The sequence below is a fragment of the Mobula hypostoma genome, chromosome 7 (genome assembly GCF_963921235.1).
Source record: "Mobula hypostoma chromosome 7, sMobHyp1.1, whole genome shotgun sequence".
NCBI classification, from domain to species: domain Eukaryota; kingdom Metazoa; phylum Chordata; class Chondrichthyes; order Myliobatiformes; family Myliobatidae; genus Mobula; species Mobula hypostoma.
In genome coordinates this window covers 173,326,813-173,470,991 of record NC_086103.1, presented here as the reverse complement: position 1 = coordinate 173,470,991, position 144,179 = coordinate 173,326,813, and the positions used below count along the sequence as shown (strand labels likewise).

The 144,179-nt window shown below is 43.9% G+C and overlaps 1 protein-coding gene across 4 annotated transcripts; it reads left to right on the top strand.

The window, feature by feature from the left end:
* The first annotated feature begins 30,855 nt into the window (after window positions 1–30,855).
* LOC134349762 (CD99 antigen-like protein 2) lies at window positions 30,856–110,858 on the top strand. 4 transcript variants are annotated; one of them, XM_063054596.1, is made up of 13 exons: window positions 30,861–31,229; window positions 64,827–64,889; window positions 70,008–70,061; window positions 75,079–75,141; window positions 76,697–76,759; window positions 79,055–79,111; window positions 80,323–80,385; window positions 84,908–84,967; window positions 85,853–85,909; window positions 97,062–97,136; window positions 98,125–98,226; window positions 101,236–101,289; window positions 109,616–110,858. In XM_063054596.1, exons 1-12 carry the CDS (start codon window positions 31,172–31,174, stop codon window positions 101,274–101,276), a joined length of 756 nt encoding a protein of 251 aa, XP_062910666.1. In that variant the 5' UTR covers window positions 30,861–31,171; the 3' UTR covers window positions 101,277–101,289; window positions 109,616–110,858. The 4 variants fall into 4 exon arrangements, with proteins under 4 accessions (XP_062910668.1, XP_062910667.1, XP_062910666.1 ...); XM_063054595.1 differs by having other exon boundaries at window positions 30,867–31,229; window positions 70,005–70,061; XM_063054597.1 differs by lacking the exon at window positions 98,125–98,226 and having other exon boundaries at window positions 30,858–31,229; window positions 70,005–70,061.
* The last annotated feature ends 33,321 nt before the right edge of the window (window positions 110,859–144,179 follow it).

Sequence of the window (144,179 nt, the reverse complement as noted above, 5' to 3'; positions counted from 1 at the left end):
AGATCAAATCTACCCCCCCACACAAAAAAAGAACGGCGTCCTGATCATCAATCCCCTAAAACCCCACTCCCACCCGCACAAAATGGAACAGGAACACCGACCCCCAATAAACAACCCCTCCCCTGCACAGAACACAAAAAAACTTCAACCCCCAAACTCCCTCCACTTGCACAACAAAATGGAAAAGGGACTGGCAATAAAAAAAACACAGAATATAAAAACCATAAGTCTGGAAAAAATCCACAGTCCATAAACACAATAGTCCAATTCATAAACACAGACCACGACACCATCCTACGATATCACCAACTTTCATCAAGGGAGGGACACCAGATGAGCGCAGAGGCCTACCTGCCTGCCACACAGCGATAGGCCACTCACGACTCATTGTCAGCGGTGACCGAAAGGAAGGATCCAAAGGAAGTGATCAAAAAGATAGATTGAGAGAGTTAAGAATTCACCTTTAACACATAGTCGGTCCAATCAAGAGTTTTATAATAGTGAGATAGAAGCTGTCCTTGAGCCTGGTGGTATGTATTCTCAAACTCTTCCAACTTCTGGCCAATAGGAAGGGATGGGGGTAAGAAAAATTGATTTGGGTGGGAGGGATCCTTGATTGATAGGTATACAAAACTATGAGTTGTCTAGATAGAGTAAATGCAAGCAGGCTTTTTCCACTGAGGTTGGATATGACTACAACTCGGGGTATTGGGATAATGGTGAAAGGTGAAAAGTTTAAGGGGAACATGAGGGGAAACTTCTTCACTCAGAGGGTCGTGAGAGTGTGGAATGAGCTGCCAGTGCAAGTATTGCATGCAAGCTCAATTTCAATGTTTAGGAGAAGTTTGGATAGGTACATGGATGGTAGGGGTATGGTGCTGGTGCAGGCCAATAGGAGAAGGCAGTTGGAATGGTTCAGCATGGACCTAGATGGGCTGATGGGCCTGCTTCTGTGCTGTACTTTCCTGTGACTCTATAACTCTATTATGTTGGCTGCTTTCCAGATTACAACTGAATTCAAATTCCACCCCAGGATTTGAAATCAGATTATAGCATTATTTGCCAGCAATGTAAACATTGTTCCTTTTTCCCGCTGATGTAGTTCCTTCAGCACCCAAGGGTGTATAATATCCAGCAGTGCCCAATTTTACGTGGCTCTTCCTCTTCTAAGTTCATGGCATCCAAGTCCCTCCTCAGGACTGTTACTTTGTTTCTTTTAGTTCCGATTCCGATTCCGATTTATTTATCACACGTGCTCAGAATCATTCAGCTTATCACCCAACACACTGCAAGGGTTGCCACAAGCTCCATCACTAGCGTAGCATGCCCATAATCTTCAACACAACATCTAGGTCCGAAATGACTCGCTGGGCTGCGTGTTCTTGACCCAGAGCGATTCGCCGTGGCAAGGCTGTAGTCCTAGTGTGAGGCACAATATGCAGTTTGGACAATCTAAATGCTGGCCCAGATAGACTAAAAGGCAGGGTGTCAGGCAAAGTTGGATCATTCTGGGGGCCAAGCCGACTTGGAGAGGTCCCGAACGGCTCCTCCGGCAGCACAGTCCAGGCCCAGTCCGATTTGCCACAGTGAGGCCCAGGTCCTAGTGCGAGGTTCGGATCACTTAAACACCGGCCCAGTTTGTCTGGGGGCTTCTCTCTCTGCGATGCTAAGTCTGTGAGACTGTCCCTGGCTGCTGTGCTTCGAGTCTGCGAATTTTGCAGTGGCCCACTAATATGATGAACCGAATACCGAGGCTTTGGGGCCTACTCTGAGCTGCTCCGGGATTTAGATCTAAGGACTTAATTTGGTATGGAATGCTGTTGTTGCTCGCTTCTATTGTTTGCATGACTTGTGGGTTTTTTTTTCCCTTTTTCTCTTTGGGCACTGGGGGGTGGACTTATTTTTAATTGGGTTCTTTGATAATAATACATTCTTTGATAATGAATGCACTTTGACTTTGACAACGAGACAACAGACAACAACAACAGAACAAAAACAAGACAACAGCAGCAAAGCAGAGCAACACACACAGAACGCTGGAGGAACTCAGCAGGTCAGGCGGCATCTATGGAGATGAATGAACAGTCGGAGGTTCAGGCCGCGACCCTTCTCTGAGAAGGACTGAGAGGGAAGGGGGGAAGATACCAAAATAAAAACGTGGGGGGGAGGGGAAAGAGGCTAGCTGGAAGGCGGGTGGGAAAGGCCAAGGGCTGGAGAAGGAAGAATCTGATGGGAGAAGAGTGTGGACAGCAGGAGATAGGGAAGGAGGAGGGGTCCCAGGGGAAGTGATAGGCAGGTGAGAAGAAGTAAAAGGTCAGAGTGGGGAATAGAGGAGGAGATAGGGGAAATGTGTTCACTGGAAGGAGCAATCGATATTCATGCCATCAGGTCGGAGGGTACCCAGACAGAATACAAGGTCCTGTTCCTGCAGCTGGAGGGTGGTCTCAACTTTGCAAACGAGGATACCATGGACAGACCAGTCGGAACAGGAATGGGAATTGGAATCAAAATGTCTGGCCACTGGGAAGTGTCACCTGTGGTGGACGGTGCGGACGTGCTCAACGAAGCGGTCCCCCAACCTATGATGAGCCTCACCACCGAAGGGGAAGCCACTTTGGAAGCTCTGGACACAGTAGACAACCTCAGCAGATTCACAGGTGAAATGTCGCCTCACCTGGAAAGGCCTGTTTGGGGCTCTGAATGGAGGTGACGGGGGAGGCGTACGGGTAGGTGTAGCACTTAGGCCGCTTGCAAGGATAAGTGCCTGGAGGGAGATTAGTGCGGAGGGATGAATGGACAAGGGAATCACAGAGGGAGCAATCCCTGTGGAAAGCGGAGAGTGGTGGGAAGGTAAAGAAGTGTTTGGTGGTAGGATCGAGGCAAATGTGGAAGCTGAGTGCCAGTTGCCTGCCTTTTTATTGCTTGGGGATCACTCTCCTGTCAGAGAGGGGAGACTGTCATTTGATTGCTGGTGAGATCTCTCTGCCATGGAGAGAGCAGACTGCCTTTTGATCGCTGGTGAGATCACTCTGCTACAGAGAGGGCAGACTGCCTTTTAATCACTGGCGGATCGCTCTGCTTCTGGAGAAGGGAGACTGCCTTTTGGTCGCTGGTGAAATCGCTCTGCTACGGAGAGGGGAGATTTCCTGGTGGGAACGGCCTACTGCTGTGTCCGGAGAATGTTACCGAGGTTTTTTGTACGTTGGATATAGACTTGGAGACTTGGACTATAAACCATTTTTAATCATATGGTTTTTTTATATTCTGTGTTTTTCGCCTGATCTTTCTTGTTTTTTGTTTGGGATAGGGGGATTTGGGGGGCTAATGTGCCTGTTCCATTGTTGTTTGTTTTTTGTGCAGGGAGGAGGGATTTGGGTGTTGATGATCGTGCTGACATTCTTTTCTTTCTTGGTTTTGTAGCTATTTGGAGAAGAAGAAATTCGGAGTTGTATACCTTGATAATAAATGACCTTTTGAATCTTCAGGATCCCTTTGGAGATGGCAGAAGCTGCGGAAGATAACATGTTGGATGCGGAGGCTGATGGGATAGTAGGTAAGGACAAGAGGGATTTTATCACAATTAAGGCGATGGGAAGATAGGGCGAGGACAGCATCAATAGTAGAGGGAGGGAAACCCTGTTCTTTAAAGAAGGAGGACATCTCTGATGCCCTGGAATGGAAAGCTGCATCCTGGGAACAACAAATCAAACCCTGTTCACACCATTCCACCTTCTCACACACAAACAAACCGGCAACCTCAGGATAGGCCACCTCCAGGACCTCAGTCTTTGGCCTCGGACTCTTAAACCTACAGACATCAGCCTCCAACCTTCAATTTCTGGCCCTGACTCATAGACTTGTAGATATTGGTCTCCATCTTCCAGTTTCTGGCCTAGACTCGCCCTCTACCTCTGGACTCACCAACTTCGGTTGTCGACCTTTTAGACTTTCTACCACCAAGCTCTGGACTTTGACCTTCGTCTTCGCCCTCTAGACTTCACTGACCATGGCTTATTGACCCCAAGACTCACCAATCACAGGTTTGACTGATGTGAGGAACTCACCTGTGATCTCTTTTGAGAAGGCTTCACAGAACTAGGTAGAATGAAGAGGAACACTCCATTCAGTACAACTTGCCAATGCTCCAGGCAAACCCTCTTCATCACATCAACATAATTCCCCTTTTCTCACTAAAGGGCCCCAATGTTCCACTTGATAAAACACGCCAGAGAGACTGCATTTGCCTACAACAATACTTATTTATTAATTACAACTAGTCATACAACTCAAAGACCAATGACGCCATTTCAAACAATACTCGTTAATTCTTTAGCTTCACAAAGTTTTTAGTTACACAACTTCTTGTTTAATTTTACAACTTTGACTTTTACAGGGCCCAGTGAAGGCTCACGAGAATGATCCCAGGAAAAAAAGGGTTAATATATAAGGAATTTTTGATGGCTCTGGGCCTGTACTCACTGGAGTTTGAAGAATGAGGTGGGGTGGGGGGAATCTCATTGGAACCTGTCGAATACAGGTATTGAATAGCCTAAATAGAGTGGACATGGAGAAGATGCTTCCTATAGAAGGGGAGTGTAGGACCAAAGGGTGCAGCCTCAGAGTAGAAGCACATTTCTTTAGAACAGAGATGAAGAGGAATTTCTTTAACCAGAGGAGGGTGAATCTGTGGAATTCATTGCTACAGATGGCCGTGTAGGCCAAGTCCTTGGGTAGATTCAAAGTGGAGGTTAATAGTTCTTGATTAGTAAGGGCTCCAAGGTTTACAGGGAGAAGTCAGGAGAATGAGGTTGAGATGTATAATAAACCAGCCATGATAGAATTGCAGGGCAAACTCAATGGGCTGAATGGACTAGTTCTGCCACTATGTCTTATGGTCTTATGGCCCAACTTCCAAAATTCACAACTTGTGTTCAAATATTGCCCACTCTTGAGGAATCTGGCCATGGTTTGTTCCTGGCAGGCCCTTCTCTGAGTCTATGACGCAGAATCTTCTTCAGTGGTTGCTCTCCAGAATCTTTGTTGCTGACTATGCCATAACGCTCCTTTCTAGACATTTCTTTGCATACCTTCCGAATGTTGCTTTGTCATTCTAACCCTCATCTATATGAATATATGTTATTGGTGAAAGGTAATTGGCTTATTATTGCCACTTAGAACAGTACAACACAGTCCAGTACCTTCTGCCAACGATGTGGGAAGAAGCCAGAACACCCAAAGGAATTCCTGGTGCCCATGGAAGGAACATGCAAATTCCAGACTACCAGTATCAGGAAGTCAGGATCAAACCCAGAAAGGAATTGTAAGGGAGCAACTTGAGTATTAAAGAATTGGAGAGAAGACTCTAAGAAACTCATAAAAATTCTAACAGGACTAGACAGATGAGTTACACAGAGCGTATTCCCAATGGACTGGGAGAACCAGAAACAAGATTGCACCATCAGGATTGGAATAGGGAGAGGAATTGGAATTGGAACTAGAATTAGTTTATTATTCTCACGGGTACTGAGTTCCAGTGAAAAGCTTCTTCTGCACATTGTTTATACAGATCAAATCATTACACAGTGCATTGAGGTACTACTATTACGTCGACTCAGGCCTAGGGAGCCGGCGTCGGGCACAATTGAGGCATTGAGGTAGAACAAAGTAAAACAATACCAGAACGTAGAATAAAATTTAACAGCTACAGAGAAAGTGCAGTGCAGTGTACAATAAAGTGCAAGATCATAACGATGGAGATTCTGAAGTCAAGAGTCCGTCTTATCATACAAAGGAACTACATAGTCTTATAACATTGAGATAGTAGGCTTCCTTGAGACTCAAGGCACCTGCTTTCAGACTTTTATATCTTCTACCCACGGGAAAGGGGACGAAGAGAGAATGTCCAGGCTTGGCGGGGGCTTGGATTATGCTGACTGCTTTACTGAGGCAGCAAGAAGTGTAGACAGAGCCCATGGAGGGGAGGTTGATTTCTGTGATGTGCTATGCTATTTTGAAACAAGTTTATGAGAAACTACTTTACTCAAATGATGGAAAACCGAAAAAATTCTTTATCATACATGGTAGTGAAGACCAACTCATTAAATACGTTGAAGAAAATGTAGTATATTGTTTAACGATAAAAGCATCAAGGGATATGGGGATATGCAGAAGAAGGGATATAGGAAGTGGCAGTTACAGCAGAGCCCATCACAGGAAAAGCCCTCCCCATCACTGAGTACACCTGCAAGGAGCACTATCACAGGTAAACAGCATCCATCATCAATGACCTCCAACATCAAGGCCATGTTCTCTTTTTGCTACTGCCATTGGGAAAGAGATACAGGAGCCTTAGGTCCCACACTAACAGATTCAGGAATAGCTATTGCCCTTCAACCATCAGGCTCCTGAACCAGCATGGATAACGTTACTCACCTCAACACTGAACTGATCACTGAATACAACCTATGGACTCACTTTGAAGGGCACTATGACTCATGTTCTCAGTATTACTTATTTATTTATGTTTTTTTCTATATTTGCATAGATTGTTTTCTTTTGCACAATTGTTGCTTGTCAGTCTTTGTGTGCAATTTTTCACTGATTCTATTGTTTTTTTGTCCTACTGTGAATGCCTGCAAGAAAATGAATCTGAGTTGTATTTGGTGATATATACAATGATAAATTTACTTTGAAGTTTGAGAAGGTAGGAACACAGTCCTGCACCAGTGCCATGTTAAAGAGTGGAACTTATCAGAAGGGCCGAATGGCCTATTCTTTTTCCTATTTTCTATATTTCAATGCTTAAGTTTCTGCTTGTCTCAACAGAATTCTGGATTTGAATGGGTGAACACCAGATACTGGTGACTCAGCGTCTTGCCGCAGAAATGAAGGCGACATCATCAGATCCTCCCCAAAGTGAGTCACCAGACAAGCAGACAAAGCATATTTACAATTAAATGTCCTTCATTTGATTATCTCCACACCAGGCCTAATAAAAGTGAAATATTATATGAGAAATAAATGCATTGATTCACCTTGGAGTCTAAGAAATGTGTTGAAACTGTAATCAATAAATACAATAATAAAATTCTAAAGCTGCCTCATAGCATAAGACCATAAGACACTGGAACAGAATTAGATCTCTCGACCCATTGAGTCTGTTCTACAGTTCAATTATGGCTAATTTATTTTCCCTCTCAACCCCATTCTCCTGCTTTCACCCCATAACCTTTGATGGTCTTACTAATCACCAGCCTATCAACCTCTGCTTTAAATATACACAATGACTTAGTCTCCATACCCATCTGTGGCAATGAATTCCACAGATTCGCCACCCTCTGGCTAAAGAAATTTCTCCTCATCTATATTCTAAAGGGATGTCTCTCAATTCTGAGGCTGTGCCCTCTAGTCCAGACTCCTTCACTCCATCTACTCTATCTAGGCCTTTCAATCTTCGATAGGTTTCAGTGAGAAATCCCCCCCTCCCCATTCTTCTAGACTCCAGTGAGTACAGACCCAGAGTCGTTAAATGCTCTCTATACTTTAAACCTTTCATTTCCCAAGAACAATCTCATGAACCACCTCTTGACCCTCTCCAATTTCAGCACATCTTTTCTTATATATGGGGCCTAAAACTGCTCACAATACTTGAAACACAGTCAGAATTACATCCTTGGTTTTATATTCTATTCCTCTCAAAATTAATGCTAACTTGGCATGTGCCTTCCCTACCACAGACTCAACTTGCAAGTTAATCTTTAGGGAATCCTGTACAAGGACTACCAAATCTATTTTCACCTGTTTTCTGAATTTTCTCCTCATTTAGAAAATAGTCTACCTCTTTATTCCTCTATCAAAGTACATGACCATACATTTCACAGCAATATATTCCAACAGCCACTTTGCACCTTCTGATCAAGTTCTTCTCAGACTCTCTGCTTCCTCAGCATCAACCTCCTCTCTTCGTATCATCTGCAAACTTGACAACAAAGACGTCAATTCCTCCATCCAAATCTTTAACATAGAACGTGAAAAGAAGCAGTTCCAACCACCAACCCTTGTGGAACACCACTAGTCTCCATCAACCAACCAGAAAAGAACCCCTTATTTTCCACTCTTTGCCTTCAGCCAATCTCCTATCCATCTAGTATCTTCCCTGTATTATCATGGGCTCTTATTTTGTTAAGCAGTCTCATGAGCAGCACTTTGTCAAAGGCCTTCTGAAAATCTAAATAAACAACATCCTCTGACTCTCCTTTGTCTGTTCTACCTGTTATTTCCTCAAAGAATTCCAACAGATTTGTCAGGCAAGATGTCCCCTTAAGGAAACCATGCTGACTTTGGCCTATTTTATCATGTGCCTCCAAGTACCGCAAAACCACATCCTCAGCGATCAATTTCAACATCTTGTGAAACACTGAAGTCAGATTTTGCCCTCCCTCTCTTTTTAAACAGTGGAGTAGCATTTGTTATCTTTCAGTCCTCTGAAACCATTCCAGAATCTAGTGATTCTTGAAAGATCGTTACTAATACCTCCACAATCTCTTCAGCTACTTCTTACAGAAACCTGAGGTGTAGTCATCTGGTCCAGGTGACTTATCTACCTTCAGACCTTTCAGCTTCCCAAGCACTTTCTCCTTAGTAATAGCAACAACACTCACTTCTGCCCTCTGTACTATTGAATTTCTGGTATACTGCTTGTGTCTTTCAGAGTGAAGACTGATCCAAAATGCGTATTAAGTTGATCCATTATTTCTTTATCTCCCATTACTACCTCTCTAGGTGTTGTGCCCTTTGGCCATAGACTCTCCCACTATTGGAAATATCCTCTCCACGTTGACTCTATCCAGGCAGACCTGGATTTATTCATTCATATTTACCGTTTATCACTGAATTGCTAAGAGAATGCATGGAGTCCCACCTAGTGTAAACATGGCCAATCTCCTTCCCTGAAGGTCATCAGTGGATGTGAAGATTTTCATGAAATCCCAGCAGATTCCTGATGATCATGACTCTCCAATCCATTCACTACTTCTTCAAGGAAGGAAAAGATTTCTAAAAATTAGCTTTATTTGTCACATGTACATTGAAACATGCAGTGTTTGCGCCAATGACCAACACAGCCTGAGCATGTGCTGGGGGCGGTCTGTGAGTGTTGCCACGCTTCCAGCGCCAACGTAGCATGCCCACCATTTACTAACTTTCACCTTTGCCTCTTGGAATGTGAGAGGAAGCTGGAGCAGGGAAAACATACAAATTCCATGTAGACAGTGGGGGAATTTGAACCCTGATCTTCCGATCTCTGGCACTGAAAAGTGTTATGCTAACCCTTGCAAGATTGTACCACTTTACAGATCAAAGTTTGGGCTCATGATCCAGAAACATTTCCATTTGACTCACTGAAGTAAAAGAGGATTGAAATTAAAGTATATTTATTCATGAAGTATGAACATGCTGCCATAGACCACCCTGAGATTCATTTCTGGTTTCAGGTATATGCGTTTCAACACAACACATTCCCAAAAAAAGATGGCGCCAATGGTTTTTGCAGACCCAGGCGACTTCTTCCAGTTTGTTCATGAAACAGCTTATTCTTCTTCTCTTATGTCTTTTCTTTCTTTTCAAGGTGGTTGGGGTTCAGTCGGAGCCCGTGTTCTACAGTTCAAACGATGGTTCTTTGCAAGTAGTGGGTTTTTGGACTAGCTATGTGGCTTGGCACTTTGCTATCTCCAGGAATGGCCTGGAAGACATGCACCTTTGGGGAACGAACCTGTAGATAGCCCGGTGGCTATCCAATTTCATGAACATAAGTGTTGCAGGAGACTGGGGAGGGGCTTTGGGGTTCTCATGTTTGTATCATTCATTCAATGGGGGGTTTCTTGTTTCGTGGATGTCTGTGAAGAGTAAGAATTTCAGGTTGTGTACAGTATACATTCTCTGATATTAATTTGACTAACTTGAACCATTCAACCAAGATCAAATCTGGACATTGTTGTCTTTTGGTCATAGTAGTAAACTTAGGTCTTGTTGCCTTTGCAAGTGGTGCAGAAAAAAAGTCCCAGACATTATTTTTCAGAGGAGATATACGGTTTCCAGCTCTCAACCAACCGCATGACAAAATGACAATTTGATCAATTGCCCAGCTCCCTGTGGGATCTCAAAACAGCAATCAAATTGTGACCGCACATTTTTGCCACTATCCATTATATGGGTAGCTGTTCTGTAGACCATTCTCTCACTAGAAAGGCAGTCGTCTGTTTCATTTCAAGTTTCCGGAATCTATGATATTTAGCTTTTTCATTAACTCCACTCCCCGTGCACCATTTCTTACCCACTTAACAAGTATATACACAGTTCCCACATATGGGTCATTATTGAACTTGCATCGAGCATTAGTTCATTTAGCAGCTTATCACTCTTAAGACAGGTTTAGGCATATTTTGACAACCTAAATAGACTATACAAGATAGTTTACTGAGCCAAAGATAGTTCCTCGAAATGTACTGGCGGAGTATTGTAATCATTTCTTAATGAAGATGAGGGGATTAAGGAATCATTAGCTGCCTTGTAGTTTAATATTATTCTTCCTGATAATCTGTAACTATAATGGTTAAGAGGCTGGAAACACACACACACACACATCTTCACTCAGCGGGTGGTGACAGTGTGGAAGAAGTTTCCAATAGCAGTGACGGATGTGGGTTTGATTTCAACACTGAAGAGACGTTTGGATAAGTACATGGATGGGAGTGATATGGAGGGCTATAGTCGATGGGACTAGGCAAGATAACAGTTCAGCATGGACTAGCTGGGCCCAATCGCCTGTTTCTAATCTTGAGTGTTCTCTGACTCTATCGCACGCGCGCGCACACACACACACACACACACACACACACACACACACACACACACACACACTCATAAATACACACATTTATACAGAAGTGGCCACACCTGCAATTGCATAACCACACGCAAGTCCACACAACTGCATACACAGAAACCTGGGTTGCCAACTTTCTCACTCCCAAATAAGGGACAAAAGTAGCAGTCAAATACAGGACACTTGTGTTTACCCTGAGAAAGACTACCATGACCATTAAGCGTTGCACGGCACCTGTGTGTGCATGCGTGACATGCGCATACGTGACGTGCACATGCATGTACGTGCCGATTTTTTTTCTACAAATCGGTTTTGGTTTAATCTTCCCGATTCTATTAAGTGAAACTACACTGTACATATGTTATTTCTACTTTATATAGGCTGTGTATTTATCATATTATTCCTGCTTTTACTATATTATTTTAGGTTTTATGTGTTATTTGGTATGATTTGGTAGGTTATTTTTTGGGTCTGGGAATGCTCAAAAATTTTTCCCGTATAAATTAGTGGTAATTGCTTCTTCGCTTTACGCCATTTCCCCTTACGAACGGTTTCATAGGAATGCTCTACCTTAGTGGGGGAAATACGGGACAAGAACGGTCCCGTATGGGACAAACCAATTTAGCCCAATATACGGGGTGTCCCGGCAAACACGGGACAGTTGGCAAACCTAACAGAAACAGGCACAGACACATGCATAAACACACACACATTCACAGAATCAGCAAGTACACACACATACAAATGCAAAGCCACAGAGAGAGAGAGAGACACACACACACACACGTGCATATCCACATATGCAAAAATACATTTAAGCATAAGCTGCACGCATGCACACCTACAACCACAGATACACCTGTGCAGACACCAACAAAAAACAGTGTTTGTGCTTTCTAAATGAAATGGCCAAACAAATATGGTTATAGGGTGTATAAAATAACTCTGACTATAAGAAGGTGTCTGAAACATGAGAAAGGAATTTATCACTTGCCGATTACAACAGGCTGTCTGGAAAGGAATATCCGGGCGTTACGTTGAAACAAATGAATCATTGCCCTATACTCAAATGCAGAAACCTCTAGTACTTCTTTAGTTGCCATAACAAATCACAGAAATACAGAGCAGGAAAGGGTTGTGGAATGAGTCACCATTTGAGTTTTACTGAGATCTCTTGGCATGTTAACAACTGCGAGCAATGTGAGGGCTGCAGCGAGTGCTCGAATCTCTGAAACAACTTTGCAACTCATTTATCGCGTGGATAATTCCTAACTCTTCCTTTTAGCTTGGGACAAAATACACAATTCCTTCAATGGAATATCTAAATTAAATTCTGAATGTATTCCTCCGGCAGGAGGTTGCTGATTGCAGGGGGCACCATGGTAGTATAGTGGCATTAAGGTCGGGCCATCCCAGAGTTTGAAGTTCAATTCCAGCACTATCTGTAAGGAACTTGTACTTCCTCCCTGTGGGCGCGTGGGTTTCTTCCCACAGTCCAAAGATGCACTGATTAGTAGGTTGGTGCTCAGTACTCGGTGTCGGAGAGCTGATCGGAGGCTCAAAGTTTTTGGACGACTCAGAGTCGGACTGTGGTCGGGCATGACAGGGAGAGTTTTTCTTCCTTCTCCCGTCCGCGTGAGATGTGGGACATTTGAGAGACTTTGAACTTTTTACTGTGCTCATGGACTTCTTCATCAAGTTATGGTACTGTTGCACTGTTGTAACTATATGTTATAATTATGTGGTTTTGTTAGTTTTTTTCAGTCTTGGTCGGTCCTGTGTTTTGTGATATCACACAGGAGGAAATATTGTATCATTTCTTAATGCGCGCATTACTAAATGACAATAAAAGAGGACTGTGTGTCTTCATAATCTAATTTGGCTATTGAAAATTATCCTGTGATTACCCTAGGGTTAAATAGCTGTGTTGCTTGGCTTGCTGAGCCGGAAGTGCCTGTTCTGCATTGTATCTCTAAATAAATAAGTCAATAAAAATAAAGTATTCAGCATCAAGCAGTTAATGTTCCTTACATCTATGCAATAAAACTCAGAGACAAAATTACTTGGTGTTATACCAATTAGTACAGCTCTCAGATTTTTGGAATTAGTGCAGTTACCAATAAAATGCTGTTGTAGGGGAGCAGCATCCGTAATCAGGGAGCCCACCACCCAGGACATGCTGTCTTCTCGCTGCTGCCATCAGGTAGAAGGTACAAGAGCCCTGGACTCACATCACCAGGTTCAAGAACAGTTACTGCCCCTCAACCATTGGGCTCCTGAACAAAAGGGGATAACTAAAGAAACTTGTCCAAGTATTGAGATGTTTCTACAACCAATGATCTCACTTTAAGGACTCTTGATCTAGTTATTTCATGTTCTCGTTATTTATTGCTATTTATTTATATCTGCATTTGCACAGTTTGTTGTCTTCTGGTTGATCTTTCATTGATCCTGTTATAGTTACTATTCTATAGACTTACTGAACATGTCCCCAGAAAAAATGAATCTCAGGCTTCTATGTGGTGACGTATATGTACTTTGATAATAAAATTTAGTTTTTGAAATTAAAGAAAAAAGAAAGGGAAGGTGTGGGAATAGCACTTATCTTAAGGAAGTGGAAGAGTTAAGTAGGGCCTGCAGTATGAAGCAAAATGCCAAGTATATTGAGTTCAAAGTCAAAGTCTTGATGGGCTGAATGGCCTACTTCTGCTCCTATATCTTATGGTCAAAGTCCAATTTATTGTGATATGCGCAGATACATGTGTGCACAGGTGCAATGAAAAGCTTTCAGCAGCATCATAGACACATAGCATCATATAAGAAGCATTCACAAGAAAGAAAAAACAAATTAACATACATTATTCAATTTGAATCAACAAAGGATGCTCAACAGTTGTGGAAGGGCTTGAATACTACCACCTCTTAGAAAGTTCAATGAAGTGACATAGGTGACAACAGGGCTTCACTTCCAGATGAGCTCAATGCCTTCTATTCTCACTTTGACTATGAAAACATGGAGGAACGATCACAAACACCCACAGCCCCTGATGATTCTGTGATTTCATTCTCTGTGGCCGACGAGTGAGCCGCCTTCAGGAGGGTGAACCCACGAAATTCATCCGGCTGGGATGGGGTACCTGGTGAAGCACTAAAAACTTGTGTGGGCTGGAATGTTCACTGGGATCTTTAACCTCTCGCTTTGGCAGTCTGAGGTACCCACCTGCTTCAGGCAGGCTTCAATTATACCGGTGATGAAGAAGAACGTGGTAATAACCTGCCCATGTGGCTATTGTCTGGTGGCACTCACATTCACAGTGATGAAGTGTTTTGAGAGGTTGGTGATGAAACATATCAACTCCTGCCTGGGAAGCGACTTGGATCTACTCCAGTTTGCCTAGTGGTGCAACAGGTCCACAGCACATTGTCACGGTCCCGATCCTGATCGTTAATTCTCTATCTTTCTCTTAATTTCCTTTGATTGTGCCATGGTTCCAACTGTTAATTTCCCATGTGCTTCTAATTCGCTTTGATGGTGACACACCTGGTTTCCATCAAGACCTGCAGCATAAGAACCGCGGCGTTACAACCACTAGTCGCCAGATCGTTGGTTTTGCCTGTGTGGTAATCAACGTTTCCTGGCTGCTTAGGACCGTGTGTTCTAAGTTTTGCTCCAGTTTTAACGTTTACCTATGAAACTCCATCTCTCCGTGTCAAGGCTCTGTGTCAACATCCCTCTTGTTTGCTGCTCAACGTTCACGTCTGCATAAGCATCCTACCTCAATCTCCGTGCCTGTGTCCTGCACTCGGGTTCGCTCCATTCGCTCATTGCAACACACGTGCCATCTCATTGGCTCTTCACTCAAACCTAGAACATCTAGATAGCAAAGATGCAGTCTTCAGAATGCTCTTTATCTTCATTGATTCGATTGTGGTTATTATTCTAATATGGCTTTATTGAGTATGCCTGCAAGAAAATGAATCTCAGGTATATGGTGACATATATGTACTTTGATAATAAATTTACATAGAACTTTGAACACCCAATTTTTACAAGGAAGAACACAACTGGAACAAAATTTTGAAAAAACAAAGCCTATCTTAGTGCAAAGTGATCAAATTTGTCCTAGTAGTGTAGTGTATCACACTCAAATGGGGTGGCATGGTAGCGTAGTGGTTAGCACAACGCTTTGCAGTTCCAGCGACTTGGGTTCAATTCTCACCGCTGCCTTTAAGGATGTTCTCCCCATAAGTGTATGCCTTTTTGCCAGGTGCCCTCAGAAATTGTAAATTGCGACCGGCGCAGCTCAAAGGGCTAGAGGGGGTTACTCCGTGCTGTCTCTCAATAAATAAATACAATGCTGGTAGAACTTGGCAGGTCAGGAAGCATTGATGCAGAGGAATAAATAGTTGACATTTTGGGCTGTGAGGAGCATAGAAGGGATAAGCTGGGATGGAGAATGGAACAAGAGAGAAGGGGGAGGGGAAGAAATTATTGAAAGTTAGAGACCTATATTTCATGGCTTTAACATCACTCTCTTTCACTCCCTAACCCCACTTTCTCTTTCCCTCTCTCTGCCTCTCTCTCTCTTCCCTCCCTCTCTCTCTTCCCTCCCTCTCTCTCTCTCTCCTTTCTCTCTCCCTCTCTGTCTGTCTCTCTCTTTTTCTCTGTGTTCTCATTCATTTATCAAGAAGACAATACTAAAAATTTTGAAATCACTTTGGTAACTCCGACCCCACCCTATAAGACATATTCCCTTGAGCCTAATCATCTCTGCCCCACCCTCTCTGCAATTCAAAACCAGTTTGTTTTCTCAATTTCCCAGTCCTGACAAAGGGTTTTGGAATTAAGATATAAACTGTTACTTGTTTACACAGATACTGCCTGCTCATGCTGAGTGTTCCCTGAATTTTCTGGCTTTACTTCTGATTTTTTGCAGTTGTGTACTTTTTTATTTTTATTATCTCTGTTCTGTCACATAAATGTCCAGATTTATCAATTTCACATTTGCAAGCTGTGCGCTGAAATTCAAAAAGTTTAACTTTGGAGTTACGAGGCTAGAAACATAACCATTCAGAATCAGAAGCAGATTTATCACTCGTTCACGACCAAGAGAAAATCTGCAGATGCTGGAAATCCGAGCAACACACAATCAAAATGCTGGAGGAACTCAGCAGGCCAGGCTGCATCTATGCAAAAAAGTACAGTCGATGTTTTGGGCCGAGACCCTTCAGCAGGACTGGAGGAAAAAAGATGAGGAGTAGATTTAAAAGGTGGGGGGAGAGGATGAAGAAGTTCGAGGTGGTGGAGGATAGGAGAAACTAGGATAGGGGAAGGGGTGAAGTAAAGACCTTGGAAGTTGATTGGTGAAAGAGATACAGGGCTGGAGAAGGGAGAGTCTGATAGGAGAGGACAGAAGGCCATGGAAGAAGGAAAAGGGAGAGAGGCACCACAGGGAGGTAATCGGCAGATAAGGATATAAGGTGAGAGAGGGAAATGGGAGCAGAGAATGGTGAAGGAGAGGTGGGGGGGGGGTTGAATCATTACCGGAAGTTCGAGAAATCAATGTTCATGCCATCAGGTTGGAGCCTACCCAAACTGAGTATAAGGTGATGCTCCTCCAACCCGAGTGTGGCCTCGTTGTGACAGTAGAGGAGGCCATGGATTGACATGTCGGAATGGGAATGGGAAGTGGAATTGAAATGGGAGATCTCATTTTTTCTGGTGGATGGAGTGTACACTTCCTCCCTCACTAACATTCAGGGCAACAAATAGTCCTTCCAGTTGAGGTGACACTTCACCTGTGAGTTTGTTGGGGTCACCTACTGTGTCCAGTGCTCCTGGTGTGACCTCCTGTACTTCAGTGAGACCCAACGCAGATTGGGAAACCACTTCACTAAGCACCTCCAACCTGTCCACCAGCAAAATTGGCGCCTCCCATTGGCCACCCATTTTAATTCCAGTTCTCATTCCCATTCTGACATGTCAGTCCATGGCCTCCTCTACTGTCATGATGAGGCCACACTCAGGTTGGAGGGGCAACACCTTATATTCTGTCTGGGTTGTCTTTAACCTGATAGCATGAACATTGATTTCTCAATCTTCTGGTAATGTCGCCTCCCCCCCCTTCACCATTCTCCATTCCCATTTCCCTGTCTCCTTATCTGCCCATCACTCCCCTCTGGTGCTCCTCCCCCTTTTCTTTCTTCCATGGCTTTCTGTCCTCTCCTATCGGATTCCCCCTTCTCTGTATCTCTGCATCTCTTTCACCAATCAGCTTTCCAGCTCTTTACCTCACTGCCCCATCTGCCCCCACCAGTTTCACCTATCACTTTGTGTTTCTTCCTCCACCCCCCTCACCTTCTAAGTCTGACTCTTTATCTTTTTTCTCCAGTCCTGACGAAGGGTCTCGGCCCAAAACGTCGACTGTACCCTTTCCTATATATGCTGTCTGGCCTTCCTCCAGCATTTTGTGTGTGTTGCTAAGATTTATTATCACTGACTTACATGACATGATCTTGAGTAGCCCAGGCTTTTCCTTTCCAGTCCTGAAGAAGGGTCTTGACGCAAAACAGCAACTGTTTACTCTTTTCCATAGATGTTGCCTGACCTGCTGAGTTCCTCCAGCACTTTGTGTTTGTAGCTTTGCACTTCCAGCATCTGCAGATTTTCTTGTGTTTCTGACGACATGAAATTTTGTGTTTTGTGGCAGCAGTACAGTGCAAAGACATACAAATTCTATAAATTACAAAAATATGTGGAGTGACACTGGTAAACAGAACGCTGTTGCAGTGACAGTGATTAGGGGTTCAGTTCCCATCGTTGTCTGTAAGGAGTTTATACGTTCTCCCCGTGACCGTCTGGGTTTCCTACGGGTGCTCCGGTTTCTCCCACAGTCCAAGGACATACCAGTTGATAGGCTAATTGGTCACATGGATGTAATTGGCCAGTGTGGGCTCATTGGGCTGGAGGGCCTTGTTACTGTGCTGTATCGACCGATTGGAAGCAGCAGCTTCTACAGGGCCATCCAATGGTGTTATTGCCTTTTTTAAACATTTTTTTAGGATTGTAAGATGCTGATGGACATTAAGAACTTAAAGTACTGTCGGTGCACCCCATCAGCGAGTGGCTCATTGGTGAAGAAACTGAAGGAACTGGACTTGGTGTGGACTGTGATGCGGGCGTCGGAGTCGGTGCGTGAGGGCAGTGTGCTGTTTAACAGTGAGTGATTGCCTTAGTCACTTTTCTTGTGATCACAAGACCCTGTTGGACATTTGTCGTCGTCGTTGGGTCGCATCTGGAATTTCCGGTTGGTGGACAATTTCCCTCCACGCCGCTCTGTTTGGGAAATCGTGTCCTTGGCAGGTTATAGCAGTGGTTTGCCTTTGCCTTCTGCCGGGTGAGTTTAAAGAGACCACCACCTGTCTTCTTGGTAGATCCTCTGCTTGCAAAGCAACCATTGTCTTCCAAGGTGGTAGCTCTTCCGCCTTCCCCACCAGTCTCCTGCGGGCTCCGCCGCTGGCCTTCGCTCGTAACCCCGAGCAAGGGACCCTTACCAGGTGCTACCAGCCGGACCTGCCTGGGGCGAATCGCAAGGGAAGGGTTGACCTCACCCTTAGGCCAACTTAAGGCCCTCTTGGACATCGGTAATGTAGAACGCTGCAAGTCTGACTTCCTGGTTTATTGGCGAATTGCGGGGGCAGACAACAGGGGGAACTGCGTGGCCACTGGGCCTCAAGCCGCGGTGGTCTACTCTAGTGCGGTTAGTGCTGCCCTCCAGTGTTTACTTGGCAGAAGACAATCTGTATTGTGTTTGACTGCAGACTGCTACAGCACTCATGAATTCAGGGACTTGGGATGGTGCCAAAGGGCTGGTGGGTGGTGCAGGTTCAGCCACACCCAGCCCTGAGACACCAGGTGAGGTAATTTGCTTCCAAACAATTGGTGTATTAATCATCACAGAATATCTCTCTGGTACTTCCTGTTCCCTCTCCCTCCCTTCCCCTTTTCCCCGCCATGATTTCCCTCTCTTGTTCCCCTTCCCACTCTCAGTCTGCAATAGAGACCCATATCAGAATCAGGTTTATCATCACTCTCATAAATCATGATTTTTTTTATGGTAGAGTACAGTGCAATACATAAAATTACTACAGTACTGTGCAAAAGTCTTAGGCACCCTAGCTAAATGTATGTTCATAGAACTTTTCCACAGTACTGTATATACATAGATTAATTGTAAGTCTATAAAGTGATACTGGGCACAGGTGTGTCTGTACATAAGGTAACTCTGACAGAAAACGATAAAATAATGGTGGTTGGAGGGGTGAGGAGGGGCAGGTTAGTAGGTGGAGGTGTTGATCAGCTTTACTGTTTGGGGGAAGTAATTGTTTTTGAGTCTGGTGGTCCTGACATGGATGCTACATAGCCTCCTCCCTGATGGGAGTGGGACAAACAGTCCATGGGCAGGCTGTATGTGGGACTAGTACAGAGAAGGAAAATGGTCAGCATGCAAATGGTGGGCTGAACTTGAGTTGCTGTTGAACTCTATGACCCTGCAACATTTTGATGGCTGAATTTTGACATGAGGGCAAGGGTTAATTTTTGCAAAGGGTGGGGCGTGTGCTACCCGAAAAAATGAGAAACAGCTGCAAGTAAACTGTTGAATGGCGCATTGCCAAATTTACCCAGAATCCCACAAACGGGAGGCCATCCAAAACTTTACTTACTTACTCAAGCCCATCACCCCCACTGGGGCAGAAGCTGCTGACCGCAGCTCACCAGAGTCCTCTCTCCTGGACCAGTCTTTCAAGCTGTCCCCAGCTTCAAAGATCCTTCCTCTCCCAGGAATGAGGTCTTTGGAGCTTCTGTTGGCATTTCTGTAGGTCTGGGTTTTTTATGGGATGGGGTTGCCAGCCCCATACCCAATCAAAAACTTTGCTGACAATAGATAGGAAATTTTTTTAAAACTACCAATACTAGAAATCTGCTGTGGCTGCTTTGGGCTTCATGTCTGAGGACTCACTTTCATTCTAAATGCTATTTGCTTACTTTTATTGTTTGCACGATTTGTTTACCCTCCTCTCTCTGCGCATTGGGTATTTGTCGTCCTTCTGTTTGGATTTCCTTGTTTTGTGGCTGTCCGGAAGGAGCTGAATCGCAAGGTTGTATGATACCTACGCACTTTGATAATAAATGTACTTTGAACTTTAACATCAGAGAATGCTGCAAAAACTCAGCAGATGAGGCAGCACCTGTGGAAAGAGACACAGTTTAGAGTTTGGGTTCAGGGCACGTAATCAGAACTGGGGAAGAGAGGAAGAAACAGAAAAAAATTAATTACTTGTGAATGGAGTGGGAATAAGTTTGATGGCAATTCTCTGGGGACCAACATAAACTCAATGGACCGAATATCTTACAAAAATACGTATAAATAAAATAGCATGAGTATTGCAAGTGTTTCAAATTAGGAAACTACAAATACATCAATGATGTCAATAGTCTTTTCACCTGAAGAGGGAGCTACAAGAATAGAAAGTGCTTAAAAATAAAGCACTGCAGATGCCTGAAAACTGAAACAAAATCTTGGAATTACTTAAACATGAGGAAATCTGCTGATGCTGGAAATCCAAAGCAATACACACAAAATGCTGGAGGAACTTAGCACGTCAGGCAGCATCCATGGAAATGAATAAATAGTCGATGTTTTGGGCCAAGTTCCTTCTTCAGGACTGAGAAGGAAGAGGGAAGACGACATAATAAAAAGGAGGGGAGGGAGGGGATAGAGGCTAGCTGGAAGGTGATAGGTGAAGCCTGAAAGGTTAGGGGCTGGAGAAGAAGGAATCTGATAGTAGAGGACAGTGGACTATAGGAGAAAGGGAAGGAAGAGGGGATCAAGGGGGAGGTAATAGGCAGGTGAGGAAAGGTAAAAGGCCAGAGCAGGGAATAGAGGAAGGGGAAATTGAGGGAATTTATTTATTTATTTTGATTTTTTTTTTGTTGGAAGTACTTAGCAGGTGTGGCAGCAGCTCCAGGGACAGAGAAAAACACAGTTAATGTTTCAGGTCTATGGTCTTGCGTAAGAATTGACAAAGCTTTAAGATATATAGAAAGTGGGGAGAGGAGGGAGATCCAGAAGTGAGGGCCTTTGTTCATGTGGAAGACTGGATAGGTATACTACTCATGTTGCAAAGTTCCCTCTGCTGTCTGTAAGGAGTGTGCAAGTTCTCCCTGTGATCATCTGTGTTTCCTCCAGGTGCTCCAGTTTCCTCCCACAGTCCAAAGACATACTGGTTAGTAGGTTAATAGTTCATCGTAAATTGTCCCATGATTAGGCTGGAGTTAAATCAGGGGATTACTGGCAGCGCAGCTCGAAGGGCCTATTCCATACCGTACCTCAATGAATAAATAAATAATGAAGCCCAGACATAGTGTGAATGTAGAGTGATTATACAAAATAATGAAGGGAATTTGGAAAAAATGCTCTCTTCTCACTGCTGCTATTGGGAACCAGGTTTAGAAACAGTTATCACCCTTCAACCATCAGGCTCCTGAACCAGCGTGGATAACTTCACTCACCTCAACTCCAAACTGATTGCACAACTTACAGACTCACAAGGACTCTACAATTCATGTTCTCAGTATTCTTTATTTACTTATTTCTCTATTATTATTATTTGCTTTTTTTAGTATTTGCACAGATTTCCTTATTTTGCACATTGGTTGTTTGACTGTTTTTGTGCAGTTTTTCATTAACTCTGTTGCATTTCTTCGTGCTATTGTGAAAGAAAATGACTCCCAGGGTAACATATACATACCTTAACAATAAACGTACATTAAACGTTGAACTTTGGAATTCTGGAAGGAGATGCAGAAATTATCATTTTTCAAATGCTTTCAAACTGCAAAGGCAATATATTATCAGAGTATATATATGTGGCCATATACGACCCTTAGATTCATCGTCTTGCAGGCAGTCACAGCAAATAGAAGAAGCACAATAGAACCAATGAAAGACTGCACCCAACAGGACGGACAAAATCCAATGTGCATATATAAAAAGAAAGAGAATAATAATAATTAATAATAACTTTAAGCAACACACACAAAATGCCTGAGGAACTCAGCAGGCCAGGCAGCATCTATGGAAAAGAGTACCGTCAACATTTCGGGCCAGGACTCCTCATCTTTTTTTCTCCAGTCCTGATGAAGGCTGTTGATCTGAAACGTCGACTCTTTACTCTTTTCCATTGATGCTGCCTGGCCTGCCGAGCTCCTCCAGCATTTTGTGCGTGTTGCTTGGATTTCCAGCATCTGCAGATATTCTCTTGTTTGTGATTTGAACAATAATTTAAAACCTGCTCCCTAATTTACTGAATCAGATGAGAATTGTGTATCAAATCAGAAACAATGAAACAAGCTATACCTTAACACAAAATATACACGGATGATTTGAAATAATATGCTCCTTCATCAGTTAAGCTGAAGCAAGTAATTCAAATAGTAGAACATATTTTCAAAAGATATAAACATGAACTTTGGCCTGGATAAGTGCAGAACATTAAACATAAAGAAAGGTGTGACAGAACTAAAAGTATACAAAACAGAACAACAGGGTAAATTACAACCAATGGATGAATATGAAGCATAATAAGTATATGGGATATCAAAAGGAAAGAAAATAGATCATAGCATGATAAAAGAAAAAAAACTTTTGATTGAATTTACTTCAAGACTTAAGAAAATCTGCCAAACAGAGCTCAACAGTAAAAATACAACAAAGACAATAAACACTTTCGTTATACCTACTGTATATTAAGGTATAATATCTTGGTCTGAAACTGATCTTGAAAATTTACAAAGAAAAATAAGAAAAAACTTCAGAAAACATGTACATTTGAATGTGGTTCGATCAAAACTACCTAGGATGGGGGGAAGAGAAATAACAGGCATTAACAATGATCTTTCAAGAATCAATAGATTCTGGCATTGTACTGGATGATTAGAAAATTGCAAATGTTACTCCGCTATTTAGGAAGGGTGGGAGGCAGCAGGAAGGAAACTATAGACCTGTTGGCCTGACATCAGTGGTTGGAAAGTTGTTGGAATCGATTGTTAGGGATGAGATTATGGAGTCCCTGGAGGCTCATGACAAGATAGGCCAAAGCCAGCATGGTTTCCTGAAAGGAAAATCCTCCCTGACTAACCTACTGCAATTCTTTGAGGAAATTACAAGCAGGGTAGACAAAGGAGATGCAGTAGACATGGTGTACTTGGATTTTCAGAAAGCCTTTGACAAGGTACTGCACATGAGGCTGCTTAGCAAGATACGAGCCCGTGGAATTACAGGGGAGTTACGAGCGTGGTTGGAGCATTGGTTGATTGGCAGAAAACAGAATGGGAACAAAGGGATCCTATTCTGGCTGGCTGCTGGTTATCAGTGGAGTTCCACAGGGGTCGGTGTTGGGACTGCTGCTTTTTATGATGTATGTCAATGATTTGGACTATGGCATTGATGGATTTTTGGCTAAATTTGCCGATGTTACAAAGATAGGTGGAGGAGCGGGCAGTGTTGAGGAAACAGAGAGACTTAGATAGTTTAGGGGAATAGGCAAAGAAGTGGCAAATGAAATACAATGTTGGAAAGTGTATGGTCATGCACTTTGGTGGAAGAAATTCACCAAAGGGAGTACATTCAGATTGGAGGATTGTGGCTAGTGGTGTCCCACAAGGATCTGTTCTGGGACCTCTACTTTTCGTGATTTTTATTAATGACCTGGATGTGGGGGTAGAAGGGTGAGTTGGCAAGTTTGCAGATGACACAAAGGTTGGTGGTGTTGTAGATAGTGTAGAGGATTGTCGAAGATTGCAGACAGACATTGATAGGATGCTGAAGTGGGCTGAGAGGTGACAGATGGAGTTCAACCCGGAGAAGTGTGAGGTGGCACACTTTGGAAGGACAAACTCCAAGGCAGAGTACAAAGTAAATGGCAGGATACTTGGTAGTGTGGAGGAGCAGAGGGATCTGGGGGTACATGTCCACAGATCACTGAAACTTGCCTCACAGGTAGCTAGGGTAGTTAAGAAAGCTTATGGGGTGTTAGCTTTCATTAGTTGAGGGATAGAGTTTAAGGGTCGCGATGTAATGATGCAGCTCTATAAAACTCTGGTTAGGCCACACTTGGAGTACTGTGTCCAGTTCTGGTCACCTCACTATAGGAAGGATGTGGAAGCATTGGAAAGGGTACAGAGGAGATTTACCAGGATGCTGCCTGGTTTAGAGAGTATACATTATGATCAGAGATTAAGGGAGCTAGGGCTTTACTCTTTGGAGAGAAGGAGGATGAGAGGAGACATGATAGAGGTGTACAAGATAATAAGAGGAATAGATAGAGTGGATAGCCAGCGCCTCTTCCCCAGGGCACCACTGCTTAATACAAGAGGATATGGCTTTAAGGTAAGGGGTGGGAAGTTCAAGGGGGATATTAGAGGAAGGTTTTTTACTCAGAGAGTTGTTGGTGCGTGGAATGCACTGCCTGAGTCAGTGGTGGAGGCAGATACACTAGTGAAGTTTAAGAGACTACTAGACAGGTATATGGAGGAATTTAAGGTGGGGGGGTTATATGGGAGGCAGGGTTTGAGGGTCAGCACAACATTGTGGGCTGAAGGGCCTGTACTGTGCTGTACTATTCTATACTCTATGTTCTATGAAATAAACGGCAGACTATTATTTAGATGGAGAGAGAATTCAAAATGCAGAGATACAAAGGGACTTGGGAGTCCTTGTGCAGGATACTGGACTTTGACTACAGACCTTTTTCAGTCTTATAGATTTTTATATTCTGTGTTTATTGCCCAATCTTTCTTGTTTTATTTGTGTGCGGGAGAGGGGGATTTGGGGATTGATGTGCCTGTTCGGTTTTTGCTCATTTTTTTGTGCAGGGAGGAGGGATTTGGGGGTTAATGATTGTGCTGCAGTTCTTTACTTTCTTGGTTTTGTGGCTACCTGGAGAAGAAGAGTTTCAGAGTTGTATACTTTGATACTAGATGAACCTTTATTGTGGACTGAGAGTGGGAAGGGGGAAGGGGGAATGGTGAAGGGAATCATGGTTGGGAAAAGAGGAAAGGAGAAGGGTGGGAAGGATGACATGATCAATAAACCCTTTGTTTGGAATCAAATGACCTTGCCTGGTGCCTCAGGGCTGGGTGTGTCTGCACCTGCACCACCTACTGCTCCTGGCTCTCCTTCTCTGGCACCTGTCCCACACCCCTGCCACAGAGCTCCACCCTCACCATTCCCAATATAATGTGTCAAATATTATTTGACACATTTGGCTCCTGCCAAATTGCCGAACTTGCTCTCCACTCCACTTGCCAAATACAGTGCTGTGCGAAAGCCTTATGCACCCCACTTATATGTGCCTAAGACATTTGCACCGTATGGCGCTTTGAACACCGAAACATTTAGTGAAATATATCGTTTGCATCAATGACCAACACAGTCTGAGGGTGTGCAGGGGGCTACCCACAAGTGTCACCACACTTCCTGCGCCAAGATAGCATGCTCACAGCTCACTAACCCTAACCCACACGTCTTTGGAATTTGGGAGGAAACCAGAGCACCTGGAGGAAACCCACACAGTCATAGGGAGAACGTGCAGACTGTTTACAGGCAGCAGTGGGAATTGAACCCAGATGTAAAGGGATTGCACTACCAGTACACTACCATGTTGTATTCTATTTTAAAACATTATATAAAGGAAGTGATTGTTCTACAGCCGAGCTTTACCAGGATGTTGCTTGGGATGGGAACGCTTCAGCTGGGAGGAGCGGCTGGTCAGAATAGATTTGATTTCGTCGGAGTGGGGGAGACTGGGAGGTGACCTGATAATGAAAGAGAGGCCTCCACCAGTCAGGGTCAACGATGCTTGTCGCGTCCTAGCTGTCTAGATACGCAAGGCAGGGCAGTACAATATGGAAAGCAAGCTGTTCCCATTGTGACGAGAATACACATAAAATTAAGATGTTTGCTGGCCTGGGCTAGCATCAGTGACATCAGCAAGTGGTCTGCCACCTGCCCTCAGGGGAAGGAGAGATAAGGAACAATGGAGCAGCGTCTGGAGATGTGTAATGAAGGGACGTGGGAGAGAGAGCTGTCTGGAGCGGCTCCCCCCTTTGAACCTTGAACTGTTTGAAGTATGGACAGGCGATACCCCAGCAGGGGGATAAAAAGGGACAGGTTCGCTAAGGCAGGACACACACGCCACCCGAGGTAACGAGACCCTGGAAGCGGTGTGCCTCTCACGAGTGGGTGAGAAGTACCAGACAACGACCAGGGTGGAAAGGTACGATCAGCGGGAACCCGGTGTGTGTCCGCCCTTGCCTGGGTGCCGGGTTCACTGCAGAGGATCGACCGCACCTGGAGGAGGGGTCACAGTCGGTGACCTCAGGTGACATCACCAAGGACCCGCCCAAAAGTTGCTTGTGAGCCATCTCGCCAGTCTGTGAGTGAAGCAGTGTTCTGAATGATCAGTTGTTCCTGTTCTATCTCTCTCTTCCCCCACGTTGTCCATCGCCATGGCAACGATTACTGCGAACTGAACTGGACTGAACTTTGAGTCATTTTGAAATTTGGTCATTTACCCCTAGACAACAATAGAGCTTGATTGATGCTGTTATCTTAATTCTGTGCACATGTGTGGTTATCATTGTTGAACTGTTGCATTTATTATCCTTTCGATTACTGTGTTGCTTGTTTCTTTAATAAAACTTTCTTAGTTCTAGTACTCCAGACTCCAACTGAGTGATCCATTTCTGCTGGTTTGGCAACCCAGTTACGGGGTACGTAACACCATGTAGCAAGCTCCCCACCCAATGCATCTGATGAACCCAAAGGAACAGCACAGACCGATACCGTTCGGCACCAGCAGCGTTGCAGGAGTTGCCACTGAGTGTTGAACTCAACGTAGGGACTCCAGCTCCGGATGTTTCCCTCGGGGTTTACTCCCAAAGCCTTCCCCTTCAGTGTGCATAGCCACAAGGCAGCGGACGTTTGAGATCAGTGTTCCTTCTCCTAGGTGAACTGCCAACCACGGCTGACGAGCCCCATCTGCCTGAAGTGACTGGTTTTAAGGTGGCAGTAACCCACCTTTGCTCATCTCTTGTCAGTAGAAATAATTCAAGCAAGCTTAGCAGCTAAGCCACACATGAAGGCCAGGAGCTGGACTTGGTTGGCAGAGGCTAGGTGACATTGCATGCCCCGCTACCTCCTCTGGCAATAACAACCTTAAGGAACCTGGCAGCGGTATATAAAATTATGAGGGGTTCAGATGCAGTAGATTGTTGGAAATATTTACCCATTGCAGAAACATTTAAAATGAGAGAGTTTAGAGAAACTAAGAAACTAGAGGGACTAATAGTCTAGCATGGAGGAGATGGCCTGTTTCTGTGCTGTTGTACTCTATGACTTAGAGGGCAGAGGATTAGTTTAAGGAGTAATTCTTGAAGAATATATCTCACAATGCTCTGAACACATCATCAGTGATGTAACCTGAGGTCCTCAGGCACTTCAGGTCTTTCAACGTCAGACACCCTCAGCCAGGTGGTCCAGCTGTGGTTGATCCTATGTGCTGCAGATCCCCATGGACTTGCTTTCTTCAACCAGAGTCACCCTGAGGCTTTCTCCGCTGCCTCAGTGATGATGCCATTGGCTCTCTGCCTCCAACATGATGCCCAGTATACTGAGGGCTCCGTGAAGAGACTGCCCAGTGAAGCCCTGGCAGCCCACTTGTAAGAGTTTTACATGGGATCTGAGGACGAACATATTCTTGATTGGAAGATGGACGCCACTCTCTCGGTGACATAATCTCACAAAATTCAAAACTTACCCGATACAATAGACGGAATAGACAGCTGGTATCCTTTTTCCTGAGGGCCAAAATGTCTAATGCTATTGGGCGTGTATTTTAAGGGGAGAGGGTAAAGTTGAAAGGAGATGTGCAGGTCAGGCCTTCATTACACAGACAGTGTTGGGGGCCTGGAATGGGGTGGTGGTGGAGGCAGATACAATAAAGGTGTTTAGAAGATCTTACCATGGGCACATGAATGTTGCAGAGAATGGGGGAATATACAGTAGACCATGTGCAGGCAGAAGGGATTATTTAATTGGGCATCATTACTTAGTCAGGATCTATTCCATGGGCCAAAGGGCCTGTTCCTGTTCTATGTTCTATCTAGATGCACACTAAAATTACCAATGCTTAGAAAGTGCCGGACCAAGTCAAAGTGTGTGTACACCTGTACACCTACATGTTAATGCAAATATCTAATCTGCCAATTATGTGGCGGCAACTCAATGCACAAAAGCATGAAGGTATGGTTAAGAAGTTCAGTTGTTGCTGTTCAGATCAAGTATCAGAAAGGGGAAGAAAAGTGATCTAAGTGACATTGACCATGGAATGATTGTTGGTGCCAGAAGGGGAGGTTTGAGTATTTCAGAAAATACAGGCCTCTTGGAATTTTCATGCACAAAAGTCTCTAGAGTTTACAGAGAATGGTGTAAACCAGCAAAAGAGAAACATCCAGTGAGCAGCAGTTCTGTGGGCAAAAATGCCTTGTTAATGAGAAAGGCCAGAGGAGAATGGCCAGATTGGTTCAAGCTCATAGGAAAGTGACAGTAACTCAAATAACCATGCGTTACAACAAAAGTCCATCTTTAAATGCACAATGTGGTAAACCTTGAAGTGGATGGGCTGAAGGACAGCAGAAGACCACAGTGGATTCCACACCTGTACCCAAAAAAGTGGACACTTAGTGTATGTTACCATATACAACCTTGAGATTCATTTTCTTGTTGGTGTTTACAGGAAAGTCAAGAAGTACAATAGAATTTACACAAGGACTGATAAACAACCAATGTGCAAAAGGCAACAAATTATGCAAAAAAAAAATACTGAGGACATGGTCGTAACAAGTCCTTGAAAGTGAGCCTGTCAGTTGCAGAATCAGTTCAGATTTAGGGAACCTTGGTTTTCAAGAGATATTGAGGCTCTGGTTAAGAAAAAAAGTGGCGCATAGCAGGTATGGGCAGGTAGGAACAAATTAGGTACTTACAGAGTATAAGAAATTAAAGAGAACACTTAAGAAAGGGATCAGAAGGGCTAAAAGAAGGTATGAGGTTGCCCTAGCAGATAAGATGAAGAATACTGAAGGTTTCTACAGATACGTTGATAGCAGGGGACGTAATTAGTCCTCTGGAAGATCAGAATGGTAATCAATGCCTGGAGCCAAAAGAGATGGGAGAGATCTGAAATGGATTTTTTGTACCTGTATTTACCAAGGAGGTAGACGTAGGGTCTATAAAAGTGAGACAAAGCAGCAGCTATGTCATGGACTGTATTACAGAGGAGGAGGTGATTACTGTCTTGAGACAAATCGGAGTGAATAAATCCCCAGGGCTTCACAGGCTGTTCTCTAGGACCCTGTGGGAAGAAAGTGAAGAAATTTCAGGGGCCCTACCAGAGATATTTAAATCACCCTTAGTGACAGGTGGGGTACCAGAGGATTGGAGGATAGCCAACGTTGTTCCGCTGTTTAAGAAAGGCTGTATAAATAAACCAGGAAATTATAGGCTGATGAGCCTGACATCGGTAGTGAGAGGGTTATTGTAAGGTATTCTAAGGGATCAGATATTTGAGTATTTGGATAGACGTGGACTGATTAGGGATAATTAGCAGGGCTTTGTGCGTGGTAGGTTGTGTCTAACCAATCTTATAGAGTATCTCCGAGAAGTTACTAGGAAAGTTGATGAAGGCCTTTCTCTTGTTTGTGACTGGGGTTAGGATGTTATGTTGCAGTTGTATAATATTGGTGAGACCTAATTTAGAGTATGTGGTGCAGTTTTGGTCACCTGCCTACAGGAAAGATGTAAATTAAGGTTGAAAAAGTACAGAGCAAATTTACAGTGATGGTGCCATGACTGAAGGACCTAAGTTAGAAGGAAGTATTGCATAGGTTATGATTTTATTCCTACGAACACTGGAGACTACAACTAGAACTCATGGTTTAAGGGTGAAAGCTGAGAAGTTTAAGGGGAACATGTAGGGAAACTTCCTCACTCAGAGGGTCATGAGAGTGTGGAATAAGCCGCCAACAGAAGTGGTGCATGCAAGCTCGATTTCACCGTTTATGAGTAATTTGGATAGGTATGGGGGAGGGTGAGAGGGGGTGGAGGGCTATGGTCCTGGTGCAGGTCGATGGGAGTAGGCAGTATAACTGAGTCGGCATGGGCTAGAATTAGAATCAGGTGGTGTACATCATGAAATGTGTTGTTTTTGTGGCTGCAGTACATTGCAATACATAACTGAATTACAGTAAATATATATAATAATTAGATTAAATAGGTAGTGAGTTAGTGTTCATGGGTTGGAAGTCCATTCAGCAATCTGATAGCTGAATGGCCTGTTTCTATGCTGTACTTTCCTGTGACTCTGTTTGAGGTGAGTGAAGTTATCCAGGCCTGTTCAGCAGCCTGATGATTATATGGTAATAACAGTTCTAGGAAGTGGGATTAGTGTGGTGGGTACTTAATGACCAAGATGAAGATGCTGGCCAGGAGAAACATGCAGAGTTATAAAGCGCTGGTTTCTGCGCTTTATAACTCTGCATGTATCAGTATTTACTCATTTGCAATGATCCAGATCTTTTGCACGTTACTCAGTCATAAATCCTCCGATGACTCACCTCCATAATTTGTTTACCTTGTGCAGCCGTTTAACCGCCAAAGCACACCTTATACAAGCAATTTTAACGACATTTATAAAATGATGGGGTGCGTAATCACTCTCCTCAAAATGACACGCCGAGACCACGTTTCCAAACTTTCAGCGGGGAGAAAAAGTACAAAACAAAGAACAAGCTGGCGGATTTTATTTTAGTTTTGTGACTTTTACAGTATTTTTAGTAACCAGATTTTCTGCAAACATTGGTTGCCTCTGTGTAGCGCCGGAGAGCGGGAGGGGGTTACTTTCCAGCGTGGGGAGAGGCTGTGCCCGCAAGTCGGTCAGCAGGAGTTCCTGCGCCAACAACTGTCAATTTCAACCAGGCGGAGCTCCGGGGAACTCCAGCTTCCGATTGGGGAAGAGAGCCGTCACTCACATAGATTGACAGGGTCGATTCGCTGGTGGGACTTGTCTCGAAACGTCAAGAGTTTACCGAATTAAAAATAATCTATTTTGTAGGGAGTGTCGCGCGAAGAACTAAGAAATTGGCAGAGTGTTTGAATTCCCCATTGCATAATGTTTTTGAGAAGTTTTCTCTTTGCCTACCTGGCATTCGTTGTTGTCAGAGCAAACGGTAAGGCTTTAATTTAATTACCAGCATGCGTCTGTTTTACGATTGTTTACAAGTTATTTCGGGGTGACTCGGTGCTGAAATACAAGCCACGATTAAGACTACCCCAAAAGATGTCCGCTGCCAGGAAAGAACCAAATCGAGTGCAGAGCGGAAATAGTCGAGTTTGCAGCTGTAACGATGCCAGTCTCTTGATATTTGCGGTTTTAAATTTGTCCAGGACTCCGAATTGTGACAGCATCCTGTGCGGGTGTGGTGGACAGAGTGGTCTCCTCTTTATGCAGCGTTTGAAAGGCACTTCTTACCAATGGGGTGTTTGTGCTGTGCCCCGTTTTGCTGGATTATGCATCGCGGTTTAATTCCTGTGTCAAATAACCTGTACTTGAAAACAGAAATTGCAAGATACGCGTTGTTTGCAAAGTCGTTCTGGAGTTCACCGCTAAACCTGCCGCGTATCGTGCACACCGGTAGTGTCGCGCAGTACTTGCCGGCCTGCACTGCACTGCACTGCCTCTGTAACAGTCCTGTCTCTAATAAAGTGGTCACTGAATGTGTGTTCGTGGTCTTTGCTGCTGTAGCCCATCCCCTTCAAAATTCGATGTGATGGTGTGTTCAGAGAAGCTCTTCTGCACACTACGGTTATAACGCGTGGTTGTTTGAGTTACTGTCAACTTTCTGTCAGCTTGAACCCATCTGACCATTTTGTGTCCACTGGTCTCTCTCGTTACCAAGGTGTTTTTGCCCACAGAACTGCTGCTCGCTGGATGTTCTTTCTGCACCATTTTCTGTAAACTCTAAAGACTACTGTATTAAATCTTAGTAAGAGTGAACTTTTTCCGATTAATAAACATCTTCCCTTATATTATAAATTTCCATTTAAATTGATTAATAATTACTTTTCATATCTTGGGATTAAAATTACTTGTAAATACAAAGATTTATTTAAGACTAACTTTTTACCATTAATAGACCATATTACTCAACTTTCATCTAAATGGTTTCCCTTATATTTAACTTTGATTGGTCGTATTAATGCAGTTAAGATGTTCTTTTTGCCAACATTTTTATATGTGTTTCAGGCATTACCAATTTTCGTTCCTAAATCTTTTTTTGATAAAGTTGACTCTAAAATTTCTTCATTTATTTGGCAGAATAAGAATCCGAGACTGGGTAAAATACATTTACAGAAAGCTAAGAGAGATGGAGGTTTAGCATTACCTAACTTTAGATTCTATTATTGGGCTATTAATATTCGACATATGAAATTTTGGTTACTTGACCAGGACATACTATCTATTCCTAAATGGGTAGTATTGGAATTACAATCTGTTCAGGGTTATACACTTGGTTCTATTTTAGGCTCCTCTCTCCCTTTTGATTCGAAACGTCTTAAGCAGGTCTCTAACCCGATAGTTAAATATGCTTTGCGCATTTGGTTTCAATTCAGAAAATTTTTTGATCTTAATCAATTCGGGTTAGCGATTCCTATTTTAGGTAACATATTTTTTCCTCCCTCTTTTACGGATCGCGCTTTTCAAACTTGGAAGACTAAGGGTATTTTACGGTTTTTGGATTTATTTTTAGATGGTTCCCTTATGTCTTTTGAACAACTATCTAATAAATATAACTTATCAAGAATACATTTTTTTAGATATTTACAAGTTAGAAATTTCCTAAGTACTATACTTTCTTCCTTTCCAATGCTTCCTCCTACATATATTTTAGATTCGATAATTAACCTTAATCCATGTCAGAAAGGTGCATCGGCTATGATTTATAATATTATTATGAAACTTAGGAAAGCTCCATTTGATAAGATTAGGGTAGATTGGGAACAGGAATTGGGGCTTACCATTTCTGTGGATGATTGGGGGCAGATTTTACAATTAGTTAATACTTCCTCTATTTGTGCTAAACATTCCCTAATTCAATTTAAAGTGGTTCATAGAGCACATATGTCCAAAGATAAGTCAGCGCGTTTTTACTCGCATATTAATCCTTTCTGTGATAGATGTTCGGGGCAGATAGCCTCTTTAACTCATATGTTTTGGTCTTGCCCTACTTTGGAAACTTTTTGGAGAGATATTTTCAATATTATTTCTAAGGTATTAAATATAGATATCTCTCCTCACCCTATTACTGCTATCTTTGGACTACCTAAAATTTCTAGTAATCTTTCCCCTTCAGCCCGTAGAATGATTGCATTTCTTACTTTAATGGCGAAAAGATGTATTTTACAACATTGGAAAGAGCTTAATGCTCCAACTACCTTTTTTTGGTTTTCTCAGACGATTTTATGTTTGAATTTGGAGAAAATTAGAAGTAACCTTTATGATTCTTCATTTAAATTTGAACAGATTTGGGGACCTTTTATTCTATATTTTCATTTAATGTAATATTTACCCTTCTTGTTTTTTTTCACTGTTTTTAATGGAGGTCGGGATTGAGGACGTGATTTTAAGTTTAACTCTGTTTGGTTTCAAGTTAGCCCATTGCTTTGCCTTGCTTTTAGTTAGCTGCACGGTGGGTTTTTTTTGGGGGTTTTTTTTTTCTTTTTTTTCCATTGATATATATAAAATTTAGTATATTATTATGTTATCTTGGTTTCTTATGCTTAAATTACATTGTTTGTAGTATTTTCTTTTTGGTATTGATATCTTTTGGAATTTTATTATACTTTAACATTGTATTAATGTTTATATGGCTTACCTTTTTTGTATACTTATTCAATAAAAAGATTTAAAAAGAAAGAAAGAAAGAAAGAAAGACTACTGTACATGAAAATCCCAGGAGAGTAGCCATTTTTGAGATACTCACACCACCCCATCTGGCACCAATAACCATTCCACTCTATACTGGAACAGTTCTGGAAGTCAGTTTTTTTGACAATTTCTAAAGCACTTAAAATTAGTTTACAACCTAACAAATTAACTGTGCTTTTTGGAATAATTCCTCAAAATATCTGTGGTATCTCTGTGTCTGACCAACACGTTATTGCATTTGTTACATTGATAGCTAGGAGGGCCATTTTGTTGAAGTGGAAGGATACATCAGCTCCCACTTCGTAACAATGGTTCTCTCAAGTGATGCTATGTCTTAGTTTGGAGAAAATTAGAAGTCGAACCTTTGAACCTTTATTTGATTTTGAGAAAAGATGGGGTTCATTTGCTCGTTATTATCATTTGAGTTAATTGATAGATTACCTCCATGATCTAATTGTAAATTTCTGGTATATTTTTCTTGCTGGCGGTTTGATGTTTATCTTTAGAAGCTTTTTGTATGACGCATGGCTCCAGGGTTGTACACCTAATGTTTTTTTTCCCCCATTTTTTCTGTTTAGTAGGGTTTTTTTATTATCACCAAAATTTTTCAATTTTTAAAATAATTTTTTTTCCTTGAGACATTGTAAGTGTTGTTTACTTCGCATTATGTTCTCATGTTATTTTTGAATAATATAATAATAATAAAAAGATTTGAAAAGAAAGAACAATCATTCCACAGTCAAATCCATTTAGATCCCATTTCTTTCCCCATTCTGATGTTTGGTTGATCAGCAACTGAACCTCCAGAGCCAAGTCTGCATGCTACCACGTGACTGGCTGATTAGATATTTGCATTGAAGAGCAGGTGTGCTTATTAAAGTGGCCACTGAGTGTACTAATGTACTGAATGAGCAGTCTTTGACGTGCAGAACCAAAGGTTTTTACTGTATCTTGGTTTATGTGCCAATAATAAACCAAAACTTATGGGCTGATTCCAGCCTACCCTTGGGTTTGTTGTTAACGCAAACGACACATTTCACTGTATTCTTCAAGGTACATGTGATAAACAATTCCGAAGCTGAAGAATAATAATAAGCCCCCCTTTCAATACTGACCTAGACTGGACTCAACTCCTGTTGTCAGTCTATGGAATGAGCTGAGGTAGGTACATTAACAGCACTTAAAAAGTACTTGGACATCAACATGGACATGAAAAGTTCAGAGCAGTGGTTCCCAACCTTTTTCATCCGTGGAGCCTTACTATTAACTGAGGAGTCTGTGCACCCCTGGTTTAGAGGGATCTGGGCTAAAAGCACACAAATGGCACTTGTTAGAGGGGTATTTTGATTGGCATAGACCAGTTGGGCCCAATGTTCTCTCTACTTTGTAATGACCAGTGTGCATAAAAATCTTGTGCTGTGCAATTTTCTGCCCAGTGACGACAACATGTGCGCACTGAATTTTTAAGTGGAAGTAAACCTTAAGCTATTCCGCTTTAAATGAACTAGCAGTTCTTTTGCGCTTCATACCCTTTGCTTCTTTGCAATTCGACATAGTGAAACAATTTTCTTCAATAAAAACAGTGTAAATAAGCCAGTTCTAAAATTTGCAGACAAATCATCGTAAACTCGACATTGTCAACACCATCTGTATCAGAAACCAGAAAAGGAAATGCAATTGTGTACGATTGTGAAATATATTTAACATGCTGATGAGGAAGAGGGTGACAACCTTTTGTGCACAGTTTAAGTTCCTTTGTGTGCAAGTAGTTAATGTTTAATGACCTTGATACTTTGAGCAAAAACTTCTGACAGGGCAGTGATGTTGCAATGGTTTTCCCATTGGGGTTATGAGGATTTGTCAATGTTAGTGCAGATAGAGTCTATCCCAGAGTCAGTTTTTGGTACAAACCCCAGGTTTCATTACCACACAGAAGGGTTGATTCCACCATGGCGTTGCTCATTGCTTTAGATCTTGGGATTAGAACCTTAGAGAGGTACAACATAGAAATAGGTCGAGAGGAGTGTTGCTAAGCAAGTTCGCTATGGACGGTCCCAAGCTTGGCTGTGAAAGGAGGAGTGATAGGCATGGGGCTAGCAACCCCATCTAGTAAAAGCCCAAAGGTACAGAAATGAGAGTGGAAGCTCCAAAGCCCTCGTCACCACGGGGAGGAAGGATCTTTGAAACCAAGAAGATGAGCTACACCTAGAAACAACTTGAAAGTCTGGCCTAGGGTAGAGAATTCTAGTGAGTTGCTGTCGGCGACCTATGCCCCAGTCGGGGTGAAGGGCTTAAATATGAGATTCTGCAGATACTGGAAATCCAGAGTAACATAGAGAAAATGCTGGAGGAACTCAGCAGGTCAGGCAGCATCTGCGGAAATGAAGAAACCGTCGACAGGTTGCTTAGGTCTTGGCCCGAAATGTTGAGTCTTTATTCCTCTCCGTAGATGCTGTCTGACCTGCTAAGTCCCTCCAGCATTTTGTGTGTATTACTCTGATTTTCAGGGCATTGTTTGGAGGAGATTGCACTAGAAGTGTGGCAGTAAAACTCCCAGTAATTTGTTATCAGTCCATTGAGAAATTCTGACCATTTGGCATCTAGTTCACACCGGTAATGTCTCCTGCGTTCCTCTTCCGACTCACCGGGGCCCTGGTTCCTGCACTTCGTTTAAGTTTCATAGTTCACTTTTATTATAATATATTTAGTACATTTTATCAGATGAAGTGGATTAAAAATATGTTAAGGTACTGACAAAAATAATATACAATAGTCCAGGAGATTTGCTAATCTGGTATCACCATTCCGGGTCGGGGAGATCCAGACCTGTTCAGCTCGGGATGGCGAGGCCTTTTTTTTGCTTGCCTTTCTAGCTCTTGTCCCACTTGAGTTAAACAGATGTTTAATGCAATCTCAGATGGCAGTGAAAGTGCGATACAAGAGTGATTAGATTGGCTGGTTAAGTGGTGTCATATCAACAACTTTGCACTCAACATCAGTGAGACTAAGGAATTGGTTGTGGCTATCAGGAAGGGGAAGTTGGGAGAACGTACACTCACTGACAAGTCAGTGGTCGAACGACGAGCAGTTTCAAGTTCCTGGGCATCAACATCTCAAAGGATCTATCCTGGGTCCAACGCATTGATGCAATCATGCAGAAGCGACACTAACATCTATAATCCATTAGGAGTTGGAGAATATTTGGTACGTAACCAGAGTCTAGCAAATTTCTACAGATGTACCACGAAGAGTGTTCTGATTGGTTTCATCACCACCTGGTATGGAGGATCCATTGTGCAGGATTGAAAGAGGCTGCAGAGAGCTTTAGGCTCATTGAGCTCCATCACAGACACAAGCTTCCCCACCATCAAAGACATCTTCAAAAGGTGGTACCTCAGGAAGGCAGTAGCCATCATTAAGGACCCTCACCATCCGGGACATGCCTTCTTCTCAAGCCTGCTCTGCTATTCAATATCATAATGGTTGATCTGTCCCAGGCCTCATCTCCTGTTCTCCATTGGCCTTAGTTTCCAAATTTTGCCAAAATTAATCTGCTTAATTTTTAAGTGACCCCATTGATCTAGACGCAGTGACCACTTTATTGTGCACCTTCCTCACCTAATAAATTGGCTACTGAGTATGTTTGTGGTCTACTACTGCTGTAGCCCATCCACTTCAAGGTCCGATATGCTGGGCGTTCAGAGATGATGTTCTGCACACCACTGCTTTAATGTGTGGTTATTTGAGTTAACATTGCCTTCCTGTCAGCTTGAAACAGTCTGGCCGATTTCTTCTGACCCCTCTCATTAACAAGCCGTTTTCACACACAGAACTGCTGCTCACTGGATGTTTTTTGTTTATCATTCCTTCCTCTGTATACTCCAGAGATTGTCGTGCGTGAAAATTGAGGGGGGACTTGATAGAGGTGTTTAAAATTATGAGGGGGGTTGATAGAGTTGACGTGGATAGGCTTTTTCCATTGAGAGTGGGGGAGATTCAAACAAGAGGACATGAGTTGAGAGTTAAAGGGCAAAAGTTTAGTGGTAACATGAGGGGGAACTTCTTTACTCAGAGAGTGGTAGCTGTGTGGAACGAACTTCCAGCAGAAGTGGTTGAGGCAGGTTCGATGTTGTCGTTTAAAGTTAAATTGAATAGATATATGGACAGGAAAGGAATGGAGGGTTACAGGCTGAGTGCAGATCGGTGGAACTAGGTGAGAGTAAGAGTTCAGCATGGATTAGAAGGGCCGAGATGGCCTGTTTCCGTGCTGTAATTGTTATATGGTTATAAAATCCCAGGCGATCAGTAATTTCAAACCACCCTGTCTGACACCAACGATCATTTCACGGTCAGAGTCACTTGAATCACATTTCTTCCCTATTCTGATATTTGGTCAGAACATCAACTGAACCCCTTGACCATGTCTGCATGCTTTTATGCTTTGAGTTGCTGCCACATGATGGGCTGACTAGATATTTGTAATAATGAGCAGGGTTACAGGTGTGGCTAAAAAGTGGCCATTGAGTGTACTCTCCCCAAGACACTGGTGATGAGAATTTCTGACATTCACCCCCCTCTGAGAGAATTAGTTCCTACACACCTCAGTTTTAAATCACCAGATCCCCAATTGCAACCTGATCACGTGGTCTAGGGAAGGCATAATTCCCATACAATTCATAGAACATAGAACATAGAATAGTACAGCACATTACAGGCCCTTCGGCCCACAATATTGTGCCGACCCTCAAACCCTGCCTCCCATATAAGCCCCCACCTTAAGTTCCTTCATATACCTGTCTAGTAGTCTCTTAAAACTTCACTAGTGTATCTGCCTCCACCACTGACTCAGGCAGTGCATTCCACGCACCAACCACTCTCTGAGTAAAAAATCTTCCTCTAATATCTCCCGTGAACTTCCCACCCCTTACCTTAAAGCCATGTCCTCTTGTATTGAGCAGTGGTGCCCTGGGGAAGAGGCGCTGGCTATCCACTCTATCTATTCTTATTATTTTGTACACCTCTATCATGTCTCCTCTCATCCTCCCTTCTTTCCAAAGAGTAAAGCCCTAGCTCCCTTAATCTCTGATCATAATGCATACTCTCTAAACCAGGCAGCATTCTGGTAAATCTCCTCTCTACACTTTCCAATGCTTCCACATCCTTCCTATAGTGAGGTGGCCAGAACTGGACACAGTACTCCAAGTGTGGCCTAACCAGAGTTTTATAGAGCTGCATCATTACATTGCGACTCTTAAACGCTATCCCTCGACTTATGAAAGCTAACACCCCATAAGCTTTCTTAACTACCCTATCCACCTGTGAGGCAACTTTCAGGGATCTGTGGACATGTACCCCTAGATCTCTCTGCTCCTCCACACTACCAAGTATCCTGCCATTTACTTTGTACTCTGCCTTGGAGTTTGTCCTTCCAACGTGTACTACCTCACACTTCTCCGGGTTGAACTCCATCTACCACTTCTCAGCCCACTTCTGCATCCTATCGATGTCTCTCTGCAATCTTTGACAATCCTCTACACTATCTACAACACCAACAACCTTTGTATCGTCTGCAAACTTACCAACCCACCCTTCTACCCCTACATCCAGGTCGTTAATAAAAATCAGGAAAAGTAGAGGTCCCAGAACCGATCCTTGTGGGACACCACTAGTCACAGTCCTCCAACCTGAATGTACTCCCTCCACCACCACCCTCTGTCTTCTGCAGGCAAGCCAATTCTGAATCCACCTGGCCAAACTTCCCTGGATCCCATGTCTTCTGACTTTCTGAATAAGCCTACCGTGTGGAACCTTGCCAAATTCCAAACATCTTTAAGGAATGTGAGCAAATTGGAGGGGAGTGCATTTGGCTGACCCAACCCAATCTGACCAAGGTCTAACAGCTTTGATTATAAAGCTTGAACTTTACTGAGATACCCAACTCTTTTTGAAACAGGCAAAGTATCTTGTAACCTTGTGACAATCTCACAGCAATTACCTTACAGGCAGGGACTTACTCATAAGTATGATCATTATTGTAAAGTAGAAATTCATAGTTTATTTGAGTGATTTCATATGTCTCTTGTTTCACACGTTACCTATTAAAACTTACACTAATTATGGATGCGGTCACACCCACTTGGTGTGGTTTCATTTAAAAAAGAACTTTAGGTTTCGGTGTTCGGAGAAGTGTACCATTGAATCACATGTAGTTTCAATTCAAGTGTGTGTGTGTGTTGTGTGGGCTCTTTTACACGCAAATAATGACTTTGTTTTGTCATTGAAATCCTTCCACACAAACCACTACCATTTTCGACCACTCTCCCTCACAATTGAAAACAGAGGTCTAAGGTGGTTTGTCATTCACATCTGAAATCATGATGGGCACGCACATTTTAAACGGGGTCCAGGTTATATTCTGGTTTCTACCTATGACTCAAGCTTGGACATCCCCACCCACATGGCTTTCATCTCTGATCTACTTACTGTAGAACATAGAGCAGTACAGCACAGGAAAAGGGCTGTTCTAAAGTTGTATTGAACTAACTAAGATGATTACACCTAATCCCTTATGATCCATATACAGTGGCATGCAAAATCTGGGCACCCCTGGTCAAAATTTCTGTTACTCTGAATAGCTAAGCGAGTAAAAGATGAATTGATTTCCAAAAGGCATAAAGTTAAAGATGACACATTTCTTTAATATTTTAAGCAAGAAAACTTCTTTATTTCCATCTTTTACAGTTTCAAAATAACAAAAAAGGAAAAGGGCCCGAAGCAAAAGTTTGGGCACCCTGCATGGTCAGTACTTAGTAACACCCAGTTTGGCAAGTACCACAGCTTGTAAACATTTTTTGTAGCCAGCTAAGAGTGTTTCAATTCTTGTTTGGGGGCTTTTTGCCCATTCTTCCTTGCAAAAGGCTTCTAGTTCTGTAAGATTCTTGGGCGGTCTTGCATGCACTGCTCTTTTGAGGTCTATCCACAGTTTCTCAGTGATATGTAGGTCAGGGGACTGTGAGGGCCATGGCAAAGCCTTCAGCTTGCGCCTCTTGAGGTAGTCCATTGTGGATTTTGAGGTGTGTTTAGGATCATTATCCTGTTGTAGAAGCTATCCTCTTTTTATCTTTGGCTTTTTTACAGATGGTGTGATGTTTGATTCCAGAATTTGCTGGTGTTTAATTGAATTCACTATTCCCTCTACCAGTAAGTGTTCACCGTGCTACTGGCTGCAACACAAGCCCAAAGCATGATCGATCTACCCCTCTGCTTAACAGTTGGAGGGGGATTCTTTTCATGAAATTCTGCACCCTTTTTTCTCCAAACATACCTTTGCTCATTGTGGCCAAAAAGTTCTATTCAAAAGGTTCAAAGGAACATCTAAACAAGCCTGATGCATTTTGGAAACAAGTCCTGTGGACTGATGAAGTTAAAATAGAACTTTTTGGCCGCAATGAGCAAAGGTATGTTTGGAGAAAAAGGGGTGCAGAATTTCATGAAAAGAACCCCTCTCCAACTGTTAAGCACGGGGGTGGATCGATCATGCTTTGGGCTTGTGTTGCAGCCAGTGGCACGGGGAACATTTCACTGGTAGAGGGAAGAATGAATTCAAATAAATACCAGCAAATTCTGGAAGCAAACATCACACCGTCTCTAAAAAAGCCGAAGGTGAAAAGAGGATGGCTTCTACAATAGGATAATGAACCTAAACACACCTCAAAATCCACAATGGACTACCTCAAGAGGTGCAAGCTGAAGGTTTTGCCATGGCCCTCACAGTCCCCCGACCTAAACATCATCGAGAATCTGTGGATAAACCTCAAAAGAGCAGTGCATGCAAGACAGCCCAAGAATCTCACAGAACTAGAAGCCTTTTGCAAGGAAGAATGGGCGAAGATTCCCCCAAACAAGAATTGAAAGACCCTTAGCTGGCTACAAAAAGCGTTTACAAGCTGTGATACTTGCCAAAGGGGGTGTTACTAAGTACTGACCATGCAGGGTGCCCAAACTTTTGCTTCGGGCCCTTTTCCTTTTTCTGTTATTTTGAGACTGTAAAAGATGGAAATAAAGAAGTTTTCTTAAAATATTAAAGACATGTGTCATCTTTAACGTTATGCCTTTTGGAAATCAGTTCATCTTTCACTCACTTAGCTATTCAGAGTAACAGAAATTTTGACCGGGGGTGCCCAAACTTTTGCATGCCACTGTATCTCCAATCTCCACAGATTCATATTTTTATCCTTACCTACTGCCCATTATGCCATTGGCGTTTCGGGCAGCAATGAAGGTCCTCCATCTCTGGCGATGTTCAGGGCTTCCTTCATCATGGCAGTAGCTTCCTGTCGGTTTTCACTACCATCAGTCACACAAATCCTGGGTGCAGACTCAGGAATACTATCACACTCAGATGTAGAAGGATTCTTCATTGCTGTTTCCATAACAATTTTGTTTGACCAATTAGGGTTGTTAAGCCTGAGCTGAACCCCTGAACCAGGAGGACCGGTGGACCACACTCTGGCCTTTACCCTTTGATCTGTTTGGCATTGGTGACCCTACCAAGAGTCAAAACAATAAGCCCTGACTCGAACCGGCATAGCTCTCTGGGTCACTGAGGCATGCAAGCCTCCAAATCACAAGGTTGTGGTCCTCTTGGAGTATGTTATTTATCCAAGAACCACTCAAATGCCCTGTGTCAAAGGTAACTTGCCCCACATATCACCTTTAAACTTGCTCCCTCTCACAAATCTGCACCCTCTAATATTACACATTTCAACCCTGGTAAACTGATACCGAATGTCTATTTGTATACCAATCAGTTTACTGTTTACCTGTTCTCTTCACTATGTGCACTTTGTCTCGCTTGCTTCCATCCCTCCAGGTAATCGCAGACAGCCTCGAAGATGGTAAGATCAGGGCTTGAGGAGGCCATACCATCTAGTCATAGTCATAGTCATACTTTATTAATCCCGGGGGAAATTGGTTTTCGTTACAGTTGCTCCATAAATAATAACTAGAAATAGAACCATAAATAGTTAATAGTAATATGTAAATTATGCCAGTAAATTATGAAATAAGTCCAGGACCAGCCTATTGGCTCAGGATGTCTGACCCTCCAAGGGAGGAGTTGTAAAGTTTGCTGGCCACAGGCAGGAATCACTTCCTATGACGCTCAGTGCTGCATCTCGGTGGAATGAGTCTCTGGCTGAATGTACTCCTGTGCCCACCCAGTACATTATGTAGTGGATGGGAGACATTGACCAAGATGGCATGCAACTTAGACAGCATCCTCTTTTCAGACACCACCGTGAGGGAGTCCAGTTCCACCCCCACAACATCACTGGCCTTACGAATGAGTTTGTTGATTCTGTTGGTGTCTGCCACCCTCAGCCTGTTGCCCCAGCACACAACAGCAAACATGATAGCACTGGCCACCACAGACTCGTAGAACATCCTCAGCATCGTCCGGCAGATGTTAAAGGACCTCAGTCTCCTCAGGAAATAGAGATGGCTCTGGCCCTTCTTGTAGACAGCCTCTGTTCTTTGACCAGTCCAGTTTATTGTCAATTCGTATATCTGAATCCATATAAAAAAATCCAGGGTGCCTCAGTCTTCTGCACAGTACTGTACTTATCCGAACTTCTCTTAAATATGAAATCGAACCTGCAGCCACCACTTCCACTGGCAGCTTGTTCCACACTCTCACCACCTTCTGAGTGAAGAAGTTCCCGTTCAGGTTCCCCTTAAATATTTCACCTTTCACCCTTAATCTATGACCTCTCGTCTTAATCTCACTCACCCTCAATGGACAAAGCCTGCTTGCATTTGCCCTGTCTATACACCTCATAATTTCTATCAGATCTCCTCTCATTCTCCTGCACTCCAGGAAATAAAGCCTATTTAACCTTTCCCAAGAGCTCGATGTTTATCCAGTTCTGTTTGCTGAGGTGCCTTAGGGAACTTGTTCCCCATGTCTGGGCTAAGACATAGATAACCATACAAGCAATAGCTCATCTCTGCATTCTTACAAACCAATATGAGTTTTGAACGCAGCCATCTATCAGGAAAACCACCCTTCAGGATTATAATATAACTGCATACTTTTGCATTCAGTTCCCTTTGCAATAAATAAAAACATTCTGTTAGCTATCCTCATTATTTGCTGCATCTGTAGACTAGCCCTTAATGAATGATATTACTCCGATCCTCTGCATAGAACATGTAACAATACAGCACAGTTCAGGCCCTTCAGCCCACAATGTTGTGCTGGTCTGTTAGACTACCCCGTGATCAATCTCACGAACAAAAGTCTGGCTTGAGGGATGATGGTCAGCGATGAAGCTACTCTGCTATTTACAAAACCCCGAGCATGAGTTAGGTTGCCTGTGAATAGTTTTGCACTGAGTTCCTCACAAACATTTGGTGTGCTAAGCACTTTTAGAGACAGTGTCCATCCATCCGAACATCAGGCCAGTAGCAACGGCATTTCATGCTGGCTGCACCATCTGGCTGGTTACCCCAGGCAACCGTTGCCTCCTCAGCCAAGCACATACACCAAATGTCCGAACCTGTGGTCCCTCTTGTACTGTGCTGGATTGCTATTGTAACAGTCAGGTAAAGTAGGCTGGTATACACTGAGTGCCCCCCTGTACACCTCATTACTGCAAATATCTAATCAGCCAATCATGGGGCAGCAACCCAACACATAAAAACATGCAGACATGGTCAAGCGGTTCAGTTGTTGTTCAGACCAAACACCAGAATGGGGGAAGAAATGTGATCTTAGTGACTTTGACTGTGGAATGATTGTTGGTGCCAGATGGGGTGGTTTGAGTATCTCAGATACTGCTGATCTCTTGGGATCGTCATGCACAACAATCTCTAGAGCTTACAGGGAAAGGTACAAAAACCAAAAAGGTACATCCAATGAGCAGCAGTTCTGTGGGAAAAATTGTCTTGTTAATAAGAGAAATCAGAGGAGAATGGCCAGAGTGGAAGGGGACAGTATCCCAAATAACCACACATTATAACAGAGGTGTGCAGAAGATCTTCTCAGAATGTACTAGTCATTGAAACTTGAATTGTATGGGCCACAGCAGCAGAAGACTCAGTGGTCATTTTATTCGGAACAGGAGGTATATCAGTATATCACCATTTAGCCTAATAACAACCAATTAGCACCAGGAACTCTAATTCCAGATACCACCACCACTCCTACCTCCTGGCACATTCTCCTTGGGTTGCTCTTGACATCCGAGTAACTGCTTCACCTCAAAGTTTCTGAATGGTTCGTTGATTACGTAGTTGTGAACACAGCCCGGTCTGACATGAAAACCAACCTCCTTCTATTAAGCATGTTTGCACTTCTCACTGCAACCCCTCCGTGGACATGACCGAGCCTGGTGTGAAAGGAGGAGCAAACAACCCCATCCCATAAAAACCCAGTGCTATAGAAACATCAACATGAGGAATTCTGCAGATGCTGGAAATTCAAGCAACACACATCAAGGTTGCTGGTGAACACGGCAGGCCAGGCAGCATCTGTAGGAAGAGGTACAGTCGACGTTTCAGGCCGAGACCCTTCGTCAGGACTAACTGAAGGAAGAGCTGGTAAGAGATTTGAAAGTGGGAGAGGGAGGGGTAGATCCAAAATGATAGGAGAAGACAACCTGATGGCATGATTGACTTCTCTAACTTCCGCTAATGCCCCACCTCCCCCTCATACCCATCCGTTATTTATTTATATACACACATTCTTTCTCTCACTCTCCTTTTTCTCCCTCTGTCCCTCTGACTATACCCCTTGCCCATCCTCTGGGTTCCCCCCCCCACCTTTTCCTTCTCCCTGGGCCTCCTGAGCCATGATCTTCTCATATCCCTTTTGCCAATCACCTGTCCAGTTCTTGGCTCCATCCCTCCCCCTCCTGTCTTCTCCTATCATTTTGGATCTCCCCCTCCCCCTCCCACTTTCAAATCTCTTACTAGCTCTTCCTTCAGTTAGTCCTGACGAAGGGTCTTGGCCTGAAACGTCGACTGTACCTCTTCCTAGAGATGCTGCCTGGCCTGCTGCGTTCACCGGCAACTTTGATGTGTGTTGCTATAGAAACATCAACAGGATCTCCAAAGACCTCATCCCTGGGTGAGGAAGATCTTCACCTAGAAGACTTGAAAGACTAGTCCAGGACATTGATGAGCTCTATGCCACGATATAGGTATTGGACTTAAGAAGAAGACACATCTCGCTGCCTTGGGAAAGCAGCCAGCATAATTAAAGATCCCACCCACCTCAGTTATCCTCTCTTCTCGATCCCACTGGGTGGAAGACACAAAAGCCGAAGAACACTCTGGAACCACCATACAGAGAAGAGATGACACCATCCTTACCTGATCTTCTGCCAGTCAACAGTCAGCTTTGACTCAGTGGGCAGCAATCCTGCTTCTCTCAAGCCTCCGGGCTTGAGTCCGGGTCTGGAGATCTAATTCAGGCTGACATTTTGGGAGTCTAAGCAGAGAACCTGAATGCCCTGTTGGGTGGGAACAAATACCGATTTATCCCTGGGATTCTGATCAGTATTTATCCCGCTAATAACAATTACATAAATTGTTTCCTTGTTTATCAAAGAACACGGCTCTCTTTATGAGGCTATAAAAACTGCAGAATTATGTACTGTAAAAAATTGAATAAAACATGTTTCCTGTTGAATTCTGTCGTGGCTGACAGGATGCTTTATTCCTCCAGATGCAGATGAACTTGTTGAATTATGTTCAGATGTTTCCATGGTGGATAAACTTCCTTAACTGATATAAAATTAACAATGGTGATTTAAGAAGGTGACGCATATTGAAATAGGTTGCACTAGAACATTGAACATAGAACAGTATAGCACAGGAACAGGCTGAACAATGCCGAACCAGCTAAAAAACAAATCAAAAACACCCAAGCACTGATCCCTTCTACCTACACCATGTCAATGTTTCTCCATCCTCTTTATATCCCTGTGTCTATTCAAATGCCTCTTAAAAGCCCCTGATGTATTTGCCTCTACCACCATACCAGGCAGCGAATTCCAGGCATCCGTGACACTCTGAGTAAAAAACTTGCCCCTCCCATCCCCTTTGAATCTACCGTCTCTGACCTTCAATGCACGTCCTCTTGTATTAGACATTTCCACCTTGGGAAACAGATACTCAGTCCGCTCTATCTACTGCCTCTCAATCTTGTGAACCTCTGACAGATCTTCCCTCAGCCTCTGACACTCCGGAGAAAACAACCCAAGTTTATCTAACCTCTTCTGATAGCACATGCCTTCTACACCAGGCAGCAATGGTGGCAGTGAAAAGGAGAAGCACAAATGTAATTATAAGAAAGGACTCTTAAGCTCAAACATTCTTTTTCTGTTTCCACAGCGGCCTAAGCTGCTGGGTGCTTCCTTCATCTGTCCTTGTTTGGGATGGAACTGGACTCTCTGACGGTGGTGTCTGAAAAGAGGATGCTGTCCAAGTTGCATGCCATCTTGGATAATGTCTCCCATCCACTACATAATGTACTGGGTGGGCACAGGAGTACATTCAGCCAGAGACTCATTCCACCGAGATGCAACACAGAGCGTCATAGGAAGTCATTCCTGCCTGTGGCCATCAAACTTTACAACTCCTCCCTTGGAGGGTCAGACAGCCTGAGCCAATAGGCTGGTCCTGGACTTATTTCCTGGCATAATTTACATATTACTATTTAATTATTTATGGTGTTATTACCATAAGACCATAAGACCATAAGACAAAGGAGCAGAAGTAGGACCAGTCGGCCCATCGAGTCTGCTCCGCCATTTTATCATGAGCTGATCCATTTTATCCTATTTAGTCCCACTGCCCCGCCTTCTCACCATAACCTTTGATGCCCTGGCTACTCAGATACCTATCAATCTCTGCCTTAAATACGCCCAATGACTTGGCCTCCACTGCTGCCCGTGGCAACAAATTCCATAGATTCACCACCCTCTGACTAAAAAAATTTCTTCGCATTTCTGTTCTGAATGGGTGCCCTTCAATCCTTAAGTCATGCCCTCTCGTACTAGACTCCCCCATCATGGGAAACAACTTTGCCACATCCACTCTGTCCATGCCTTTTAACATTCGAAATGTTTCTATGAGGTCTCCCCTCATTCTTCTAAACTCCAAGGAATACAGTCCAAGAGCGGACAAACGTTCCTCATATGTTAACCCTCTCATTCCTGGAATCATTCTAGTGAATCTTCTCTGTACCCTCTCCAACGTCAGCACATCCTTTCTTAAATAAGGAGACCAAAACTGCCCACAGTACTCCAAGTGAGGTCTCACCAGCGCCTTATAGAGCCTCAACATCACATCCCTGCTCCTATACTCTATTCCTCTAGAAATGAATGCCAACATTGCATTCGCCTTCTTCACTACTGACTCAACCTGGAGGTTAACTTTAAGGGAATCCTGTACGAGGACTCCCAAGTCCAGTTGCATCTCAGAACTTTGAATTCTTTCCCCATTTAAATAATAGTCTGCCTGTTTATTTTTTCTGCCAAAGTGCATAACCATACACTTTCCAACATTGTACTTCATTTGCCACTTCTCTGCCCATTCTTCCAATCTATCCAAGTCTCTCTGCAGACTCTCCGTTTCGTCAGCACTACCGGCCCCTCCACCTATCTTCGTATCGTCAGCAAACTTAGCCACAAAGCCATCTATTTCATAATCCAGATCGTTGATGTACAATGTAAAAAGAAGCAGCCCCAACACTGATCCCTGTGGAACACCACTGGTAACCGGCAGCCAACCAGAATAGGATCCCTTTATTCCCACTCTCTGTTTCCTGCCAATCAGCCAACGCTCTATCCACGTATGTAACTTTCCTGTAATTCCATGGGCTCTTATCTTGTTAAGTAGCCTCATGTGTGGCACCTTGTCAAAGGCCTTCTGAAAATCCAAATATACAACATCCACTGCATCTCCCTTGTCTAGCCTACTTGTAATTTCCTCAAAAAATTGTAATAGGTTTGTCAGGCAGGATTTTCCTTTAAGGAATCCATGCTGAGTTCTGCCTACCTTGTCATATGCCTCCAGGTACTCTGTAACCTCATCCTTGACAATCGACTCCAACAACTTCCCAACCACCGACGTCAAGCTAACAGGTCTATAATTTCCTTTTTGCTTCCTTGCCCGCTTCTTAAATAGCGGAGTGACATTTGCAATCTTCCAGTCTTCCGGAACCATGCCAGAATCTGTTGACTTTTAAAAGATCATCACTAATGCCTCCGCAATCTCCACAGCTACTTCCTTCAGAACACGAGGGTGCACTACATCTGGTCTGGGAGATTTATCGACCTTTAGCCTATTCAGCTTCCTGAGTACTTCCTCTGTCGTAATTGTGACTACGCATACTTCTCTTCCCTGCCACCCTTGAGTTTCCGGTATCCTGCTGTCTTCCTCAGTGAAGACTGATGCAAAATACTTGTTCAGTTCCTCTGCCATCTCCTCATCTCCCATTACAATTTCTCCAGTATCATTTTCTATCGGTCCTATATCTACTCTCACCTGTCTTTTACTCTTTATATTCTTGAAAAAGCTTTTAGTATCCTCTTTGATATTATTTGCTAGTTTCCTTTCATAGTTAATCTTTTCTCTCTTAATGACCTTCTTGGTTTCCTTTTGTAAGGTTTTAAAAACGTCCCAATCCTCTGTCTTCCCACTAATTCTTGCTTCCTTGTATGCCCTCTCCTTAGCTTTAACTTTGGCTTTGACTTCTCTTGTCAACCATGGTTGCATCCTTTTTCCACTCGAAAATTTCTTCTTTTTTGGAATATACCTGTCTTGCACATTCCTCATTTCTCGCATAAACTCCAGCCACTGCTGCTCTGCCGTCTTTCCCGCCAGTGTCTCTTTCCAGTCAACTTTGGCCAGTTCCTCTCTCATGCCACTGTAATTTCCTTTACTCCACTGAAACACCGACACATCAGATTTCGGCTTCTCTTTTTCTAATTTCACAGTGAACTCAATCATGTTATGATCACTGCCTCCTAAGGGTTCCTTCACCTCAATCTCTCCAATCACCTCCGGTTCATTACACAATACCCAATCCAGTACAGCCGATCCCCTAGTGGGCTCAACAACAAGCTGTTCTAAAAAGCCATCTCGCAGACATTCTACAAATTCTCTCTCTTGAGATCCAGTGCCGACGTGATTTTTCCAATCTACTCGCATGTTAAAATCCCCCACAATTATCATAACACTGCCCTTCTGACAAGCCTTTTCTATTTCCAGTTGTAATTTGTAGTCCACATCCCTGCAGCTGTTTGGAGGCCTATAAATAACTGCCATCAGGGTCTTTTTACCCCTGCTATTCCTTAGCTCAACCCATAAAGATTCTGCAACTTCCGATCCTATATCACCTCTTTCTAATGATTTAATATCATTTAATATCATTTCTTACCAATAAAGCTGGGAAATGTCCGGATAGCGGAGAGCACCCCTGTGGCTGTCCCCCTCAGCAACAAATATCTTGTTCTGGATGCTGTTGAGGGGGATGACCTGACGGGGGATGCCCACGGTGACCGGGTCTCTGGCACTGAGCCTGGCGCTGTTGTGCAGGAGAGAAGGAGGGAGAAGAGAAATGCGGTAGTCGTGGGGGATTCCATAGTCAGAGGAACAGAGGAGATTCTGTGAGCCTGACAGAGATACCCGCATGGTGTGTTGCCTCCCAGGTGCCAGGGTACGGGATGTCTCGGATCGGGTCCTGAATATTCTAAAGGGGGAGGGTGAGCAGCCAGTTGTCTTGGTACATGTTGGTACCAATGACATAGATAGGACAAAGGAGGAGGTGCTGAAGAGAGATTTCCAGGAGTTAGGAAGGAAGCTGAGAAGCAGGACCTCCAGGGTAGTAATCTCGGGATTGCTACCTGTGCCACGTGCTAGCGAGGGCAAGAGTTGTCGGATCAGGCAGATGAATGCCTGGCTGAGAGACTGGTGTAGGGGGCAGGGCTTCAGATTCTTGGATAATTAGGATCTCTTCTGGGGAAAGTATGACCTGTTCAAAAAGGACAGGTTACACCTGAACCCGAAGGAGACCAATATCCTGGCGGGAAAGTTTAATAGAGCTGTTAGGGACGGTTTAAACTAATTTGGCAGGGGGATGGAAACCGGAATGATAGAGCGGAGGAAGGGGAAAACAGAAATAAATCTAAGATAGTGAGCAGTAAAGATGTTAGGAAAGACAGGCAGGTGATGGGGCAAATGTGTAGCCATTGGGATGAGTTGAAGTGCAATAAAGTTGCAGTGAAATCAAAGCAAAAAGTATCAAATACTGGTCTTAAGATGTTGTACTTAAATGCACGCAGCATAAGGAATAAGGTGGATGATCTTGTTGTACAGCTACAGATTGGCAGGTATGGTATTGTGGCCATCACTGAGACCTGGCTAAAGGATGCATGTCTCTGGGAGCTGAACGTCCAAGGATACACGGTGTATCGGAAGGATAGGAAGGTAGGCAGAGGGGGAGGCGTGGCTTTATTGGTAAGAAATGATATTAAATCATTAGAAAGAGGTGATATAGGATCGAAGTTTTATTACTATTTAATTATTTAAAGGCAACTGTAATGAAAACCAATTTCCCTCGGGATCAATAAAGTATGACTATGACTAAATGTTTTGCTAGGAATTCCCAGGGTTTTGGCCTTGTCTTTCTGTTGCAGCGAATTTAGTCCATGCACTCCTCATTTTCTCGGCATTATCTTATGTTTAAAAGTGGTTGAGTTCCACAGTAATTTGTTGTGGTAGGTGGAAGCTGAAGTAAGCATTAAGATCACTTGGAGGTCAGTTAGGGTCTGTGAAGAGAGAAATAGTTAATATTTTGAATTCAGGGCCTATCGTCTGAACTGGAATAAATAGTGACAAACAGCACTGAGTCCATGCAGCCCACTCATTCGCACCAGTTGGAGATTCTCCTCGTCACGTTCTATTCAACACCTCCCAGATCCTAAGCAACACACACAAAATGCAGGTGGGACTGAGCAGGCCAGGAAATGAATCAGCAGTCGATGTTTTGGGCCGAGACGCTTCTTCAGGACTGAAAAGGGAGGGCCAAGTTGCCAGGATTAAAGGGTGGGGAGAGGGGGAGGAGGGCAAGCTAGAAGGTGATAGGTGAAGCCAGGTGGATGGGAAAGGGGAAGGGCTGGAGAAGAAGGAATCTGATGGGAGAGGAGAATGGACCATTGGAGAAAGGGAAGGAGGAGGAGAGCCAGGGGGAAGTGATAGGCAAGTAAGAAGAGGTTAAAGGCCAAAGTGGGGAATAGAAGAAGAGGGAGGGGGGAGGGGGTAAAATTTACCAGTAGGAGAAATCAATGTTCATGTCATCAGATTAGAGGCTACCCAGATGGAATATAAGGTGTTGTTTCACCATCCTGAGGGTGGCCTCAACTGCCAGATCCTATTTGATTTTGACTTCGAACTGCAAAGCCAGAGTGGAATCAAGTCATCCTCAACGCTATGTGGGTACACACGTTAGTATCTGTGGCCATAATTGTCAGTATGGGTATATTGGGCCGAGAGGCCTGTTTCTGTGCTGGATGACCCTATAACTGTGAGATGATCTCACTGAAGGAAAATAGACGATATCAGATCAGACATCATCTTGCTGAATGGTGGAGCATACTTAAGGGGCCGTATAAGACCATAAGATTATGGAGCAAAATTAGGCTGTTTCACCCATCGAGTCTGCTGCGCCATATCATCATGGCTAATCCAGTTCCCTCTCAGCCCCAGTCTCCTGCCTTCTTCCCAAAGCCCTTCATGCCCTGACTAGTCAAGGATCTATCAACCTCTGCCTTCAATACACCCAATGACTTGGCCTCCACAGCTGCCTGTGGCAATGAATTTCACTGACTGACCACTCTCTGGCTAAAGAAATTCCTCCTCATCTCCATTCTAAAAGGAAACCCCTCTATTCTGAAGCTGTGTCCTCTGGTCCTAGATTCCCACACCATAGGAAACATCCAATCTATTAAGGCCTTTCTGCATTTGATAGGTTTCAATGAGGTCACCCTAGGTGACCTAGTATTATTCCAAGTTTTATGACCTAGTTTTACAAATTAAATTTTATACTAAAATCACCAAAATTTTTTGTCAGGATATGGCTGAATTGCAGAGTGAATTGCAAAGGAAAAGGCATGACAAAGGCAAAGAGTAGATAGGTACTTCATCTGATTTATCAGATAGGGTTGCTGCTTTGGGCAGGGTGGGTTGATTACGTACGGTTTTGACACATAACATTAGTGGAGCACTTTATTGTGAGCATTCAAAGTGTTGGCTCTCTGCAGATAAGCTGTGGTCTGTTCAAGGATGGGCAGCAAAGAAAGGAAGTTAAATCAAACGCCACTGCGGTAACCTTCATCCTGCCAGAGCTGAAGTGCACCGTTCCTGTCACGCACACTTTAGAGACTTGTGCCCTCACCAGCAATGTGTTTCTTTCAAATAACGGGAAGCTGAGGTGTACCTTGTACCAATGTCAGTCTTCTGTCACAAGCTGTCACTCAAATATACTAGGCTTAGTTCAGAGGCTGAGGGTAGTTTTTGGCAGGAACTTTCACAGCTCTTGCCTGTTGGTTATCCCATCCAATTCTCTGTACTCAACAGGTTTTGAATTGAATTGACACCTAAAGTGGAGTGCCTCTACTATGACCAGTGTGGGACTGGCTGACTTCAATTATATCTGGTGAGATATAAGCTTGTATTGCTGGAATGCAATGGAGGCAACCTCACTGGCTTTTCACTGGCCTTAGACCACGTGGACAACAGCAATGCCTACATCAGGCTGCTGCTTATTGATAACAGCTCCATGTCTAACACCACCATCCCCTCAGTACTAATCAGCAAGCTTCAAAACCCGGGCCTCTGTACCTCCTTCTGCAACTGGATTCTTGATTTCTTCATCGAGAAACCTTAGTAAATATAGATTGGAAATCACATACCTGCACTGACAATCAACACCAGCGCAACTTAAGGAAGTGTGCTTAGTCCGCTGCTGTACTCTCTCTACACCCTTGACCATGACTACACAGCACAAGAACCATCTATGAGTTCGCTGATGACACAATTGTCAGAATCTCAGGTGGTTATGAGGAGGTGTACTGGAGTGAGATCGATTGGCTGGTTGAGTGGAGCCAAAACAATAAATTTGCACTTAATGTTCATTTTGGACATCAACAAAGGAAAGTCAAGGGAGATACACACCAGTCCTTAGGGGTCAGCATTGGAAAGGGGGAGCAGTTTCAAATGCCTTGGTGTCAACATCTCTGAAGATCTATCCTGGGCCTAACATATTGATACAATTATGAAGAAGGCATGCCAGTGACTATATTTCATTCAGAGTTTGAGGGGATTTGATCTATCGCCAAAGGCTCTCAGAAATTTCTACGGATATACAATGGAGAGCATTCTAACTGGTTACATCACCATTTGGTATGGAGAGCCCAATGCACAGGATCAGAAAAGGCTGCAGAGAGTTGTAAACTCAGCCAGCTCCATCATGGGCACTAGCCTCCCCACCAACAAGGACATCTTCAAAAGGCAATGCCTCACAAAGGTGGCATTCTTCATTAGGCATCACCCAGGACATGCCCTCTTCTCACTAAACTATCAGGGAGGAAGCCTGAAGCCACACACTCAACATTTTACAACTTCATCCCCTTAGCCATCAGAATTCTGAACGGTCCATGGATCCGGGAACATTTCTTCACTCTTTTTTGCACTATTTACTGTAATTTAAAGGATATTTATGTCTTGCACTGTACTGCTGCCACAAAACAACTGACTTCACAATATATGTCAGTGATACTAAAACTGTTTCTAGTTCTGCATAACCTTCCATTATTTAGTTTATTTTTCTGAGAACAATGCAAGAAGGTAAATTGTGCAAGATTAATTGTTTTAATTAAAAGGTTTTGGAAAGCAGTTTCACTTCAACTGTCAGAGGCAGAACGCTCTGTTCTCAGTAAGGGCCTCACGTTTGTCCCCCTTCGCCCACACCTCAGCGAGTTCCGTGTTCGCCACGATGCGGAACTTTTCTTCCGCCGTCTCCGTCTCCGAGCCTGCTTCTTTGGCAAGGACTCTTCCACCCCCACCGATGACCCCTTCTCCCGTCTTCAACCCTCCTCTTCTTCATGGACACCCCGCTCTGGTCTTCTGCCTGCTCTGGATCTCTTTATTGCCAACTGCCGACGGGACATCAACCGTCTCGACTTCACCGCACCTTGTCCCCATTCCAACCTCACTCCTTCGGAACACTCTGCTCTCCACTCCCTCCGCACTAATCCTAACCTTATTATTAAACCCGCCGATAAGGGGGGTGCTGCTGTAGTCTGGCGTACTGACCTCTACCTTGCCGAGGCACAGCGACAACTCGCGGATACCTCCTCTTATTTACCCCTCGATCGTGACCCCACTAAGAAGCACCAGGCCATTGTCTCCCACACTATCAACGACTTTATCCGCTCAGGGGATCTCCCATCCACTGCTACCAACCTTATAGTTCCCACACCCCGCACTTCCCGTTTCTACCTCCTACCCAAGATCCACAAACCTGCCTGTCCTGGCCGACCTATTGTCTCAGCTTGCTCCTGCCCCACCGAACTCGTTTCTGCATACCTCGACACTGTTTTGTCACCCCTTGTTCAATCCCTTCCGACCTATGTTCGTGACACTTCTCACGCTCTTAAACTTTTCAATGATTTTAAGTTCCCTGGCCCCCACCGCTTTATTTTCACCATGGATGTCCAGTCCTTATATACTTCCATCCCCCATCAGGAAGGTCTCAAAGCTCTACGCTTCTTTTTGGATTCCAGACCTAATCAGTTCCCCTCTACCACCACTCTGCTCCGTCTAGCGGAATTAGTCCTTACTCTTAATAATTTCTCCTTTTGCTCCTCCCATTTCCTCCAAACTAAAGGTGTAGCTATGGGCACCCGTATGGGTCCTAGCTATGCCTGCCTTTTTGTTGGGTTTGTGGAACAATCTATGTTCCGTGCCTATTCTGGTATCTGTCCCCCACTTTTCCTTCGCTATATCGACGACTGCATTGGCGCTGCTTCCTGCACACATGCAGAACTCGTTGACTTTATTAACTTTGCCTCCAACTTTCACCCTGCCCTCAAGTTTACCTGGTCTATTTCCGACACCTCCCTCTCCTTTCTAGATCTTTCTGTCTCTGTCTCTGGAGACAGCTTATCCACTGATATCTACTATAAGCCTACTGACTCTCACAGCTATCTGGACTATTCCTCTTCTCACCCTGTCTCTTGCAAAAACGCCATCCCCTTCTCGCAATTCCTCCGTCTCCGCCGCATCTGCTCTCAGGATGAGGCTTTTCATTCTAGGACGAGGGAGATGTCTTCATTTTTTAATGAAAGGGGCTTCCCTTCCTCCACTATCAACTCTGCTCTTAAACGCATCTCCTCCATTTCACGTACATCTGCTCTCACTCCATCCTCCCACCACCCCACTAGGAATAGGGTTCCCCTGGTCCTCACCTACCACCCCACCAGCCTCCGGGTCCAACATATTATTCTCCGTAACTTCCGCCACCTCCAACGGGATCCCACCACTAAGCACATCTTTCCCTCCCCCCCCTCTCTGCATTCCGCAGGGATCGCTCCCTACACAACTCCCTTGTCCATTCGTCCCCCCCATCCCTCCCCACTGATCTCCCTCCTGGCACTTATCCGTGTAAGCGGAACAAGTGCTACACATGCCCTTACACTTCCTCCCTTACCACCATTCAGGGCCCCAAACAGTCCTTCCAGGTGAGGCATCACTTCACCTGTGAGTCGACTGGGGTGATATACTGCGTCCGGTGCTCCCGATGTGGCCTTTTATATATTGGTGAGACCCGACGCAGACTGGGAGACCGCTTTGCTGAACATCTACGCTCTGTCCGCCAGAGAAAGCAGGATCTCCCAGTGGCCACACATTTTAATTCCACATCCCATTCCCATTCTGACATGTCTATCCACGGCCTCCTCTACTGTAAAGATGAAGCCACACTCAGGTTGGAGGAACAACACCTTATATTCCGTCTGGGTAGCCTCCAACCTGATGGCATGAACATTGACTTCTCTAACTTCCGCTAGGCCCCACCTCCCCCTCGTACCCCAGCTGTTACTCCTTTTTATGCACACATTCTTTCTTTCACTCTCCTTTTTCTCCCTCTGTCCCTCTGAATATACCTCTTGCCCATCCTCTGGGTCACCCCCCCCCCATCTTTCTCCCTAGGCCTCCTGTCCCATGATCCTCTCGTATCCCCTTTTGCCTATCACCTGTCCAGCTCTCGGCTCTATCCCTCCCCCTCCTGTCTTCTCCTATCATTTTGCATCTCCCCCTCCCCCTCCAGCTTTCAAATCCCTTACTCACTCTTCCTTCAGTTAGTCCTGACGAAGGGTCTCGGCCTGAAACGTCGACTGCGCCTCTTCCTATAGATGCTGCTTGGCCTGCTGCGTTCACCAGCAACTTTGATGTATGTTGCTTGAATTTCCAGCATCTGCAGAATTCCTGTTGTTCACTACCTTATATTCACTTCCACCTTGTTTGTCCAATCTTACTTTGTGCTTATTCTGAATCTCTTGTATGTATTATTATTGGTTTATTATTATTAATTACTGTGGTTACAGCCACAGGTACTTCAGTAAGTAGCATTGTTTTAAGAATTTTAAAAAAAATCTATGGATACGTAAAATCGATGAACCTCGGACAGCAGACTTGGGTTGCGATTGTCGTTCCCCTTTAAGACAATGGAAGCAGGGACCTTACACCATTTTACAAGTTCAATTGAGATGCAAAGGTTTTAGACTTCCACTCATGACTATCCTGAAATAACTGGAAAATAAAATTGAAGACTTCAGAGCAAGATTGCTATGGCAGAGGGACATCAGAGACTATTGAGTACTTAGCTTTATGGAAACATGGCTCACACCCACCATTTTGGAAACAGTGCTGCAGCTCGATGGCTTCACCATTCTCCACAATAACAGGACATCAGAGTTTTTTAAAGGCAGTGGAGGGGGACCATGCATTATGATTCAAAGGTTTCAGAGGTTTCAAAGGTACATTTAATGTCAGAGAAATGTATACAATATATATCCTGAAATGCTTTTTCTTCGCAACCATCCACAAAAACAGAGGAGTGCTCCCAAAGAATGAATGACAGTTAAATGTTAGAACCCCAAAGTCCCCCCCCCCAGCTCCCCTCTCTCCCATGTGTAAGCGGCAGTGAGCAACAATTCCCCCCTCCCCCACCAGCAAAAAAAAAGTATTGGTATCAACCACTGAGCACTCAGGCGTGAGTAAGGCAACAGCAAAGATACAGACTTGCAGTACTCCAAAGACGACATTGTTTACCCAGCACTTGACATACCACAGGCTTTCTCTCGCTAATAAGGGAGAAAGAGGTTTCTCTTTCACAGCAAGAGGAGAGACATAACAAACAACTCGCTGGTTTACGATGTTAAAAGTCCGTTGTGTCACTTTTTCCCAGCCTCTGTGCCCAAAAATCTCAGGTCTCTGGGCGCACAGCCTTAGATCTTTCATCTCCCATGACACACCCGTCTTCTGCTCAGACACTAATTTCCGCTCCCTCCGTCTCCAGAAACACCAAAACTCGGTCCTCCGAAGGCGAGCGGAGCTCTTAGGGTGAGCCCTTGGCATGCTGAACAGTGGCCAGCTGTGAAACCCCGAGAGCAAAGTCCCATTCCCGCAAAGCATGTAACTCCAGGTCAGGGTCTTCAAAAGAACCCTGAAAGGGAAAAGTAGAGCTGTTTCCAAAGCTGCAGCAAAGGAGTTGCCATTAGGCACCATTAACCCACCTAAGCTCTGTCTCCATGGTTCACAAATGTGACGGTCCTGTCTCAGTCCTGCTCACCCAGCCTGGAAGATCAAGCAGTCAAATGCCATCCACTTTACCTGTCAAGGGAATTCTCTGCCATTATCCTGGTAACAATGTACATTCCACCTCAGGCCAGTTGTGAAGCAGGCACAGGAGGAGCTGAGCAACATAATTAGCAGGCACAAAACTGCACACAGTGATGCCTTCCCTATCATTGCTAAAGATTTCAACCAGGCTGGAAGAAGTATCTGAACAATTACCACCAACGTATCGCTTGTGGAACCTGATGAACCAACATACTTGACCACCATTAGAGCACCATTAAGAAACCTTGCCATGCCAATCCCACACCCACACTTTGGAAAGTCTCATCTCCTGGCTGTACTTCTACTTCCTGAGTACTGGCAGAGACTAAGGACCACAGGACCAGCGGTGAGGACCAAGATGGTATAATGAAGGGAGGTAGAAAAGCGCTTACAGGGCTGCTTTGAGCCGGTGGACTGGACAATATTCAAGGATTCATCTTTGAGTCTGAATGAATAAGCCGCTGTTGTCACTGACTTAAAAAAAAACCTGTGTGGACAAGTGTGTGCCTTCGAAAACATACGCAAATCAAAAACCGTGGATGGATCAGGAGATTCGTAGCTGAGGGCTAGAACTGTGGTGATCAAGAACTAGACAAGAAGTCCAGGTACAACCTACAGAAAGCTATAGTAAGAGGGGAAGAAAAAATTCTGATTGAAGTTAGAGACGGAGTTGGAAGTATGTCAGTTCCAGCAGGGTTTGCAGGCCATCACTTCCCACAAAGTGAAATCTACCGTCATGAGTGACAGTGATGCTTCACGCCGAGAGGAGCTCAATTTATGCTTGCTTTGAAAGGGAGAATGAAACTTCATCTGTGTGAATCTCTGCAGCACCTGATGACCCTATGATCTCTGTCTCGGTGGCTGATGTGAGAGCATCTTTTAAGCCGGTGAACTCGTGAGTCTCTAAAAACCTGTGCGAACTAACTGTCGGAAATGTACAAGGACATCTTCAATGTCTCACTGCTGCAATTGGAGGTTCCCACCTGCTTCAATCATACCAGTGCCCAGGAAGAGTAGGGTGAGCTGCCTCCAAGACTATCGCCCAGTGTTATTCACATCTACTGTGATGAAATGCTTTGGGAGGTTAGCCAAATTAACTCCTGCCTAAGCAAGGAGCTGGACCCACTGCAATTTGCCCATCACCACAATAGGTCTACAGCAGACACAATCCCACTGGATCTCCACTTGGTCCTGGATCACAAGGACAATAGTAATACTTATGTCAGGGTACTGTTTATTGATTTTAGCTCAGTGTTCAACACAATTATACCATCAGTTCTAATCAAAAAACTCCAAAACCTGGGACTCTGTACCTTCCTGTGCAACTGGATCATTGACTTTGGCACCAGGAGACCAGTCTGTATTCATTGGAATTAACATCTCCTCCTCGCTGACGATCAAAACTGGTGCATCTCAAGGATGAGTGCTTATTTCTGCTCTCCCTACACCCATGACTGTGTGGCTAGGCACAGCAAAAATACCATCGGGTAAATTCGCTGCTGACACAATTATTTGGAGAATCTCAGAGGAGGCGTACTGGAGTGAGATTGATCAGCTGGTTGGGTGGTGTTACAACGACAATCTTGCGTTCATTGTTGATTGTGGACTTTAGCAAGGGGAAGTCGAGAGGAACACTCACCAGGGTCAGCTGTGGAAAGGGCAAGCTGTTTCAAGTTACTGAGTGTTACATCTGTGAGGATCTGCCCTGGGCCTAACATACTGATACAATTATGAAGAAGGCACGCCAGTGGCTGTATTTCATTAGGAGTTTGAGGAGAATTGGTATGTCTCCAAAGACACTTGTAAATCTCTACAGATGTACTGTGGTTGCATCACTGTCTGCTATGGAGGGGTCAATGCACAGGATTGGAAAAACCTGCAGAAATTTGTAAACTCAGCTAGCTCCATCATGGGCACTAGCCTCCCCAGCATCGAGGACATGCCCCCTTTCAGATTGCTACCATCAGGGAGGAGATACAGGACCCTGACGACACACACTCAACATTTCAGGAACAGCTTCTTCTCCTTCACCTTCAAATTTCTGAATGGACATTGAACCCATGAACCCTCGGTATTTTATCCCTCTCTTTCTGCACTACTTATTTATTTTTATATACTTATTGTACCGTTAGTAATTTATAATTTTTATTATGATGTAATGCAATGTACTGCTGCCACAAAACAGGAAGATTCACAATGCATGCTGGTGATATTAAACCAGATTATGATTCAGATTCTGCTTATCACATAGTGTATTTCCCCCTGGCCGAGTGGTTAAGGCATTCGTCTAGTGATCTGAAGGTCGCTAGTTCAAGCCTTGGCTGAGGCAGCGTGTTGTGTCCTTGAGCAAGGCACTTAACTAAACGCAAACAACAGGAATTCTGCAGATGCTGGAAATTCAAGCAACACACATCAAAGTTGCTGGTGAACGCAGCAGGCCGAGCAGCATCTATAGGAAGAGGCGCAGTCGACGTTTCAGGCCGAGACCCTTCATCAGGACTAACTGAAGGAAGAGTGAGTCCTGACGAAGGGTCTCGGCCTGAAACGTCGACTGCGCCTCTTCCTATAGATGCTGCCTGGCCTGCTGCGTTCACCAGCAACTTTGATGTGTGTCACTTAACTAAACATTGCTCTGCGGCAACACCGGTGCCAAGCTGTATGGGTCCTAATGCCCTTCCCTTGGACAACATCGGTGGCGTGGAGAGGGGAGACTTGCAGCATGGGCAACTGCCGGTCTTCCACACAACCTTGCCCAGGCCTGCATCCTGGAGACCTTCCAAGGCACAAATTCATGGTCTCACGGGACTAACGGATGCCTATTTAACCTACCAAAGTGCAAGACCTTGCATTTGCGTAGGTTATAGAACATAGAAATCTACAGCACATTACAGGCCCTTCGGCCCACAATGTTGTGCCAACCATGTAACTTACTCTAGACTGAAATGCCTAGAATTTCCCTGCTGCATAGCCCTCTATTTGTCTAAGCTCCATCTACCTATCTAAGAGGCTCTTAAAAGACACTATTGTATCCGCCTCTACCACCGTTGCTGACAGTGTGTTCCACGCACCCACCACTCTCTGTGTGAAGAACTTACCCCTGCCATCCCCTTGGTACCTATTTCCAAGCACCTTAGAACTATGCCCCCTCGTGTTAGCCATTTCAGTCATGGGAAAAAGCCTCTGGCTATCCACATGATCAATGCCCCTCATCATCTTATACACCTCTATCAGTTCACCTTCCATCCTTTGTCGCTCCAAGGAGAAAAGGCCAAGTTTACGCAGCCTATCCTCATAAGTCATGCTCTCCAATCCAGGCAATATCCTTGTAAATCTTCTCTTCACTCTCTCAATAGTATCCACATCCTTCCTGTAGTGGGGTGACCAGAACTGAACACAGCACTCCTAGCGGGGTCTAACTGAGGGTCTTATATAACTGTAATATTACCTCCCAGCTCTTGAACTCAATCCCACGATTGATGAATGCCAGCACACCATACTCCTTAGCAACACTGTCAACCTGTGCAGCAGCTTTGAGTGTCCTATAGACATGGACTTGAAGATCTCACAGATCCTCCACACTGCCAAGAGTCTTACCATTAATATTATATTCTGCCTTCAAATTGGACCTACCAAAATGAACCACTTCACACTTATCTGGATTGAAGGACCCTATTGTATCTGGCTTCACCGGTGCCGTGGGCAGTGCATTCTTCTCAGCCCAGTTCTGCATCCTATCGATGTCCTGCTGTAACCTCTGACAAGCCTCCAGACTATCCACAACACCCCCAACTTCTGTGTCATCAGCAAACCTACAGAGTCACTACAGCACAGAAGTAGGCCCCTTGGCCCAGTTAGTCCATGCCAAGCTAGTATTCTGCCTAGTCCCATCGGTCTGCACCTGGACCAGATCATCCATTCCCCTACCTATCCAAACCTCTCTTAAATGTTGAAATTAAACCCACATCTATCACTTCCACTGGCACCTTATTCCACACTGTCACTGCCCTCTGTGAAGAAGTTCCCCGTCATTTTCCCCTTCAACATTTCACCTTTCACTCTTAATCAATGACCTCTAGTTCTAGTCACACCCAACCTCAAGGTAAATGCAAGCAGGCTTTTTCCACTATCTATACCCATCATAGTTTTAAATGCCTCTATCAAATCTCCTCTCATTTTCCTATGCTCTGGTGAATAAATTCCTAACTTGTTCAACCTTTCCCTATAACTCATGTCCTCCAGTCTTAGCAACGTCCTTGTAAATTATCCTGTACTCTTTCAGTCTTTTTGATATCTTTCCTGTAGGTGGGTGAGATATACTCCTTATTAAATTAAATTAGGCATCCGTTAGTCTTGCGAGACCATGGATCTGCGCCTGGAAAGTCTTCACTCTCCAGGATGCAGGCCTGGGCAAGGTTGTATGGAAGACCAGCAGTTGCCCATGCTGCAAGTCTCCCCTCTCCACGACACCAATGTTGTCCAAGGGAAGGGCATTAGGACCCATACAGCTTGGCACCAGTGTCGTCGCAGAGCAATGTGTGATTAAGTGCCTTGCTCAAGGACACAACACGCTGCCTCGGCTGGGGCTCGAACTCACGACGTTCAGGTCGCTAGTCCACTGTCTTAACCACTTGGCCACGTGCCCACACAGGATAAGCAAAATCAGAGAAGCAGATCCAATTTTAGTTTTCTGTTATGTAGCTGCAGGAGAGAGGAAATGTGCAAAATTATATTTTTCAAAGAATTTGGATTGGACCAATGGGCTGGAAAAAAACAGTCAATGTTACTGCGATATCCTTGCCCGCTTATTGCTCCCAAAGGGCAGCATGGTACCATAGTGGTTAGCGCAACACTTTACAGTGTTGTCTGTAAGACTGGGGTTCGATTCCCAATGTAGTCTGTAAGGAGCTAGTACGTTCTCCACATGACTGTATGGGTTTCCTCTGGCTGATCCAGATTCCTCCCACAGTGCAAACACAAACTGGATAGGGTTAAGTTTAGAAAGTTACGTGATGCTAAATTGGCGTTGGAAGCATGGAGACACTTGTGGAAGTATGGAAACAAGATGTTGCCACCAGCACATCTTCAGGCTGTGTTGGTCATTGATGCAGACGATGCATTTCACTCGATGTTTCAATGTAAATGTGACAAATAAAGCAAATGTTTACTTTTAGAATTGGTGCCACACTCTTACTAATCATTCTAGCAAGAATGCACTGTCGTCATACAAGTTCAGGCACCAATATTGGTCACTGCCAAGTTTATACTAAGCTGGAATTCATTCAAACTAAGGATCACAATCTCCAAAAGCTTGGTAAACATTAAACCTCTGCACCAAAAATGGAAACTTTTCACTCAATAGCCACTTTATTAGGTACACCTGCTCGCTAATGCAAGTATCTAATCAGTCAATCATGTGGCCGGAAATTTTAAATGCAAATAAGTCTGCAGATGCAGGAAGTCCAGAGTAATGCACATAATCCGGTCAGCTTCTTACCCGCTTTACATCTGTGCTAGGTTTGGCGTCAAGCTAGCAACTCTGCCTTGTAAAGAACAGACAAACGCTTAAAAAAAGGGGCAAGGTTGCCACAATGCGCAACAAGGCACGGTAAGGAGCAACAATGACAACAACAACATGAGTGGTAGGGGTATGGAAGGCTGTGGTCCAGGTGTGGCTGGATAGGAGTGGGCAGTGTAATATTTTGGTATGGACTAGATGGGCCAAAGGGCCTGTTTCTGTGCGGTAGTGTTCCCTGACTGAGAGCAGACCCTGATGACGTAATTTTCTTTTGTTGATATGATTGGTATTAAACATACCAGTGATTGTTTTGAGGGAAATTGATTTCAATCCTTGTGTTTCATCACCCAGGGCAAGATGATTTCAGTTTCAACCTGGAAGATGCATTGAATGAAGATCCATCTAAACCACATGGTATGTAGAAATAACTCTATTAATATTGAGTCGTCCGGCACAAAAACTAGCCCTTGACTCCATATCTATGGTGATCATCGTCTACTTAACTATACTAATCTTATTTACCAGCTCTTGGACTATGGTCTTCAATATCTTTCCATTTCAAGTACTTAGCTAGTTGTGAGAGTACCTTGCTCCACTAACCTGTTGAGTATTACATTCCAATTTCCAACCACCCACCAGATGGGGAAAAACTCTACATCAGATCCCCTCTAAACCCAATACTCTTTACCTTATACCTGCATCTTCTGGATTTATCATAACTGCTCTGGGATAAAGATGATACCCTCAGTGGCCTCTTTATTAGGTACAAGATGCATCTAATAAAGTGGCCACTGAGGGTATGTTTCTGGTTTTCTGCTGCCGTAGCCCATCCACTTCAACGTTTTGACGTGTTATGCATTCGGAGATGCTCTTCTGCACACCACATGGTTACTGCAGCTTGAACCACTCTGTCCATTTTCCTCTGACCTCTCTCATTAACAAGATGCTTTCACCGACAGAACTGGTGCTCACTGGATGGTTTTGCTTTTCACACCATTCTCTGTAAACTCTAGAGACTGTTATGTGTGAAAATCCCAGGAGATAGCAGGTTTGAGATACTCAAACCACTCTGTCTGTCACCCACAATGATTCTGTGGTCAAAGTCACTTTGATCACATTTCTTCTCCATTCTGAACAACAAGCTGAACCTCTTGACCATGTCTGCATGCTTTTATGCACTGAGTTGCTGCTACATGATTGGCTGATTAGATATTTGCATTAACAAACAGGTGTACCTAATAAAGAGGCCACTGAGTGTATCTTATCTATGCCTGTCAGCCAGATCTTCCTTCTGTCCCACCACAACAGCCAACTCCACTCCAAGGCAAACAAACTTGGCCTAACCAATTTCTCTTCTATCTCAAGTACTCCACCCCAGGCAACATCCTGACAAACCTCCTGTGCAGTCCTATATTTTCTCCTGTCTATTTGCACATCCCCATAGTATGTTAACCAGAACTACATGCAGACCTGCAGCTGTGATCGGACCAATATTTTATAAAGTTGTAGCACAGCCTCCTTGTTCTGCACCTGCTAATGAAAGCAAGTAACACACATAATTCAAACATACTGCTCCTTATTCACAATTTGAGTCCTGGTGAAGATCTCAGCCTGAAACATCGATTGTTTATTCCTCTTCATAGATGCTGCCTGACCCACTGAGTTTTTCCAGCATTTTGTGTGTGTTACGCTGGATTTCCAGCATCTGCAGAATCTCTTGTATTTATGAAAGCAAGTATTTTGTGCACCAACTTGTCTATCAGCGCTGCCGCCTTCAAAGATCTTTTAACTTGTAAACAAAGTCCCTTTGTTCATCAAGCCTACTGGTGGCCTGGTTATTTATTATGTAAATCCCAACCTTTTAGTCCTCCCAAAGCACACTGCCTCTTACTCATCAGAATTACCTTGCACCTGCTATTGCTTTGCCCGTTTTACCAACTGACCGATATCACCCAGTGACCCAAGACATTCCTCCTTACTGTCAGTGCTTGGTTGTGTACTATAATTGTATAATTCCTTAAGAACATAAGATACAGGAACAGAATTGGGCCATTTGGCTCAACGAGTCTGTTCTGCCATTCCATCATGGCTGATTTATTATCTCACTCAACCCCATTCTCCTGTCTTCTCCCCATAACCCTTGACACCCTTACTAATCAAGAACTTATTAACCTCCACTTTAAATATACCCAATGAATTGGCCTCCACAGCCATCTGTGGCAATGAATTCCACAGATTCACCACTGTCTGTTCCAAAGGGATATTCAAGTCTGTGCTCTCCGTCCTGGACTCCCTCACTATAGGAAACATCCTCTTTGTGTCCATTCTGTCTAGGACTTTCAGTATTTGATAGGTTCAGTAATTCATTTATGTTTGTATAGCATACTTGCAAATCAAAGTTTTCATACTTCTATAGAGGGGTTTGTTGTTTCAGTGGCTTGTTTGGCATGCATCACCCAGAATCATTTGATAAACCTGCAACTTTATATAAGACCATAAGCCAGAGAAGGTGAATTAGGCCATTTGGCCCATCGAGTCAGTTTCGCAATTCAATCATAGCTGATGTGTTATCCCTCTCAACCTCATTTTTTGCCTCCTCCACATAACCTTTGACACCCCTATTAATCAAGAACCTATCAACCTCCATTTTAAAAATACCCAATGGCTTTGTCTCCACAGTCATCTGTAGCAATGAATTCCACAGATTCACTGTCCCCTTGGCTAAAGAAATTACTCATCTCTGTTTCAGATAAGTTGTCGAAAACAAGTTTGATTCACAAATTGCTGGGTTATTGAGTGAAAGCTGAAGATCTTAATTCACAATTTGAGCACAAAGCACAAACTACTGGAGGAACCAGATTGAAAGAGTGCAGAGAAAATTTACAAATCTCTTGCCTGGACATGATGACCTAAGTTATTGGGAAAGTTCGAATGGGTTTGAGAAATATTGAAAAAGTAAGGAGGCATGAAATCCAAGGGGACATTGCTTTGTGGATCCAGAACTGGTTTGCCCGCAGAAGGCAAAGAGTGGTTGTAGATGGGTCATATTCTGCAGGGAGGTCAGTCACCAGTGGTGTGCCTCAGGGATCCGTTCTGGGACCCTTTCTCTTTGTGATTTTTATAAATGACCTGGATGAAGAAGTTGAGGGATGGGTTAGTAAATTTGCTGATGACAAAAAGGTTGGAGGTGTTGTGGATAGTGTGGAGGGCTGTCAGAGGTTACAGAGGGACATTGATAGGATGCAAAACTGGGCTGAGAAGTGGCAGATGGAATTCAACCCAGATAAGTGTGAAGTGGTTCATTTTGGTAGGTCAAATATGATGGCAGAATATAGTATTAATGGTAAGACTCTTGGCAGTGTGGAGGATCAGAGGGATCTTGGGGTCCGAGTGCATGAGTTTCTTTGGGTGCTCCGTTCTCCTCCCAAGTTCCAAAGAAGGGTTAGGGTTAGTGAGTTGTGGACATGCGATGTTGTCGCCAGAAGTGTGGTAACACTTGTAGGCTGCCCAGCTCAATCTTCGCCGATTTGATTTGGCATGAACGACACATTTCACTGAATGTTTTGGTGTACATGTGGCAAATAAAGCTAAACTCTGTGTTGCAGGCACAGTTACAGAAAGAGCGGCAACTAAATAATTTCGGCTTCTCTACCATCAGCTATTGCACTTCAAACAAACATCTTACCAATCATTTGAGCAAGAATGCTCTGTCTTTATACCAGTTCAGGCATGGTGAGTGAATGCACCAAGCAATTTAATAGCTCGTTTAAATCCAAATGACAATCACAAGTACCATTTTAAGATTGGTCATTACAGGTTCATCACTGCAACTCTTCCATTCACAGTCTCCAAAATAGTCAGAGTCATAGTCATATTCATACTTTATTGATCCCAGGGGAAATTGGTTTTCGTTACAGTTGCACCATAAATAATAAATAGTAATAGAACCATAAATAGTTAAATAGTAATATGTAAATTATGCCAGTAAATTATGAAATAAGTCCAGGACCAGCCTATCGCCTCAGGGTGTCTGACCCGCCAAGGGAGGAGTTGTAAAGTTTGATGGCCACAGGCAGGAATGACTTCCTATGACGCTCTGTGTTGCATCTCGGTGGAACGAGTCTCCGGCTGAATGTACTCCTGTGCCCACCCAGTACATTATGTAGTGGATGGGAGACATTGACCAAGATGGCATGCAACTTAGACAGCATCCTCTTTTCAGACACCGCCATGAGAGAGTCCAGTTCCATCCCCACAACATCACTGGCCTTACGAATGAGTTTGTTGATTCTGTTGGTGTCTGCTACCCTCAGCCTGCTGCCCCAGCACACAACAGCAAACATGATAGCACTGGCCACCACAGACTCGTAGAACATCCTCAGCATCGTCCAGCAGATGTTAAAGGACCTCAATCTCCTCAGGAAATAGAGACGGCTCTGACCCTTCTTGCAGACAGCCTCAGTGTTCTTTGACCAGTCCAGTTTATTGTCAGTTCGTATCCCCAGTATTTGTAATCCTCCACCATATCCATATTGACCCCCTGGAAGGAAACAGGGGTCACCGGTACCTTGGCTCTCCTCAGGTCTACCACCAGTTCCTTAGTCTTTTCCACATTAAGCTGCAGATAATTCTGCTCACACCATGTGACAAAGTTTCCTACCGTAGCCCTGTACTCAACCTCATCTCCCTTGCTGATGCATCCAACTATGGCAGAGTCATCCGAAAACTTCTGAAGATGACAAGACTCTGTGCAGTAGCTGAAGTCTGAGGTGTAAATGGTGAAGAGAAAGGGAGACAAGACATGATCACAGTCTCCAAAAGCTTGGCAAGCATTAAATCTCTGCACCAAAAATGGAAACTTTACACTCAGTGGCCGTGTTATTAGGTACAAGTGTGCATTAATGCAAATATCTTATCAGCCTATCACGTGGCAGTAACTCAATGCATAGAAGTATGCAGATGGTCAAGGGGTTCAGTTGTCGTTCAGAACAAAGATCAGAATGGGGAAGAAATGAGATCTAAGTCACTTTGACCATGGTATAATTGTTTGTCCCAGATGGGGTGGTTTAAGTGTCTCAGAAACTGTTTGTCTCCTGGAATTTTCACACGCAATGGTCTATAAAGTTTACAGAGAACTGTGCAAAAAAAAAAAAGAAAAAAATATCCAGTGAGTGGCAGTTCTATGGGGCAAAAAGCCTTGTTAATGAGAGGGTTCAGAGGACAATGGCCAGAGTGGTTCAAGATGACAGAGAGGTGACAATAACTTAAATAACCAGCTGAGCAGTTCAAGTTCAACTTCAAGTTCAAGTTTCATTGTCATTCAACCATACAAATGAATATAGCCAAAAAAAATGCATTCACTTGGTGTGCAGAAGATCATCTCTGAATACACAGCATGTCGAACCTTGAAGTGGGTGGACTACAACAGCAGAAGACCATGAGCGTATATTCAGTGGCCACTGACGGTAAGTACTGTGTCAGAAAGTTTTATGAAACAAATTGAAGTAATTACAATTTTTTCCTTTCCAGAAGCTGATGAATTTGATCTTAGTGATGCTGTTGGTGATGACTCCCATGTCCCAACAGGTGAGAGCTATTTTATTGGAATAGTCTATTTACATAGTTATAACTTCTTATTGAATCAGAACCAGGTTTAATATCACCAGCATATGTCATGATATTTGTTAACTTTGCAGAAACAGTACAATGAAGTACATAATAATAGAGAAAATGCTGAATTACAATGACTGTGTGTGTGTGTGTGTGTGTGTTCGTTCATGGGTTCAATGGCTATTCAGAAATCGGATAGTAGAGTAGAAGAAGCTGTTTCTGAACTATTGAATGTGAGCCTTCTGGCTTCTATACCTCCTTCCTGATGGTAGCAATGAGAGCAAGGCATGTCCTGGGTGATGGGGATCCTTAATTCTGGATACCACCTTTCTGAGACACCACTTCTTGCAGATGTCATGAATACTTACAGGGGTTAATGCCCATGATGGAGCTGACTAATTTTACATCTCTCTGCACCTTACTTTGATCTTGTGCAGTAGCCCCCAGCCCCATACCAGATGGTGATAGAAACATAGAAACATAGAAAATAGGTGCAGGAGTAGGCCATTCGGCCCTTCCAGCCTGCACCACCATTCAGTATGATCATGGCTGATCATCCAACTCAGAACCCTGTACCTGCCTGCACAGTTATGTGGCCAGTTCGAATGCTCTCCATGGTACATCTGTAGAGATTTACTGAAAGTTGATCAATGCAATGTTTCTTCGCAGGCTAAACTGTCCAGACCTGCCAATATAATCATAAGCACAAGAGATTCTGCAGATCCGGGAAATCTTGAGGAACTAACAGAAAATGTTGGAGGAACTCAGCAGTTCTGAAGGCAGCTATGGAGGGAATATGCTGTCAATATTTTGGGCCGAGGCCTTTCATTATGACTGGAGAGGAAAAGGACAGAAGCCAGAATAAGAAAGTTGGGGGAGTGGAAGGAATGCTAAGTGGAGCCAAGTGAGGGGGAGGTGAGGTCATTGAGGGAGAGGAGATGAAGTGAGAAGCTGTGAGGTAATTGGTGGAAGAGATAAAGGGCCGGAGAGGAAGGAATCTGATAGGAGAGGAGAGTGAACCTTGGGAAAAAGGGCAGAAAGAGGTGTGCCAGAAGGAGATGATGGCCAGATAAGAAGAGAAGAGGTAAGAGGAGAGCCAGAATGGAGAATGGGAAATGGAAGGAGTATGGAGGAGTTACCAGAAGTTACAGAAATTGATGTTCATTCCAATCAAGTTGGAGGCTACCCAGATGGATTATAAGGTGTTCCTCCTGATTGCTGAGGGTGACCTCAACATGACCTCAACAGGGTGACCAGAGGTGTGCCTCAGGGATCTGTTCTGGGACTCCATCTCTTTGTGATTTTTATAAATGATCTGGATGAGGAAATGGAGGGTTGCATTAGTAAATGAGCTGATGACACAAAAGTAGGGGGTGTTGTGGATAGTGTGGAGGGTTGTCAAAGGTTAGAGCGGGACATCGATAGGATGCAAAACGGGGCTAAGAAGTGGCAGATGGCATTTAACCCAGATAAGTGTGAAGTGGTTCATTTTGGTAGGTCAAATATGATGGCAGAATATACTATTAATGGTAAGAGTCTTGGCAGTGTGGAGGATCAGAAAGATCTTGGAGTCCGAATCCATAGGACACTCAAAGCTGCTGTGCAGGTTGACTCTGTGGTTAAGAAAGCATATGGTGCATTGTCCTTTATAAACCGTGGGATTGAATTTAGGATCCGAGAGGTAATGTTGCAGCTATATAGGACCCTGGTCAGACCCTACTTGGAGTACTGTGCTCAGTTCTGGTTGCCTCACTACAGGAAGGATATGGAAACCATAGAAAAGGTGCAGAGGAGATTTACAAGGATGTTGCCTGGATTGGGAAGCATACCTTATGAGAATAGGAAGAGTGAACTCGGCCTTTTCTCCTTGGAGTGACGGAGGATGAGAGGTGACCTGATAGAGGTGTATAAGATGATGAGAGGCATTGATCATGTGGATAGTCAGAGACTTTTTCCCAGGGCTGAAATGTCAAACATGGGAGGGCACAGTTTTAAGGTGCTTGGAAGAAGGTACAGAGGAGATGTCGGGGTAAGTTTTTTATGCAGAGAGTGGTGAGTGTGTGGAATGGGCTGCTGGTGATGGTGGTGGAGGTGGATATGATAGAGTCTTTTAAGAGACTCCTGGATAGGTACATGTTTAGAAATATAGAGGGCTATGGGTGACCCTAGGTAATTTCTAAAGTAAGGACCTGTTTGGATAGCATTGTGGGCTGAAGGACCTGTATTGTGCTGTAGGTTTTCTATGTTTCTATGTCACAAGAGGATAACATGGACTAAAATAGACCTTATTTTATGTCTCTGTGGATCAGTATCTTTCCTGTCTGATGCCTCTGCTGACAGTCAAGAACATAAAGGAGGCCATTTAGGTATCAGTGCCTGTGCTGGCCCTTCGATGGTACATTGTGCTCGGTGCTGCAGGCTCACTCTGTTTCTAGAAGATAACTTGTTCTCACATGTCGACCCATGAGTTATGCATGGAGTTGGCTCGACTAACGTATCTCTTTTGCTTTTAGTCTACCTTTGACTGCCTTCATCAGCTACGGTTGTGTCATACTGCCTTTAGAAAACTCATTCGTCTTTGGGATGCAACTATCCTAAAACTTCCAAATTTCTTCCAGAAACTCCATCCATTCTTGTCATGCTGTTATCCCTGGTAATGTACCCTTTCAATCAACTTTGGCCAGCTCTTGTATCATACCTCTGAAATTCTCTTTACTCCACTGTAATACTGATACATCTGACTTGATCTACTCCCTCTCAAACAGCAGGGTGGATTCAATCATATCATGATCACTGTCTCCTTAGGGTTCCTTTACCTTAAGCTCCCTAATCAAATCCAGTTCATTACCCAACACCCAATCCAGAATAGCTGATCCCCTAGTGTGCTCAACGATAAGCTGCTCTAAAAAGCCACCTCGTAGGCATTCTACAAATTCCCACTCTTGGGATTCTGCGCCGAACTGATGTTCCCAATCTACCTGCATATTGAAATTCTCCATGAATATCGTAACTTTACCATCTGAACATTAATTTTCTATCTTTCATTGTAATTTGAATCGTACATCCTGGCGGCTGTTCAGAGGCCTGTATATAACATCCATCAGGGTCTTTTATCCTTGCAGTTTCTTAACTCCATATACAAAGATTCTATACTTTCCAGTCATATGTCACCCCTTTCTTAGGATTTGATTTTTTTTTTACCAACTGAGCCAGACAATACTCCCTGTCTACCTGCCAGTCCTTATGATACAATGTGTATCCTTCAATGTTAAACTCCAGACTATGATCTTATTTCCGCAACAACTCAGTGATGCCCACAATGTCATACCTGCCAATCTCTAACTGTCCTACAAAATCATCTACTTTATTCTATAGACTGCGTGCATTCAAATGTAACACCTTCAGTTTTGAAGTCATCACCCTTTTTGATTTTATCCCCATTTTACACTTCAGCTCATCTGACAGACTGCAATTTCACTCCATCATCTGCCTGTCCTTCCTCACAGTCTCACTACACACTGCATTTAGTTGTTACGTCAGCTGCCTTATCCGTCGCCTTATCACTCTGCTTCCCATCTCCCTGCAAAATTAGTAAGATCTCTCCCCAACAAATCTAGCAAACCTGCCCACAAGGATATTGGTTCCCCTCTGGTTCAGGTGTAATCCAGCCTTTTTATAATGGTCATACCTTTCCCAGAGGACATCCAATGATCCAGAAATCTGAAACCCTGTTCCTGCCACATTCCCTCAGTCACACATTCATCTGATAATTCACCCTTTTCTTACTCTCACTGCTGGCTGGTGGCGTAGTGGTATCAGTGCCGGACTTCGGAGCGGACGCTCCCGAGTTCGAATCCAGCTGGCTCCCTTGCATGCTTACCATCCGTGCGGGATTGAGCGTCGAGCTAGCAACTCGGCCTCATAAAAATAAGAAAGCCTGCTAAAAAAACGCTGACAAATGACGGCGTCCCGATGACTCCACTCGGAGTTAAGGGCTTTCTTCTTCTTCTTCTTACTCTCACTGGTGAGATTGCTGTCAGGCCTGATCCTGCTGACACCTCCCAGCCTGCAACCGTAGCCTCTTCCAAGTCTCCATCTGATTCAACTTCTGCTCATCCCAGACTCATCAACTGCAGCCTATTTAAACCCAGTTGTCATCTGCAGCCCTTGTTCACTCATTGAAGCAGCCAACCTCAACCAGTTGCTCCTAGACTTCACTCTCCCATCCTAAGGTTCACTTTGTTGCCTTTTGTGTTTAGTTTCTGCTCTCTTCTTTTGTGGCCCCTCATGGCTTGTTATTTTGCAGTCTATTATCAAAGTTATTGTTCATTGCTGAATCATTTCCACTGCTCTGCCCTTGGGTCAGACCTGATAGATGGAGTGAACCAACGATTGACCAAGCAGATACTGTCACCTCAAGGAAGTCGTCTGCTGACACGGGCACATTATACAGATGCAGCAAGAAACAATTCACCATCTGTCCGCCATTTTCATCCAACTCTCCGCCTTGACGCGGGAAAACCGCACCAGTCAACCACCTCTCTCTGAGCCTGGATTCCCGTACTCAAACGTTTGATAGATCTCCCACCTGATGCCGCAACTTCCTGTCCCAGTGCATCTTACACTTTGACCCTCCATGTCTCCGTATTCTATGTACTGGGTCGTCGTTCTCTTGACTGGGTGAGCTCTGACTTTGTCCACGGCAAAGTGGGACAATAAACCTGCCATATGCAACAAATATGAGGATTTTACTGCTGAGATGTACTGTCTCAGGAAGTGGAAGGAAAGAAGTGGATCTGATGCTTTGCCTACACAAAGCCTCACTCTCTGTTGGGCATGGACTAGATGGGCTGAAGCACCTGTTTCTGTGCTGTAGTGATCTGAGACTATGAGTGCGAACCCTGATGATGTAATTCTCTTTTGCCGACACCATTAAACAAAGAGTGACTGTTTTGAGGGAAATTGATTTCAATCCTTGTGTTTCATCACGCAGGGCAGGATGATTTTGGTTTCAATCTAGAAGATGCATTAAATGAAGATCCTGCTAAACCACAAGGTATGTTGGAATGATGTTATTAATATTAAGCCATCTAGCACAGAAATTGGCCTCTGGTGACCATCATGTAATCCATCTATACTAACCTTATTTCCCAATTCTTGGTCTGTGGTCTTCAATATATGGTCTGTGGATACAACAGGGTCTTTTAAGACACTCTTAGATAGGTACATAGAAAAATAGGGGGCTATGCGATAGGGAAATTCTAGGCAGTTTCTAGAGTAGGTTACATGGTTGGCACAGTATTGTGGGACGAAGGGCCTGTAATGTGCTGTAGATTTCTATGTTCTATGTCCACCCCTACCATCCACCAATTAAACAGTGAATTGGACTTGCAGCATTCCACCTTAACAATATCCAACAGGGTCTTGCGATCATTATCATGATCCTCACTTTGCCTGGTCACCCGGATCACTGCTGAGGTGGGAACTCATCTGCCGGACCATCTTCCTGCCACCTCAGCTGATTTCACCCCATAAATCCCTGAATTCACTGAAAACCCTGGACCTCACCAAACCCCGCAGGAATACCACAACTTAGCCTTTGCCCACAGTGAAAGGAAAGCCAGCACCCAGCTAGTGCAGGATTCTTCTTTGTCATCGGTTCTTTGTCCCTGCGTCAAATACCATGGATTCAACTAAATCATTATTATGAACTGCTACCCTTTCTCCTTGATGGATAGTGCATTTGAAACACTCCACAGGGCCGGATCTTCACCAACTTGACAGGAAAGGGGCAGAAGCCAGAATGAGAAGGTGGGGCAAGTGGAAGTAATGATGAGTGGAGCTTAGTGAGGGGGAGGTTAGGTCAGTAGGGGAGGAGGGGGTGAAGTGAGAAGCTGTGAAGTGATTGGTGGAAGAGATAAAGGGCTGGAGAGGAAGGAATCTGATAGGAGAGGAGAGTGAACCATGGGAAAAAGGGCAGGAGGAGGCGTGCCAGAAGGAGATGATGGGCAGAAGAGAAGTGAGGAGGTAAGAGGAGAGCTAGAATGGAGAATGGAAAATGGAAGGAGTGGAGAGGAATTACTAAAAGTTGGAGAAATCGATGTTCGTGCCATCAAGTTGGAGGCTACCCAGATGGAATAGAAGGTGTTGCTCCTGATCCCTGAGGGTGACCTCAGCATGTCATAAGAGGACCAACATAGACATTATTTTACGTCTCTGTGGATCAGTATCTTTCCTGTCTGATGCCTCCGCTGATACACAAAAACAGAGAGGAGGCCATTTAGGTATCAGTGCCTGTGCTGGCCCTTCGATGGTACGTTGTGCTCGAGACAGTAAACCTACCATATGCAACAAATATGAGGATTTTACTGCTGAGATGCACCATCTCAGGAAGTGGAAGGAAAGATGTGGATCTGATACTTTGCCTACACAAAGCCTCACTCTCTGTTGGGCATGGACTAGATGGGCTGAAGCACCTGTTTCTGTGCTGTAGTGTTGTGAGACTATGAGTGCGAACCCTGATGATGTAATTCTCTTTTGCTGACACCATTAAACATAAGAGTGACTGTTTTGAGGGAAACTGATTTCAATGCTTGTGTTTCATCACCCAGGGCAGGATGATTTCGGGTTCAACCTAGAAGATGCATTAAATGAAGGTCCTGCTAAACCACAAGGTATGTTGGAATAATGTTATTAATATTGAGCCATCCGGCACAGAAATCGGTCCCTGGTGACCATCATGTACCCATGTATACTAATCTTAGTCCGTGGTCTTCAATATTTGGTGGGTGGATACAATAGGGTCTTTTAAGAGACTTATAGATAGGTACATGGAGCTTAGAAAAATAGAGGACCACATGGTAGGGAAATTCTAGGCTGTATCTAGAGTAGGTTACATGGTTGGCACAACAGTGTGGGCCGAAAGGCCTGTAATATGCTGTAGATTTCTATGTTCTAATATCTTGCCGTTTCAGTTGCTTATCTAGTTGTGAGAGTAAATTGCTCTACCTTCCTGTCAGACAGTACATTCCAATTTCCGAACTCCCTCCAGGCGGGGGAAAGTTCTACATCCTGGGATAAAGATTATACACTGTGTGGGAACCTTATTAGATACCTCAACTGTCTAATAAAGTGGCCACTGAGTGTATGTTTGTGATGTTCAGTTGCCCGTCCACATCAGGGTTCCATGTATTGTGTGTTCACAGATGTTCTTCTGCACACCACTGGTGTAATGCGTGACCATTTGAGTTACTCTTGCTTTCCTGTCAACTTGAACCAGTCTGTCCATTCCCCTCTGACCTTGTTCACTAACGAAGTATCTTCACCCACAGAACTGCCAATCACTGGACGTTCTTTGCTTTTCGCCCCATTCTCCGAAAACTCTAGAGACTGTTGTACATGAAAATCCCAGAAGATCAGCAGGTTCTAAGATTCTCCAAACCACCCTGAACTGATCAAGTTCAAATTCAAGTTTAAGTTTCATTGACATTCAACCATACTCCTGTCAGGATGCTGTTCGTTGACTTTAGCTCAGCATTTAATACCATCATTTCCACAGACCTGATCAATAAGCCTCAGAACTTGAACCTGTGGACCTCCCTCTTCAACTGGATCCATGACATCCTAACCAGAAGACCACAATCTGTGCAGATTGCTGATCGTAACTCCTCCTCACTGACAATCAACACCGGCGCATCTCAGAGGTGTGTGCTTGGCCACTGCTCTATTCCTTCTTTACCCATGACTGTGTGGGTAACTGTAACTCAAGTACCATCTATAAATTTGCTGCTGATAGAATCTCGTATAGAGATGAGAGTGCATGCTGGATGAGATACGCCAGCTAGCTGAATGGTGTTGCAGCAATAACCTTGCCCTCAATGTCAGTGAAATGAAAGAGCTGATTGTGGACATCAGGAAGGGTAAGAAAAAGGAACAGCAACCAATCCTTATAGAGGGATCAGAAGTGCAGAGAGTGAGCAATTTCACATTCCTGGCTGTCAAGACCTCTGAGGATCTAACCTGGTCCAAACATATCGATGCAGCTATAAAGAAAGCAAAACAGCGGCTATATTTCATTAGGAGTTTGAAGAGATTTGGTTCGTCACCTAAAACACTGGAAAACTTATATACACACATACACACACACACTCACACACACATATATACACACACACACACACACACACACACAGTGGAAAGCATTCTGGCGAGCTGCATCACTGTCTGGTATGGGGGAGGAGGGGCTACTGCTCTGGACTGAAATAAGCTACAGAAAGTTGTAAAATTAGTCAGCTCCATATTGGGTGCTGGCCTCTGTAGTATCCAAGACATTTTCAAGGAGTGACAAGCCTCAAAAATGTGACATCCATTATTAAGGACCCCCATCACCCAGGACATGCCCTCTTCTCATTGTTACCATCAGGGAGGAGGTACTGAAGACTGAAGGTAGACACTGAGCAATTCAGGAACAGCTTCTTCCCCTCTGCCATCCGATTCCGAAATGGACATTGAACCCATGAACGCTACCTCACTTTTTTTTCTGTTTTTTGATATATTATTTCTGCTTTTGCACTATTTTATTCTATTCAATATACATACATGTCTTACTGTAATTGATTTACTTATTTTGTTTTTCTTTCACTATTATCTATCTTGTATTGCTGCTGCTGCATTAACGAATTTCATGACACAAGGTGATGATGAACCTGATCCTTATTCTGATTCTGTTTCTGACATAAAAGTAGCCAAAAGAAGCTGTGCTTTTCTGGTGTGCAGAAGAGCATCTTTGAATGCACAGCACGTCAAATCTTGAAGCGAATGGACTACAGCAACAGAAGACCACAAACATGCATTCAGTGGGCACTTTATTAGGTGGAGGAGGTACCTAATAAAGTGGCCACAGAGTGTAAGTGTTCTGTCAAAAAATTTTCTGAAACAAATTGAAATAATTACAAACTTTTCACTTCCAGAAGCTAGTGACTTTGATCTTAGCGACGCTCTCGATGATGACTCCCATGTGCCAACAGGTGTGTATTCTTTTACTAAAATTGTCTATTTACAGAGAAACACACATCGAAGTTGCTGGTGAACGTAGCAGGCCAGGCAGCAACTTTGATGTGTGTTGCTTGAATTTCCAGCATCTGCAGAATTCCTGTTGTTTGCGTATTTACAGAGAAACATCTTCTTACCGAAAGTCGATCAATGCAATGTTTCTTTGCAGCCCAAACTGAGGCTGCTCAGCTTATAGTGTCCAGACCAGTCAATATAATCATAAATACAAGAGATTCTGAAGATACTGGAAATCTTGACAAACAAACACAAAATGTTGGAGGAACTCAGCAGTTCTGAAGGCATCTATGCAGGGAATATGCTGTCAATATTTTGGGCCGAGGCCTTTCATTACAACTGGAGAGGAAGGGGGCAGAAGCCAGAATAAGAAGGTGAGGGGAGTGGAAGTAATGATAAGTGGAGCTAAGTGAGGGGGAGGTTAGGTCGGTGGGGGGGGGGGAATGAAGTGAGAAGCTGTGAGGTGATTGGTGGAAGAGATAAAGGGCTGGAGAGGAAGGAATCTGATAGGAGAGGAGAGTGAACCATGGGAAAAAGGGCAGGAGGAGGTGTGCCAGAAGGAGATGATGGGCAGAAGAGAAGTGAGGAGGTAAGAGGAGAGCTAGAATGGAGAATGGAAAATGGAAGGAGTGGGGAGGAATTACTAAAAGCTGGAGAAATCAATGTTCATGCCATCAAGTTGGAGGCTACCCAGATGGAAAAGAAGGTGTTGCTCCTGATCCCTGAGGGTGACCTCAGCATGTCATAAGAGGACCAACATAGACATTATTTTACGTCTCTGTGGATCAGTATCTTTCCTGTCTGATGCCTCTGCTGATACACAAAAACAGAGGAGGCCATTTAGGTATCAGTGCCTGTGCTGGCCCTTCGATGGTACATTGTGCTCGGGACAGTAAATCTACCGTATGCAACAAATATGAGGATTTTACTGCTGAGATGCAGCATCTCAGGAAGTGGAAGGAAAGAAGTGGATCTGATACTTTGCCTACACAAAGCCTCACTCTCTGTTGGGCATGGACTAGATGGGCTGAAGCACCTGTTTCTGTGCTGTAGTGATCTGAGACTATGAGTGCGAACCCTGATGATGTAATTCTCTTTTGCTGACACCATTAAACATAACAGTGACTGTTTTGAGGGAAATTGATTTCAATGCTTGTGTTTCATCACCCAGGGCAGGATGATTTCGGGTTCAACCTAGAAGATGCATTAAATGAAGATTCTGCTAAACCACAAGGTATGTTGGAATAACGTTGCTATTATTGAACCATCTAGCACAGAAATTGGCCCCTGGTGACCATCATGTATCTATCTACACTAATCTTATTTCCCAATCCTTGGTCTGTGGTGTTCAATATATGGTCTGTGGATACAACAGGGTCTTTTAAGAGAAACACTCACAATGCGCTGAAGGAACTCAGCAGGTCAGTCAGCATCAGTTGAAAGGATTAGTCGACGTTTCGGGCCAAAACCCTTCGTCAGGACTGAAGGAAGAACTTTGGGGAGGGTTTGAAGAATGCTGGTAGTTGAAAAAAACAGTAATTTTTAAGACCAAGGGGTGGGGGAGGGGAAGCAGGGAGGTGATTGGCAGGAGAACAATAGTAGAAGGAGGCGGAACTATGAGGGAGGTGATGCGAAATAGGGATAGAGGAAGGGAGGGGTAGGGAATTACTGGAAGTTGGAGAATTCTATGTTCATACCAAGGGACTGGATGCTACCTAGACGGTATATGAGGTTTTGCTCCTCCAACCTGAGTTTAGCCTCATCATGGCAGTAGAGGAGGCCATGTATGGACATATCTGAATGGGAATTGGAAGCAGAGTTGAAGTGGGTGGCTACCGGGAGATCCTGTCTGTTGTGGTGGACGGAGTGGAGGTGCTTGACGAAGCGGTCCCCCAATCTGCATCGGGTTTCACCGATGTAGAAGAGGCCGCACTGGGAGCACCGGATGCGATAGATGACCCCAACCCCTTAGATAGGTACATAGAGGTACGTAGGTACATAGGTACATAGAGCTTAGAAAAATAGAGGGCTATGCGGTAGGGAAATTCTAGGCAGTTTCTAGAGTAGGTTGCATGGTTGGCACAGTATTGTGGGCCGAAGGGCCTGTAATGTGCTGTAGATTTCCATGTTCTATGTCCACCCCTACCATCCACCAATAAAACAGTGAACTGGACTTGCAGCATTCCACCTTAACAATGTCCAACAGGGTCTTGCGATCACTATCATGATCCTCACTTTGCCTGTTCATCCGGATCACTGCTGAGATGGGAACCCATCTGCCTGCCACCTCAGCTGATTTCACCCTGTAAATCCCTGAAGTCACTGAAAACCCTGGCCCTCACCAAACCCCGCAGGAATACCACAACTTAGCCTTCGCCCACAGTGAAAGGAAAGCCAGCACCCAGCTAGTGCAGGACTCTACTTTGTCATCAGTTCTTTGTCCCTGCGTCAAATACCATGGACTCAACTAAATCATTATTATGAACTGCTGCCCTTTCTCCTTGATGGATAGTGCATTTGAAACACTCCGCAGGGCCAGAGCTTCACCAACTGGACCTACGGGGGTCATGCAACCCAATCCGCCTCTGCCAGAGGGTTGAGTGGAACATGGCATTCATAACGCCCACTGACCACTACAAATACTTGGTCTAGAATACTTGAGAAGGGATGTGATGCTGAGGCTTTATAAGGCACTGGTGAGGCCTCACCTTGAGTATTGTGTATAGTTTTGGGCTTCTTATCTAAGAAAGGATGTGCTGGCATTGGGGAGGGTTCAGAGGAGATTCACAAGGATGATTCCGGGAATGAAAGGGTTATCCTATGAGGAATGCTTGATAGCTCTGTGTCCATACTCACCGGAATTTAGAAGGATGAGAGGGGATCTCATTAAAACCTTTCGAATTTTGAAAGGCTGAGACAGAGTAGACGTGGAAAGAATGTTTCCCATGATGGGGGAGTCTAGGACAAGAGGGCACTGCCTCAGGATAGGGGAGCATCCATTTAAAACAGAAGTGGGGAAATTTTTTTAGCCGGAATTTGTTATCACAGGCAGCTGTGGAGGCCAGGTTGTAGGGTATATGTAAGGCAGAGATTGATAGGTTCTTGATTGGACAAAGCACCAGAGGTTACGGGAAGAAGGCTGGGGAATGGGGCAGAGGAGAGGAAAAGGGATCAGTCCAGCAGCCCATATGTTTCTCAAGCCTTCATTGACAAGATCCTCCAAGCCATACTGCACAGGCACAGTACGTGCGCGTCTACCTTGATGACATCCTCATCTTCTCTAAGAATCCCCAACACCATATCTGTTCAGCCCTTCAGTGATTCTTCGAAAACCAGCAGTACCGCATGTTAGAAAATGCCAGTTCTATGCCCCAGTCTTCTCCATGCTGAGTTATGTCCTTTCACCCCACGGTATAATTATGGACCCAGAGGAAGTGTGCACTGCGGTTGAATAGCCACGGCCATACACTCTCAAAGAGCTACAGCGCTTTTTGGGCTCCTCTGACTTCTACCACCATTTCATCAGGAACTATCCTCTCACCTCCCTCACCAAGTCACCTACCTGGTGGATAACTTGGTTTGCTTTTGAGGAGCTCAAGAGGTGCTTCTCCCGCCTCTCCTGTTCTCCACCATATGAACCCTTCCAGACCTTTTATGGTAGAGGTGGATGCATCTGACGTGGGCAGCAGGTCCATCCTCTTCCAGCGAGGAGTGGTTAGAAAGACAGAACCTTGTGCCTTCTTCTCACACAAGTTCAACTTTGCATAGCACCGTCATGGAGTGGAAGACGAGGAGCTGCTTGCTATAAAATGGGCCTTTGAGGAAAGGAGACATTGACAGTGGGAAGCACTGAGCCCTTCCTGACCTGAACTGACCACCAAAACCTCATATCCATACAACAGACCCACCAACTCAATCCACATCAGGCTTATGGGGTCATTTTTCTTTGAACAATTAAACTTCATCATCTCCTACTGTCCTGATTCCAAGAACACTAAGGTGGATGCCCTGCCACAGCAGTTCGGCCCAGATGAAATGGAGATAAACTCTTAGCCTATCATTCCATCTTCTCATATCCTCACCCTGATCACCTGGGACCTTGAGAACCAGATCCCCCAGGTCCTACAGCATGAGCCTGCTCGGGCCAACACACCTAATGGCCCGATGTATCTGCTGGTGGCCGTGCGCTCTGGTGTGCTCCAGTAGGCTCATTCCTCTCCCCTCTCTGGATTTTCTGCGACGCCAGTTCTGGTGACCCACCATGATCACAGATGTACTTCAGCTTGTCGCTGCCTGCTCTCAGTGTTTCCAGTACAATTCATCCAACCGGTGGCCCCCTGGGTTCCTGCTCCTCTCACTAGGGACTTCATCGTGGTGTTGTCACCTTCCCTTGGGGGCCACGGTGATCACGACAGTGGTGGACCAGTTCTCCAAGTGACCCTCTCCGAGCTTCCACCAGCCGCAGGGATGGTGGACCTGGTTCTCCCACATGCAGTTTGCCTCCACGGTTTCCCCCAGGACATTGTGTCAGACTAGGGCCCATAATTCGCTTTCTGCTTTGGGCAAGGCTTTTGCTCCAGTTTCTGCAGCTCAGTGAGTTTGTCCTCTGGCTATCATATGCAGACCAACGGTCAGTCAGAAAGAGACAATCATCAAGGAGAGGAGTTTCTGTGATGCATCACCGCCTCTAACCCTCCCATGTGAAAGAAATATCTGCTCTGGGTTGAGTTGTCCCTCAATCTACACACTTCCTCTAACATGGTATGTCATCCTTTTGAAGTGCTTCAAGGATACCAAACCCCGTTGTCCATTGCGGAGGAACCCATGGTGGAGGTCCCGACCACCAGGACTCTGGTTCGCTGCTACCAGAATGCTTGGAGGAGAGCATGAAGGGCAAACAACCGGCGGCTGGGCTGGGGAACGTGTCTGGCTGTCCAACTGAGATCTGCTCCTGCACACACGCTCCCTCAAGCTCTCGCCCTGGTCCCTTCAAGATCACCCATTGCGTCAATCCAGTAAATTACCACCTCCCGCTGACACCTCAGAGTCTGCACAGGAACCACTCCTACAGCCGGCCTCAGACTGCCCAGGATGATCTGATGAAGAGTCATGGCACGAAATGTCGTCTGTTCACTCTTTTCCATAGATGCTGCCTGGCCTGATGAATTCCTCCAGCATTTTGTGTGTTGCGTAGATCTCCAGCATCTGCAGATTTTCTCCTGTTTGAGCCAGGATGACCTGGATGAGTCAAGTGAGACTCAGCGATGAATGATGGATCCAGGTTGCAACTGGATGGCACCCAACACCTCTCCTCTGGGCCATACCCTTCCCAGTGGACCAGGTACGACCCCGCCCACGGCACCATGAATCCAGCAACCGATAAACTGCGGACATTGGACCATCCTAGGATCGTAAGGTGCAGGCTCAGGTGGGTTGAGTGGCCCACAGATAACGGGCTTGTGGCAGGACACGTGGAAGGTAGGTGTGATCCTGAGGGACAGTGGCAGCTGGTTCGCTTTCGAGGAGCTCAAGAGATGCTTCACTTCTGCTCTAGTTCTCATTTGTCTTTCCTGAAGAAAAAGACTGTGTACATTGACCTTATCTATACCCCTCCTTAAGATATTATACACCCCTATAAAGTCATCCCTTAGTCACCTATGCTGCAAGGAATAAGTCCTAGCCTATCAAACCTCGACCTATAACTCATGCCCTTGAGTTCAAGTGTATGCAAGTAACTATTACCATTCATCTTTCAGGTAATGACAATGGATTTGATCTTAACGATGCTCTCCGAGATGATACTGTTAAGCCCCCAGGTATGTATTGATAAGGAATATCTGCACACGTTGATGGCGAATAGCTCATTAATGCCTTTTTGGGTTTTGTTACTAAATGTACAAGAAGGCAATAATCAGCTGATGGAGAGTTTATTCCAAAGCTTTCTTATCTGCTGCTGGGAGAGGGAGGGGACTGTGTGGCCTGATGGAGAGGGGTGTTTGGGGTGGACTACTATGAAAATCATACCCTACTCACCTCAGAAAAGGTTTATTAAGCAGACCAGAAAAAATAACTGCCTGGTTTGCATGTGTGTGACAAGAAAGAAAAGCAAAGAAAATTAGTTTAAAATAGTTTGCAGAGCGGGATTGGAAAAGGACAAGGCTTACGTGAAATATAAATCCATGTAGAGACAAGATGAGCCAAATGTTCTAATCCCGCTGACCCCTCTCTCTCCACAGCACAGTTTCAATCCCCAAATTTATCCCACTGTCCCATTCTTTCTCCACAGCCCACTTTCAATCGGCAAACTAATCCCACTGTCCTACCCTCTCCAATAATCCTGAATCAGTCCCCAAATTGATCCCACTGCTCTGTTCTCTCTCCACAGCCATTTCAATCCCCAAATGAATCCCACTGCCTGACCCTGTCCAATAATCCTGAATGTCTCCAAACTAATCCCACTGCCCTACACTCTCCCAGTAGCCCCATATTAGTCGCCAAACTGATCCCACTGCCCAATCTCTCCCCCACTACCCCATTTCACTCCCTAAACATGCACAAAACTCTGGAGAAACTCAGCCGTTCAGGCAGCATCTATGGAAAGGAATAAAGAGTGGACGTTTCAGGTCAAGGTCCTTCAATAGGAATCATGGAAGAAAGTTTTATAAAGCAAATTGAAGTAATTATAAACTCTTCCTTTCCAGATGCTGATGGATTTGATCTTAGAGATGCTCTTGATGACAATCCTGTTAAACAAACAGGTCTGTGTTGTTTTATTTGAATAATCTGATTCATCTGGTTTGAAGAAAGTGGATTGGTGATTTGTTTTAGAGTTGTGGAATAGGAGATTGTTCTGCCATTTTTATTTTAGCTACCCTAATCCCAACCTCCAAAGATCAAAGTAAATTCATTAACAAATTATGTATGCCATATCCAACCATGAGATTCATTTCTCTGCAGGAAAACAAAGAAACCAGGAGAAAAAAGAGACACACATTCATAACAAAGACCTCAAACATCTTATGGTTATAAGGCAATGACTGCTCATGAACCTGGTGGTGTGGGGCCTAAGACTCCTGCACCTCCTGTCCGGTGGTAGTAGCAAGAAGTGAGGGAAATGGGTCAAACGCAACCAGATGGGATGGGCTCAGGTAGGGGATCTTGGCTGGCACAGGGTAGCCAAAACTGGTTTGTTTTCTGCTCTCGGACCTCAACACTTTAATCTGGCTTGACGTCCGGCCTGGCAATGGTCAGCCTTCGTCCACTTCAAGGTGCCATACCTGCATTCGTGGGAGTCAAGTTCACTAAATCTTTCAGGAGAATGTAAAATCACTAGTTCATTTAGACGGTTCAAAAGTAAGTTCCTTCAAAGAAGATTACAGGCTGCTGATTGCAGTTTGTTCAGAAGTATATCTAATAGTTTTCTGAGCTACCCACAAAGTGTCGCTCAATATCGCCAGTGCCATCATGGATTCTAATGTCCAGCTCTGTTCTCTGCAGAACACAACTCATCAAATACACATCCAAGTAGATGTGATGAAGGGCTCATTCAGGTAGTAAATTCCTGAATTTCCTGAAATATCGTTAAAATAACGAGAACCTTTCCTCTAACACCTGAACCCATTTTTTGCGTTGACCTTCCCTGGTTTTTAACCGCTGTATCAAGTTATTTCCTACTTATTCTCTCCCGGCCACAGATAATTTTATTCAACTCATCATGTGCAACATTTATACCACATCCAGTAGACACAAAAATAGATGAGCTGATGTTTTATTTCTGTGCTGTTTGTGGAATGTATTCTGAGACAAAGATACTAATATATTGACTTGTGTGTTCAATATAAGTTCATAAGAACCTAAGAAATAGGAGGAGGAGTTGGCAATCTGGCCAATCCAGCCTGCTCTGCCATTCAATAAGATCTTGGCCGATCTGGCCATGGACTCATCTCCACCCACCTGCCTTTTCCCCACAACCCTCATTACCCCTACTATGCAAAAATCCAAGTTCACACTCGGCAGTCGATAAACACTGGAATTCTTGGTACAACCTGCATTAGAAATGCAAGAATTTTGGGCTGGCTGGTGGCGCAATGACATCAGCGCCAGACCTGGGAGTGGAGGTTCCCGGGTTCGAAACCAGTTGGGTCTGCTCTCGAGTACGCTTTCCATCCGTGTGGGGTTGAGTGTCGCGATTGCAACTTGACCTCGTAAAATAAAGGGAAAAATACTGTGAAAATGTCTGTGTGAAGAGTGGCGTGTCACACAGTCTCTCTCTCGGTCCGCGCCTTGTAAAAGCCACGAAAAAGACATCATCACGGACGCACACATGCACACACAGACACATACTCACAGACTCTCATGCACACAGGCACACGCAAAAAAAAGAAGTGTAAGAATTTTAATTAATTTTTGTGTACTTTAAATTATATGAAGCTTCCATTAATGCAACAAATCTGAAAAGCATTGTTTTGCCTGATACAATTGTGTCACAGAATCAAACAGCAGTCTATTTGACTTTACACGTGCAGAGACCTGATCTGGAACTATTAAACCGAATCATTTCTATCATTCACGCTGTGGCCACCTTATCAGGTACCTCCTGAACCTAATAAAGTGGTCACTGAGTGTATGTCCACGGTCTTCTGCTGCTGTAGCCCATCCACCTCAAAGTTCAACTTGTGCATTTAGAGATGCTTTTCTGCACACCACTGTTGTAACATGTGGTTATTTGAGTTCCTGTCACCTTCCTGTTAGCTCGATCCAGTCTGGTCATTCTCCCCTAACCTCTCTCATTAACAATTCACAAACTTATCACTCACTGAATGTTTATTTTTTGTTTCTTGCACCATTCTCTGTAAACTCTAGAGACAACTGTGCATGAAGGTCCCAGGAGATTAGCGGTTTCTGATATACTCAAACCACCAACAATCATTCCATGGTCAAGGTCACTTAGATCACATTTCTTCCCCTCTAACAAGTTGTTTCCTACTTACTCGTTCTAGGCCACAGATAATATTATTCGACTTACCATGTACGGTATTTATTCCACAGTAGAGACAAAAATAGATGAGCTGATCATTTATTTCTCTGCTGTTTGTGGGACGTACTCTGTAACAAAGATGCTCATGTGGCTTGGCCTGTGGTTGAAGGCCCACTTGTGTGTGTGGGTGGGAAAGGGGTTAAATTGTCTGTTGGCTGTGTTTTGTTCTGCTAAGCATTATGGATATGTTATATTGGCGCCTGAATTGGTGACATTTATGGGCTACCTCCAGCACCTCCTCAGATTGTGTGGGTTGTTAATGCAAATAATGCATTTCACTGTATGCTTTGACGTACATGAGTACAGGAATTGAGATGTTATATGAGGCCTAACTTGGAGTACTGTGTGCAGTTTTCATCACCTACTGTATATACAGGACACCTTCCAAATTTGTTTCGGGGGTTCTGTTGCCTGATGGAGTAGGGTGTTTGAGATGGAAAACCAAACACCGTGTATGCCTCAGAAAAGGTTTTTTAACCAGACCAGAATAAGATAAGATAATCTGGATTCCATTTGTGTGACTAAAATGAAACACGCAGAAAAATAAGTTTATGAAGAGCGATTGGAACAGGACAAGGCTTACATGGATTTTGAACAGACTATGGGTGAAATTGCCCTTATCTTTTCCCACAGCCCTGTGAGTTTCCAAACTAATCCCACTGCCTCATCGTTCCCCAAACTAATCCCTCAACCCCACTCTTTCCCTCCACGGCCTGGTATTGGTCTCCAAACTAAATCACAGGAGATAAGCAGTTTCTGAGATACTCAAAACCACCCCATCTGGCACCAACGATCATTCCACAGACAGATTTCTTCCCCATTCTGATGTTTGGTTTGAACAACACTGGACCTCTTGACCATGTCTGCATGCTTTTATGCATTGAGCTGCTGCCACATGATTGGCTGATTAAATATTTGTCCCAATATCCCGCCACCCTACCAGGGATAGGGTTACTCTTGTCCTCATCTACCACCCCACCAGCCTCTGTGTGCAGCACATAGTTCTCCAGAATTCCACCACCAAACTCCATTCCCCTCTCACCCCCCACACTTTCTGCTTTCCGCAGGGATCGCTCCCTACACAACTCTCTTGTCCATTCATCCCTCCCCACTGATCTCCCTCCTAGAACTTATCCTTGCAAGTGGAACAAGTGCTACACCTGCCCCTACACCTTCTCCCTCACTATCATTCAGGGCCCCAAACAGTCCATTCAGATGAGGCGACACTTCACCTGTGAGTCTGTTGGTATCGCCTCCTGTGTCTGGTGCTCCTGGTATGGCCTCCTGTATTGGTGAGACCTGACGTAGATTGGGAGACCACTTTGCCGAGCACTTGTGCTCTGTCCATCAGAAAAGCAGGACTTCCCAGGGGCCACCCATTTTAATTCCACTTCTCCTTCCCATTCCGATATGTCTATCCATGGCCTCCTGTACTGTTGCAATGAGACCACACTCAGGTTGGCGAAACAACACCTTATATTTCGTCTGGGTAGCCTCCAACCCGTTGGCTTGAACATTGATTTCTCAAACTACTGGTAATGGCCCCCACCCCCGTCCACTCCTTCACCAGGCCCCATCCGCTTTTCTCTCTCTCATCTTATCTCCTTGTCCACCCATCACCTCCTTCTAGTACTCCCTCCTTTCTTCCATGGCCTTCTATCCTCACCCCACTTCTCTAGCCCTGTATCTCTTTCACCAATCAACTTCCCAGCTATTTAATTTCATCTCTCCCCTTCCCGGTTTCACCTATCACCTTGTGTTTCTCTCTTACCTCCCCCATCTTTTAAATCTACTCCTCAGCCTTTTTTTCTCCGGCCCGGCTGAAGGGTCTCAGCCTGAGACGTTGACTGTACTCTTTTCCATTGATGCTGCCTGGCCTGCTGAGTCCCTCCAGCATTTTGTGTGGGTTGCTCGGATTCCCAGCACCTGCAGATTCTCTCTTGTTTGTGATTAAAGATTTGCATTTACAAGCAGGTGTACCTGATAAAGTGGCTGCTGAGTGTGTATGTTCATGTACAATTGGAGTGTGTCAGGTCACTGTGGGAGCATTTAGTTAGCCAAGAAACATCACTGAATTTGGAAGAAAAGCCTTTTTGTTCAGAGTGTTGATCTGCATTATGAACAATAGTCTCAATTATCTGGATGGATCTCAGCTTGGTAAGACAACTGCAAGAAACTGTAGAGACTTGTGCACACAACCCAGTCCATCATAAAACCAACCTCCCCTGCTGCCTCAGAAAAGCAACATATCCAAAACCCCTCCCATTCAGATCATTCTCTCTTTATATCTGTTGGATGTTTATTTTCTGATCCTTATGGTTTTTCCGGGAATCAGGAATGACGAACAGTTTGAATTCCAAGATTTCAGTTTATTCAAGTGTACAAACAAACATACATATACTAAGCAAACTAAATAAAGAGCTGAGAAACAATGCCAAGAGGGGACAAAGGAATACAGGAGCCAAGATGGCACCTCTCAAAAATCTATCACATTTATGGATAAGGTAAGACGTTCCTTAGATAGAAATAAACTAGTTACTAGGCTATATAATTAAAACAGTTACATCACATGGGTAATGTCCTAATACTTAGCCAATGAAAAATGAGAAAGGTGATAAATCGTTAGTTTAGCTGCTATATCGCTTTCTGCCAGTGAATGGGAAAATACATGAATTTGTTAAAAAGTACAAATCTTATAAAAAGTATTATTAAAAAAAAACAACAGTAGTTTCCAACACCCCTTTCATCGAGAAAAATAAAGTAATCTGAATCTGAGTCTGAATGTGAAACTGGGCAGAACAGGTGAGTTAGCTTGGTGTCCCGATATGAATGTGATTGGCCAAATGGACTCCTTCGATGGTGCATCTAATAAAGGAATACTGACCTCGTCATTTAGAAGTGTATAAAAGTCATTTGAGTAATTCATAGTTGTTCAGAGAAGTGTTAGTAGAATACTACTATCAATAGTACTATGGAGAGCTTTCAAAGGAAGTTCATGAAAATTATTCCAGGATTGAAAGGCCTATCATATAAAGAGTGTTTTATGGCTCTGGGCTTCTACTCACTGGAATTCAGAAGAATGAGGGGTGACTTCATTGAAACCTATCGAATGTTGCAAGGCCACAATAGAATGGATGTGGAGAGGATGTTTTCTATGGTGGGGGATTCTAAGAACAGAAGACACAGTCTCAGAATGGAGGGACGTTCTATTAAGATGGAGTTGAGAAGGAATTTCTTTAGTCAGCAAGTTGTGCATCTGTGGAATTCATTGTCACAGGCAGCTGTGGAGGGCACGTTGTTAGGTATATTTAAGGCAGAGGTTGACAGATTCTTGATTAGTTAGGGCATGAAAGGATATGAGGAGAAGGCAGGAGGTTGGGACTGAGAGGAAAAATAGGTCAACTATGATGAAATGGTGGAAAAGACTCAATGTGTCAAATGATCCAATTCTGCTCCCATATCTCATGGTCTAAATGAAAGAGAAAATTTGTAGCTTGGGTTGGCTGCTTGTTTGTAGTGTTGTTCGCTGAGCCTGGAGGTTAGGTCATCACAACAGCTTCATCACCAGTTATGCTGGCCACTAGTCTCCCCTGGGTCCCAGCCAACCAGATAGCTGAGTGATCTCTGCTAGCCCATATCCCTGGTTATCAGTTGTAGTGAGCATTGGTTCTTTGGGTGTCTGTGGCTCACCCATCGGCTCCTATCCCACAGACGCAGAGGTTCATAAATTGTGTCCATTTTGAACTGGGATACGGGCCAGCCTTTGAAACCTTGCTAATGTACTTGCCTCAGCCAGTTCCGTTGGTGACTCATTCCAAGCACAGGGTGAAGAGGATGCCCCTTAGGTTCCTATTAAATTTCTGCCCTTTCCCCTTAAACTTGCTGGGCTGGGAGGGTTATATCTCTAAATAAGTAAAATATAAATGAATGCCAATTTTGTCATGAGAAAAAGAGAGCACTGAGCTGCTTAAACTGTGGTTCCAAGACCTTGTGGTGATGGTTGGAACATTTTTGAGATTAGTCACTGCCAACTGCACACTTAGCTGGAGCTCATCCAATCTGAGAATCACATAATCCAAAATCTTGGCAGGCATTAGATTTCTGCAACAAAAATGGACACTTTAAAAGCCTCTTTGCAACTAAATTCAGTGAGAGCATGTTTTATGGAGCAATCTGCAATAATTATAACCTCTTCCTTTCCAGGTGCTGATGGGTTTGATTTTAGTGATGCTCTGGATGACAATTGTGTTAAGCAAACAAGTCATTTTTGTTTTATTTATATAATATGGATGCATCTGTCTTGCAGAAAGTAGACCAGTGATTAGGATTAGAATTGTGAAATAGGGGATTGGTCTGTCCTTGTAACCTTAATCTCAACCTCCAGCTTTGGATCTGTCCCATGCAGGTCACACCTCTGCAAATACACATCCAGGTATCACTTGGATGCGACAAAGAGCTTGTACAGGTAGAACAGCCACAGACCATTCAGCCCAACTAGTCCATGCTGGAGCTTAAGAGATGTTCAGATGAGTACAAGCATGGGGCGGAGCGTGGAGGAATATAGTCCAGATGAAGTTGATGGGACAAGGCAGAAGAATAGTTTGGCATAGCCCAGATAGACCAAAGGACAAATTTCTGTGATGTAGTGCTCTATGACTTTATGACTATGTGAGATTAAAAAACAGACCAATATCAGTCCTTATCCTTGTTTTCAAACCTTATCTCTTTGTTTAGAGATACAGTGTAGAACAGAACCTTCTGGCCCACTGAACCGCACTTTCCAACAGCCTACCTATTTTACTAACAATGTTAGCATTCATTTCTAGAGGACAAGAATACAAGAGCAAGGATGTGATGCTGAAGCTTTATAAGGCACTGATGAGGCCTCACCTCGAGTATTGTGAACAGTTTTGGGCTTCTCATCGAAGAAAAGATGTGCTGGCATTGGAGAAGGTTCAGAGGAGGTCCACAAGGATGATTCCGGGAATGAAAGGGTTATCATACGAGGAACGTTTGATAGCTCTGGGTCTGTAATTGCTGGAATTTAGAAAGGTGAGGGGCAATCTTATTGAAACCTTTCAAATAGGCCTAGACAAAGTAGATGTGGAAAGGACGTTTCCAGTGGTGGGGGAGTCGAGGGCACAGCCTCAGGATAGAGGAGCGTCCATTTAAAACAGGGATGTGGGGAAATTTCTTTAGCCAGAGGATGCTGAAATTGTGGAATTTGTTACCACAGGCAGCTGTGGAGGCCAGGTTGTAGGGTGTATGTAAGGCAGAGGTTGATCGGTTCTTGATTGGACAAGGCATCAAAGGTTACAGGGAGAAGGCTGGGGAGTGGGGCCAAGGAGGGGAAAAAAGGATCAGCCATGGACTGTCCAATAGCCCGTATGTGCTACACAGGCACATTTAAACAGAAATGACAAGAAATTTCTTCCGCCTAATGGCCTAATTCTGCTCCTATAAATGATGGTCTCTGGTCTTAACACGAGCCCAATCACAGGAAAATGTACAATGACCAAATAACCTACTAACCAGTACGTCTTTGGACTGCAAGAGTAAACTGGAGTACCTGGAGAAACCCAGGTGGTCACGGGGTGAATGTACAAACTCCTTACAGGCGGTGCCAGTATTGAACTCTGACCCCGCAGTCTGTAATAGCTTTATTCTAACTGCTAAGCTACTGTAGCACCCCCTATGCAACTCTAATCCCAAATTCCAGTTCTACATCTGTCCTCTGCAGGTCACAACTTTGCAAATATGCATCCAAGTTCTATTTGAATGTGATGAGAAGCTCGTTCAGATAGTAAGCTTCAGTCCCTTACTGTCCTTGGAATAAATAAAGCCTGTCCTCTAGTTCTTTACAAAGATTCAAAGCAGATTCATTTTCAAAGTGTGTATGCAGTACATAACCCTGAGATTTGTCTTCCCACAGACAGCCACAAAACAAAGGAACACCATGGAACCTGTTCAAAGAAAACATCAAACACCCAATGCACAAAAAAACAACAAATCATGCAAACAGCAAAATAAAATGAGTGAAATATAAAAGATCAAACCAAAAGGTTACTAAAACAGTCTAGGATGTTCAGTTTAGTTCAGTTCAGTTCAATTTAGTGCTGTGCTGTTGGTTGACTGCGAGTGTCGAGGTAGATTAAGATCAACAAGGACGAGAGCGGAAAGTGAGCAGGTGTTCACCCAATCAAAATCGCACAAAATACTAGTTAAAAAAAAGAGGAGGAATCAGAAACCAGAAACATCATAACATCAACTATAGAGTCCAATCCACAAACCACGTCGATAAGCCTTCTCCAAGACTCAAGACTCTGGGCAGCATCGAGTGAGAGAGAGAGAGAGAAGGTCAAACACAGGCAACTTCCCCTGGGAGCAATGAGTGAGAAGGAAAGAGAGAGAGACCAACCACTCAAAAGCAGGGAGACGGCACTGAACACCCGCTCACATTCCACTCTCGTCTTTGTTGATTTCAATCTACCATGACACATTAATCGGTGAGAAATGGAGTAGATCACGGGCTCCATCCCTGGTTTTTATTCTTTCTGCTAAACTTTTTTCTACTTAATCTCTCCTGGCCACCAAAAATGTTACTCAGCTCATCATGGCTGGATGCATCAGCAAGGGAGATGAGGCTGAGTACAGGGCTACGGTAGGAAACTTTGTCACATGGTGTGAGCAGAATTATCTGCAGCTTAATGTGAAAAAGTCTAAGGAGCTGTTGGTAGACCTGAGGAGAGCTAAGGTATCGGTGACCCCTGTTTCCATCCAGGGGGTCAGTGTGGACGTGGTGGAGGATTACAAATGCCTGGGGATACGAATTGACAATAAACTGGACTGGTCAAAGAACACTGAGGCTGTCTACAAGAAGGGTCAGAGCCATCTCTATTTCCTGAGGAGACTGAGGTCCTTTAACATCTGCCGGACGATGCTGAGGATGTTCTACGAGTCTGTGGTGGCCAGTGCTATCATGTTTGCTGTTGTGTGCTGGGGCAGCAGGCTGAGGGTAGCAGACACCAACAGAATCAACAAACTCATTCGTAATGCCAGTGATGTTGTGGGGATGGAACTGGACTCTCTGACGGTGGTGTCTGAAAAGAGGATGCTGTCTAAGTTGCATGCCATCTTGGTCAATGTCTCCCATCCACTACATAATGTACTGGGTGGGCACAGGAGTACATTCAGCCAGAGACTCGTTCCTCCGAGATGCAGCACTGAGCGTAATAGGAAGTCATTCCTGCCTGTGGACATCAAACTTTACAACTCCTCCCTTGGAGGGTCAGACACACTGAGTCGATAGGCTGGTCCTGGACATTTCATAATTTACTGGCATAATTTACATATTACTAGTTAACTATTCATTACTATTTTCTATAACTATTCTATTACTGTTTATTATTTCTATGACTATTACTATTTACTAATAGTAATATTACTATTACTATTTCTATTACTATTTATTATTTATGGTGCAACTGTAACGAAAACCAATTTCCCCCGGGATCAATAAAGTTTGACTATGACTATGTGCTACATTTATTCCACATCCAGTAGAGACAGGAATAGATGAGCTGATCGTTTATCTCCCTGCTGTTTGTGGATGTACTCTGTAACAAAAATGCTCATGCATTGATTTGTGTGTTCAATATAAAATCTGACTCCATAGTTGAGAAATACTGGAATTTTTGGTAAAACATGCATTAGAAATACAAGAATTCTAATTAATTTTCTGTATACTATTAAATCACTTGCAGCTTTTATTAATGCAGCAAATCTGAAAAACATTGGATGGATAAAAAAATGCACAGGATTACACTAAAGTTGTGTCACAGAAACAAATAACAGTCTATTTGACTTTACATGTGCTGAGACCTGATCTGGAATTATTAATCCCAATCATTTCTATCATATATGCAGTGACTATTATATATGTTCTGTATCTAATAAAGTGGTTACTGAGAGTATTTCTGTATGTTCATGGTCTCCTGCTGTTGTAGCCCATCCACTTCAATGTTCGATGTGTTGTGCATTCAGAAATACTCTTCTGCACACCACTGTTGTAACACGTGGTTATCTGAGTTAATGTCATCTTTCTGTCGGCTTGAACCAGTCTGGCCATTCTCCCCTGACCTCTCGCATTAACAAGGTGTTTTCGCTCACAGAACTGCAGCTCACTGAATGTTTTTATTTTTCTCACCATTCTCTGTAAACCCCAGAGAATATGAAAATCCCAAGGGATCAGCAGTTTTTGAGAAACTCAAGCCAAACTGTCTGGCACCAAAAATCATTCTACAGTCATATTCCTTTTCCATTCTAATGTTTGATCTGAAGAACGACTGAACCTCTTGGCCTTGTCTGCATGCTTTTACACATTAAATTGCTGCTACATGATTTTCTAATTAGATATTTGCACTAGTGAACGGTTGTACCTTAGAAAATGGCCACTGAGTGTATTTTCAGAGATTTTTAGTTATTCAAAACCTTTCTCTTTACTGGATTTAAGAGAAGATAGAATGCTTAGGCGGAAGAAAATAAAACAGGAATAGTTGGTGACAATTTGGACTAAATTCTTGCTGCGGTATTGCTTGCTGGTTGTACAAACCTTCTAGCTTTGGGAGTGAATGTGAACAGAATCCAATGCCTCACGTGCTCTTTTCCTGACAACTGAATGCAGACATCTCTCATGTTTTCAGCTAAATTCGCTGCAGAATGGTGGAGCGTTTCACGGGGGAAGGCCGAATATAGTGAAAGGAAGCGGTGACTCACCAACAGTACCAACCAAATAAATACTTAGAGCTGGAGCTCAGAATTACAGATCTTTACTTACTCTTTTGATCATTTTGTCTTTTCTTTTCATACAACAGGTGGTGATTTTGATGATTCTGATCTTGAACATGTCAAAAATAGTGGTTACAAACCTGACAAGACCAAGTCTAAAGGTAATCCTTAATGACAGTCCATTTTGTGCACTACTGTGACTTGCAAAGGAACCAGGCCACACATTAATGGTTTTCCGACACTTGTAATGACACAAGAGGCCATTCTGTTCACCAGATTGATGATGGCTCCCAGGAAAGCTATTCCATTAGTCCTACTCACCCTCCTTATTTCCCCATGACCTCATCAGTAACGTTTCTCCCAGACATGATCATCAACTCTCCTTTGGTTCAGTTTCAAGTGATAATTTACATAGGTAGAACAGTCATTTACAGTGCTTTTAACTCCAGTGATTCCTTAAATTGTTTATTTATGTATTTATCGGGATATAGCACGGAATAGGCCCTTCTGACCCTTTGAGCTGTGCTGTTCAGCAACCCCCCAATTTAATCCAAGCCTAAACATGGGCAATCTACATTGACTAATTAACCCACCAATCAGTATGTCCTTGGATTCTGGGAGGAAACCTGAACACCCGGAGGAAACCCACACATCACGGGGAGAAAGTACAAAGTCCTTACAGGCAGCTTCGGAAATTGAACCCGGGTCGCCTGTCCTGTAAAGCGTTGTACTAATAACTACGCTACCGTGCCGTCCTAAGCATAAGCAACACACAAAATGCTGGAGGAACTCAGCAGGTCGGGCAGCATCTATGGTGAGGAATAAACAGTTGATGTTTCAGGGCGAGACCCTTCTTCAGGACTGGAAAGGCAGTGAAACTTCATTTTTCACTGCCTGATCATCAAGAGTTCTCAAGATTCAAAGTTCAAGTTTGTTCATCATATTGAAGCATACAGTGAAATGTGTTGTTTGTGTTAACAACCAACGTGACCTATTGGCTGCATGTTTAGAGCTTGTTGCTCTAGTGTCATTCATTACTGTTAATGTATATACGGTATATTTGATTCGCAATATCTTTAACATGGCTTTATATCGACAAACACTTGCGGAGCTGTTAACAGTCACTTAGCTTGTTTAAAATCCTTCCAGCTCAGGACTCTCCAGCAGAGACCGACTTCTTCAGTAAACTCCTGATGACCATACTAGACGGGACATCAGAGCACTTCAAGAAGATATGCTTCAGTTTAATGGGTGAAGTTGTTTGATCTGTTCTTACAAGGACCCTCCAGCTCACTGCAGTGTGTGTGTGTGTGTGTGTGTGTTCCACAAAGCCATAGACCATAACACATAGGAGCAGACTTAGGCTGTTCAACCATGGAATCTGCTCCACTGTTCCACCGTGGCTGATTTATTATCCCTCTCAACCTCATTAGAGTCATAGAGTCACAGAAACATGCCACTTGGCCCATCTATTTCATGCTGAAACCATCTAAGCTGCCTAGTCCCATCGACCTGCACCAGAACCATAGCCCTCCATACCCTTACAATCCATGTTGCTATCCAAACTTCTCTTGAAGGTTAAAATCAAACTTGCATGCACCTTTTGTGCTGGAAGCTTGTTCCACACTCTCATAACCTTCTGAGTGAAGAAGAAGTTTCCCCTCATGTTCTCTTTAAATATTTTACCTTTTACCCTTAACCCATGACCTCTGGTTGTCACCCCACCCAACCTCAGTGGATAATGCCTGCTTGCGTTAACATATCAGTACCCCCATAATTTTATGTACCTCTATCAAATCTCCTCTCAATCTTCTACTTTCTCCTGCCTCTCCCCATAACCTTTGACACCCTTACTAATAAAGAATCGATCAACCTCCGCTTTAAGTATACTAAAAGGCTTGGCCTCCACAGCTGTCTTTGACAATAAATTCCACAAATTCACCACTTCCTTGCTAATGAAGTTTCTCATCTCTGTTCTAAAGGGATGCTCTTGTGTCCATGTGCGCTTGGCCTGTGTCTGCAAGTGTGTCCACGTGTTTGCGTACATCAGTGTTTGTATATTTGCGTGTTTGCATGCGTGTGTGTCTTTAATTGTGACCTCTGCTTCTGTGTGTTGCTTCCTGAACTCGGGTATTGGCTGATGTTCTGATGCAGCCCACCTGACCTCCCAGTGGACTTGGCTGACGGGGTTGGCACAAACAGACATTTCACTCAGCCCCTCACCTTTACACCAGAGAGAGCATCTGTAGCCCAACCCATCCCATTGACAGAATAGGTGAAGGTCCCAATTAGCTATGCAGAAGAAGACAACACTTGATCGGTCACAGCTGGCACTCCTACACTCAACTTGGAACATTTATCCGAGGGGATTGTGCACTTGACTGTCAATGAGTTTGAAATAAGTTCTGCAATCTGGCCATAGTTATGGCCTTGCATTGAACACAAATTTATCCTTTAACTTGCATTTACTGGTACCTCAGGAAGGTGGCATCAATTATTAAGAACCCTTACTATCTGAATATTCTCTTTTCTCATTTGTACCATCAAGGAAGAGGTATAAGAGTCTGAAGACACATTATCAACACTTTAGGACAAGCTTCTTCCCCTCTGCCATCAGATTTCTGAATGGTCCATGAACCCACGAACACTACCTCACTTCTTTTTATTTAGCAGTATGTATTTATCTTTTGATTTAATTTTTGTACTTATTCATTTATTCATCTATTGTCAGTTATATAAATTTATGTCCTGCAATGTACTGCTGCCACAAAAACACTAAATTTCACAGCATATGTCAGTGATAATAAACCTAATTCTGATTTTGATTTATATTTTTCGTATGCTTTCCTCATGACAAAGAATGTCCTTCTGCCCGTCGAGCCTATGCTAGCTCTCAGATTAATCCCATGTCCCCATTTGTTTCCCTGGCATCTATTCTCTCTTGCCTGCCCATCAACTCCCCAGTATTTAGTTCATCAACCACACAACTGCACCAGAAGTGATTTACAAGAGCCGAGTTACTCACCAGCTTGTGGTCAGATTCGAACCTTGGTCACTAATCAGTGAGGCAGCCACACTGCCCTATCATGCCTTCCTGCTTCTTTGTGTAACACGTGCTTTACTTGGTTACTAAGCAAACTATCCCATTGAATGTTTGCTTGTGGGTGTTGGATTAACAAGTGGTGTTTGGACTGGTAAGATGGAGAGCGCGGGCTTATGACAGCGAGGTGACAAAGAGTTCAAGCTCAAGTTTATTGTCATCTGACCATATGGTTCCTCTGGACCACAGTACATCCACAAAACATGTGTCACACATAGCACATAAAACAAAATAGTACCAAAAATAAATTAATAGAATATAATTTAAAATGCATGCAGAGTGCAGCTTAGGTGAACAGTAAATCATAAACAATCCAGTAAACAGCTCACTGTCTGAGCGATGAGATCTCTGTGGTGGTAGGGTATTCATTAGTCTCAGAGCCTGAGGGGAGAAGCTGTTACCCAGTCTGACAATCCTAGTCCTGATGCTCCTGTACCTCCTTCCTGACAGTAGTGGGTCAAAGAGATTGTGGGATGGGTGGTAGGGATCCTCAACAATGCTTCTGGCCTTTCATATATAACACTGTCAGGAAATGTCACAAATAGGGGGAAGGGAGACCCCGGATATCCTCTCGGCAGTTTTTAGTATTCTCTGAAGGGATACCTTGCAGCTTCCATACCCCACAAAGATACAGCCCGACAGGACACTCTTGGAGGTACTCCTGTAGAAAGTTGTTAGAACTAGTGTTTTAAAGGAGAAAATAAAAATGGGAAGGAATAACATGGGAATTTAGTTTTCTGAGTATCGGTGGCTGACGGTGGAAAAATTTAAATAGAGAATGAGTTTCACATTTCTCACAATGAGATTATAGGACGTAGGTCAGTACAGAACAGGAACTACCCTTCAGCTGGTGATGTCATAGTGATAGAGCATCTAGCACAGGAACCCAGGCCCTTTAGCACTGGCTTTGCCACTGTGCCCTGTTTCTTCGGTGACTAAAGAGAGAAACAAGCTTCAGAATGAGTGTTACGCAACTCAGTGAAGCTGTGATCCGCCCCTGTGGAGTCGATCAAGAATGTTATACAGGAGGTGAGTGAGACAACGTGAGATAGAACATGGGGGGGGGGGGCGTTACAGAAGAAAACCTCTGATGTAACCGAATGACCCAGAGACGAGCAACTTACTGGCTTACATTAATCATTTTCTTTTTGTGTCACCAGAAATGCTGAATGATCTGTATAATTCTCAGCAGGACGAGTGAGAAGATGCTCGGGGTATGTATGGAGTTGCAGGTGTAATGGCATTCCTCCACCAGGGGCTATGCTTTGGAGCACAGCTGAAGAGGAATTTCTCTCGCCAGCCATAGACAGTTATGGAGCCCAAATCATTGGGTATATTTAAAGCAGAGGTTAATAGGTTCTTGATTAGTATGGCCATCAAAGGTTAGGCAGGAGAATGGGGTTGACAGGAAAATGAATCAGCCATGATGAATGGTGGATGGGTGAATGATCTAATTCTGCTTCTATGTCTAATTGTCTATCTGAAATTGGGTCGGGAGGCATGAATAAATGAAAGGGATGGAAGTGATTAGTTGCTCAGGCAGGTTCTACAGAACAAAAACAATGCTAATGTTTTAGGTCGTTGAGCATTTTCAAGAACTGAAAAAAGTTCCAGGTCGAATGTGTATTAAGTGGGTAGGCAGTGCCACTAACTATCTCTCAAACGTATACAATGCATCAAGAAAGTTCAGCTGACAAAATTCTAGAGAAACTCTGGGTCAGGCAGCACCACTGGAGAGAAATGGATGGTCAACATTTCAGCTGTTTATTCAGAATGGAAGAACGACCTTTAGAACACAGATAAGGAGGAATTTCTTTAGCCACAGTACGGTGTATCAGTGGAATTTATTGCCACAGATGGCTGTGGAGGTCACTTCATTAGCTATATTTAAAGCAGAGATTCATGGATTCTTCCTTTAGTAAACCATCAAAGGTCACGGTGAGAAGGCAGCAGAATGATTTTCTGAAGGAATATGTATTTATTTATTTATTGAGATGCAGTGCAGAATAGGCCCTTTGAGCTATGCTACCCAGCAATCCCCTAATTTAATCTGAGCCTAATCACAGGACAAGTTACAATGACTAATTAACCTACCAACCAAGATCACAAGACAAAGGAGCAGAAGTAGGCCATTCGGCCCATCGAGTCTGCTCCGCAGCTCCCCCATGAGCTAAACTATTCACCCATCTAGTTCCAATTTCCGGCTTTTTCCCCATATCCCTTGATATCCTGACTAATTAGATACCTGTCAATCTCCTCCTTAAACACCCTCAATGATCGGGCCTCCACAGCTGTATGTGGCAATGAATTCCACAAATCCACGACCCTCTGGCTAAAAAAATTTCTCCTCATCTCTGTTTTAACTGTGTACCCTCTAATTCTAAGACTATGGCCTCTTGTCCTGGACTCACCCACCAAGGGAAACAATCTTTCCACATCTACTCTGTCCAACCCTTTCAACATTCGAAACATTTCTATGAGATCCCCTCTCATTCTTCTATACTCTAATGAATACAATCCAAGAGCCGACAGACGCTCCTCATATGTTAGCTCCTGCATTCCAGGAATCATCCTCGTAAATCTTCTCTGAACTCTCTCCAACATCAGTATATCCTTTCTAGGATAGGGGGCCCAAAACTGCACACAGTATTCCAAATGAGGTCTCACTACTGCCCCATAGAGTCTCATCAACACCTCCTTACTCTTATACACTATTCCTCTTAAAATGAATGCCAATATAGCATTCGCCTTCCTTACCGCCAATCCAACTTGGTGGTTAACCTTTAGGGTATCCTGCACGAGGACCCCCAAGTCCCTTTGCACTTCCGATTTTTGAATTTTCTCCCCACCTAAATAATAATCTGCCCGATTACATCTTTGTACATCTTTGGACTGTGGGAGGAAATTGGAGCACCCGGAGGAATCCACATGTTCACAGGGAGAACATACGGGAACTGAAACTGGGTCGCCTGCTCTATAAAGCACTGTACTAACCAGTATGCTACCTTGTCATGCCAAGTCTGCCATGGTTGAATGGTAGAGCAGATCTGATTGGCCAAATAGCCTAATTTGCTCATATGTGTTTTGGCTTACTGTGGTAGTCAGATTTTAATTGGAAGCTGAAATGCATATCCTCTCAACTATCAGGCTGTAGAACCAAAGGGGATAACTTCACCTGCCCCATTATTGAAGTGTTCCCACAACCTATGGACTCACTTTCAAGGACTCTTCATCTCACGTTCTCGATATTTAGTCCTTGCTTGCTTGCTTATTTTTTTATTTATCTATCTATCCATCCATCCTTTATTCCTGTACTTGCATAATTTGTTGTATTTTGCACATTGGTTGAACACCCAAGTTGGTGTGGTGTTTAATTGATTCTGTTATGGATTTATTGACTATGCCCACAAGAATATCTATCTCAGGGTTGTATGGTGACATATCTGTACTGCAATAATAAATTTACTCTGAACTTTGAAATGACAGTACAATATGAAGATCGAAGCAAGCTGCCATTCTTAAGGTGGGAGTTGCAATTAACAGATGACAGGCGTAACTGGGAACAAAGTGAACACAAGGGTGTGTGATAGAGTGGAGGATTGAAATTGAATGAGAAATGGGGAGAAGGACAAAAGGTGAAAACAGGAAAAGTAAACCCATTGTCTGAACTTGCTGAGATTAGGTAAAGCAACGACCGATCTAGTTTGACAGCAGGGAGCCGTTTCTCGAGTTTATGCTTCATTCAGAGAGCGAGGAATACCAAGTCAGAATGGGAAGAAGAATTCAGATGATAGGGTTATGGAGGCTGATGGTCACAATAGGGGAGCACTGCAGTGCAGCAGTTAGCATAATGGTATTACAGCACCAGTGACCTTGGTTCAATTCCCACTACCGTCTGTAAGGTGTTTGTAGTTTCTCCCTGTGACTGCGTGGGTTTCCTCTTTCCAAACACACACGGAGTAGTAGCTTAATCGGTCACATGCGAGCAATTGAGCTGGGGGGGGTGATTCGGTGGGCCAAAATTCAAGTTCAAAGTAAATTTTATTATCAAGGTACATACATGTCACCACATTCAACCCTGAGATTCTTTTTCCTGTGGACATAGGAAATCTATAGGACAGTAACTATAAACATGATCAATGCACAACAAACTGTGCAAATCAAATACAAATAAGTAGCAAAGAATAATGAGAGCAGGAAGAAACAAGATAGAGAGTCCTTAAAGTGAGACCATCGGTTGTGGGAACACCAGAAATAGAATGAATGCAGTTATCCCCTTTTGTTCAGGAGCCTGATGTTTGAGGGGTAGTCACTATTCCTGAACCTGGTGATGTGGGTCCTAAGGCTCTTGTATCTTTTCACTGAAGGCAGCAGCAAGAAAAGAGCATGGTCAGGGTGGTGAGGATCTTCGCTGATGGATGCTGCTTTTCTATCACAATGTTTCATGTCAATGTGCTGAATAGCTGGGAGGGTTTTACCTGTGATGTACCGGGCTGAATCCATTACCATTTGTAGGATTTTCCACTCAAAGGTATAACAGGCTGTAATGCAGCCAGTCAATACACTTTTCTCCTCACATCTATAGAAGTTTGTCAAAGATTTTGATGACATGCTGAACGTCCACAGACTCCTAAGGAAGTAGAGCACTGTTGTACTTTCTTCATAGTGATATTTATATGATGGGTCCAGGACAGGTCTTCTGAGATGGTGCCACCCAGGAATTTAAAGTTACTGACCCTCTCCACCTCAGATCATCCAATGGTTACTGGCTCATACACCTCCGGTTTCCCTCTCCCGAAGTCAACAATCAGTTCTTTGGTCTTGTTGACATTGAATGAGAGGTTTTGTTGTGACACCACTCAGCCAAATTTTCAATCTCCCTCCTGAGTGCTGACTCATCATCATCTTTGATACAGCCCACAATTGTGGTGTCATCAGCAAACTTGTGTATGGTGTTGGAACTGTACTTTAGCCAAATCGTCATAGGCATAAAGTGAAAAGAGCCAGAAGGGTCTTTTACCGTGAAAAGAAAATATGGACTGAAGCGATGGTCTTCACTCTAATGTGGAGGGGACCATGTCATAAGCAGTGAATATGGAAGATTCAGTCAGATTTATTTAATAATAATAATAATAATAGGCATCCTGCAAAGGATAAAAATAGGCATCATACAAGCTGTATCGGCCCTTGCTCTTCCCTTGGACAGCATTGGTGTCGTGGAGAGGGGAGACTTGCAGCACGGGCAACTGCCGGTCTTCCATACAACCTTGCCCAGGCCTGCGCCCTGGAGAGTGAAGACTTTCCAGGCGCAGATCCATGGTCTCACAAGACTAATGGATGCCTTAAAAAAAGGCAGGAGACAGGGAGGAATTGAAATGTGCAGAGGGAGCTAAAGGAGAAGATCAAAGTGGCTGAAGAGGAATATAGGAGAGAGCTGGAGAACAAGCTTAGGCAGAGTATCTGTGCACTCGTATTGCTACTGTGACCCGGTAATTTCCGTTGGGATCAATAAAGTATCTATCTATCTAGTAATGGGGGAACAAGGAAATGGCAGTAAAACCTACTAAGTATTTTGCGTCCATCTTCACTGTGGAAGACACCAGCAGTATGTCTAGAGATAGCAGCTTGGATCAAAGATTGGCTGCCAGATAGGAGGCAAACACTGGGAATAAACGGAGCATTTTCTGGTTGGCTGCCAGTGACTGGTGTGCCACAGAGGTTAGCGTTGGGACCACTTTCTTTCATGTTAAATGTAAATGATTTCAATGAAGGAATTGAGGAATTCTGCAGACGCTGGAAATTCAAGCAACACACATCAAAGTTGCTGGTGAACGCAGCAGGCCAGGCAGTATCTCTAGGAAGAGGTACAGTCGACATTTCTTGACAGTCCTCTCAGTTGAGGCGACACTTCACCTGTGAGTCGACTGGGGTGATATACTGCGTCCGGTGCTCCCGATGTGGCCTTCTATATATTGGCGAGACCCGATGCAGACTGGGAGATCATTTTGCTGAACACCTACGCTCTGTCCGCCAGAGAAAGCAGGATCTCCCAGTGGCCACACATTTTAATTTCACATCCCATTCCTATTCTGACATGTCTATCCACGGCCTCCTCTACTGTAAAGATGAAGCCACACTCAGGTTGGAGGAACAACACCTTATATTCCGTCTGGGTAGCCTCCAACCTGATGGCATGAACATTGACTTCTCTAACTTCCACTAGGCCCCACCTCCCCCTCGTACCCCATCCGTTATTTATATATACACATTCTTTCTCTCACTCTCCTTTTTCTCCCTCTGACTATACCCCTTGCCCATCCTCTGGGTTTTTCACCCCTCTCCCTTTTCCTTCCCCCTGGGCCTCCTGTCCCATGATCCTCTCATATCCCTTTTGTCAATCACCTGTCTAGCTCTTGGCTCCATCCCTTCCCCTCCTGTGTTCTCCTATTAAGTGGTGGGCAAGCTGTTGGAGAAGATCCTGAGAAGCAGGATTTATGAGCATTTGGAGAGACATAATCTGATTAGGGATCATCAGCATGCAAGTCGTGCCTTAAGAGCCTGATTGAATTCTTTGAGGATGTAACAAACACATTGGTGAAGGTAGAGCAGTAGATGTAGTGTATATGGATTTCAGTAAGGCATTTGATAAGGTTCCCCATGCGAGGCTCCTTCAGAAAGTAATGAGGCATGAGATCCAAGGGGACTTTGCTTTGTGGATCCAGAAGGCAAAGTGTGGTTGTGGATAGTTCATAGACGGTGACCAGTGGTGTTCCAGAGGAATCTGTTCCGGGACCCTTCCTCTTTGTGAGTTTTATAAATGACCTGGATGAGGAAGTAGAAGGGTTAGTAAGTTTGCTGATGATACAAAAGTTGGTGATGTTGTCATAATTCATTCATTATGTGACATGTTATATGATGTTGGCTCTCTTGTACTAACTGAGGACCAGCTAACAGGTATGGGTGCCTCAGCACAGCTTCCTGTTGTGTAGTCGAATACATTCAGGTCAGTAGTTCAGCAGTAGACAGTGGATCTGAGTTCATCGTGCACATGTCCCTCATCTTCAGGCCACAGAAGAGAAGGATGAACCTACCCCATCTCCCAGTGGTCAACTTTTGTAATTCCACTTCCCATTCCCATTCCAACATGTCAGTCCATGGCCTCCTCTACTGTTACGATGAGGCAACATTCGGGTTGTAGGAGCAACACCTTATATTCCGTCTAGGTAGCCTCCAGCTTGATGGCATGAACATCGATTTCTCAAACTTCTGGTAATGTCCCCCCATCTCGTTCACCATTCCCCATTCTTATTTCCCTACACCTCCCTCTGGTGCTCCTCCTCTCTTCTTTCTTCCATGGCCTTCTGTCTCCTATCAGATTCCCCCTTCTCCAGCCCTGAATCTCTTTCACCAATCAACTTCCCAGCTCTTTACTTCACCCCTCCCTCCCCTCCGCCCAGTTTCACCTATCACCTTGTGATTCTTCCTTCCATCCCCCCCCCTCACTTTGACTCCTCATCTTTTTTTTTCTAGTCCTGATGAAGGGTCTCAGCCCGAAATGTCGACTGTACTCTTTTCAATAGATGCTGCCTGCCCTGCTGAGTTCCTCCAGCATTTTGTGTGTGTTGCTTGGATTTCCAGCGTCTGCTGATTTTTCTTTTGTTCGTAAGTAGGATGAACCAATTGTAATTAGTGGCATCTCAAGACTGGTGATAAAGAACAATCACAAAAAGTGGAGGGAGAGATGGAACTAGTCGGAATGTACATTGGACGTTTGAATTTCAGTGTGGCAGCTCATTCATATGTGGAACCTTCAAACGCTGCAGGGGAGATTAACCAGGGTGTATATTTATTATCAAAGTGTGTATACATTATACAACCTTGAGATTTGTCTTCTTACAGGCAGCCACAAAACAAAGAAACCCCAGAGGAACCCATTAAAAAAAAGCCTGCCAACACCCAATGCACAGAGAGAAAACAAATCATGCAATCATTTGGAGTAAGCAAATAGCATTCAGAACTGAGGTTTTACGAAACCACGAGGCCAGGCATCACTGCAGATGGAGCAGGCCACAGCCTCAGTCTCAGTTCAGCGCAGAGCCGAGTAAACATCACAGGGAGCACAGCCGCAAAGCCAGGCTTCACTTCAGCCTCAGTTTAGAGTAGAGCAGTGAGCAGAACCTGCCCATCCCTCTCCTCTGGTCTTGACACCCTGGCCTTTACAATCTATCCCAGTGCTTATATCGTCCAAACATTGGGTCATTCCTCGCTCTTGGACAGCCCTGGGGTGTGGACCCTGTCACCACAGTTCAGCACATATCCGATCTTTCCAATTCGGCCCGGTGCTTAAATCGATCAGAAGTCAGACCCTTCCTCGTTCCCACCTCTGCTTGCCTCTTCCATGCCTCGCCTTCACCTCCACCTCCGCTCGACTAGCTTCTGCATGCCTCTCCATTGTTAGTGGTGATCACTATTAGTCAAATGTTATTAATAAGGTGTTTAGTAGTTATCATTGTTTTGTGTTTTGCCACCAGTAAGTAGTCACTGGGCTTCACCAGTGCCATCTTAAACCAGAAGAGGACATGACTGTGAGGGAAGATTGAGTGAGGTAGAGCTTTTCTCTTTGGAGTGGAGGAGGATATGATGTGACTTGGTAGAGATGTATAAGATGTTAAGAGGCATTGATAGAGTGGACAGCCAGAGTTTTCTCCCTGGGTGGTAATGGCCAATATGGGAGGACTAACTTTTAAGATGATTAGAGGTAAGTGTATGGGGGATGTCAGGGGCAGGTTTTTTTACACAAAAAATGATACGTGCCTGGAATGGTGGTAAAGGCAGTTACATTAAGGATATGTAAGAAACTCTTAGGCACATGGATGAAAAGAAATCAGGAGGCTATGTGGAAGGGAAGGGTTAGATTGTTCTTGGAATGGGTTAAAATGTCGGCACAATATTGTGGGCTGAAGGGCCTGTACTGTGCTGTACTGTTTTATGTTTGTAGGATGTCCGCAAATCGGGCATTTGCAACCTTGGGACAATCTGCAGTGGGAGAATAGAACCAACGTGATTGCTCTACTAGGGATTGGTAAAGCCCTGAAGGGCCAAATGGCCTTTTGCGTTATAATAAGACTGATGGTATCGTGATGGTAGTTTGTGCACAGTAAAAGAGAAGGTGGTCCTTGTTAAGATATATGGGTGATGATCAGAGATGGACAAAAACAATGTAACCATAAGACAGTAGAAGCAGAAGAAGGCCATTTGGCCCCTCAAGTATGCTCCACCATTCTATCACTGCTGACCGTCATCTTTCTCGACCCCATTCTCAGCCTTCTGCCCGTAACCTTTGATGCACTTCAAGTCTTCATTGTATCCTACTTTAAAATCTCTTCTGGACCCCCTCACATTGTTGACTTAATGAAATTATATCACAAGTATTTGAAATCCAGACCACTTTACTGTCAGAATTTATAATATTGCACAGTTCAGTGTCCCACAGTGTGGGCAGCTTTGTGTTGTGTGAATTATTGTTTGCATTATTTCCAGGTTTACAGGACATAACTGGGTCAGTGAGGCAGTGAGCATCCATGTCTGAAGGTGCGAGAAGACCATTGCAATATTTATTTATGGACTTTTATAATTGGTGAGAATAACATCCACCTTAAACTTAATTACACTGGTGTTGAATATGATCAATTGAATTAGAGTACCACTTCTGGACTGCTCGTAACTCTTGAAATAAAATACTTCTGAAATTCCTCGTCTTCACTGTCGGTGTTCTTATCATGTGGCAATTAAATTGATATGGTTTGAAATTTGTCAATTTGTTTATTATTGTCACACATACAGCAAAAAAACTTTGTTCAGCATGTCATCGATACAGATCATTTCACTGTATCAATACATCAAGGTACAGTAATAAGGGAAAAGCCATAACAAATGCAAAATAATAGACTGCAGAGTTTTCCTTTTGTTCTAATTGTGCCCTACCTTGTAAAAGCTGTGTATATATTTTTGTGAATATTGTCTATATGATGCTGCAAGTAAGTTTTTCATTGCACATGTGCTGTGACGGAGAGAGTATTGCCCGCAGACAATAAGATGCAAGGCAGATTGCGATATCGGGAATCTTTCTTATCGTACTAGAGATCTAGTATGATAAGATGGATTCTTTCAATAGTATTCTGTATTCAATAGTTTTTAAACAATGGGAATAGAAGCTGTCCTTGAGCCTGAAAATACATGCTTCAGGCGTTTGTATCTTCTGCCTGATGGCAGAAGTGAAGAGAGAGAATGTCTGGGTGGATGGGGTCTTTGATTATATTAGCTGCTATACCAAGGCAGTGAGAAATATAGACAAAATCCATGGAGAGGAGGCTGGTTTTTGTGATGCATTGAGCTCTGTTTATAACTCTGTAGTTTCTGGTATGGGGATGCAAATGCACAGGATTGAAAAAAAAGAGTTTCAGAGGGTTTTAAACTCAGCCAGCTCCACCAGTGGCACTGTCGGGGCCATCCTCAACAGGCAGCATCCATCATTAGGAGCCCACCATCAAGGACATGTCCACTTCTCATCTCTACCATCAGGGAGAGGTTTACAGGAGCCTGAAGACACACGTTCCACGTTTTACAAGCAGCTTCTCCTCTGAATGGACCACCTCACTTTTTGCAGTAATTATTTTCTGCATTTCTTTTCTAACTTACGATAATTATTTCTGTACTTCGCTGTATGTACTGCTGTCACCAAACGACAAATTTCACAACAGATGTAAGTGATAATAAACCTGATTCTGATTCAATTGCTACGCCAAGCTGTCATGTGTCCGAATAGGAGGCATTCCATGGTACACCTTAAAAAGTGTAGCATAGTGGTTAGCACAATACCTTACAGTACCAGTGACCCAGGTTCAATTCCTGCCACTGTCTGTAAGAGAATTGTACATTCTACCCATGACTGCGTGGGTTTCCTCCGGGTGTTCTAGTTTCCTACCACAGTCCAAAGTTGGTAGGTTTCATTTCATAGCTTGTCACACCAGACAGCCAGCCACTCTAGTGTTGTTTGGTTGATGTTGAGCAGGTCAGTGTCAGCTAAACCAGGTGAGAGCAGGCAGTTGCGCAGAACGTGTTCAATGTTCTGCACCCTTTCGCCACACTCACAGGATTGGCTGGTCTTTGAACCCCACTTCACCATGTTGTCCCCAGTCCTACAAACTCCTGCTCTCGCTCTGTTGAGAGTGCACCACTTCCGTCTGTCAAGCAGTGCTCCGTCTGGCAACATTTCTGTGGGGTCTTGCACTGTATTGTTTGGTGGCGTTCTGGCTTTGGTCATTGTAAATTGTCCTGTTACTAGGCTAGGGTTAAATTGAGAGTTTCTGGGCTCAAAGGGCCAGAAGGGCCAATTCTGCATGGCATATATATATATGCCGTGCAGAATGAATGAATGAATGAATGAATAAATAAATAAGGGATAATTAAATAAATATTGGTGAGGGTCAAGGGCCACATGCTGAATGTTTTTAGCTTCGAGTGCCCTTGTTTCCTTTCTAAATTCTGACTTTGTACATTGCCAAGTGAACTGCAGGTGAACATAGTTTCTTATTTTCTCTTCTTTTAAAACAAGCTGGATGCTGTTGCCTCTTCTGAGTTGAGCAATTGCCTTGGCAACTTCAGAGGGCAAATAAAGAGTTAGAAGAAAAATGGAGAACCAGTAAAGCATTTAGTCCCATCAACCTTCCTTCCCTTGCTATATGATTTTGGCCAATCTGCACTAGACCTCAACTTCTCCTCTGCAGACGTTCCCTGTGGTCCTCAATTCTTCAATTGATCAGCTGAATTTTGGGTGAAATGCATTGTAGTGAGTTCTGATGGAACTGTACTCAAGGCTCTGTTCTTTCAGTAACTCTCAAAAAGTATTGGTAGTATATTTAACTTCACAGGATCATAATAAAGTCTAATGTATCCATGCCATGTGCCCACTCTTTCTTTCCACAGTGTCACTGTTTAATTTTCAGAAGTAGCAACAGAAGAATTTCATCCTCTTCTCAAGCAACTGGTGATGTGGAGACACGTCTCTACCAAAGGAGGTGTAAGGTGCTTCCCCCAATTTGCTAACCTGCAGGTCACCCTTGGGCTAGGTGTAGCACCTGCTTAACTCCTCCAATCAGGGTCACGTGAAGCCATGGGAACAGGCAGTGGATGGTTGTATGAGCAGCTGGTGCATATCACAATTCCTGGTTATGCGACCACTGATGGCAGACAATCTCTGGACTATTAATAATGGCTGGGGTCACCCGTCTTGTAAAGGCACTGCTCAGAAGAAGGCAATGATAAACCACTTCTGTAGAAGAGTTTGCCAAGAGCAATCATGGTCATGAGACCACAATCACCTACATCACACAACATGGTACATAAAGACGATGATCTCAAGCAACACACACAAAATGCTGGAGGAACTCAGCAAGTCAGATAGCATCTATTGAGGGGAATAAACAGCCTACATTCTGGGCCAAAAACCTTTAACAGGACTTGAAGTGAAGGGGGCAGGTTCAGAATAACCTAAGACCATACGACATAGAAGCAGAATTAGGCCATTCAGCGCATCGAATCTGCTCTGCCATTCCATCATGCCTGATCCCGGATCCCACTCAACCCTATACACCTGCCTTCTCGCCATATCCTTTGATGCCCTGACCATAATCAGGAAACTATCAACTTCCGCTTTAAATATACCCATGGACTTGGCTTCTACTGTAGTCTGCAGCAGAGCATTCCACAGATTCACTACTCTCTGGCTTAAAAAAAATCCTCCTTAACTCTGTTCTAAAAGTTCGCCCCTCAGTTTTGAGGCTGTGCCCTCTAGCTCCGGATATCCCCCACCACAGGAAGTATTCTCTCCACATCCACCCTATATAGTCCTTTCACCGAGATTCCCCCACATTCTTCTAAATTCCAGTGAGTACAGGCCCAAAGCTGCCCAACGCTCCTCATATGTTAACCCCTTTGTTCACGGAATCATCCTCGTGAACCCTCTAGACTCTCTCCAATGACAACACATCCTTTTGGAGATTTGGGGCCCAAACTGATGGAGGGAGAGGAGGAAATTTGAGCTTGGCAGGTGAAGCCAGGTGAGAGGTAAAGTGGGTGGGTGTGGCGGGGGGGGGTTGAAGTAAAGAACTGGGAGGGGATAGGTGGAAGAGGAAAAGGGCTAACGAAGAAGGAGTCTGATAGGAGAAAATAACGGAGCAGGCAAAGGAAGAAAGGAGAGGGGCACCAGAGGGAGGTGAGGAGAAGAGAAAGGATGAGAGGGGATTCAGAAAAGGGAATGGAAAATGAGAGAAGGGGAGGGGTGAGAAATGACCAGAAGTTATTGAAATCAATGTTCATGCGGTCAGGGTGGGGGCTACCGAGACAGAATATGAGGTGTCGCTCCTCCATCCATTATGGCAGTGGAGGAGGACATTAACAGACATGTTGGAATGGGAATAGGAAGTCAAATTTGAAATGTGTGGCCACGGGGAGATCCTGCCTTTTGTGGCTATGGAGTGAAGGTGCTTGGCAAGGCAGTCCCCCACTCTATGTCTGGTCTTACTGATGTAGTGGAGCCTGCAGTGGATACAACAGATAACCCCAGCAGACTCACTGGTGTATTGTCGCCTCAGCTGGAAGCACTGTTTGGGTCCCTGAATGGTGAGTGAGGGTGGAAGTGTAGGGGCAGATTCTCCGTCTAAACTATAATGGACTCAAATGGCACTTGCAATCTGTCACCTCTGTACGAAACAGATTGTAACCTTTCCTCAAGTGTGCGTGTGATTGGGTCACTCTTTGTGCAGTGAACTTACTAAAGAAAGGTAGATACTTTGACAACATCTGGAGGGGCTTCACACCCTCTGCAATTGTTTGAATTGTAATAACTGATGTGTGTGGTGAAATTATACACAGTTTATGGATGTGTGACAATTGTCAATCAGTAAATGTTGGCGCATGGCCAAGTGGTTAAGGCGTTCATCTAGTGATTTGAAGGTCGCTAGTTTGAGCCTTGGCTGAGGCAGCGTGAGTGTCCTTGAGCAAGACACTTAACCACACATTGCTCTGCGACAACACCGGTACCAAGCTATATGGGTCCAAATGACCTTCCCTTGGACAACGTTGGTGGTGTGGAGAGCGGAGACTTGCAGCATGGGCAATTGCTGGTCTTCCATACAACCTTGCCCAGGCCTGCAGCCTGGAAACCTTCCAAGTCGCAGATCCATGGTCTCATGAGACTAACGGATGCCTATAATAAAATGTGCCACAAAAAAGTTCATTGCCTCATCTAAAATGTATTTGAGACAGAGAGTCATGCAGGGTTATGGACCAAACTATTGGATGGTGGGATTCGGCTGGTTATGATGGGCCAAGTGGCCTCCTTGTGCGATTCTCCAATTGTTGAAAACACTAAGGTAGTTGAATAATTTGTGCTCAAAGAAAATGAGTTTGGCAACTCCGAGTAAATAACAATTATATGCAAATCCTTTAATCCTTTCATTTTTAATGATGAGCTAGCATTAAGCTCTGCTTTGCTCTGCACAGATTAGGTCATCTGTCCCCGGGTAATGATGGGGCCATCAAGACATCCATTTGGATAAACTCTTTTTCTTGCTCCTTGTTCCTTGGAGATAATACACTCATGGAATTCAAGATGCATTGCACCCTCAATGTCAACAAAGCTGAAGAGCTGTCCATTGACTCTGTCTGTCAATTGTATTGAGGTGGACATGTTGAGAACTTCAGGCTCCTTGGTGTAAATATTTATTTATCTATCTATCTGTCTGCCCATTTAGAGATAACAGGTCCTTCCAGCCCAGCAAGCCCACACCACCCAGTTACAATGATGTGACTAATTAACCAACTGAACTGTATGTCTTTGGAATGTGGGAGGAAACTGGAGCACCTAGAAGAAACCCACATGGTCATGAGCAGAATGTGCAAACACCAGCAGAATGGAACGCGGGTGCTGGTGCTGTAACAGTGTCACACTAACTGCAATGCTACTGTGCCACTCAAATTAAAAACCCACGCCTCCAATAGAGACTGCGACCAGAAATACCATAACACTGGACAACAAAGATTTGGCTCCCTGAAATCTTTAGGATGTACCTTAATGGATTTTGGGCTGCTGATCCTGAAAATCACTGAAATTTCCCTATCGTTTAAATCGCCTATATTTGTTATTTCAATTCACAATTCAAGTCAATTAAAATGTTGCCCACAAAGTAAGCTGGAAAGTTTTCTAACGTGTCCAGGCATGGTTGGGCATGCTTAGGCAAAGTAGATGCAACATGGCGTGACAGGTTTTAGTAAGGCTATAAATTTCTGTGAAGGATTTAGATAATTGAGACAGATGTTTCCCAGAATACAGTAACTGATGCCAAGATTAAGGAAGGCATTTTGTTGGACCACAACTCAAATAGGTCGTCGATGAAAGACAATTTGAAGAACCTCTAGTGGGGCCAGGTAAAATCATATGGACAGCATTCAAGGATGTTGTTGCCAACTTTCTTAGCAATTATAGAGCACCTGGTTGATAAAATGTTTCAAGCATACAAAACCATGATGTGCAATATGTCACTAAAAACCATTTTCTGCATTCCCATTTATGCTACCTCCCTGCACATCTGGTGTTGTCAGTGGTTTCACCAGGACATTGTGGTCATGGAGAAATGGTATCAGGCCAGCTGGAATCCATCAGTGCCGGCTGATTATTGTTGGACTTAAGCGAGAATCCTCAAGACACTGCGTACAAACACAAATCAATCAACAAAGCATTTTCAGCTTAGTTGAACTTTTGTGACTACGTGGATTTCCTCCAGGAACTCTGGTTTCCTCCCACAGTCTAAAAACGTGCCGGTTGGTGGGTTAATTGGTCATTGTAAATTGTCCCATGATTAGGCTAGCGTTAAATCGAGGGATTGCTGGATGGCATAGCTTGAAGTGCCGGAAGGGCCTGTTCCGTGCTGTTTCTCAATAAATAAAAAAATAAATAAATAAAATCAATATGATTTCAGACTCCCACGCAGTTGGCAAGACACTGGCCAGAGCCCAGATTAGGTCATGACCTTTTTGAATGGTGATGCAGGCTCAGATGATGTTATGGGCTTGTAGCTTGCATTTCTTGAATCATGAACTAACGCAGTACAGAAGGAAGACAATCTTTCCATTGTTCCTGTGCCGGCTCTTTGGTATAACTATCTAATTAGTCCCATTTCTTGCTTTCAGTTCAGATCAGATGATCGGGCTCGAGATTTGCTTAGCATTACTTAGCTGTCAGTGAGATTTGAGTACGAATCTTAGGTTATAGCAGTGACTATATTTCAAATCTATAGAGTCATTGAGAGATACAGCTTTTGAGCATACTCTCCTCAAATGCAGACATCAACTCAGAGATGAATAGGCTGAGTACTGCTGGTGGAGCCTGTGTAAGATAAAGGAAAGGAGTCCTTGCGGCCTACAGATTCACACAAAACATTTTGTCTATAGAGCAGTTGTCCTTCCTAAGTTACTGTAGGGAGATGAATTATGGACCACCTACAGTAGACATCTGAGAGGCCTGGAACGACACCACCAAACTCCTTATGAAAGAATTTGAAGGACAGACACACTGACACCAGTGTACTGGAGGAGGCCAACATGAACAACACCTCCACCACGATAAAGCAACCTCAACTCCAATGGATAGCTCATGTCATCTAGATGCCTAATTCACGTCTCCCCAAACAGATCCTTTACTCCCAATTGAAGGAAGGTCTGCGAACCCCTGGTGGGCAAAGGAAATGCTTCAAAGATAACATCCGTAACAGCCTGAAGGGATTCAATATTACATATAATAGCTGGGAAGACATTAATCTCAATAGACACACCTGGAGGAAATCTGTTCAAGAGGGAGCTGCGCTACACGAGAGTGATCTTGCTGTGCCACAGAGATCAAGTGGCAGCTATGAAAGGAGAGGCTGAACAACCAAAAGACCCAACCCCTAACCACCGCCACCTCTGAGTCTTCCTCACACTGCACCAGGATATGTGGATCCATGATCGGCCTCCACAGCCATCTGAGGACCCATCAATAGACAACCCTTTAGGAGAACATCATACTTGATTTGAGAAATTGCTTTACCACTAATCCTACAGCATGGAAATGGGTACTTAAGTCCACAAAGTTCATGCTGAACATCAACCACTTAGTTATATTAATCCTCGATTAATTCCATTGTTTTATCCTCCACATGCTCTTACACATTGGTTGTAACACCCTTTAAGATACCTTTAGACCAGGGGTCCCCAACCTTTTTTGCACCGCGGACCGGTTTAATATTGACAATATTCTTACGGACCGGCAGACCAGTGGGGGGTGGGGGGGGTTGTGTTAATCACGACCAGAATAGGTGATAAGTCAACTAAGTCACTTATAAGTGGCTAATAACAGGAATTCTGCAGATGCTGGCAATTCAAGCAACACACATCAAAGTTGCTGGTGAACGCAGCAGGCCAGACAGCATCTCTAGGAAGAGGCGCAGTCGACGTTTCAGGCCAAGACCCTTCGTCAGGAAGGGTCTCGGCCTGAAACGTCGACTGCACCTCTTCCTAGAGATGCTGCCTGGCCTGCTGCGTTCACCAGCAACTTTGATGTGTGTTGCTATAAGTGGCTAATACTCAATTTCTTTTCTAAAAGGGTTTATCTAACGAATTTAATACTAAACACACAGCACATATTTTCCCCGTATGAACATTTAAAATCATTACAACACACCAATATCGCTGAATCAGTGGGAGCCCTGGGCTTGTTTTCCTGCAACAAGATGGTTCCATCGAGGGGTGATGGGAGACAGCAATACTCGAAGGGGGTCCTTATGTCCAGTCTATTCTGCAATTTAGTTTTCGTTGCATTCATTGCAAAAAACTCCGCTTCGCAGAAATATGTTCAAAATGGAAGCAACATTTTCAGTGCTTTCGTGGCTATCTCAGGATATTCAGCCTTGACTTTGATCCAGAATGCCGGCAGAGGTGGTATATCAAACATACTTTTCAGCCCACCATCATTCGCAAGCTCGAGGAGTTGATCTCCATCCCGCACTTACATGGATGACGTGTGGGTAATGACCTCACATGCGTTCAAGTTCCAACAGTGAGAGTGACAGGGAACGAGGAAAGGTGCAGCTTACTCATATCGTTTCATATCGCCAAATCATATTGTTTCCTCGCGGCCCGGTGGTTGGGGACCACTGCTTTAGACTATGAGAGGCAATTATAGAAATACATTCTACACATTGCATGTTTCATCTGCAAGAACTCAACAGGTCAGGCAGCATCTTTGGAGGGAAATGGACAGTCCATGTTTTAGATTGAGATCCTTCATCTGGACTGGAAAGAAAGAGAGGATACAGCTAAAATTATGAGAGATAGTTAGAATGGAAAGCCGCCTTCTTTTTCCAAGTGTAGAGAAGTCTAGTACTAGAGGTATGTGTTTAAGGTGAGAATTGGTAAGTTCAAAGGAGATGTGCAGGGCACAATGTTTTTTTATATACAGAGAGGGATGGGTGCCTGGAACGTGCTGTGGGGTGGTGGTGGTGGAGACAGATATGACTGAGATGATTTATAGGCTCTTTGACAGGCACTTGAACACGTACAGATTAAAGCAGGGGTTTTTAATGCCACAGATCTATACCATTAACTAAGAGGGCCGGGGTCCCCAGTTTGGGAACCACTGGATTAGAGGGAAATGGGCCTTGTGTAGGCAAAGGGATTTAGTTTAGTTGGCAGGTTTATTTATAAGTTTAAGAAATTCAGTGCACCATCATGGCCTGAATAACCCGTTCATGTGCTGTATTCTTCTGACATCTATTTATAGCAACATTGAAGATTGGACTGTAGCAAAGAGTCCATGTCTTATCTTTCTTTGATAACCTCAGTCTTGGTGCAGTGTCTCAAACTAAAACAATGACCATCCCTTGCCGATTTCTAATTATTTTATTTAGAGATACAGCACAGTAACAGGCCCTTCAGGCCCAACGAGCGAACGCCGCCCAGTTACACCCATGTGACCAATTAACCTCCTAACACAGTAGGCTTTGGGATGCGGAAGGAAACCGGAGCACTTGGAGGAAACATATGCAGTCACGGGAAAAACGTACAAATTTCTTACGGACACTGGCAAAAACTGAACCCGAGTCACTGGCGCTGTAAAGTGTCATGCTAACTGCTTTGCCACCCTGCCACACCACTGGTACCACCTGTCCCACTGAGGTCCCCCAGTGTCTTCTGAGTTGCTCTATATTTCAGCGTCTGCAGTCTCTCATGTCCGTACTGCATAAAGTCTGTACCCTCTTTAGGAGTTGTCTCTAAATTGATCCTCCTCTCATGATTGGAACCAGTCTTGGTACATCCCTGTCACATGGGGTGAACCAGACTGCTGGATGTGATAGATATTTGCTTCTCCCTCATCATTGCTGACCTTGCTTTCTAAATAGCAGCTGCCATTTAAAAAGTCACAAACAGTTTTAAGTAAACCTTCAACTATATTGCTTAGTTTAATTTCTGGTTGTAAATGGAAGTCAGTTTTGAAGTTTGAAGTTACACAGTAACTCTTTATAGAACAGCTTTGGAAATAGCCTCTGTGTTTTGAAGATACACTGTCTGTAAGGAGTCACTGCATCTGCTTTATTATTGTTCAAGAGTATAAGACAATGGGTTGCTTAATTTGGGTTTCTTAAATCTCTTAGTTCAAGGAAGTTTGTAGAACAGATGGATAATATCATGTAGCATTTAAGTAATGGATGTGTTTATAGTTGGAAGAGTTTTATGTATGCAGAAGTTAGTTTTATAACATGAATAGTAGCTAGCTAAGATCTATGTCTCTGAAAATGCTTCTATACCATTTGTGCCAAAAGGATATCTGAAGAAATATCACATGCTTGTGAAGTCACTCAAGTGGGAGAAGAGAGGTATAAATGTAGCGAGCAGTTCAGTCTTATTAGGAGTGGGGTAGGGAGCATCAAGAAACATAGAAGAACTAGAAACCATTCCTTCAGCTTCCGTTTCTGCAATGGCCAACTTGTTTATCTGCACCTTTGTTACGTCTTTTTAGTTTATAGGAATTGTACCTGTGTTTTGGAAATTCTTAATCCTTTATGTTTGAAAAATACTTCGTGCTTTGTGCTCTGGAAATTCTTAATCCTTTACGTTTGAGAATTACTTTGTGCTTTGTGCTCTAGAAATGGTTTGTGTTTTAGAAATGGTTTGTAATTGGGAAATGTTTAAGATAGAAATCCTCTGGGAGTTTTAAGAGTGTGTAGATTTAAATGTGTATCACTGTAAAGGAACTGTTACTTAGAACTGTTTTAAACTACTTTGTTAGCTGGAAGTATTAAATTTGCTGACAATACTACATTGATTGGCTTAACCCTTACACACTGTTCAGATTTCGTACCTTCCCAGAATGGTCAGGGTTGATTTAGACCCTGGCCCAAGAATCCCCCTATAACAAGTGTCTATACCAAATTTTGAGCCACTGATCTATTTACAATGTTAAAATAGCCTATCTGACATTAATAAAAGTGTGATTAATCCTTAATTAATGTATCAGAGATAAGGGACAGTGTATTTTTTAGGTTTTACACCACTCGTCATTGGAGAAAAAACACTGTCACACAATATAATGTCCTATTTCACCTAAGACATGAAAACAGCCATAAAGAATTAAATATATTTTATTGAATCTGAAAATATCAAGAACATTCTAGATCTGTGGGGTTTATTATATAACCATTGTTATATAACCACTTGTAACCCTTACAACCGGTAAACACTGTCCTCACTGCTATATCATAAAAAATCCTACTAACTACTATCTAATTATAACTATTAATTCAACATTAAATAACATTTAACCAACAAACTAAACAAAAAAGTAGTTGGTATTTGCAAACTAGTCTTTGCACTAAAGCAGTAGTGGGAAACCTTGCGTGTGTGGGCCTTGCATATGGGTCTACCACATTTGCTGCAAGGAGTCGATGTTTTACAGTCCTTTTTTGCCAGGCAGAAGTCGCGTCTCCTTCTCCTTTGTCCACCTGTTTTGGCCCCTTGTGGGACTTGTTGAGCAGGGCCGGGTTCAGATTGCTGCCCTGCCCTTACTACTGCTGCTGGGAATGCTGCGCGGGGAAGGTGTTCTCGCCTTTGCATAGAAGAAGTCACAAGGGCCTTTCCAAGCTCCTCCGAAAAGAACCTCCTCCAGTTCCTCTTGCTTGCCCTCCAGGTAGGGCTGAGGTCACTCCAGATGACAAAGGCATTGTGTGTGGAAATGTCAATGATGTTATCAAATACAGCGAGAGGCCAGCGTGCTGTTCTCCTCTTGCAGCTGTATGTTCCTGTAACTTCGTCAAGGTTCTCAACTCCCCCCTTTGTTGGCATTGTAGTCCAGGATGATGGCTGGTTTTCTATCCCCCTGATCGCTTACCCCTGCAGCCTTATGTAAAGTGCTCATGAAGATCACATTCTTGCTCTTCTTTGCCATATACGACACAACTGTGGTGTCATGGATGAACGCAAACTTAGAAGACGTCTCTCCCCCTTCTTTCAGTCAGAGCAGGTGGCAGCTCCGGCTTGTTCCGCCTCAGAGTACCCACCATAGTGATTTTCTTCTTCAGGAGCGCCTGACCAAGCTCATGAGACATGAAGAAGTTGTCACAGGTCACGTTGTGTCCTCTCAGCCCTTCTGCCATGTCCAACACGACGCGCATGCCTTGCTTTCTCTCCGGGCCTCCCACAGCTGGCTTCCCAGTATACACTTGCATATTCCAAGCGTAACTGGAACGCGCATCACAGGCTGCCCATATCTTTATCCCATATTTCCCTGGCTTGCAATTGGTATGGGCAAAATTTGACCCGGAACAGCTTCAGTGTTGCAAAAATTGAAGCACCTGTACAAAAGCTTAATTTTTTAAAAGCGTTTCATTTTTGCGCATTTTGGGCCACTTTAGGAAAAGTCATAAAATTTCGGCTGGAAAAAAAATGGCGTTTAGGGAGTTTTCACTGTGGTCGAAGGTCAAAAAGGGTCAAAATTGTCCCGAACAGTATGTAAGGGTTAATCTCAAATAATAACGAGGCAGCCAATAGAGAAGAAGTCATTATCCTGACACAGTGGTGACAAGAAAACAACCTCTCCCTCAATGTTGCAAAAACAAAGGAGCTGGTTGTGGACTACAGGAGGAATGGAGACAGGCTCACCCCTAATGACCACAATGGATCTGGGGTTGAGAGGGTGAACAGCTTTAAGTTCCTTAGCATACACATCACCAAGGATCTCACGTGGTCTGTACATACTGGCTGTGTGGAGAAAAAAGCACAAAAGCACCTCTTTCACCCCAAATGGTTGAAGAAATTTGGTATGGGCCCCCAAATCCTAAACTCACCATAGAGAATAAACAAGGAAGTAAACTAGTCTTTGAAGATTGGGTAGTTACAGTATAATCTCCCTTTTTTCTTTAGAATAGTACAGCACAGTACTGGCCCTTCGGTCCACAATGTTGTGCCGACCCTCAAACCCTGCCTCCCATACAAGCCCCCACCTTAAATTCCTCCATATACCTGTCTAGTAGTCTCTTAAACTTCACTAGTGTATCTGCCTCCACCACTGACTCAGGCAGTGCATTCCACGCACCAACCACTCTCTGAGTAAAAAACCTTCCTCTAATATCCCCCTTGAACTTCCCACCCCTTACCTTAAAGCCATGTCCTCTTGTATTGAGCAGTGGTGCCCGGGGGAAGAGGCGCTGGCTATCCACTCTATCTATTTCTCATTATCTTGTACACCTCTGTCATGTCTCCTCTCATCCTCCTTCTCTCCAAAGAGTAAAGCACTAGCTCCCTTAATCTCTAATCATAATGCAAACTCTCTAAACCAGGCAGCATCCTGCTAAATCTCCTCTGTACCCTTTCCAGTGCTTCCACATCCTTCCTATAGTGAGGCGATCAGAACTGGACACAGTCCTCCAAGTGTGGCCTAACCAGAGTTTTATAGAGCTGCATCATTACATCGCGACTCTTAAACTCTATCCCTCGACTTATGAAAGCTAACAACCCATAAGCTTTCTTAACTACCCTATCCACCTGTGAGGCAACTTTCAGGGATCTGTGGACATGTACCCCCAGATCCCTCTGCTCCTCCACACTATCAAGTATCTAGCCATTTACTTTGTACTCTGCCGTGGAGTTCGTCCTTCCAAAGTGTACCACCTCATACTTCTCCGGGTTGAACTCCATCTGTCACTTCTCAGCCCACTTCTGCATCCTATCAATGTCTCTCTGCAATCTTTGACAATTCCCTACACTATCTACAAAACCACCAACCTTTGTGTCGTCTGCAAACTTGCCAACCCACCCTTCTACCCCCACATCCAGTTCATTAATAAAAATCACGAAAAGTAGAGGTCCCAGAACAGATCCTTGTGGGACACAACTAGTCACAATCCTCCAATCTGAACGTACTCCCGCCACCACCACCCTCTGCTTTCTGCAGGCAAGCCAATTCTGAATCCACCTGGCCAAACTTCCCTGGATCCCATGTCTTCTGACTTTCTGAATAAGCCTACCATGTGGAACCTTGTCAAATGCCCTACTAAAATCCATATAGATCACATCCACTGCACTACCCTCATCTATATGCCTGGTCACCTCCTCAAAGAACTCTATCAGGCTTGTTAGACACAATCTGCCCTTCACAAAGCCATGCTGACTGTCCCTGATCAGACCATGATTCTCTAAATGCCCAGAGATCCTATCTCTAAGACTCTTTTCCAACAGTTTTCCCACCACAGACATAAGTCTCACTGTCTATAATTACCCAGACTATTCCTACTACCTTTTTTGAACAAGGGGACAACATTCGCCTCCCTCCAATCATCCGGTACCATTCCCGTGGACAACGAGGACGTAAAGATCCTAGCCAGAGGCTCAGCAATCTGTTCTCTCACCTTGTGGAACAGCCTGGGGAATATTCCGTCAGGCCCCGGGGATTTATCTGTCCTAATGTATTTTAACAACTCCAACACCTCCTCTCCCTTAATATCAACATGCTCCAGAACATCAACCTCACTCATATTGTCCTCACCATCATCAAGTTGCCTTTCGTGAGAGTATTCATGGCTATTTGTATCTGATAGAGAATAAAGTCCTTGTTTCAGTTTAGTACTTCGCAGTCTGCAAACCCAATACCATCAAATGGAAAGAGTGTTCCCAAGTCATAGTGGCTTACTGCTTGCCAATGGATTTCTTCTTTCAGAAGCAGTAAACCATTACAATTAGGGAATGATCTTTAATTATCATGAAAGTTGTTAAAGAGATCAGTCCAAGGCAACATACACAAAATGCTGGAGGAGCTCATCAGCTCAGACAGCATCTATGGAAAAGAGTAAACACTTGACGTTTCTGACTGAGACCTTTCTTTAGGTGTGCTTATCACAGGACAGTTGGACTGGTATGGCATCCACTACTGAGGCCAACATGGGTTACAAAGAGTCGTTGAATGTGAGTCTATAGCTTGTAGGATCAGTTCATTGTAGTTGTGATTGAAGTTATCTACATTGGTTCAAGAGCCTGATTGTTGTAGGATAATATCTGTTACTGAACCTGGTGGCATGGGACCCAAGGTTTCTGTATCTGCTGTCTGATGGTAGTAGTGAGAAGAGAGCATGGCCTAGACTGTGGAGGTCTTTGATTTTGGAAGTCGCTTTCATGTTCCCGCTGATGGGTAACTCCAGAACCAGAGGCCACAGTTTAAGAATAAGGGGTAGGCCATTTAGAACGTGGTTAAGGAAAAACTTTTTCACCCAGAGAGTGGTGGATATGTGGAATGCTCTGCCCCAGAAGGCATTGGAGGCCAAGTCTCTGGATGCTTTCAAGAAAGAGATGGACAGCGCTCTTAAAGATAGCGGAATCAAAGGTTATGGGGATAAGGCAGGAACTGGATACTGATTGTGGATGATCAGCCATGATCACAGTGAATGGCGGTGCTGGCACAAAGGGCCGAATGGCCTACTCCTGCACCTATTGTCTATTGAAGTGCTCCTTGTAGATGTGCGCAATGGTAGGAGGGTGTTGCTTAAAATAGAATCAGAATCAAGTTTATTATCACTGACAAACGTCATGAAATTTGATGTTGTATGGCAGCAGTACAGTGCAATGCATAAAATATACCATAAATTATAATTATATAAATTAAATAAGGAGTGCCAAAAGAGAGCAAAATTAGTGAGGTCACATTCATGGGTTCATTGGGCATTTGGAAATCTAATGGCAGAGGGGAAGAAACTGTTCCTAAAATGTTCAGTATGTGTTGTCAGGTTCCTGTACCTCTTCCTTGATGGTAGTAATGAGAAGTGGGCATGTCCTGGGTGACAGGTGTCCTTACTGATGGATGCTGGCATTTGAAGCATTGCCTTTTAAAGATGCCCTCAATGGTGGCGTGGTTGGTGCCCATGGTTGAACTGGTTGAGTTTACAAGCCTCTGCAGCTTTTTCTGATCCTATGCACTGGTGCCTCCATACCCGATGGTGATGCAACCAGTTAGAATGCTCTCCACGTCACATTTGTAGAAATTTGCTAAGGTCTTTGGTGAGATACAAATATTCTCAAACCCGTAATCAAGTATAACCGCCAGGCTGTCCTCTTCGTAATTGCATCAATAAGGGCTGTGCCTCCCATTCTCAAATGTTTTCGACCACTTTCAACAAACTTCAACATTTAAGACCTTGGTAGGTGTTGGAATGCAGGAGTGAATGAACTCAGAAATAGATTACAGTCTGGCACTGGAGGAGAGTCACAAATCTGAATGATTTCTCAGTTGGCAAAAGCTACTGAATGGAGAGATAGAGGGGAATGTAAACACATCATACAGACCAATGTCCCCCTCTAGTGGCTGACTCAGTTAATACTTAAGTGCAAGAGATTTTACGTATGTTGGAAATCCAGAGTGAAAATGCTGGAGGAACTCAACATGTCAGGTAGCATCTATGGGAATGAATAAAGAATCGACATTTCGGGCCAAAACCTTTCATCAGTCTTGATGTTACAACATCTCAATTACAATGTATCTATTCCACACCATAGATACTACCTGACCTGCTGAGTGCCTCCAGCATTTAGTGTCAGTGAGGTTTTGACTTTTTTGGTTTCAATTGATTACTACTGGAAAGCAATCCCAAAGGCTTTCCAGGGGCCGGGGGTGGGAAGTGAGAATAGTTAATAGTTTTTTTATCCCAGAATGAAATTCCATGGCAGAAGTTGCTACAGTATTTTCATTTTCCACACCATTCTCCGTGCTAACATTAAGAAAGGCACCTAGATTAGGACAGAGATCATATTGCATAAAAGGGAGGTGAAATACCTAGTAATGATGCTTATTATGGAAACATAGAAAACCGACAACATAATACAGGCCCTTCGGCTGTGCCGAACATGTCTTTACCTGAGAAATTACCTAGGGTTTCCCATAGCCCTCTATATTTCTGAGCTCCATATACCCGACCAGGAGTCTCTTAAAAGACCCTATTATATCCGCCTCCACCACTGTTGCCAGCAGTCGATTCCACGCACTCACTACTCTGTGTAAAAAACTTACCCCTAATATCTTCTCTGTACCTGCTTCCAAGCACCTTAAAACTGTGCCCTCTCGTGCTAGCCATTTCAGCCCTGGGAAAAAGCCTCTGACTATACACACGATCAATGCCTCTCATCATCTTATACACCTCTATAAGGTCACCTCTCATCCTCCGTCTCTCCAGGGAGAAAAGGCTAAGTTCGCTCAACCTATTATCATAAAGCATGCTCCCCAATCCAGGCAACATCCTTGTAGATCTCCTCTGCACCCTTTCTATGGTTTCCACATCCTTTGTGGCTGCTGTTTGCATTGATGCAGCAATTTCAACTGCTCTTTTAAATGTGTGTTGTTTCAGTTTGGAGCCATTTTTGAATGTTTTCTTGTAAAATTCCACAAACTAAATGATCTCTCAGTGCATCATTAAACCCATCACTGAACTGATAATGCTCAGACAATTTTTTTTTAAAATTCGGGCATATAAGCTGGACTCCCCTTCCTTTTGATTCTGCTTATGAAAACTAAAGAGTTCTGCAATCAACAATGGTTTTGGTTCTAAATGTTCCTGCATTACATTCATGATATCAGTAAAGCTCATTTCTGCTGGCTTGCTTGGAGCAGTTAAACATCTAAGAAAACCTTAACTCAGTTTTATCCCCCTCGGTTCAGACACTTCACACACTTGATGTTTTCAGTGATCTCAAATTTCCTGGCCCCAAGCATCTTACTTTCACCATAGATATCCAGTTCCTATACACCTGTATCCTCCACCAAGAAGGAGGACACCAGATCCAACCAGTTCCCTTCCACCACCACTCTCCTCTGTCTAGCAGAGCTTGTCCTCACGCTCAATAATTTCTCCTTTGGCTCCTCCCACTTCTTTCAAACAAAAGGTATACCGAGGCGTACTCGTATGGGTCCCAGTTATGTCTGCCTTTTTGTCGGCTACGTGGAACAGTCTATGTTCCAAGCCTACAGTGGTGTCACTCCCCGATTTTTCTGTGCTACATCGACGACTGCATTGATGCTTCCTGCACCCATGCAGAGCTCGTTGACTTCATCAACTTTGCCTCCAGCTTCCACCCTGCCCTCAAATTTACCTGATCCATTTCCAACACCTCCCTCCTATTTTTTGATCTCTCTGTCTCTATCTCTGAAGACAGCTTACCCACTGTTGTCTATTATAAACCCATTGACTCTCATAACGACTTGGACTATACCTCTTCCCACCCTGTTACTTGTAAAAGTGCCATCGCCTTCTGTCAATTTCTCTGTCTCCACCGCCTCTGCTCTCAGGATGAAGTTTTTCATTCCAGAATGAAGGAGATGTCCTCCTTTTTCAAAGAAAGGGGCTTTCGTTCCTCCACCATCAACGCTGCCCTCAACTGCATCTCTTCCATTTCGCCCACATCTGCCCTCACCCCATCCTCCTGCCACCCCACCAGGGATAGGGTTGCTCTTGTCCTCACTTACCATCCCACCAGTTTCCATGTCTGCCACATAATTCTCCGTAAATTCTGCCGTCTCCAATGGGATCCCACTACCAATCACACCTTTCCCTCCCACCCACTTTCTGCTTTCTGCAGGGATTGCTCCCTATGCCAGCGGTCCCCAACCACCGGGCCGCAAAGCATGTGCTACCAGGCCGTGAGGGAATGATATGAGTCAGCTGCACCGTTCCTCATTCCCTGTCACGCACTGTTGAACTTGAACATAGGGTTGCCAACTGTCCCGTATTTGCTGGGACATCCCGTATATGGGGCTAAATTGGTTTGTCCCGTATATCCCCCGCTAAGGTAGAGCGTTCCTATGAAACCTTTTGTGCCGAAATGGCGTAAAGCGCAGAAGCAATTACCATTAATTTATATGGGAAAAATCTTTGAGCGTTCCCAGACCCAAAAAATAACCTAACAAATCATACCAAATAACACATAAAACCGAAAATAACTAACACTAACATATAGTAAAAGCAGGAATGATATAATAAATACACAGCTTATATAAAGTAAAAATAATGTATGTACAGTGTAGTCGGGAAGATGAAGGCAAAACCGATTTGTGGGGAAAAAATTGCCACGTGACGCATGCGCACACAGGTGACCGCGCAAGGCTTTGTGGTCATGGTAGTCTTTCCTGAGGTAAAGTGTCCCGGGATTTGACTGCTACTTTTGTCCCTTATTTGGGAGTGAGAAAGTTGGCAACCCTAACTGTAAAAGACATGTTGGGGTGAGCTTAACCCTACTTGAACACCGCCCCCCCCCCCCGGTCCGCAAGAATATTGTCAATATTAAACCGGTCCGCGGTGCAAAAAAGGTTGGGGACCCCTGTACTATACGACTTCCTCGTCCATTTGTCCCTCCCCACTGATCTCCCTCCTGGCACTTATCCTTGCAAGCAGAACAAATGCTACACCTGCCCCTACACTTCTTCGCTCACTACCATAATTCCTTTGTCACAGGTGAGGCGATGCTTCACCTGTGAGACTGTTGGAGTCATTCATTGTTTCCAGTGCTCCCAGTGTGGCCTCCTGTAGATTGGTGAGGCTCGACGTAGACTGGGAGACAGCTTCACTGAACATCTACCAGTAAAAGTGGGATCTCCCAGTAGTGACCCATTTTAATTTAACTTCCCATTCCCATTTTGACATATCAGTCCATGGCCTCATCTACTGTCACAATGAAGCCACGCTGAAGTTGGAGGCGCAACACCTTGTATTCCGTCTGAGTAGCCTTCAACCTGATGGTATGAACATCAATTTCTCAAAATTCTGGTAATGGCCTGCCCACCACCACCACTCCCTGCCCTCTCCTTCACCATTCCCCATCCCCTTTTCCCTCTCTCATCATATCTCCTTGCATGCCCATCGCCTTCCTCTGATGCTTCTCCCCCTTTTTCTTTCTTCCATGGCCTTCCTGCCCTCTCCTATTAGATTCCCCCTTCTCCAGCCTTGTATCTCTTTCACCAATCAACTTCCCAGCTCTTTACATCACCCCTCCCCCTCCCAGTTTCACCTGTCACCTTGTGTTTCTTCCTCCCCTCCCCCCCACCTTCTAACTCTGACTCCTCATCTTTCTCCCCCTCCAGTCCTGCTGAAGGGTCTCAGCCCAAAACGTCAACGGTTTAATCTTTTCCACAGATGCTGCCTGCCCTGCTCAGTTCCTCCAGCATTTTGTGTGTGTTGCTTGGATTTCCAGTATCTGCAAATTTTCTCTTATTTGATCTGAACAAACTGTAAGCTTTTACACCTGGAGCGGTCATTTCTCATTGGCTGTTTCATTTGTTTTAAAATACTGCTCAATTTTGTTCAGTGTGCATTATTTAGTTATCCGTTGTGCAATCAACTGCGTCTATCCGATGTAACCAGCTATTTCTACTCCTTTTTGTATATTATTATTGTCACCCGGTACTCATTGTTTTTCGACCCATGAATTTCATTCATTTTCTCCCTTTTTTTAATTCGACCATCTCTTACTCCCCCTTCCAAAAAAAAACGTGCTTTGTTTCTAAAGAAAGGTAGTCGCCTCAGGTTCATTGTAAAACTTCCTTGTTTTGCTGTTTGGTTTTGTAACTCCAGAAAATAATTGAAAGAAAACATGGGAGTTGGGGCTATGGTTGTCTACTTTTTCTTTTGTGGGGCATGCACATATGACATGGTGGTGTAATGTCATATTCAGTTCACATACTTCTTACATATAACCCATAATGAATTATGTAAACAAAGAATGCATAACTAAATAATGCATGTGCAATATTAGTCAAATATTACTGAAGTATTAAGTACAATACAGACACCAGCAGGGATGACTGCAGAACAGCAATGGCTGGAGTTTCTGGGGTCAATTCAGTTGGTGCAGCATTAGTTCATCCCAAAGAATACAAAGTATTCTGAAGGAAGGATGAAGCAGCTGTGGCTGACAAGAGAATCAAAGACAGCAGAAAAGGAAAAAGAGAGGGCATATAATATAGTGAGGAATTACTGGAGTGTTAGAGGATTGGGAAAATTTAAAAAAAACAGCAGAAGGCAACTAAACGAGCCATAGGGAGAGAAAAGATGAAATATGAAGGTAAGCTAGACAATAATCTTTATAAGTGGCAAAAAGTTTTTTTTTCAGATCTATAAAGAATGTATATCAGACCAGTTGAAAATGATGCTAGAGGGGCAGTAATAGGGTAAAAGAAATAGCAGACATATCCTTACTATCAAAAGATGTAAACATTTTGCAGGTTGCTCGGGATTGGAAAATGGACGTGGACTTGGAAAAAAAGATTGTGTTTTTTGCACTACCTTACTTTCCATTTTTCTATTTTCTATTTATGATTTATAATTTAGATTTTTAATATTTACTCATTTTTACTATTTTTAATATTTAATATTTGTAATCCAGGGAGCGGGAAGCGCAGAATCAAATATCACTGTGATGATTGTACGTTCTAGTATCAATTGTTTGGCAACAATAAAGTATAAAGTATAAAAGACATTGTGGCTACAACACTCCGGCCAGACATGGTCCTGTGGTCCACAACAGCCAAGCTGGTATACGTTGTGGATTTGACAGTACCATGGGAAGATAGTATCGAAGAATCTTATGAGAGGAAAAAGACCAAGTACTCTGAACTGGCAACTGAAGCTGCCCAGAATGGCTGGAAGACCAAGATTTTCCCTGTAGAAGTGGGATGCAGGGGATTCGTAGCTACATCTATGACCAATCTATTGAGGAAGATGGGGGTGAAAAGTCACTCCCTCCAACAAGCAATCAAGTCCTTGTCAAATGCAGCAGAAGAAAGCAGTAATTGGATTTGGATTAAAAGGAAAGACAACAACTGGGCTGCAAGATGAAGACAGGAGGGTATGGAACTGAGGGGGGTGTATCTGGGATGCCAGGTAGCACCGTTGAGCCCTCTGGAGATGTCGTGGGCTTATCAACGAAACTTCAAAGAAGGAGGGTGCCCACTTGATGACCCCGATGAGGTACCTACCCTCCCTCCTTGTCACCACTCCAAGCCCACTGCCAACATCGAGAGTGCCGACTTACCATAGGGATTGAAACATCAAGTCCTAGTAGCTCTACTATGGAAGACACTGGCAGTATGCCAGAAATTCCAGTGTGTTAGGGGACTGAAGTGAGTGTATTTGCTTGGGAAGCTGAATGGTCAGATTCAGAATCAGGTTTCCTATTACCAGCATATGTGGTGAAATTTGTTAACTTAGTGGAAGCAGTAAAATACAATACATCACAAATATAGGGAAAAAAATCAATTGCAGTAAGTATATACTGCATAATAAATATTTAAATTAAAATAGTGCAAAAAACAGAAATCATAAAAAAAAGTGAGGTAGTTTTTATGGGTTCATTGTGAAGTTAGATAAGTCACCTGGATCAGACGGACTACACCCCAGGGTTCAGAAAGAGGTAGTTGAAGAGATGGTGGAGGCATTAGTAATGATCTTTCAAGAATCACCATATTCTGGAATGATTCCAGAGAACTGGAAATGTCACTCACTCCACTCTTCAAGAAGGGAAGAAGAAAGGAAATAATAGGCCAGTTACCCTGACTTCAGTAGTTAAAAGTTCAAAGGTCACCACCCTCTGGCTAAAGAAGTTTCTCCGCATCTCTGTTTTGAATAGACGCTCCTCTATCCTGAGGCTGTCCCACCATGGGAAACCACATCTACTCTGTCTAGGCCTTTCAACATTCGAAAGGTTTCAGTGAGATCCCCCCTCATCCTTCCAAATTCCAGCGAGTACAGACCCAGAGCCATCAAACGTTCCTCGTATAATAACCCTCTCGTTCCTGGAATCACCAGTGATGGACTGATCCGAAACGTCAACACATTATTCCTTTCCATAGATGCTGCCTGATCTGCTGAGTTCCTCCATCATTTTGTGTGTATTACTCTGACTGCCTTAGACTTTTATTTGCAGGCGTTGTACAACATCTGTCTGGTTGTCAAAAGGGGGAGCCATCTGTGCATTAATGGTAATGTGTACAACAGCTCATGACTTCCTTCTGTCACAGGGTGATTACTGAGAGGTGATAAAATTGAATTATATATAACCACAATTTGCATTGATACGGCCTCTTTAATGTAGCAAAAGACCTAGGTCACCACACAAGACGATCAGAGAAGATGTGACAAGGTGCTACTAAAAGACCTTAGCAGGCAGGGTACTGCAAGTGGTCAATAACTTAGTTAAAGAGGTGAGTTTTAAAGGAAGTCCTAAAGTTGTGTTTTAAGTTAATGTATGTGCTTTGTAGCCACTGGCTCTTAGTTTATGAAATTCAATTAGGAGCAGGATTCAGTTAAAAGAAAAAGCAGTGAGGTTCAAGTGCAAATACTCAGGTACACCTGTTCACCTGCTCTTTAATGCAAATATCTAATCAGCCAGCCGTATAGCAGTGAGTCATAGAGTCATAGAATACTATGGCAGGCCCTTTGGCTCATCTAGTCCATGCCGACTATTAATCTTTCTAGTCCCATCAATCGGCATCTGGACCATAGCTCTCCATACCCCTCCTATACATGTACCTATTGGAATTTCTCTTAAATATTTAAATCAAGGCTACATCCACCATTTCTTCTGGGAGCTCATTCCACACTCTCACCTTCTGAGTGAAGGACTTACCCCTCATGTTACCCTTAAACATTTCAACTTTCACCCTTAACCCATGACCTTTTGTTGTAGTCTCACCCAATCTCAGTGGAAAAAGCCTGCTTTCATTTACCCTCTCTGTACCTCTCATAATTTTGTATAACCATCAAATCCCCTCTCAATCTTTTACGGTCCAGGGAATATAGTCCTAATCTGTTCAACCTTGCCCTCAATCTCAGGTCTTCAAGTCCGGGCAACATGCTTGTAAATGTTCTCTGCACTCTTCCACACTTATTGACATCTTTTCTACTGGTAAATGACCAAAACTTCACACAATACCCCAAATTAGGCCTCACCTTTCACCTTATGCTGTTGGGATTGTGATCGAAGCCACTGGAGAGACACTGAAGCTGGTGATACAAATGTCTTCGTTCATCATGACAAGCAGGCATCATCCTGGAGACACTCTCGGTAGAGGCTCACAAACCCAAAGTTACGTCACACTTTCCATTTGCTCCAAAGTAAGTATGCAAGATGGTAGGTCTGGTCCACAGGTCGAGATTCTAGATTGGGGGAAAGGCCAATTTTGATGGTATAAGGAATGATCTGGCAAGTGTGGATTGAGACAGGCTGCTTTCTGGCAAAGGCGTGACGGCATCAAAAACAACAATTTCAGAGTACAAAGCTTGCATGTGCCTGTCAGAATAAAAGGTAAAGACAACAAGTGCAGGGAACCTTGGTTTTCAAGAGATATTGAGGCCCTGCTCAAGAGAAAAAAAGGAGGTGCATAGCAGGTATATGCAAGCAGGAACAAATGAGGTGCTTATGGAATATAAGAAATGCAAGAGAACACTTAAGTAAGAAAACAGGAAGGCTAAAAGAAGGCATGAAGTTGCTCTGGCAGATAAGGTGAAGGAGAATCCTAAGGAATTCTACAGATATGTTAAGAGCAAAAGGATTGCAAGGGACAAAACTGGTCTTATGGAAGACCAGAGTGGTCATCCATGTGTGGAGCTGAAACAGATAGTGAGATCTTAAATGAATCCTTTGCATCCGTATTTACTCAGGAGATGGACACGGCGTCTATAGAAGTGAGGCAAAGCTGCATCAACTTCATGGGCCCTGCACAGATTACAGAGAAGAAGTTGTTTGCCAACCTGAGGCAAATCAGGGTGGATAAATCCCAAGGACCTGACAAGCAGTTCCCTCGGGTCCTTCGGGAGGCAATTGCAGAAATTGCCAAGGCCCTACCAGAGATATTTAAATATCCTTAGCGACAGGGGAGGTACCAGAGGATTGGAGGATAGCCAACGTTTAAAAAAGGCTCTAAACATAAACTAGGAACCTATAGGCCAGTGAGTCGGACATCAGTTGTGGGAAATTTATTGGAAGGTATTCTAAGGGACTGGATATTTAAGTATGTGGATAAACATGGACTGATTAAGGGTCATCAATATGGCTTTGTGCATGGTAGGTCATGTCTAATCAATCTTATTGAGTTTTTCGAGGAAGTTACCAGGAAAGTGGATGAAGGCACGGCAGTGGATGTTGTCTACATGGACTTTAGTTAGACATTTGACAAAGTCCCACATGGGAGACTAGTCAAAAAGGTGCAGTTGCTCAGCATTCAGGAGGAGATAGTAAATTGGATTAGACTTTGGTTTGGTGGGAGAAGCCAGAGAGTGATAATACAGGGTTGTCTCTCTGACTGGAGGCCTGTGACTAGTGGTGTACTGCCGGGATCAGAGCTGGTCCCTTTGTTGTATATCAATGGTCTGGATGATAATGTGGTTAACTGGATCAGCAAATTTGCAGATGCCACCAAGATTGGGGCTGTAGTGGACATTAAGGAAGGCTACCATGGCTTGCAGAGGATCTGCAGCAGCAGGGAAAATGGGGCTGAAAAATGGCAGATGGACTTTAATGCAGACAAGTGTGAGGTTTTGCACTTTGGTAGGACCAACCAGCATAGGCCTTTCACATTGAGAGGTAGGGTACTGAGGAGCGTGGTAGAACAAAAGGATCAGGAATACAGGTCCATAATTCATTGAAAGTGGCATCACGGGTAGAATGGTTCATAAAGAAAGATTGTGGCACATTGGTCTTCATAAATCAACGTATTGAGTGCAGGAGATGAGCTATTATGTTGAAGTTGTATAAGACATTGGTGAGGCATAATTTGGAGTATTATGTGCAGAAAGATGTAAACAAGGTTGAAAGAATACAGAGAAAATTTACAAAGATTTTGTCTGGTCTAGAGAAAGATTGAATAGGTTAGTACTGGGTTCTTTAGAATGTAGAAGATTGAGAGGAGATTTGATAGAAGTATACAAGATTATGAGGGGTACAGATAGGATAAAAACAAGCAGTCTTTTTCCACTGAGGTTGGGTGCGACTACAACCAGAGGTCATGGGTTAAGGATGAAAGGTGAGAAGTTTAAGGAAAAAATGAGGCAAAACCTCTTCACCCAGAGGGTTGTGAGAGTGCAGAAAGAGCTGCCAGCACAAGTGGTGCATGGGAGCTTGATTTCATCGCTTAAGTGAAGTTTGGATAGGTACATGGATAGCAGGGGTATGAAGGGCTATGGTCCCGGTGCAGGTCAATAGGAGTAGGCAATTTAAATGGTTTCAGCTTGGAGTAGATGAGCCAAAGAGCCCATTTTTGTGCTGTACTTCTCTATGACTCTATGACATTTTTATACCCTTTTAATCAAAGGTAACAGTGGGTGATTCAATACAATTTCAATAGTTACAATGACATTATTTACTTCAATACTTTGGGATGACAAATGGTTCCTTTGAGATACATAATGGAAGCACATTGTAATTGATATGTCACCGCCGAAAGTCCAACGCCTTTGGGAGAAACTAATTAACTCAAATATTCTGCAACCTTTCGACAACAGAGAATCAGACACCCAAAATTAATGAGCTCAGGGCTGTCTCTGAATACACAAATACTATTGATTGTCTATACCTGTGACCATGTTTGCTTTGCTAAGTGACAACATCCATTTGTCTGCCAGCTTGCACTCAAGGCACAATGATACAAAATCTTAGCCATGTTGCCAAGTTTGATGCAAGCCAATTAACACAACCCCATTGTTTTAATGTTTAGCTCTTGAATATACAATATCTTAGACTGTGGGCTGCAATTTACTGCTTACAATTCACAATAAAAAAACTGAAGCCTGGTTCTTGTTTGAATTACTATCTCAAGAATATTCACATAACTTCAGAATACTTCCCAACAATACAATTTCAACATAACATCCCAACTTCTGTACTTAATATATTGATCTATGAAGGCCACGTGTGCCAAAAGCTTTCCTCATGACCCAATCTATCTGTGATGCCATTTTTAAGAAGTTATAGATCTCTTGTTCTACCACACTCCTCAGTATCATAACACCCACTGTGTAAGCCCTGCTTTGGTTTGTCCTCCCAACATGCAATATCTCACATGTATGTAACTCTTGCTTCGGATAGCAGCTTAATATAGGGGGTGATAGCCCCCGGCCCGGCCAAACTTAAGAAATCTTCGGGTGGATGCTGCACGATGTGTCCCCTGTTACAAATCAGTACCCCGAAATAACAAACAATACACAATATGCGATTAAACGATTGAGCTTTATAATTCTTACTTGGACTACATGGTTAGTAAAGAAACAAAAAAAAAAGAAAAAGTGCCCCATTCTCATGAAACAGTCTATTGCGCAACATTGGAGCTCACTGATAAGGCCGGTCGTCCACCATCAACCTCCTCTGATCGTCGCTGACCTTCGGACCCTCGCTCCAAGTCCACTCTGTCTGGCGGTCTACCAACTCCCTCCATTCGCATCTTCTCTCCTCATCTCTCCCCAGCAAAAGACCACAAAAACCTCTCTTCCAGACTCATAAGAAAGAACATTTCTCTCATTGGATAGGTCCAGCATTCCAAACTCCGTTATCTTTAGTCATAACCCAAACATTGCTGCTACAGAGAAACCATTAGCAGTGAAACCTTACCACATGTTACACGTGCAATATCTGCATTAAGTTCCATCCGTCATTTTTCAGCCCATTCTTCCAGCTGGTCCAGATCCTGCTGTAAGCCTTGATATACTTCCTTGCAGACCACTACACCCCTAATCTTGGTGTCATCCACAAACTTGATACTGAAGATTACCAGTTTATTATCCAGATCATTGACATAGAGGACAAGCAACTTCGGACCTTTAGGGTAATGTAATTGGTGGAAACATACATAATTCACGGCCACCGACATTAAGTTGTGGTTCACCTTAAGAGGCTGGTCTGACACGATGTAATTACATAAAGTTTTTTTTAACCTCGCTTTGTGTTCAGTGTTTGGAGTACAATAAATGAGTTGCTACGATTTTTCTTAAACGTAAAACGCCTCCGTCATTTTTATTTGTGAAAGCCTATAGACTCAGCACTAATCCCTGCGGCACACTACTAGTCACAGGCCTCCAGTCAGAGAAACAACCTTGTACTATCATTCTCTGGCTTCTCCCACAAAACCAAAGTCTAATCCAATTTACTACCTCATCTTGAATGCCGAGCAACTGAACTTCCCTGACCAATCTCCCATCCAGGACCTTGTCAGGTGTCTTACTGAAATCCATGTAGACAACATCCACCGCCTTGCCTTCATCAACTTTCCTGGTAACTTCCTCAAAAAACTCTGTATCATTGTTTAGACATGACCTAGAGTAGCATGCACAAAGCCTAGATGTCTATCCCAATCAGTCTCTGTCTATCCAATACTTATACATCCAGTCCCTTGGAATACCTTTCAATAACTTATCCATTACTGATGTTAGGCTCACTGGCCCAAAATTGCCTGGCTCATTATTTGAGCCCTTCTTAAACAATGGAACAATATTAATTATCCTCCAATCCTAAGGCACCTCATCTGTGGCTATGGACTTCTTAAATATTTTATTTTATTTTTATTTAGCAATACAGCACAGAGTAGGTCCTTTTGGACCTTCAGACCAAGCTATCACAGCAACCCCACAATCCTGTTTAACCCTAACCTAATCAAGAAACAATTTACAATGCCCGATTAACCTACCTAGTCTTTTGACTGTGGGAGGAAACCAAAGCACCGGGGGAAAATCCATGCATTCCACTGGGAGGATGTACAAGGACTCCTTACAAATGGCGCAATAATTGAACTCTGAGCTCCAAAACGCCTGAGCTGTTATGCTTACCATTACCACGGTGCCCTGCTAGGACCACTGCAATTTCTGCACTAGCATCCCACAGGATCCAAGGGAACACCTTGTCAGGCCCTGGGGATTTATCCACCATAAATATCTTCAAGACAACAAACACCTCCGCCTCTGTATGGTCCATGATCTCACTGCTGCTTTGCCTCACTTTTATAGACTCTCTGTCCATCTTCCAAGTGAATACAGATGCAAAAAAATCCATTTAAGATCTCCCCCAACTTTTTCAACTCCATAAATAGATCAACGCTCTGATCTTCCAGATGTCCCTGGCTATCCTTTTGCTCTTAATATATTTGTAGGAGCCCTTGGGTTTCTCCTTCACTTTGTCAGCTAGAGCAACCTCATGTCTTCTTTTCACCTTCTTGATTTCCTTCTTCAAATGTGTTCTGGCATTTCTTATACTCCTCAAGTACCTTATTGCTCCTACCTGCCAATGCATACTATGCACCTCCTCCTTTTTCCTCAACCATGACCTCAATATCTCTCAAAAACTAAGGTTCTTTCAACCTGTTATCCTTGTCTTTTATTCTGACAGGATCATACAAATTCTGTACTCACAAAGTTTCATTTTTGAAGGCCTCCCACATACAAAGTACACCTTTGCCAGAAAACAGCCTGTCCTAATCCACGCCATCCAGATTCTTTTTGATACCATCAAAACTGACCTTCCTCCAATTTAGAATCTCAACCCGATGCCCAGACCTATCCTTCTCCATAATTATCTTGAAACTAATGGCATTATGATCACCAGTGGTCCTGACCTCACACATCATGAAAACACTAAAGAGGTTGGTCTGGCTGACCTCCAACCCCAGGGTCAGATCAGTCCTTGATTCCCTGCAGTTTGCCTACCAGGAGTACTTTGGAATCAACGATGCTGTCATTTAACTGCTGAACAAAGCTTACTCCCATTTGGATAAGCAGGACAACACTGTGGGGATCTTTTTTTCTGAATTCTCAAGAGCCTTCAATACCATACAGCCTTCATTGTTCGGGGGAGAGCTCTGTTCAATGCAGGTTGGCACTTCCATTTTTTCCTGGATAATAGACTACCTGACTGGCAGACCACAGTTTGTGTGGCTTCAGAGCTGTGTGTCAGACATGGCTATGAGCAGCACTGGGATCCCACAGGGGACTGTATTCGCTCCCTTCCTGTTTACCCTGTATACCTCAGACTTTAGATACAACACTGAGTCATGTCATCTGCAGAAATTCTCTGATGACTCAGCAATAGTTGGGTGTATAAAGGGAGGACGAGACGACGAATACAGAGCCTTGGCGGAGGACTTGGTCCAATGGTGCAAGCTGAATCATCTGCAGCTCAGCATCAGTAAGACAAAGGAGATGGTGATGGACTTTAGGAAGACTAAACCTGTACTGCGCCTTGTCACTATTGATGGTGAGGACCTACAAGTACCTGGGGGTGCACCTGGATGACAGACTTGAGTGAAGCACCAACACAGAGGTTGTGTAAAAGAAGAGCCAGAGTTGCCTCTACTTCCTGAGGAGACAGAGGTCCTTAGGAGTATGCCGGCCTCTCCTTCAGATGTTCTACCAGTTTGTTGTTGCCAGTACAATCTTCCATCCGGTGGTGTGCAAGGGCAATGCCATCAACATGGGTGATGTAATCAGCTCAATTAACTGATTAGAAAGGATGGCTCTATTTTAGGGGTCAAACTGGACATACCGGAGGCTGTGGTAGAACAAAGGACCCTATGGGAAATCCTGCCAATTCTGAACAATATTTTTCACCCTCTGCATGTCACCTTGCCTGAGCAGAAGAACACTTTCAGTAATAGACTAAGACAACTGTGGTGCTCCTAAGAGCGTTATATGAGGTCAATTCTTACCCTCGCTATTAAGCTCTATAATGAGTCAACCTATAGCTGGGGAAGTGATGATTCCCTTCTGTTAGACTGTTGGAGGTACCTTATTTTTTATTCTTTCTTACTTCTCTTCAATATTTCTATATCTGTGCAGTTGTAATGCTACTGTGACACTGTAATTTCCTTCGGGATCAATAAAGCATCTAGATGCAAAGTGTTCCCCTACACAAACATCTGTCACCTGCCCTGCCTCATTCCCTAATAGGAGGTCAAGTATTGCACGCTCTATTGACTTCTATACACTGATTAAGCTTATTGAACACATTTGACAAACCTTACCTTACTTAGTCCTTTTACAGTGTCCCAGTCAGTAGATGGAAAGTTTAAATCACCTATTCTCACCACTTTATGTTTCCTGCAACAGTCTGCAATCTCTCTACAATTGAGCTCCTCTAAATGCCACGGAGTGTTGGGTCATCTATAATATAATTCCATTTAATTGGATTTTTGTTCCTCAGTTCCACCCATATAGCCTTAGAAGACAAGCTACACACACAAAGTGCTGGAGGAACTCTGCTGGCAAGGCAGCATCTATGGAAAAGAGCAAACAGTCAAAGTTTCGGGCCGAGACCAAGCTCTTCAGTCTGTCCTGTCTGAGCGCTGCCATGATATTTTCCCTGGCGAACAATGCCACTCCAACCCTTTTAATCCCTCCTGCTCTATCACATCTAAAGCAATGGAACCTTAGGACATTGACCAGTCAATCTACCCCTGCTTTATTAACAAGTCTTTCTAATGGCTACAATGTCACAATTCCACATGCTGATCCATGCCGTAAGCTCATCCACCTTTCCTAGTACTTCTCGATTGATACATTCTCAATCTTTTGATTCCTGACTTTGCATGATTGCTTAACAACCTCTTTTTCCACAATCACTCCACTCTCTTCTCTGGCACTCTGCTTCCCATCCGCCTGCAACTCGATTGAACGCACTTCATGCAGCATGATAATATTAGTCCTCCTCCAGTTCAGGTGCAAACTGTCCTTTCTGCTCAGGTTCCACCTTCCCTGGAAGAGAGCCCAATGATCCAAACATCTGAAGCCCTCCCCCCTTGCACCATCTGCTTAGACATGTGTTAAACTGTATGGTTTTCTATTTCTGGCCTCACTAGCACGTGGCACAGGTAGCAATCGTGAGATCACAATCTTTAATGTCCTTTCCTTTAACTTAGCACCCAACTCCCTGAACTCACTTTGCAGAACCTCATTACCCTCCCTACAGATGTCATGGAACTGACATGGACCACGACCTCTGGCTGCTCACCTCCTACATAAGAGTGCCATGGACTCGATTGGAGATGTCTCTGACCTTGGCACTCGGGACCATACCATCTTATCCTCATCCACAGGACCCCCTTTCTGTTCCCCTAATGAACAATTCCCCTATTACTACAGCTCGCCTTTTTTCAAAGTTCAAAGTTCAAAGTACATTTATTATCAAAGTATGTATATAAATGCAACCTTGAGACTCACCTCCTTACGGGCAGCCACAAAGAAACCCAACAGAACCCATTAAAAAAGACCGCCAAACACCAAATGTGCAAAAAAAAAGAACAAATTGTGAAAAAGTAAACAAATAACCTTCATAACTAAAGTTCATCAAAGTGAGTTCACAGCCATGAAGCCAATCATCACTGCAGCTTGTCCAGAAGCCCGTTAGTTGCAGGCCACAGCTTCAATTCAGCACAGAGCCAAATAAACCCTGACACGGAATGAGCTGACCACAGGCCCGTCCCTAACCGCCGGCCCCAACACCCTAATCTCTTCGATCTGGCCCAGCGTTTAAATCGATCAAATGCTCCTTCCTCTGGGCCTAGGCACTTCCACCTTGGCTCAAAGCTGCTGCTTCGATTTGGTTTCAACTTCGCTCCAGCAATGGCCAAACATTGGCTCCTTCCTTGTTCCTGAGACCCACTGCCTCGATTCAGCCCACACATGCCACATTGTAACTGTCCCTCGCCTTCAGGACTTAATTTCACACCACAAAAATGACAGGTCATGCAGGCAGTTCAAAAACTCAGCTCCAAAAGGGATGTTACGGGGTAATGATTGCAGTGATTATTGTCCAGAAAAACTGTGCTTCACAGAGTAGTAATTCTGTTTGCTGCTAGTAAGGCATTGCTGTGTTTCACCAACCACCATCTCAAACTGGAAGTCGCCCCTCCCCTCTGATCCACAGAGCCAGACTCAGTGTCAGAGACCTGAACACTGTCGCTTTCCACTGCTAGGTAATCCAAAATGATATATCTGTTGTTGAGGGGAACAGGCACTGGGCCATTTTGTACTGGCTGCCTATTCCCTTTTCCCCTCTTGTTCTGCACCTTGGGCGTAACTACCTCCCTATCTGTCCTGTCTATCAAGCCTTCAGGTCCCCAAACGATCTGGAGTTCATCCAGTTCCAGCTCCAATTCCTTAACGCAGTATTTTAGAAGCTGCTGCTTCACGCACTTCTTGCAGTTGTAGTCATCAGGGACACAGGAGGTCTCCCTGCCTTCCCACATCCCGCAGGAGAAGCATTCCACTATCCTGCCTGATATCCCCACTGCTCTAACTGTCCAGTAAGAAAGAAAAATCCAACAAAAAGTAATCTACCTACAGCTTTCACCTCTCTTCGCCAAAGTCTCAATGAGACAAAGCCTGAACTCCCGACTTCAACTGAATGTATAAAAGCATGCAGACATGGTCAAGAGGTTCAGTTGTTGTTCAGACCAAACATCAGATTGGGGAAGAAATGTGATCTGAGTGACTTTGACTATGGAATGATTTTTGTTATAGAAGTGTTAGTTTGAGTTTCTCAGAAACTGCTGATCTCCCAGGATTTTCATGCACAATAGTCTCTAGAGTTTAAAGAGAATGGTGTGAAAAATTAAAAAAAAACACATCCAGTGAGTGGCGATGCTGTGGGTGAAAATGCCCTGTAAATAAGAGAGGTCAGAGAATGGCCAGGCTGGTTCAAGCTGACAGGAAGGCGACAGCAACTCAAGTAACAGTGGTGTGTAGAAGAACACCTCTGAATGCACAACATGCTGAACCCTGAAATGGATGGGGTACAGTAGCAGAGGACCACACTGGGTTCCACTCCTATACCTAATAAAGAGGCCACTGAGTGTAATGTTATGAAAAAGTAGGGGTGGGTTGTGGAGTGTGATTCAAAGGAGTAGAGTTAGAGAGCATGGAAAACAGATCCTTCAGCCCATCGAGTCCACACCAGTCATTCGGTATCCATTTACATTGACGCTTCACCAATCCCAATTTATTCTTCCTACATTTCAATTAACTGCTCCCCACCCACCCAGATTCTACCTCTTGCCAACACAGTATGGACAGTTTACCACAGCCAATTAATCTACCGACCTGTACGTCTTTAGGATGTGAGAGGAAAGTGGCGCACCTCTCGGAAAGCCATACGGTACCAGGGAGAACATGCAAACTCCACAAAGACAGCAACAGAAATAGGGGTTGGGTTCGCATTGCTATGAGTTAGAACATCGATGGCATTCTCAAAACTCAGTGCCTCTAGAAGTCACCAATCCATGGTTAAGGTTATGCCCTTTTCTCATTACCACCGCTCACTGGATTTTAAAAAAAATTTTTCACGCCATTCTCAGTAAACTCTAGAGACTGTTGTGTGTGAGAATCCCAGGAGATCAGCAGTTTCTGAGATACTCAAACCATCCTTTCTGGCACCATCAACTATTCCACAGTCAAAATCACTTAAGATCATATGTTCCAACCATTCTGATGTTTGGTCTGAACAAAAACTGAACCTC

Coding starts and splice junctions, on each gene's coding strand:
- LOC134349762 (XM_063054595.1), top strand. CDS start 31,172: ATGTTTTTGAGAAGTTTTCTCTTTGCCTACCTGGCATTCGTTGTTGTC. Junction 76,760..79,054: donor AGGTCCTGCTAAACCACAAG/GTATGTTGGAAT, acceptor TTTCACTTCCAG/AAGCTAGTGACTTTGATCTT. Junction 98,227..101,235: donor GATATGCTTCAGTTTAATGG/GTGAAGTTGTTT, acceptor TTGTGTCACCAG/AAATGCTGAATGATCTGTAT.